Here is a 143868-nt window from a genome sequence, read left to right on the forward strand (position 1 = left end):
TATACGTTGTATGACTTATAAGAAATAACTTTTTAAGTAACCGACGGTTACTTCTTCCTTAAAATGAAATAACTCACATTCGATTCTCTAAAGGCTTTCGAATCAAATGTTTTTTGAATTCGTACATATACTGAATATCAGAGTAATCAAAAATATGCGGAAAGTTTCACAACTCTGATACTTTATGGTTGTCGTACTCAATTCATACTACTAGGCCACTTTAAATATATGTGTATAATATTTGTATGTAAACATTTAACTAGTATAGTAAAAAGATAATGGAAATTTGATAACAAATTTGCACACATGTAAATATTTTTGAAAATAAACTTTGATTTAATTCAATTCAATTCATGGCAGCTTAATATGGCAACCTGTTAGAATAAAGGCATTTTGAGAATAATTAGTCGTTAAGTGTTAAGGATCAACTAATCAAGAAAAATCTACGACCTTCAAACTACGCAGGCGATTACTTACCTGTAGCAAAATTGTGTTAACTATAAATATGATGGCTCTTTATAGTTAGGCTAACGTATTAATGTTGTAAGCAATGATTGCACGTGGTTTGAACCGGGAAACTTATATGTTAGTTATGTTGCTGCAACTTTTAAATAATAATAATTTGTCGTGGTCCGATATAATCTTAAACCGATATAATGTAACACTGTAGAATAAAACTTTGTAATGAAAAAAATGTTAGGAAAATTAGTAGAGATGGAAAATTTCATAAATTTAAATTTTAAACAAAAGTATAAATGTTTCACCAGGAAAAAAATCATGAGATATCATATAATTGATAATATAGTCAAACGTGAAAAATTCAAGCTGGTGAAAACCCTACATCATCTGCAAATCCTAATTATAATTTACATAGGAGGTAAAAATGTATAATATATTACTTAGTATAAGAAACACATTTAAATACTATTATACTACATACTAGATATACTGTATTGTAGCGAGCAATAAGCAAGATGGTAATGCAATAATATCATTAAACGGAGCTCATACGCATTTATTCACTTTGACTCTTCAGGTCAATATCACGTGACTCACCAGTTAAAACCATAGTTTAATACTATTCGTAAAGAAAATGTGTAAGGGCCAAAAGGAAGATTTTGACTATATACGAATACGAATTAAAAATATTCGAGTTATCCGAATGCCGAATTTAAGTGTAATCGTCTTTTGCAATTAAGCGCATCACGTTAAAAAAATTCGGCTATCCTGGATTTTATAAATGTTAAAGATGTGCATTTTTGATTTTGAATATTTGTATTAATCGACGTAGATTATTTAACTTGCGTACTGTTTTTAAGTCTAAGTATAAAAAAATAATTGAATAATATTTAAATATTTATTGATTTACTGTTAGTACTATTCTAATGTATAATAATGTATATTTTAGAAATGAACACATAAAGAAACTAAGTGAACTTTGTTCTTTAAAATATACCTCTTTTGAATATCTTACATGAGATTTAAAAGAAATTTAATAGAAGACAAAATATGATGTGGTATATGTAGTGAGTTATTCATGATAAATTGTTCGTATTCCAGTAGTTTTATGAATAATGTGGCAAGAGAAACTTAGAAAAGATATAAATTCATTGTATCAAAACCAACAAAGGCTTTCACAAATGATGATTTTACCCTCCACCTATCTTCCCTTCCATAGACTATTATATAACATTGTGCTGTCACCGTAGTTAAGAAACTAATATCCTCAATCCATTTTGTTTTATAATAGCCCACACAATTTCACAGAGTTAAAAAGTCATTAAAAAATAAGTAATTACTTCTTTTTCTACCGCCCACTTCTAGATGTCATTGATTTTGGAATTGCACAAATATGTTCAAATACTGTCCTTTTCCTAATTCATTTCAATTTTTATAGTAAAAACTTTCAACCTTTCTCAAAAGTAATTAACTTGTATTTCATAACACCGTACAATATGCAGAAACATACATAAATTATATTATTCTTAAACTTAGTAATGTCATACTAAACATTATAGGCACAACACATATCCAAAGATGACAAAATATAGTATATTTTCAAAGAATAGATTTGTTCCGTTAACTACTACAAAAGTCGCAAATGCTATTTCATGGTGGCCATCTCACCCAATTTGCCACGATATACGTTCTCCAGACCAGAGACACATTCCTAAAGCAACAGAAGAAAGTTGTATGTAGACAGGTGACCCACTTTCTAAGAGGATATAAGAATATTCGGTGTTTTGTCTCCTCACTAACTTTTCTTTCGTGCTTAATAATATCGATTGTCAGATGAGACACTTTATATACCTTCCAGGAAGTGTCTTTTTCAACATTACCATATCCAGTGGTTTGTATTCTCAATAAACACTTATTGTTGTTCACATATCCCCTTGTGTGAGTGTAAATGTGACATATATTCCGATATTAGTGTATTCAGTGTTTTGAATTCTCACTATACTGTCCTTTAGTATCCATACCTTTGTCTACATGGCCTTATCCCCTGTCTTAAAGTTTTTATTTCGATATCCAGTGTTGCAATAGGTCAAAGTTAATAACAAAAAAACGTTGTATGTACAAAACATAAGAAATCTGAATCCAACACTAAGTAAGCAGAAATACAGACGGTTCGAGACAGTATAGACATGCAAACATGATTCACTCACTAAAGAAGACAAGCATGAATGACTAGGAAATTCGTCAACAATACGACCTGTCTCTAATTGTAGTACTAAACAATGACATATGTACGTACTAATCTTATCTCATTAAGTGATTCATATTAATAATGAAATTAAGGTTACATTTATTCTTTACGAGATTATATGTAATATTCATTTCTAAAACAGATGTTAATATAATCAATTCAGACTCATTCAGTTTGGTTTAGTGGTTTAATGCTTTGTGTATAGTTAAAATTAATTATTACCGTTACTTAATGCCTCTTCAACAGCACCGATGCCTCTAGATGAATTTTTCCTATTTTATAAATTTATTTTTTATTTCATAACATTTCGGCAAGAAATATGCTATTAATAGGTTAGGTTGTTTGCGTGCTGACTTTTCGATCCTTAAAATACACCATTCCTTAATTGTTTTTCATCTCTTTCAAATCTTTCCTTTAAACTATTGGTAGTATGTACGCTAATAAATGTCAATACCGTATTATTTAAATATGGGTTTTTGGTATGTGTGTTTGTATGTGCGCGCGCGCGCGCGCGCGCGCGTGCGTGTGTGTGTGTGTGTGTGTGTGTGTGTGTGTGTGTGTGTGTGGTGGTTGATGTTGTATGATAATTAATCACCAGATTCAATTCGTCCACGATATCCAGAGAAACAACTCGAGCCTACGCACAGGCTTTCTGCCCATGAAGGCTCATTTCCTAGGCCAATTTAATTTGACGAGTGTAATATTTTCATTTATAATATTTTTATGTACACATTTAACTAGTATAGTAACAAGAAATATAAATTTGATAGTAAATGTGTAAGCATGTAAATATTTTTGGGAAATAAATTATGATTCAATTCAATACTTAGAGAGCTGGCTAATATAGCCAAAGGCTGGGTTTCAAATAGTTATTTGTTTTTTTAGGGAATGTTGTAAATAGTAGCAGAATTCTTTTGCCAAGTAGCTGTACGAATACTTTCTCTGACACTACTTTCCAGTTATATTCACTTGTGTGTACGTAGTTTCCAAAAAGTTTCTCTTTCCATATAAATGCATCCAGTGCTTTAATAAGTCAAAGTTGATTCCATGCACGATGAAATAATACTAAGACGATAGAGATAGTTCAACTGGTCCAACCTGTGTTTCACCTACGTATGCTATTTATGTACAGTATTTATAAAATCCTATACAAATCACTATTGAAATATATCTTTCAAAACTCCATGTCACCATTCTTTACTGCTAGATGTTGAAATTTATTTTTATATACTTTTTGCATTATTACACTAAATTTAATTGTTATAAATTATATTTATTTATAATATAATAGTTATTTAGTTTTAGTTATTCCTTCCTATTGCGTCAGATACTTAACTGCGCAAAAACATGTAGCCTGAGTGACACATAGAATTTTATAATTTTATTTATTGTATTTTTTTGAATAGATTACTATTACATTTTATAAATTGTGTTCGATAAAAAATGTTTATAGTAATAATTTGTTTCCTTTTAAAATGGTTTAATAGTTTAGAGTTGTAACTTATGAAATACTCACACGTTTTATTGAATGAAAGTGTGTAAATAAAACAACGATTTGAGATAAATGTATCCAAATCGATAATGTTTTTCTGCACAACAGTATATACAAGTTAATAAATTGGATATGTAAAGGAAATATGAGTAGGTATGGGTTTAACAGGATGTAAACAACACTCAGAGCAGTTACGCATGCAATATTACTTTATGTTGGTGTGGTACAAAAATACATAAAACTAAAGATTGTAAACTAGATATTCTATACACGATTTTTGGGTGTATTGTGCCAGAAAATGATTGCATAGAAATTTAAAAAAACTAGGAGGGTTTTATTCTCATTTTGTGAAACAAATATATATTTATTAATTATATGAGTTACTCATAGATATTGATAAAAGACTGTGGAACGCTTCTTAAGGTAAATTTAATGCCTAGTGAATCAAACAATCATGCGTATTTTTTTATCGATGTTGTTGCATTCAAATACGTCTTGCAGAACGAATTCAGTGCATGCTGGATCTATCTGGTAATTTTGTAATGGATATACTGTTGCTGCTGTGAAATGAGACGAATATATTCCTTTGTAAACTAGACTGACAGGCGGAATGACACAATAGCCCAGAGAACAGAAGACTGATGGAAGGCAATATTATTGTTTGGGAACCTTTGTTGGCTTTGGCACAATGAGATATTTCAGTCTAGACTTTCGCTCATTACTCACCTAGTCCCTAATAAAAAGATATTGTGGCTGTTTTTAACTTTAATAAATACGATGATAAATGTTTTTATTGATAAATTTGTAATGACTTCATTAACGAGTATTTTTGTTGCATATTTATTTTTCCACTGCATACGTTCATCCTAAAACCATTATATACACATAACAAAATGAACATTTGTAATATTTTTCTTCATGTTTATGGTTCATCAATCGTCTTAGAGACTAGGGTACCGTAATTGGGATCCTAACCGAATGTTAAATAAATAATAATGGATCCTTCTAAAAGTATAACAACCTACCCTTCCATCCTTTGATCAAGACTCAAGAGTGAAATGTTTACAGACTCGAATGAATGAATGTTTATTTTTAGCATTTATGTATAAAACTTAGTAGGGAGCTTTGTGAGATGTCATTTCTGAAATCATGTGATGGGGTATAAATACAACGATAAGAAAGTAAAGTACTTTAAACTTCTGACGAAAACATAATGGTAGAGTTCTTGAGCGCATGTTACAGATACATATAAGACAGACACATTTTATATGTGATCATTACATTATATTATCAATAATTATTTTTTTATACGATCATATCCAACCAATGGGTTTATAATTATCAGAAACAGTTTAAAAAATCAATATAACAAATATATTAAATGAATAAAACTACGTCTACGTCTTACGTCTAATAAAGAATTTTTAGATGGTTTTATTATGCAAGTATTAGTATACCACAAGAAAACCCATTCGCAAAGAATTAAACAGAAATAAGTATATCACATAAAATAGACGCGATAGTGGCGTTTGTAATTGTATAACTCCAGTCAACAGGAGAGATACTTGAGTAAAAACAAAAGGCAATGAAGAGGTATTAACTGTATAATGGCTTTCCATTACAGCCATTAGGATGGTAACCTAAACCCAACTCCTTCAATGACTGTTTCATTTCGGTTCTCAAATATATAAATGTATTGATAACTGTTTATTTTCAATGCTATAAATGTAAAAAAAATATAAACATGTTGTTTGTATCAACAACAGTCATACACATTTATATGAACAGTTCTGTTTGCTGCAAACGTTAAAGAACAATAATAGAGTTTTGATGTTCTCAAATAAAATATTTATTTTATAAACACGTTATAAGGTAACTCTTAAATATTGTGAAATATAACGATCAGGACTAAAATCATTACATTTATATTTGTAAGAAATATTACCAGCAAACAGGAAATTGTACTCTAAAACTGGTGAAGAACCAATAAACAAACAGTGTTAAGTTAAAGCTAATACTCACGGCTCAGCAGCATTGTCTTATTGAAGGGAATTTTCAAAAACATTATAAGATCCAGTAGGAATTTTTGTGGATAAATCTCGTGTTTTATAAGCATAATGAAATTAATTTTTTTATACCTATAATAACTATTTTATTGGCGTGTAATATAATTGTATTTTAATTGCAAGAGAATGGAATTATATTTGCTCAAGAATCATTAAAAGGTTAGGGAAACTTTTTATGGTACACAGTTTCCATATTTTTATGGTAAGGTCACAAGGAAATATGTCGTGCATAAAGAAAAAATCCTAAATTACTGTGTGTGTTTTTATTATTTTTATTTTCAACACACCTCATTCCTTTAGACGAACTAAAACGATTAATGAAATTATTAAAGATAGGAAGAATGGTTTGCACAATATTAGAGGAAAATATTGAAAAAATTTGTTTTGTAATGTACTTACAAGTGCATACATAAACTTGTATCGTCAGCAAACAGCTGATGCCCCTCAACTGTGACATATTTGTTGCTCTCGGCTTGTGTAAGCTATCTTTAAAGTGGCCGTGCTCGCTTATGCGTTGACGGTTTCGTTGAAAAAAGTACCATATATAACTGTGCATGTAACGTACTTACAATATATTAAGTTACATAGATATATGCTTAATATATAATCAAACACTCCAATAAATGAAAGATTTTTATTTTGTGAGGCCTTTCGTGCTCAAAGAACACATCGTCAGACCCACATAACTGAAATAAAAGTAAATTAATAATAAAAACAATTTAGATTTAAATAAAAACATATGTCTTGAAAAATACAAAGAGATAAGATTTTAAAGGCCAGGAAGCATGTCTACTGTATATATAAAAATTAATATTTAATTAGATTAAAGGCAGTAACGGTGAATTTTGTAGAGGTCCAGGTTCATTATTTACTAAATAATTTTGGTTCTTCTGCATAAAAATAGTTTCGTAAGCATCGAGGAATTTGTTGTCATTGATTTCTTTTAATAATTTGACTTGTGAAAAGCAGTGTCCAGTATGGAGTGCATGTTTCGCCATGGCCGATCTTTCCTCTTGTTGATACTTCAGACATGCTTTATGTTTGAGGATACAGTATTAATGTATCCTCAAATTCCAAAATAAAACTAAAAAACATATTAGGAAATCCAAAGAATAAAATAGACGATGAAGAAAAATCTGGAATCTATCAAATTAATTGTGACAACTGTGATTTAAAATATATTGGCCAAACAAAAAGGAAAATAAAAAAGAGAGTAAAGGAACATAAAGCATGTCTGAAGTATCAGCAAGAGGAAAGATCGGCCATGGCGAAACATGCACTCCATACTGGACACTGCTTTTCACAAGTCAAATTATTAAAAGAAATCAATGACAACAAATTCCTCGATGCTTACGAAACTATTTTTATGCAGAAGAACCAAAATTATTTAGTAAATAATGAACCTGGACCTCTACAAAATTCACCGTTACTGCCTTTAATCTAATTAAATATTAATTTTTATATATACAGTAGACATGCTTCCTGGCCTTTAAAATCTTATCTCTTTGTATTTTTCAAGACATATGTTTTTATTTAAATCTAAATTGTTTTTATTATTAATTTACTTTTATTTCAGTTATGTGGGTCTGACGATGTGTTCTTTGAGCACGAAAGGCCTCACAAAATAAAAATCTTTCATTTATTCGAGTGTTTGATTATATATTAAGCATTTAGTTTCCAATAAGAAGAAGCTGGTAAAATGTGTACATAGATATATATTTAAATATCTCGTTTTTTTCTATACAGTAAATCTTTTTTTACAGAATACTTTTAACGAGCTGTATACATCTCGTCAGATAAATATGAAAACAGTGTAAATATTTCTGATAACGTTGATGATCCATCTATATATTCACTCTTCATGTTTATAAATATTTAGAAAATAAAAATGCGTCCTACTTACTGTGACCTTAGCAACCTTCATAAGATTAGTTTCTTTATATATTTGGAATAACAGCCACAATTCACTGGAAGAGATCGTGGAAGCATGGTTTAAGACGTCTTACTCGTAACAGAGTAAGATCCAAAGCATAGGGCTAGAAATTATCATGCTTTGTCCTTTTACTGTAAACTGTGCAACATCAAAATTTTACTTCGATACATCAGTCCGTGTCTCATATAACAAAACAAAAACTTGATGAACGTGATTTATGAAGTGCGTTTGAGGTGCGTGACGTGTGACCTAGACATATTTTATCCACGAGTCGCCTTTAAGCGTTCTTCTCCTTGAATTATAAAAGTAAATATCTACAGTAACTTAATAAAATATGAATTAATTGAAGTAATACTTTAAGAGTAATATAGTTTAAGAACGTTTGTATACTATCTTGAGTGGAGAACTTTGAGGTGTCATCGATGTTGAGGTAACTAATACGATGCAAACGATTATCAAAGGAGGCTACAGAACGTAATGATGTATTACAAACGAATTAAACAAAGTAAACATCACCACCTAATATGTTCCGTACATATGATAAATATTATATGATTGCATTCAGTTTGATTACCAAATTGTTTATATTTTCACGTTGCCATCAGAGTACCCATAAGATCAATGCAAATACTCTTTCTATCAAGAATTATATCACAGAGGGGCAGACGCCACGATGACCAATAATGACTACTCGGTTCCTCAATAATTGTAACAATTAATAATAAAATAACTGTAATTAAAAGAAAACAGTATCGAATATTTAATAGAATTATAAACAAAATGGGCTTAAATCTTTCATAACTCTGTCTGATATGTTTAATTTATTAAACACAATTCTACTAACAAACTAATAATATAATAACAAAATTAATACAAAATAATTTTGTTAGCTAGTTCTCAGTAAAGTTCACAAATTATTTATGTATTTTAGAATTTAAATCTAAGGTTAAATATATTTTATTAATCTTATACCAACATAACTAAGCGCTTTTATCTTGTAACGGTGACAGGTGGAGGGGCGACAGTAGTAGGGAGTCAGGGTTATTACTAACCTGTTGGGTAAGGAGAACTGACTGTACACGTTCTCCATTGCTGGACGCCGGACTCTTTATTATACAAACATCTTGAATATCTTTTTAGATTATGTAATCTTGTATGTAGTTTTTGAGGTACAACGTTTAGTTAGTGTTCCGTGTCAGATTTGTAAAGTACTACTGAGAAATAATAAAGTAATCAGTAGTAGTTGATAAAGTGTAGTTTGACTATAGTGAATGATTTTTTTAAGTTAGTTATTATTGAAAATTCATAATATAATATATCGTATAAATTTAGTATTGAAACTAAATAAAATAAAATGTAATGTTAAAAAAATGGTAATAGTTAAGTGGTGTTAGATTACTGGTATATAGATTTATTGGTTAAAATGAGAACGTTACTATTACTATATATTTTATTATTAATTACTTTGTTGGTAATTACAGGGAGGGGTTTTTAATGTTCACAGAGACCAATTTGTTCAAAGTGAGAATAGATGGAGTCTTAAGTAGTAAACTGAGCCCAGTAGTTCCCGATTCAATCTCGTAGATTTCAGATAAATTAATATTTTTTTAAAGTATTTTTTTTAATGGTACAGTACAACGTAGCATTTTTTACATAATGGGAGTTAGCAGTGGCTAGTTTTGAAATTTCTACACATACCAGTAAAGCTAAATAATAAGAAAAGTTTAACATAATGTGTGATTTTCATTATATCCACTATTGTTACAAAATACATCATTAGTTTGGGCAAAAATTGAAGTTTTTGTGACATTTAAAAATACTTTGCCTTAGAGGACTATCTTTATTATCTAATAATTAAATAACTAAAAGGAAAACAGCATGATTTCACATACTATTATGATTTTATAGTTTTATAAAGATATTTATTTTCCTGTAAACAGAAGTGGTGTACTTAAAAGAGGCTTACAGTAGTAGGTGATAAAACTATCAAGCAACAATTTATAAACTTACATTTAATTTCCTTCTAACATTTTATGAAAAGTAATAAGATTATTGAAATATTTAATCCAAATTACACTAATGCAGGTTTCAAATAATCACTTTTGATAATTATCAAGTAGGTTAATGTAATTTAAATCAACTTAAAAGCCTACATATTGCAAAAATATAAACATTGTAATATCACTACCACTTTTAGTAAATGAACCTCACCTGCAAATATCTCTGAAATGTTCAAGTGCTGTTTAAATATCGGATTTCTGTTGCTGTTTATTATGTTCTCGATCTCTGCAGGCTGGTGACCTGGTTTTACTCTTAATTATTCAAGGTTGTACTCGCAAATACACTGATATATGTTAAATGTACAATTAGGAGAAGTTGAAAAAATAAAATTCCTTTTTAAAACAATCAAGCATTTAACTATCAAGTGTATTGAAAACTCTTGGAGCAATTAATCAAGAATATATTTGTTATAGTATGAGACATATCACTGCAAAGCTTGGTGGTTTTATTTTATTTTATATTACTAATGTAAAGAGTTCTATTAATAATTTAAATACTAATGTTATCATAAGATACTAATCTTCTATACTCATTCGATGTTTAAGCAATATATATCTTAGGCCTAAGTGCATTTAACAACAGATCTATTGCCACAACCAGGCTTGCAATCGTTTGCCTCGTAGTATATATATATATATACTAGCTGTTACCCGCGGCTTCGCACGCAATCTTAGAACCAAAGTCCTTATATTACTTAGTAAAAGCAATTATGATGTAATATGATGGGAGTCCTATAAAAATTTTAAAACGTAAGTAGACATACATCAGGTAGATATTATTTAAGTTCGTAGTAAATAGTATCAAAGGTTAACTTAATTATTAAATCAGGTTTGGCACGTGTAGGAGCATTTCTGGTTCTAATTAATTATATACATAACGTCACAGCTGAATCTGCCTTGTCATCCCGATCAAGAAAACATAAATCTTAGATCACACAGGTCTCGGAAACTTACTTCGGTCAAAAAGCGTATATTTTCCAGTCTTTGTCATATATTTCAGGTCTAAGATATTTCCAGTACCATAGTAGAGTTTGCCTTGTTGTTCTGACGAAGAAGATATATATATATATATATATATATATATATATATATATATATATATATATATATATATATATAGAATTCCCCACATTTTGAATTGTTGCTGGACACTAAAGCCTATGGATATAGTTACTGAAATGTTCTGGCCTCTTTAAATTTCCAGCTTTTAGAATTTCCCATTCTCATAGAACACCTACACTTCGGAGGTTCCTAACATATAGGATACATCACATTATAGAAATTCCTGAACGCTAGAAAGTTCCAGATTCTTAAACTCAATTTGATTGATACATCAAAAACCCCAGCTAATATTTCTAGTTCTAAAGAAAAGGCATCCATAACAAATATTTCCAAAATCAATTAATGCAATTAGGTCAAATATTTTATATAATGATATAGATTTATTTTACGTGTTCCCGCGGCTTCGCACGCTTTTCGTAAGTTTTGCCCGCGTATGAGCATTTCTGGTTGAAGTAAATTATATTTCCAACCCCGATGTAGATTTTACCTTGATGTCACGATCAAGAAAATATGTCAAAAATGTATTGTACATGCATAATGTATTTTATTACAAAGTGGTCTACTACTCAACCTTTAAGTTCAACCAAAAATTTAGTTTAGACAATTATACATCATAACTTAGCGCCTTCAAATAGTGTTTCACTGTTTAATATACGTACCTATCTCGTAATTGCAGGTTATAATGTGCAGGCGCTTTGAAAACTTTTCTTCATTTTATTCGTTTATATTCACGACATAAGCGAATAATTCAGATAATAACTATCCTATCTTCTAAGTTAGACTAAATTACGGATACATGTGAAATTTGATTGAAATTGGTTCAGTCGTTTTGGAGTTTATTGGCAACATACATCGTGACTCAAGATTTATATATATATATATAAGATATATATACTATTTGGTTTAATTGCTGATTTTATATCATTGAAATCTGGCTTCAACATTGAAATCCGAAATATTATATTATACAGCCAAATAGTTGGGTTTGATATTTCATTGTTAATATTCCTTTTTTTGAAGTTAGTTGAACTGCAATAGTTGCAGAAATATTCTGATATTTCTGTTAACAAAACTTATAAGCTAAATGTTATATTGTATACTGACACGGTATTTAGGAGCTAGTTCATTTTGAAGAGGTCGGTGATATAATTTCTTTTAGTTTTTATTTTAACCAAGCCTTGATTATTCCTCTACAACACTTCTTGAGGATAAATTATAGGTATTAAAAAATAAGGAATTGTTATGTTTTATGTGGTATCATTAACTCTTTATATACTGCACTTTGAAGAAGTGCTGTTTCATATTTACAACAGTAACAATATGGTTTGGGTTTCTTAATAGGCAAGTTACGATATTTCTTTTTAGGAGAATGGGTATTGCTATTGGATCGATTATAAAATTAGTATAAATATTGTAACACACATATAGACACTTAATCTAAGTAACCCAACTTATAACAATCAGATTTAAATAACTGCAACTGAAAACGTTAACATTTTTCATTCAAACTAATTTGGTGAAATAAAAAAAAGGAACGAATAAAACACCTAGCTGTCCTGTAGAAGGTTTTGGAGGCACTATTTTTTAAATGTATGCTGTTTTTAAAGCCTTATTGCTTTTTTAATTTATTGAAATACACAAAACTGACGATCTGTATACTGCTATAATTTTGGACTGCCTAAAATACTGTACGGTTTTCTTTCAGATATGTTGGAGACAAATTCCACGACATTTACATTTCAAATGCCATTATACTCCTTCGTCTGATGAGTCTTAATTCTAATTATCAAACTTTTTATTAAAATACATAATCATAGATTTCTTTCTCACAATATGTTTACAGTTAAGATCCTACAATACTAATACAGAGTATCTAAACGAGTAAACGATTACGCACAATACATTATAAACAGTGTACAGCCCTCTATTGCTTACTCTTCTACCTTTGAAATATGTAACTAAGATATTATTATGTGTATGTAAATAGAAATTTATGGAAATGTATTTGAATTAGTCTTCACAAGAGTCCAGCTGTGTCTTTTTTGTCTATAAAACATTTATAGCGATATAATTATCTATTGACATAAGTGATTAAATTAGAGTAGTAACGATGAAGGCTAAAAACACATTTCTAGGCATCCCCGAGGTAAGTGGTTGTAATTGATAAAAAAACTACATCTGAAAATTTTTGTAATTTCCGTAAAGCCTTTTCATTTTTTAAAAGGTTCCTACGGGAATCCTGATAAAAATAAGACATTGTTCATAGTATCTCGTGATATAAATATGAAAACAATATTAATTTGTGCACTATATTCCATTTCGATACTGTAAGATGGATTCTACATTATCTCCAATAAGGACGTCATTCGTAAACTTGGCACGGAAATAGTGGTGTTTACTAGCTTAGGTGACGTAAGTGGAAGGAAAATTCATCACTGAAGCTTATAAAGTTTGATAGCTCTATGACATGATTCAAAGGGCTGGAGAAGCATTATTTTGAACTGTGACATACATAGCAAAATTTACGATAGTATATCTGAGGTAAGCTATATCAGTGAGTATATTGGAAAATGTCATTCCCTTACTCTTTCTTCTTTCGTTCCCCAAGGATAGATTCCGCATTGACTCCAACAGATATGTCACTAGGAGCATTGACACGAAAAGGAAAATTCCTCCAAGTATCCATAAAGTAAGTGATGGTAATTTAAATAAAATTAGATATATAAAATCTTGCTCAATATAAAAATACATTCCGTTACATCCAGTTGCTTTTTATTTTCATATTTTCATAGGACTTGCTATAAAAGAGGAGCATAATTTATAACTCTTAAAATGAGAAACTTTTCACAGTTAATTTGAGGTTACTTATGCTTATAAGGAAATATTCTATTTTAGTATTAAATCCTGTCTGATTGATTCAAGTTGTTTCCCACATTGCCTCTAAATAATCATTATTTGGAACAGTTATATGAACTACGAACCATTCCCCTATCCGTAAAGTAAAGTAATAGGCACTGGAAGGAAACTAGATCTTAACAACTTATTGCTTTTCTTCGTTATTTATTATGTGTACCAAAAGGACTCTAGCGCAGCCACTTCATCTGGTGGAAACTATGAAAACTAGCTCATTTGAGGTATGTTATGGATATAAAAAAAAACATTTTTGCTCGCAGTTCCCATTGCTCCAGGATGGAATAAATTGTTTATATTGTCTCCAATAGAGATGTTATCTCAATACCTAGCATAAAGAATAATGTTTCCTAGCATTATTCAGGTAAGTTGGAGTAATACTCGTATTTTTAAAACTGCAAATTGCATTTGGATTTGTATACATTTTCGATAACGTTTTGTATGTGCTACTTACAAAATGATTTATTAGTTATAGAAATGAGCTTTGTTTTAGACTTGAATAAAACTTCCCTACCCTCCATATTGGTTTCGTCAACGTAAAATCTCAAAATATTCCCTTTAACATTTGTTTCCATGGTATTAAACTGTTAGTTGCCATGTGCATACATAATTTTAAAAACTGAATTAAAGCCATACCATTCACTAGACTGCTACTGTTGGACAGTACTACTGTCTGCTGAGCACTTACAGGAATTAAAAATTAAAAATATAGTACAATAGAATCTGCTCATACACGCTTACACGCTCGGTAAAGACTAAACGTTTCGAAAACCACCCAACGCGCTTTCCTGTTGAACCCCATCCTAGGTGATAACATCAAAGAATGTAAGAGTGTTGACTTGAGGTACTAAAGTGAATACTTTATCAACTAAGAAAAATAACTCTTAGTTTTTTAAGACCAACATTTCTATTTTTACTCGTTACTTAAAATATATACCGTAATTTTCTCTAAATAATATGATTTCAATGACAATATCTTAGTCCAAAAAATTAAAATGCAGCAGGAAATGTAAGAGATAAAGGCCAATCAAAACGGATTACGGTTAACAATATTATATTTCTTATTGGTATGGTATTTTCTATAGTCTTTGCTGCTGTAAATTTCCTATTACCTATTTTCTAATTAATAAGAAAGAAGGAATACGACAGATCACGTTCCCCATTACAGGCTCCGCTGAAATTGCAATAATAAACTGTATTTAACTCAATTCATTTTCCAGATATAACCTTAATCGATAGGCTCTGCTAACGCTCAGCTGGTTGTATAACATAAAAATGCAATCTTCATCCATCTTTTACCAAACAAATTTAATATGTTTCCAAAAACTCCTAGCAATTGTTAGTGCAGTAAAGATAGTGCACTTTATAAATAGTCTACTTTCTACTTTTAGGAATATCCGTATAACAAAAAACAAAATTTTCAGCCCAATCAATAAGCCACCAAGCTTCAAGTATGTATTAAATAGCGTCCTTTGTGAATAGCAGGAATATCAAATAGTCTACAACTAGTGCAGTAATGGCGTAGGGTTTAAATTTATCTCAGAGTTTTTAAGGTTTCTAGGACGTTCAGATTGTTCTTCTACAAAAGAATGTTAAAAGAATGTTCCGGACCCGATGCAGTAAAATTGAAGATATAGTGTGGAAATGAACACTTTTTTCAATGATTTTTGAACACTTTAGAAGACTCTTCTATCCAAGTAAAGGAATTTATGACAGTCTTGTTAGGCGATTTATAACTCTCCAAGCATGGCATAGGAAAGGTAAAAGAAACGGAAGTATTGTTTTATCAGGCGAAATTATGGCTAAGAAACACTCTCGAACAACAAACCTTGGAATCGCCGTGACGGCAAAAGTTTATTTCGAACCACAACAGCTGATGGTCGATTGGGTGGTCTGCTTGCAAGCTCTCAAGGTCTCAGTGGTGACTCATCCAAGGAGCAGATCCACGTCGACATTGCGTGACTCGGTTGACATGCAATAACCGCCTTACCAGCTATACTGCGCTTGGCAGTCACGTTGTATTAAACTTGAAAACTAGATCACTGCCCTAAGGTAAACTCAAACACACCTCGTTGTCTGTGACCACACAATAACTTATATTATGGAATAATAAGCTTTCGAGTACAGTTAAGCTAGACAGAATGACATGTAACAACGAATGTTCATGAATGTGAATGGAGAAATTTTTAATTATATAGAGGTAGTCATCCTTTATAAGGATGAACTGCAACGGGATAGTTTATAATTTATAAATCAGTTAATAATTAGAATTTGGATGAGTTTCAAAACTAAATTTTTAAAAATAACAAAATGTGACTTAATTAAAATCAAAGTTAATATACCTAAAGTTAATATATAAATCATACAGTCAAGAAAAATTTTGCGAAGGAGTCTATAATTCAAACATAAATGTAATAAAAAATATAAACATGAACTACTGCCCGAATATACGTGTATTAAAAAACGAATAGTAAGTTTCCGATTGAATCTAAGCATAGTTTTCATGGTTAAGTAAATCTAAAAGTAGCCTTAAAAATCATTAAAAGAAACCTAAGTTTGATGATTAATTTTGGACAATTTACTGTTTCAATTATATTTGTGCGGAACATAGCATTTAGGTACTTTTGTTAACTAAACTTAATCAACTATACGCGTTTAACCAACATCACCAAAGTCAACAATTGACTACAGTGATTCTCGTTAGAATTTATCTCTTAATCATATGTCTTTGGGACGATCCAGTCCATTTAAACGTATTAAGAACAGCACTGAAAATAATATTCAAATTTATAATCATATCCTACAGGTAAATCAAATTTAACCAAAGTCATTAGCGTAAAAGTCCCCAAATTTGGCTGAAAATTAAAAAAATGCGAATATTTTATCATGGATACAGAAACTAATAACGAATTTGATTTCCATAAAAACTTCTGCTTTGTGTTCCTCCTGCTACATAGTCCAAGGATCAATTCAGAAGCGCGCGCAACAGTTTTAGCAGATAATCCCTTAGCATCCTTGTTGGGCCTCTTCAAAAGTCACCATTTATGTATTAGTTGACTATGGTAAATAGAGACAGTAACTTGTCTTATGTTGGTGTATACAAATTATTGTGTTAGTACCCATGAAATTATGTCAGATAGAAAACTTTCAAAGTTAATGCAAAATGAAAGGCAGATAATAGTTACAAAAAACCGGATCAACTGGTTCAAAACGTTGAAATCACAAATAAATAATTAGCGAGATATTTACTGTCTGCCCTAGCTATAAATATCCTGGTTCGCACAGTTCTTAGACACGGAATTATCTTTACAAAGCCATTAATCTACCCAAACATCCCTGGAGGTCGCCCCTGACAAAAAGGAATAACCATTAATCACCCAATGAATAGAGGCTCTACCGGTTTCGAATGATTTAATTTAATTCATCGTAGCCAAAAGACTTTACGCATTTTATCAGCGAGACGCTTTTAAAATTGCCGACTTACGAACAAGCGAAGTAACACTGATCATGTACGGTAGTGTGAATGACGGTTACTAGGTACTAATGGGATACTTGCTCGAATATTTTCGAAGTACTAGTCATAACATCATTACCATGCATATTTTATTTATATTTTAAATTTTTATTTTTATTGTATATATATATATATATATATATATATATATATATATATATATATATATATATATATATATTGAATAGTTGCCGCAGGAGTGTGGTGTATATCCATCTTTAGCCGGAATTTATTTATGAAAGTGAATTGGATTGGTAGTTGGAATAAGTTTCTCATCAAGCGGTTTGTAAACAATTATAACGTTACATTTTCTACTCTATTTTTATATTTCTTTTGTTGATTTATATTAATAAAACAGTAAAAGCGGTAGTATACCTAAATGTTTCATATTTGTAATAAAATTTACTAGCTAACTCTGAAGTGGCATGATCATCGATGGCAAAATGACTTTGTGTATAACAGAGGTACAATTTAACTAGCATAATAATTAGGCTATAACATAAATTGGTGTTTAAAATACTACACGCAGAACCTTATTGGCAGGCTTAAAAATATTGATCCAACTGAGTTGAATTGACAGTCAATTGAAAGGTCAAAAGAAGCAAGAAAAAGACCAACGGAGTGTTAATAACAAAACGAGTAAACTCGGGCGTCAAACATCACGGTACGTTGCTTTTTGTCATTTATTTTCTTTTTGATAAAAGGTAAAACTAAATATAAACATCTGGATCACTCTTTGAAGTTTCTTTTTTGGGGTTAGGTACAAAATTAATTACTATTTCTTTAGGTCTCTTCAGTTTACATTATCACTGTTAGTTCTATTCTGTGTCAAAAATTTCAAAAGAAAGTCTCTTTTTACTACACGTTGTTGCGTTATATAATGTTCATCAGTTGACATAACTGTCCATCACTAATTTAACTATAGTTACTTATATTAATTTGGAATAAAATATCCCAGTATTCGTTTATTGGTAAGTAACTTAAGGTTTTTTAATTACAAATATATACGATAATTATTTATCCTGAGGAAACTGGTTTGCTTAGGTTGCTGTGAGTGGCAAGTTTAATGTCGAATAAAGTTTAAAAATATATTAGTATCTAATATGTTTGTTATGTACGAGTCGCTATTTTGAGGAGATTAGTGACAGTATATTCGAAAATTAATGTATTTATTTATGAAGGTTGTATTTCTTCGTTGGTGACGTTTTAAAACAAAACTTGTAAAAAATCACTCTTTCTATATTTCCTAAAGAATATAGTCATGAATTTAAAGAAAGAAATGAAGTAGGATTGGGAAAGTTCAGCAATAAGAGGATCGAGAGTCCTTGTAAGAAGTGTGATTATTGATCTCCGTCCCTGAATTTGATCTTTCCTCCCTTTCACTACCCTCTCCGTCTAGTTCAGGAAGGGCGAAAGAAAGTTTTTCTCTCCTGTAGCAGCAAGTGATCCTTCTTAAGAAGTAATCCATAAATCAAATATCTGAAGTAACACTGTTCAAGATTTTGTTACTAGGAAATAATTCCTTGCGTTAAAACACGAGTACACATTTAATTTCCATGGAATTGTTCAGGAAGTATATGCAATAGCGGCTATAGTATTACGTGAAGCCTCTATATAGTCATTCATCAATAAATATAAGCTACTTTCGCTTCACGCATAATAAAACTTCAACTATAATCAAGAATTCTGCAAATTGAAAACTTTTTTCATATTTTGAATATTTTTATAAACATAACAAAAAAGGTAAAAAACAAAAATAACATTTGAAACATGAGAGTGTGTGTGTGTGTGTGTGTGTGTGTGTGTGTGTGTGTGTGTGTGTGTGTGTGTGTGTTTTTATAATTATCAGGTTTTAGGGTATTGCCGTAATTTTGGCATTATACCACCCTCTTGAGAGTTCCAGAACAATAAGTGCATATTTTTGCCACATGACCTTTACACTAACTTCAAAAATATTCCATTTTGGAATTCAGTAATCTAATGCTGATTACTAAATACATATTATCCCTACCGTTTAAACAATCAAACGTGACATATAGAATAACTAATGGAAGAGATATTATTATACAATGTTATACTCAATGAAAATTATTTAAAAAGCGCAAAATATGGACTCATCATTAGGATTGTATTCGCAATACCTTAAAGGCCGCGCCAAGAGAGAGAGATAATCTAATTATTCCGTTTAAAACTACTAATTTGTCAGATTATAAGGCGAGAGTAAGCCGACCAAGTGTGGTTTAATATTATCTTATGAAGTTTTATTCTAAATGGTTGTGTTTATAGAACAACTATTCTCGATTTATCATGCAGACAGACAGTAGAGAAACTGTAACAGCCTCCTAAATGATAGAGTTCACTATGTGTTAATCCACTTTAATAATTTTATTCTATTTTTACTTTAGTTTAGGGGTTAACTTGACTAAAAAGAACAAACCCTACGAACACGTGTAGTGTAAGACATTATCAAAGGGTGATGTACTATCTTGTACTACTCAACGGGAACTGGGTGAATGAAACTACTTTTAGTATATAATAACGGCCGTGGGAATAACACACTGGACCGGAGTATCGAGGTTACGGTTGATGACTGAGGTATTTAGAGGTGGTGGTAGGACAAGGAGGGGGGAGCGTCATCCCTTGGCCATAGGATTTATTTCATACGATATCCATTGCCAACATATTACATACACTGTAAGAATAGATAGTCCTGCACTATATAATATACCACAGACATCACATCCCTCCCTTCTTAATTAGACACACAATTTTGTTACATTAAAAAACAATTACATAAAATTGAACATAAATTCTTAAGCACATAACCTGTAATACCATTTTTTTAATACAAAATGAGAAGAATATTGTTATATCAACTATTGGAGAATAATTATATTAATAAAATATTGGAATAAAACACATTATAAATTCATTATCCGTAATACACTTCTAAACTACTATTACAAAATCTAGCCTTATAATTGGCTTTCGCTCCGTTGAGGATACCTGCGAACAGGAGTGGAACGAGCAAGTGGTGAACGTTGAGTAATAGGACTGTGTAGGTAGTGTGAGTATGAGAAGCGTTGGGTGACATAGCTGTACTGGGGCGGACAGAAATAGAATGCCGCGGCGCATCAGCTGTGCGGTTACTGCCTACTGGATTGTCGTCTGCACAGTCAGAGCGCGCTGTCTGCTGGCTCTCAGCTGTTATTACCTCAGCTGTTTGATCTGTCACTAGAGCAGTGTCGACTGCTATCAGCTGGTCAACATGACGCTTGTAAACAATACCAGACGCTAACCTCACTAAATACATTGTTGCACCTAGTTGTTTTACTACACATCCTTCTACCCATCGCTCTTGAGATCTACTGTAATCTCTTACTAACACAGTTTGGTTAGTTGGTAAAATACGTGTTTTCACTACCTCTAGCATAGAACTTTTGGTTAACTTTGTTTTTCTTCAACAACCTTAAATAAATTAGGTCTTAAAATGTCTAATCGGGGTTCTAAGTGGTCTAACAAACATTAACATTGCTGGTGATTCATTTGTAGTCATATGGAATTGAATTTCTATAGTCAAATAATATCCCTATTAAAGCTACTTGAATATTTACATTTTCTCTGAAAGCACATTTCAGTTTAGACTTGGCATAAGCCACTGAGTTTTTCTGCTTGGCCGTTACTTCTAGGGTAAAACGGGGCACTAGTTGTATGTTTGATACCATTGTGTTTGAGGAAATTGTTAAACTCAATTGAACTGTACGGTGGACCGTTGTCACTATGCAAAGTGACTGGTATTCCGAAGCTTGAAAATAACTCACGAAAATGACTAATAGTCTGACTAGCGGAAGTTGAACTTGTCTCAAAAACTTCCAACCACTTTGTGTACGCATCTATGACAATTAAATACAATTTATTCTTATAATAGAAATGATCTGCCTGTATACTCTCGAATGGTTTACTAGGATAGTGCCAATGGTGTAACTCACTTTTACTTGGATTCGGTCTTTCAAGAAGACAGGATGAACAACTGTTAGCAAGACTTTCAATATCTTTATCCAGATTTGGATACCACAGATAAGCTCTAGCTACTGCTTTCATTTTTGTTCTACCGAGATGAGAAGCATGGAGCTCGTTTAAAACATAACTACGTAAACTATTTGGAATTATTACTTTGTAACCCCACATCAAGATACTCTGCTCAACAGCTATTTCCCCTCTCCTTACAAAGAACGGGTACAATTCTATATTGTCTTTAGGAATATGGCTTGGCCATCCATACATAGCATAGCCTAACAACTTTTCTTAGTATTGGGTCTTTCTGGGTTTCAAGTTTTACTTGTTCACATGATACTGGCAAAGAACTCTCTTTTACAAAATGTAAATAGGTCCCTAACCCTAGCAATTCAGAACTGTCTTCTGATTTTGACACTGTCAATGGTAATCTACTCAGTGCATCTGCGCTGTTGTCATCTGATTTAACATGTTTTATGTCAAAGTCATAACCACTGAGGTACAAAGAGTAACGTTGAAGTCTACTTGCTGCGAAACACTGGCAAACCCTTTTTAGGTCCAAAAATACTGAACTAATGGTTTATGATCACTTCTTAACGTAAAGTGTCGTCCATACAAATACTGGTGAAAACGTTTGACACCAAAGACGCATGACAATGCCTCTTTGTCAATCTGAGAGTAGATACGTTCTGCTTGATTTAACGTACGTGAAGCATAGCTTACCGGTCTTTCCTATCCATTGCTATCTACAATACTTAATACAGCACCTATACCGTATGCACTAGCATCGGTCGTCAGTATTTACTGGAGCTTGCGGATCATAGTGTGCTAACACTGGAGCTGTACACAATAGCTCTTTGATTTGCTTAAAGGATTTTACACATTCTTTATCAAAGGAAAATTCTACATCTTTTCTTAGCAGATTGTACAATGGTCGTAGAACTGTTGATATATTTGGTACAAACTTGCCATAGTAGTTGACTAATCCTACAAAGGATTTTACTTCTGTTACATTCTTAGGTTCTGAGCCTCTACAATAGCTTTTTTTATTTTGGCTTCCGAGGTGTGTAGTCCGGTTTTTTGTCAATTGTAAATCCGAGGAACTCTATTTCAGAAGCAAAGAATTTACACTTGTCTTGTTTTACTGTAAAACCGACCCTTCGAAGTCGTTCACAAACTTCTCTTAGTCTACTAAAATGAGTCTCATCATTTGGACCGGAAATGATGATATCGTCCAAAAAAACACTTCACACCTTGTAAGCCTTGTAAAGTTTGCTCTATTACTTTTTCAAAAATTCCTACTGCACTAGCTATTCCATAAGGAAGTCTTTTATAGGCAAACAACCCCTTGTGAGTTGAAATTATACATAATTTCTGTGAAAACTCATCTAGTCTCAATTGCATATATGCTTGACTCAAATCGATTTTGCTGAACAATTCACCCTTTTGCATTTCTGCGAAAAGATCCTCTATTCTAGGGTATTGGAATAACGATCTATCTGAGAATTTAAATAACGAAAGTCGCCACAAATTCTAATGCTGCCATCTTTCTTTGGTACTGGAACTATAGGAGATCCATACTCTGAACTACTTACAGGCATCAAAACATCAGCGTTTACTAGACGCTCTAACTCTTGCTCTACCTAGCTTTTAATGTGAAAGGCAATGGTCTAGGACTAGTATATTGGGTTTACTATTTTCCTAGTAAGATAGTAGTTTACTAGTAAGATGTAGAATTTTCCTTCAGCACCAGTCTGATAGGATCACGATTACACTGACCTAACTCTTTAGAGAACACTACTGGATACTCTGAAACTAACTTCTTTACTAAGTTATTATATTTTACATCATCGACATTTTTAGCTACAAATAACTCTTCTTTATTCTTGAAAGAAATTACAACCCCTAACTCCTTGATCCAATCTCTTCCCATGAGTGGATGTGCACCATTTTTAATTACAAATAAACTCGGGACTTTATTTTGACTTTCATACTTAACATTTACTTCTAACCTACCTATTGGAAGTATTGGTACATTAGTGTAAGAACTAAGCTTTACATCAGTAGGTAACAAGTTAAGGAACTTTAGATTCTCGTGATAAAAGGATTCACTGATTACGCTTACAGAAGCACACCTGTGTCAATTTCAAAAGATACTACTTTATTTTCAACAGTTACTTTAGTTTTTAAGGGATCAACCCTACTAGAGACTTTTGGCTAATTCAAACAAAATTACCAATACACTCTACTACAATCTGTTTCATCGTCATTATTGTCTAGTACACTTTCGACAAAATTATGTTTACCCTTATTGCTGTAATGAGAATAATTGTTGCCTGACTTACCCCTAGCCTGAGATCGGCATACCTTCTTTAAATGATTTGTTTTGCCGCATTTTATGGCAAACACAACCGTAATATTTACACTGCTTACTGAAGTGACCTACGGCGCCACAAACAGTTACACTTCACTACACTAGTGCTGCTGGACTGATGTGCGTGTGTGGTACTCGGCGTGGCGTGGTGACGCGAAGCGTTGTTGTGGTGGCGCGAAGCGTTGTCTCTCCCGCTCGGCGCTGACTCACGTCCGTTGTATTGACGCCTAGCCGATGACGTTGCTAGCCGATGGACGCTGCGAACGGAGACGGCCTGGCGTGTCATGGCTGCCTGACGCCAACGTTGCCGCGCTTTTCTCTGCCATCTCAATCTGCGATGTCAGTTGAACAGCCTTGTCGAAGGTCAAAGTAGCTTCTGACAAAAGTCTTTGTTTAGTAGATTCTGAACGGATTCCACAAATAAGACGATCTCTCAAGTAGTCATTTAGACTAGCACCGAACTCACAGTATTTAGATAAGTTTTTTAATTGAGCAATGTACTGAGCTATACTTTCACCGTCAATGTTGGTTACGTAAACTGAACTTATATCTTTCACATATGGAGTCGGATATAAATGGTCCTTAATTAGCTTCACTAAATCATCGTACGATTTTGTAGAAGGCTTATCGGGTGTACACAAATCCCGTAATAGCTTGAACGTTTTTACTCCTACCACTGTCAGCAAGGTACTCACTTTCTTAGAATGATCGATATCATTACAACTTTAAAATAGTTCAAACCTCTCTATGTACGAGTCCCACGTTTCTTCATTGGAGTCGAACTCACCCACGCTACCAATACTTCCCGTCATTTTTCTTGGTGCAATGTCACTGAATAACGAACTAATATCGAATTCGTACATTTCACTTCCCTTCCTCCTAGGCTGAAAACACTCACTTTGTTTACTAACGCCTTCGAGATGCATGCGGTCGCTGACCCGACCGACGCTTACACGGTGCAGATCGCAATTGTAACAATAACTGCCGAACTGACCACTAAAACACTCCGATTGTCTCGTCGCCACTTTGTACTATCTTGTACTACCCAACGGGAACTGGGTGAATGAAACTACTTTTAGTATATAATAACGGCCGTGGGAATAACACACTGGACGGAGTATCGAGGTTACGGTTGATGACTGAGGTATTTAGAGGTGGTGGTTAGGACAAGGAGGGGGGAGCGTCATCCCTTGGCCAATAGGATTTATTCATACGATATCCATTGCCAACATATTACATACACTGTAAGAATAGATAGAATAGATAGTCCTGCACTATATAATATACCACAGACATCACAGGTGATTGGGTACATGTTTCTTAAGCTCGATTAATACAGCTATCCTACATAGTCTATTACTATTTTGAAACAATAAAGTATATGTTTTATATTGGTTCAGAACTATATGTTTGTGAGAATAGTGAGTAGATACATATTTACTAACTAGTTTCATTGAATAGATCATACTAAACTAGTCGAATCGTCCAAAATTCGCGTGTATATGCTTTTAAATGTTTTAAGGTGATTAACATTTTTACATATTTAATTGTGATATTTCACTATAACAGAAGCGGAATCAATTCTTAATTTTGACCTTGTTATAAAGGGATATTCAGTATATCATAATAACTATAATACATTAAATTACCATTAACAACTGTTTTATACAGGGTACAACATCAAATATGTGTACGACAATGACATCATAAGCCAACATTGCCAGTGCTGCCAACCGTTCAGTTGAAGAGCTCTCGTTTTATAACGGCAGTTGGCTGCAGAAACGTTAATCCAGTGTTTTCTCTGTCGTTTTATATCGAATGACTATAGTGAATATTCCTACCACAGGATTACGCATGTTTGAAGTCATATTTACAATGAAAGAAAATCTTATATTACTACATTAGGGTTATCATGTTATATCTCCAACTAACTTAAATTTATTCCAATAAAATGACAGCATAAACGTACTGTGTAAAAACTTCATTTTAAAACAATATGTTTTCATGTACAATATTAAGCTTAAATACTTTTTGAACTCTTAATGCCTATTGCATTTTAAATCAATTTAACTAATTCCTACCACAGGATTACGCATGTTTGAAGTCATATTTACAATGAAAGAAAATCTTATATTACTACATTAGGGTTATCATGTTATATCTCCAAAACTCCATGGTCAGCAGTGAACGTTAGCCAAATTATTACATCCAATTCTGTGATCATGTTCTTGATTCTCAGTGGTAGGTTTTATTTCCAAAGTAAAGATACTTACTGTATAAACAAGATAAACTTAAAAAAACAGAATATAATGTTGATAATATGTTTCGCAAAGGTGGATAAACATATGCCCTACTCAGCAAAGAATATAACAACGACATTATCCAATTCACCTAGCATTGTATGATGTAATTACAAATGGCTTCCTGCATGGCTATTTACACAGTGCTATCGGCTGTTCTTACGTTGTTCGGATGTCCGACTATTTGAGATGAAGGATAAGCCGGGCACAGTGAAATTGCGTGTTTTCATATTCGAGACCAGAATAGAAATAGAAAGGGAATGATTCCCGGAGAGGGACGTCAGGTGAATACCGTCGTGGCCCACCAAAACATGGCCGCTGACTACGGCTGACTCATCATAGTCCCTTTGCACGCTGACTGCAGCCTGGTGTCTGTGTGCTTTTAGTAGCAAAATCTTGAGATTAAGGTTTCATTATTAAATTAAGGGATTAATAACCAATGTACACACATCGTGTAGGACACAATTTGTCTGAATTAATCACATGTTGAATAAGTAGTTTTTAAGACAAAGTCTTTAACATTTATTCAGTTCTAGTCTCTACAGTTTTATTGTAAACCTTTAAAATACTACATTACTAATATAATGTATGTTATATTTTTTCTCTCTTTTCTTATTCTGTTCTCGGTGGTACTTATTGTCTACCGCACAACCCGGCCGTAGTGCAAATGCCAGTTTTTGCTGTCTATCTACCAGAGAACTGTGTGGTCATACCATCTCTCTACTGAAGGCCTCAACCCGGCCACAGTGCAACAAGCTGGGCACATTGTAGCTGATTCCTTTTTAACTACCAAATTGGACTTAAAATTCTAGAAATGGTCTAAAATTTAATAGAAACATACGTGACCTGAGGAAATTGATGTATAAAATGGTGCATTTGTAAATTGCTAAATTTGAACAAAAATATACATTTGGCTGAATGATAAATACACAGATAGCTTTGCTATTTCTGTCTCGCATGAAAGAAAGCTCTACAGTGGTTATAATAAGAACGAACTGATGAAAAGTACACACACATTCAGCGGATGTTAATACAAAGGCGATTGAAAGTAAAGATAAACCGCTCATAAGCTCCCGAGTGTTAAATCCACCACTTTTTTCATCAACATGCACCATCATGTTAAATTGCTTCTGAAAATATAACTGAAATAATTTAAGAATGATTATTCTGACATTGACATGTTTATAAAACCACTTTCTGTAAAAGATAGTTTTATTGAATTCCATCAATAATGATACACTTTGCTTCCTTTTCAACTCCTGATTAGTGACAAATAAATAGTTTTAAAAAAAACCTCAACAATAACGCTCGAGAATAATAAATTAAGTTTCTTTCTTCTTTTCAATTTTCATGAGATGTTCCTTTACAATTTTTAAAGGCTGCGATTTTGGAACTATTTTAACAATTATTCTTAAGGGCAAAGTAGCTTTCTAATGAAACATACAAACAATACAGTTTACAGTTTACAAAGCTGCATCTCAATAAGTTTCTGAGTTATGATTTAAAAATTAAAAACAGATATACAGTCATTAAATAAATAAAACTTCTACAGTGTTTTACGTGGAATATATTTGTTTATTCTATATTTAGAGATTTTAAAAATGACCCGGTATAATACAATATTGAGTATATTGTGGTAGTGAACAAAATGATAGCTATACGGAAAATGAGCAAAACGCGTTGAAAGAAATGAACTAACGAGAGCGAATGGCGGTTTAAAGAGGGCGGGGCGCTGATTATCAGGCGCTAATTAAATTTTCGTTCTCCATGAGAATAACAGAACCTAACAGAACATAAACGGCGGTTTTTTTGCTTATTTATATTAGAGCTCGTATTTATGAACTAATTAACGATTAACAAAGTTCCACTCTAATCATTGAGTCAGATCTGGAGTTTTAGTAGTAATATTATAATGATTAAAAAGGTTACAACTTCACTTTCTTGTTCGGAAAGCAAAAATTAGTTGCAAAATGCGATTTACAATCTCTCCGAAAATAATACTTAAATTAAAAAAACCCCTTTTCAAGACAGATAAACCGAAAGACAAACAGACAGGTAAACAGACAGAAATAAATGAAAATTTCCCGGGCTTCTCGAGTGATAGACTACACTAACGCTCAGCCAATAATATTCTTTATTTCTTAATAATTTTAGCCATATATATGTATATATAATTAATATTATATATATATTATTATTATTATATATATATATATATAAATTACCCCGCATCCATCGATAAATTCCATCAGCAGTTCTACAGTGTTATGTGTTGTAATGTGATAAAATTAAATAATGCACCGCCTCATCCATGAACCCGTCCATAAATAAAGAAACAAAAAAACCAGTGTTTATGCGTATTCAGACAATAAACATATATACGGTTCAACTGTGTTTCAATATTTTGTTTGTTATTGCTGCATTCTACATTTCTGCTAACTTTGATCTAAAAATATCAAGTAACTGTTAAACTGAATTATGGTTATTACGCTTAGTTATACTATTTAAATTACAAATACTACTATGATTTACATTTAAATACGCCAATCGATTACATACAAAAATAACAAATAGCTATAAAACAAAACATGTATGTTACGCTAAAATACACTAAAATATTTATGATAGCGCACTAATAATTAATCATTGTATGAATGCATTAATATTTTACATATACATTTTCATATTATAATAACAAGGATAATTATTATACTGCGATATGATTATTTATAAGGTTCGTTCTATTATTAATTAACATTAAAGTAATATCATTTAATATTTCAGAATGCTGTTAATTTTAATTAATTAAAATAAAAGTAAGCATAAACAAAATATCCAATAATTTAGCCTATATTATCACAACATTTGTAATATGGTGCAAACGAAACGATGTTACACTAATAAATAACTAGTATCAAATCTTGCACTAATATATTCACAGTATTTACTCTAATATTTTGAGTTTAAGTATGTACAGATAAATATGAGGACTGTATTAATAAATCATTCTTTTACGTTTCCACATTCAAAGACTCTTTAACCTGTTTAGAAAACAGAATACAAACTAAACATATTTTAAGTTAGTAGATTCTTTGGAAATAACTATATAGTTACGTTCCCCATATAACTGAAGAATTTTTTGGCAACTTATAGTTTTATTCCAAAAGTGCGCAGTTTTACGTAAACAAATACACGTTATTTGTGACTGTAATCATACTTTGTAGTATTTGCCCTTGTGAGCAATTAATTGTGAAATGAATTGTAGAAAATAGGCTCATATTACCATTTTGTACGAGGCTCAAAATATCGATTTGAACTTACACCGGTTTTGAACTGGTGTAATACATGTACTGAATAACATATTCTGTATTTAAAATCTGTCCTTGGGTTTCTCGTTTTAATAGGTTATTGCATATTTTACAAACAATAAAAGTTGCAAACACTCAATTTCATAAATTATTACAATTTGCTTACTTCTGTCTATTATGAAGGGAAACGAAAAATAAACCTTTTAAAATGTATTGTCAAAAACTATTAAACCCCGGATAAAACCTTGAAAGGTTTTTAGGGTAAGTGATACTATCGTTGTCTGTCCTCGACATTTTAGTACAGTGTTTTGTAAGCGTAGTGTCTGCCCTTCTCGAAAGGTTATCTATTGTTTAAGGTTTGCAGAGAATGAAATGTCAGAGTGAACATTTCACCAGATGGTTCTTGGTTTATATTGTTATTGAGATAGTAGTATTTCTACGTTTATGACCAAATTGATTACAACAAAATTTTTTGTATTTTGAATTTTCAAATATAAATGGTTGTTTTTAATTCGAATTTTTTAACTTTACCAATATCTGGAACATACTCACTTTCAGTTGATGTATAAAGGATAAGTGATGCTCTCGATAAAATTCCACTGGAGGAAACACGAATGAGATGGAAATATTAATCAAAGTAAAAGCGGGTTACCGCTTCTTAAGGGGCCTTTCCATCTAAGCTCGGAAATATTTTATGAACTGTAGGGAATTCTGCTGTAATATCTTTATATTATAAATACCAATCCAATGACTTATATGATTATCTAAGTACTTAAGTATGGAGACTTGTGTAGTTAAAATAATTACATAATAAATGTCCGATAGATTAAGAACTGTATAGTAGTACAGTTATAATGGTAATTGCAACATTTTTTAGTCATTTATAGTCTTCAAACACTCTGTGGCATTAATAGAACATTGTTAAAATAAAACACTAAATTGAACAACAATATATTATTCCTCGTAGTCAAACGTAAGTCTATACTTTATTTGGCTGTCATATTAAAATGATAAAATAATTATGGAATTTTTAAGACTATACTTACAGTTATGAAAATAAATCTTTGACGACCTTGTAAGAGAGTGTCACGTTATTACATTATTGGCTGAGAGTAAGCCAATTAGTAAGCTAGTAATGCCTTAAACCTTTCACTCGTTAGGGCCTTTCACTGGAGTGACTATAAAAACATTCATTTCTGTCTTCCTGTCAGTCCAATATCTCGGAATGAATAATTGATTTATTGATATGACATTTTGGATGACCTTCATTTTTATACATGCAAAATTGAGTTTGATGTTGGTGAATGTCACTCCATGGGATTTGTCTGAGTGGTACCGATAATTTCAACATTGCACTCTCCAGGTAACCATATTAGCAAAGAGAACTTATAGAAATAGATAATAAGAGTGGAATCACTCCGTTTTAGCATGTGGCATGATAATTTAATGTGATGAGGTTGCTTTATTAAACAAGTCGGTAATACTTTCGTTACGTTCTGCCCATCAGTATTACACTGTGTTGGTTTAAATGTAAATATAAAAGGTACATGACTGATCGTGTGATCCACGGGATTTGACTGGGAATAATCAAACTCTATAACGCCACGTGATATCTCGAGAATCAATTGGGTAATACACTTGAAATTGTATATATATATATATATATATATATATATATATATATATATATATATATATATGTATATATATATATATATACGAGGTGTGATCAAAAAGTTCCAGGACTTTTTATATACTATGGGAATGCAATGTCTCACAGCAATGCGGTTGGCAGCACTGTATTCCCTGACTCAACAATAACACAGCTGTGTTTACAGATCAATCATAACATCACTGAAAGTAACATTAGCACAGTTTGTTTGAGATTAGTTTTATAGAGTTTGGCTATTTTTTTGTTTAATGAAAATGAATGTGAAAGAAGAGCAACGTGTTTGTGTGAAGTTTTGTGTGAAACTGAACAAAACGTTTTCTGAAACCTTTTTGATGTTACAAGAGGCTTTTGGTGAAGAATGCCTAAGCCGATCATGCTGCCATCAGTGGTTCAAGAGGTTTAAAGATGGCCGAACATCCACAGACGACGATGCTCGTTCCGGACGCCCTTCAACGTCAATCAATGATGACAATGTTGCTAAAGTGAACGCTCTCGTACGATCAGACCGTCGACTAACAATCCGTGAAATGGCAGAAGAGTGTAACATTTCATTTGGGTCATGTCAGGAAATTTTAACTGAAAAACTTCAAATGCGTCGTGTTGCAGCAAAGTTTGTGCCAAAACTGTTGACTGAAGACCAAAAACAACACCGAATTCATGTTTCTGAGGAACTTCTTCAAAAGGCAAATGACGACGAAAGCTTCTTGCATCATGTCATTACGGGAGACGAGACATGGGTTTTTGGTTACGATGTGGAAACAAAAGCCCAATCATCACAATGGACATCAAAAGGCTCTCCAAGACCCAAGAAAGCACGTCAAGTCAAATCAAATGTGAAGGTCATGCTTACGGTTTTCTTTGACTGTAAAGGTGTCGTCTACTATGAATTCCTTCCACAAGGTCAAACAATCAATCGTTTTGTTTATCTTGAAACCCTCAGAAAATTGCGTAATGCTGTGAGAAGAAAGAGACCTGAGCTGTGGCAAAGTGGTGATTGGGTCCTTCACCATGACAATGCTCCTGTTCACTCTGCATTAGTTATCCGTGACTTTTGTGTAAGAAACGCAATGACTGTCATTCCCCAGCCCCCCTACTCACCTGACCTGGCTCCTGCAGACTTTTTTCTCTTCCCGAAGCTCAAGAGACCCCTGAAAGGACGAAGATTTCAAACAGTTGATGAAATTAAAGAAAAAACGACGGAGCTGCTAAACACCTTTACAAAAGAAGAGTTTTCTGGGGCCTTTGATCAGTGGAAACACCGGTGGGAAAAGTGTGTAGCTTCCCAAGGGGAGTACTTTGAAGGAGACAAATTCGGATAACTTGTATGTTGTATGAATAAATGTATAAAAATTCAGTCCTGGAACTTTTTGATCACACCTCGTATATGCTTATCTGCTATTAAGGGTTGTGGAAAAAATCATCTTCTTAAGTGTTTCCTACTGCATATCTCAAGAATGAATGGAAGCTATGGACTTTAAATTTGGAATATAACTTCATTTTAATAAAGGCAATGTTGTCTTTTATCGTGTATATTCCCTCTGTGGCCACTGACTCGTTTGTGTTTGCGTAACTATGTGCAAAATATTCTCGAGAAATATTTAATTTGTAGATTTTTAATTTTGCATGAAACTTCTTTTCTACATAGTATCATTAAAGCTTGTTCCTCAGCAGGCTGCAAAAATTTCTCTTCTGTGTGAGTCTCAAACAATTTCTTTCCTGTCTGATTGCCTGTCTGTCTATCTACCCGCAGATCATCTCGGCGATTCTACGATTTCAGCGAAAGGCAATTATTGCGAAACATAAAAATTTGTAGGTTAAGCGCCAACAAAGCCTATCATCCAAGGGGCAGGAAAATGTATGTCTGTCTGTGTGTGAATACTATATTTTTAGAATGGTTACATTTATATACACACGTCGAGATTTTTAATAAAAAAGTCTTATTTATGTGATTTTGTATATCGTTTTAAAACATTACACAAACTGCCTTTTAACGACAATTATATTCGATGTTTTCTTAATCTTTATTAAAACTCGGGATGAAAATCAGTTCTATCACCATATAGAAAATAAAATAGGATGTTGGGAACATGTTTTATAAGACGAGGAGAACGGAGGGGCACTTGACCTTGCCCGACCTTCCACCCTCTTGTTCACCCCTTCGCAACACAAAGGGTCGACGTGGGAGATCCTCGACCCTCCATTTCTGCAAAATGTCCCAAGCTGAAAATAAAATGTGACTTTAACCAGCTCTCATGAATAACAGATAAATTAGTTCTTTTTATATAAGTTTTTATATTTTAAAAGTAACGTTGGAGACCAGAGTTGTTTCAGTTAAGTGCATTAAATGAAAGTAACTTTTTTCAAGTTTATTTCAAAATTAAGATACTTTAGAAATATTTCTATCAACTTTTTAATGATTGAATTAGAGACTGCTAAATATATATATATATATATATATATATATATATATATATATATATATAGTTTTTTGTTTGATTATTTAATACAGAACCAGGTATCATAAAATGTAATTGTTAGTTTTTATTTTATTTTAAGCTTGGATTTATATTTGCACTAAATTGTGGTACAATACAATTTATTGAATTGCCATGTTGTTGAACTAATAGTTTTCTAGTTTCAGCGTTAGCCATCGTCTGTATTAGACCCAGGCTAGTATCATAATCATGACGATAGTCAGTACACTACATGTGGTTACAGTTATTCGTTGCGTACGTAAATGTAAATGGTTACCTTCTTATTCAGTTTAATTTTGTTTTTGGTTGGTAAACTTATCGAACTTAACAAAGTCTTAATAACTTACAATCTATAACAATGCATGAGAACCAATGAGGAAGTTCTGGGAGTAAATTTGAAGTAACAAGTATAGTAATAATACAAATATAATATTGTCCAATCTGACATGGAAGCTGAATTTCATGTGGGAACATTCACGTCCCACTGCCACTTGCCTACTGTAATAGGTATAGAGGTCATTACGAGATAACCGTGAAAATCAACTTCATGCGTGACTGTTCCTTGGATCCATGGATGACCGTAAAGAGATATTGTACTTGCGAGAAGTTTGCCGGCTAATACACGTGGTAATTCAGAATTCAAGTAGTTCATTGGAAATCTTTTATCTCTGAGAAGGCTATAAAAAAACACAACAAAACAACAAAAAGGAATTTTTTTCCAATTTAAACAGTTCCACATAACGCCTAAAACAATCGATCTGGTCTTCGTGGAGTAATCGTCTATCTTGCCCAGAATGACAAATATAGCCAAACCTTACCTTAATAACGGACGATGGTAAAATAGGAAAGAATTCAGTAGTTTCCCCAGCTCATTAGTTGATCCCTGCAGATGCTGATGATTTGAAGATGTTTCCTCAGATTCCCCACTATCAGACTACAGTCTGCTCAAGGAGAGACCATGAAAAGCTATCTTGCGGGAAACTGACTTTAGGACTTGCTTATTTATCCACAGAATTGGCTGCCATCTCGAACTTCTTGCGTGTTCAGTATAAATCCTCCTAGAAACAATCCAGAGAATTCACATCTAGGAGTTTCACAAAACTTGTGAGGCACTGTCATGTCTTCCACAGCAGTAGGTCTTAAGTGACCCAATTACTACGTAAATATCGAATAGTAAGTATTTCCTATATGGTTTCCACATTCTTGTACATGGTATTTAAGATATATTTTAGCCTCTTAAGCATTATGAGAGAATTTTTGGATAGGTTCGGTTTGTGAACGTTTGTTTGTTAAGTATTCTTTAAATGATTAAATCATACGTGTAAAGATACAAGACATGCTTTAATAAAATGAGAATTTTAGTAACGGCTGCAGAACAGTTTTTGACATACTTATTCCTTCCATTACTTTAAAATTAAAGTGCAAAAATTTTAATTCACCTACAAAAAACAAATCATCCCAATATAAAACTTTTAGGGAGGAATTAAAGTGTGGTTAACCATATTTTATGCTCAGGTGACGCTACAAGCACCTGAAGACGAATTAGAGCGTGATTAACGACTGGAGTTTGGTGCTGGCGCGCACCATCTCTTCATAACTCCGCTTCCCATCCTTATGCGTATCGCGTTACAGCTTCCGAGTGTAACAAAATTGAGTTTACACTACACTCCTTCACACACATCAGCTCGAATGTATAGAATGTTAATCAGCTTCTTTACGTTAATTTACATACTCAACGTGTTTAATCGCCCACAAACAAATGTTCAAGGATGGCTTCTCTTGTAAACAATAATTTCTTATCAAGCATTCATAACTATAAGGAAAAGAATTATTAAATATATAAATTAATTAAAACAAAATTTTATTAAGATCGCCTTTAGGAAAGTGTTAATTTAAATTTTTGTCAAAAAATGAAGTAAATGAGGTAGAAAAATACTAACAATAATATAGCAAACGTTGACTCAATAATGCTCATTGAGCATTGAGTGATATGACCCGCGTTTCTTGTTTAAAGTTACACAAATATTCTATAAAACTAACTCACCATTATGGGAAGATACTGGTAGCTTCGCGTACACTTGATTCGTTTGTTCCTTAATACCTGTATAGTGCAGTATAATATATAAATGGAATTCACGTTCCAAGTTAAAACCATTCTAATCACAAACCTCTGTAGTTTGATTAGCTTAAATTTATTTGCCTACAAGCAAATGATTAGAAGTTGTACAGAACTATTGTTAGAATATGAAAAATATACATGTATTTAATTATAATTTTGTAAATAATGCCAAAGTTTCTTTAACATGTTTCTATTGACTGGGCTATTAGAGGACGAATAATAAAATTTCGTATTTTTATAATACTTTTCCTAAATAACTCATGGTAATAAATGTATGAACAAAATGCAATTGACGTACATTAATTTTTTCAGAAATTAAACTAACGGTTTTTATCGACTTCAAAATCCAAGGTAGAGATTATTTTTAATAAGCAGTAATGATTTTAAATAAGAAAGAGCTATTTACGTATGTCTTGGGATTGTACTCAAATAGCCTATATTGTATGATTTTATCCAAAGGTTATAGAGAATTATCCAAACTATACATACACATAGTTTTAAAGATACGAATCTATTAAAACTTAAATTGTAAAGATATTATTAACTGTCAAATTTCAGCAGAATATAATAACATTACTATTGCAATTTAAATTAACTGTTTACCATGTAGTTTTGTCCTATGATTTCAGTGATTTCTTATTTCTGTAATTGTTCATGTTTTTATTTTTACAAATTTATATTTAGAATATTTTATTATTAGGGCTAAAAGTGCCAGTTTACATTCTTTGTACACTTATAAGATGGGTTAGTAATTAACTATAAAAAATACTTCTTATTATTATAATATATTATTTAATTTGACTGATAACTATTGTAGTTTCAATTTCTTTTCTCTATGAAATAATTATTTCTTGCAAGAGCCACACATAGCGAGTTTCTTCTAAGTTGACTGGACTCTTGTTTTTTAATTAAACTTTGTTTTAGTTGTTTTTTAGGTCAGAGTTGACCACACATACTTGTAATTGTGGTGAACTAATATTCCTGTTTGTATATGTTTTTATCATTATACTGTATATTTTATAATGAATGTAATGATTTTAAAGGAATAAATTTCATTATTTCATATATATAAGCATTTTGAAGTGGTATTGTTCATATAGACTGTCAGATACATATATATGTATAATATTATATTAAGTTAATATGAACAATACCACTTCAAAATGTAGCAAGTTATAAAATTGTTCTTGTTAACTTATTTTACTTCCAAATACTAAGGACATTCAAAACAATAGATCAATGACATACAACACAGGAGTTTCGTATAGGATTAAAATAAACTAACAACACAGGAGTTTCGTATAGGATTAAAATAAACTAGTTAAAATTTTCTTAGGAATATCCTGTGGTTAGTTAGCATTCGTAATCGTAAAACTCTGTGGTTTCTAGGTAGAAAAGAATTATCATGCTCAATCTATTTTAAAAGAATATACTCAGTGTCTTGATATCCTTTAGACAAATGCGGTTCATTATCTATCAGCCAAATCCCTTTGAGGGACACGAACCTTTATTAAGTAATAGTAGTTTCGCTGTGTATAAATAAAGATGAACGCAATATATCAAGGTGATAACTGAATTTATTGTCGAGATATAAATTTTATCAGCCGCTCGAGCGATATACTTTTCTAATCATTAGCCAATAAATTGGCTCAACATCCCTGAATGAGACTATATAAAAGGGGTAAGCGATTATATGAATAAACACAATATATAAAGGGATGGGGATCAGATTCACAAGACCTATTTGGGTAGAATTACGCCCAATGGCGATAAAAAGGAAACAAAGTGAATAGAATAGCAATGGAACTATAGGAATCGAAGCAAATATTCAAGGAGACCAAGGTCTGTGGCAGATAAAGGTGTGGGGAACGGATACTGAAATGTGGGATAGAGAGCGTGCCTAACTCTGGCCGTTAATCAAATCCCCAATACACGTCCAGTTACTCGCATCACCACTTCTCGAACAAAACGGCTTACGAATAATCCGTTTAATCCGGCCCGTTGACTTTAACCATATCAACTGTAAATAATTTAATATTTGTAACATTACGTAATAATATTGCTGTAACAAACATCTATGTGCGAGTATATTTCCTAATTTTATATTAAAATGTAATTAAACCAGCTAAAAATATTATAAAAATTAATAAATAATATTACTGTATACTGTTACAGTATACATGTAACATGTATCCATGCAATGTTTTTTTTAATAATATCAGTATATATTTTACTTATTATACAAAAACCTGACCTTTCTATTATTTGTAAATTAATAAAAGATAAAAATCTATGAACACGTGATTTTATACCAAACCAATTTTGAATTTATCCCTGAAAGTCAATAAATGTTTTTAAATTTATTCTCACCAACCAATGTATTTAATGGTTTGATTTATAATACATTTATTAAGTGACCACATTTTTAAGGTAACACACTATGGTCACTTAAAAATAGCCTTTTTATTAATTGAATGATTCAGATTACATGTGGTAGTATTTAGATTAGTTTTGTAGTGAACACCCCTATCTGAATTCAACTGTACGATGGTTTTTAATAAATCAAAAACTTCGATTTCGTAATAAGTTGAATAAACGTATTAAATTTGTAGATGTATATCAAATCAATAAATATATTCATGGACTTAATTATTTCTCTATAGACGATGGTAAATATTTTATAATAAACCAATAAGGCTAACGTGAACTCCTCATAATGAAACTTGATATGAACTAAATTGCCTGAACATAGGGAATGTTTTTGTAAAGAAGCGGGTCATAATGTGATTGGCCTATATACTTATAGTAATGAAGAGAAAATCATATTAATAATAATTATATACTCATAAAAAGTATTTAAAAATTTGTTATCTTGGAAAATATATTCTTTTGGGTATTATTTACGGCAATAATAAGTACTTTTTCAGCTTTAATTAAAGTTTAACGGTAGGTTACAAAAGATAAAAATTAAAATTTTAATTACAATAATAATACTTTGTTGTCGTCAAAAAACAAACTAGGTTACAACAAAGAAAAACGACATATCTATCAAATCCTATTATTATTATTACTGAAATTTACCCTAAAACTGCAATGCAAAGTGCAAAAAATTCTAAAGCTGTTACAGGAGGAAAACGTTTTCTTTACATTTAGTTTAAAATGGAATGATATATATATTTGATGGTATATGGTGAATTGCGTTTATTTGACTGCTGTAAAACATAAATTCCGGCGGACTAAAAACATAAAAAAATAAAATTAGGATAACACAAAACGAATATTTGTATATTTATAAAATATATCTGCATAAAAAACTTTTTCGTATTTACGAATTCAAACACACAAACACTGAGTTTGTACTTTTAATTACCAACTATAATTATTGTTATTTAATTACTTTCTGAAACCTTTTAATTAGCTTTTTACTAGGAAGATCTCGAAATAAACATTTATTATAATATTGTACATTGAATTCGTTGGAATATCCAATGATTTCTACTCAAATTCTGTATTTAAATTATATTAGAGTTTTAAATGAAGGTATCACACGCACACACACACACACACACACACACACACACACACACACACACACACACACACACACACACAATATATCAATCCAATAATAACTACCATAAATACCAACGGTTACTTTAAAGGTAAATGTTAATTATTTATAATTATTAATTATAGTTTGTTATCTATGTACATTTTAAATACACCAATGATTTATTTAACCACTTAGAACTTTTGTGCCACAAACGGTTTAATTAAGCGGCTCCATTGGGAACTGGATATTGTATTCAACACTATCTAATTAGTTTAGCTCTAGAGAAGCAGAGATCGTAATTGATTTAGTTGCTATCTCATGTTTTTAGTTGTGAATTATATTTTTTATTTTCTTTTATTATCAAGATTTATTATACATATTTATTGCGGACATAGATAAAACCTAAATTAATATTGTACCTTGAAAGACACATGTACAATTAGCTATAAACTTAAAAACTAAGAATTGTATTTATTTACTCATGTGTATAATTATATTATTTTAACTATAAATAGGACAATAGTTTAAAAATATCAATAACTTATAACTTAACTCGTACGAGGCTGAGTCATAACTAAGTATTCTAGTTCAAGCTGTGGCAAAATATTGATTATTGACATTTTTGAAATATTTTGGCTTCGTGAAAAGCCATATTTAATGAAAAGGTATCTGTCGAACATTAAAGGCGCTTAACATTGTTAAACGTAATGACAGCGATAAACACAGAGGGGAAAGTAAAACATACGTTGTGGGAAATGAACACTCACAGTAGATGTCTGGATCCAACCTTGTCATTATCCAGTCCTGAGATTCGGGTTGCATAGTAAATTTACTATCGTGTTACCTAAATATAATGAAGAGGAATATCGAGAATAAGTCATTAAATAATAAAAGAGTGTGTACAACGCAGTGCAGATTAATATAGACAAAAAATCAAATTACAAAGTTAAATGCTACAGTAAGCCACACTTAAATAAAACGCAAAATTCTTAACAACTAAGACTAGCCTATCTTTTTAAAGAAGAGGGGAATATTAAAAAGCAACAATATTAAACTGTATTCAACCAATAGGTCAACCTCTGAATGTACAACATACATGTTTGTGGCTTCAGCGTAAAATCGAAGATTATATATCCACAGACTAATAATAAGTTTTTGTTTCATTCTTTCTCTGTCACACAACCCACAACTCCATGAAAATTACTCGGACCGACCGAGAAGTCACCAAACGGAAGCAATCCACCTGTCACACGGGGAGTGAGAGGGGTAAGGAGGTACTTGTTGCGCCCGCCACCCTCGACTCGCGCATGCGCACATAATTGTGCGACAGTCGAGCAGTCAGCTGGCAGTAGCCGGTCAGTGCGAGTGCGGGTGGGATCATGTGAGCAGGATGACGTCATCAGCAGCCTCCATGGCCGCCCTGACTGTATTCACACTCTGGATGTTCTACTCAACTGTCTCGGCTGTTTACCAAGGTCTGTATGGAGAGCTTTTGTGAATATTTTGAAAGACGTGTCACACAATTTTAATACTTTTTTATCCCATCTTCATATTTAAAAAAATCCTTTTTACACACGTGGCATTATTTTTTTCTTTCCATGGTTCTTCAAGAATTCCTAAAAAATAATATTGTTACGTTTGCATTTTTAAGTAAATCGCTAATGAAATAGTTCGCGAACTCACTCTCAGTGCATTTTGGGTAGCGGATTAAAAATGTTACCCCATTCGCTTTGTTACGGTTTCTGCTATCATTTCCTAAAACTCATTTACTAACGCCTCTTGTTTCATACAGACTGTTTTGTTGAAATAAACTTCAACTATTTACCTACGTGAATTTTTGTATTCTATACTTATTGTAAATAGCCGTATATCAAGATTATCTTTAACTAAATTGGGCCACAATATTCTACTGGAACTCTACTAAACAGACGGTTTACTGAGTTATCATTGTAGCGATCAATTACACGAAGATGTAAGTAAATCACAGCATTTAAATGGAGGGTTATACTCAAAAGTAACTAAATAATGGAATAAAGTAATACATTTAAATCTGAACCCAAATGTTACCCACCATTGTTATTTCAGAATTTACGTTGGGCAATAAGATATATTGCCTGTATATAAAGGTTTTTTTAATATATCTTAATTTAACATGGAAGAAAATAATATCATAATTGAAAATATGTGTTCTTAATTATAAATTTTAAATATATAAAACAATAAACAAACGTTTAAGGTAGCTAATAATGATGAATGGATTAAAGTTTATTGTTCACCAATATATAATTATATATAACGTAATGACAACGATAAACACAGACGGGATAGTAAAACATATGCGATATATATATATATATATATCCCGGCGGAGCAAGTACTTTTTGCGATTCAATGTTTATTTAAATTATATATATATATATATATATATATATATATATATATGCGTATGTGACTATGATTATTCGTGTAGTTACAAGTACCTATGTAACGTCTATCTCTATGTCACTTTTTACTCATTTGTGATATTCATAAAATTTTATGGCAAAAGCCTGATATAACGGTGTATGGCACTCTGAACGTTTGACTATCAAATCTGGTTGACGATTTTATCAACTTAAAAAATAGGATAAAATGTATTCCAATTAAACAAATTACAGTAGTACATTACGTTATAAGACTAAGGATTTAGTGTTGTCGGATAGTAATTCTAGTTCTCCTAAGGAAAGTACTAACATGTGAATAGAAACATGTTTAAAACTCTAATACACGAACATATTGTTTACAAGCCACAAGATGAGACTGGATTCATCAAGCTTGGATGTATTGCCTGTGGTGTCTTGCATATTGCAGGCTCTAGCCATTCCTTGTTCGTGATCAACTTGAGATTCTCAATATTATTTTAGCAAACATGTTATTAATCCGTAACCTTATTTTGGAAGTATGTTATGGTTATTAATATTATGATCGATTTTCTATAGGACCACACAGTAAAACAGCCCGTCATGCAATTCTTGTGTGATATTTAAAAGTATAATAGTTTCTATCTTTATATTTTGGTCTTATTATCTCATGTCTCTTCAGACTTACAATATACACAATAAACATTAAGCTGAGAACTTGACTTGGATTACCGCTTTTGAATGTGAGCTGTAAATTAGTAACACCCTTTTTTTATAATCTGTTAAACATATACATGGTTAAGAAATGAAATATCATAGTTAAAATAACTATTTTCTTTAATTAATGTAGTCCTTTAAGAATTGGTGTCAGGGTACGACTATTCGTAACTTGTGTGTACAATTATTGAATGATAAAAAACAGAGTAATGATAACGGCTTGGGTTATTTTCGTCCACATGTCTTACGTACAACTATAATTATTCGTGATCAACTTGAGATTCTCAATATTATTTTAGCAAACATGTTATTAATCCGTAACCTTATTTTGGAAGTATGTTATAATTATTAATATTATGATCGATTTTCTATAGGACCACACAGTAAAACAGCCCGTCATGCAATTCTTGTGTGATATTTAAAATCGTTTCTATCTTTATATTTTGGTCTTATTATCTCATGTCTTTTCAGACGTACAATATACACAATAGACATTAAGCTGAGAACTTGACTTGGATTACAGCTTTTTAATGTGAGCTTTAAATTAGTTACATCCTTTTTTTATAATCTGTTAAACATATACATGGTTAAGAAATGAAATATCATAGTTAAAATACCTTTTTTCTTTAATTAATGTAGTCCTTTAAGAATTGGTGACAGGGTACGACTATTCGTAACATGTGTGTACAATTATTGGGAATGCTCTGTAAAAGTCTATCATTAGTAACGATAATTATCTATGGGGACTAACTAAGATGTTATTAAGATTGTTACGGAAAAGACTAAAACTATCCCCTCCTCACATTCTGACTGATATTTGAATAACTCCAGAGCTGCTTTGTTTGTGTTCCAATAGATCAAGAACGTCTGAATATTCCCAATAACTCAACCTCCGACCAGTTTGCATTATGGATTTAGAAAACTGTAGACCCTATATAAATAAATAAATACATAAATATATATATATATATATATATATATATATAACGAAAGTACAACCTATTATTTTTGATCCCAGGTGTTGTATGATTAAGGTAATCTAAGGCAGCATTATCGGTATCTCTAATTTGAGAGTGATAAAAAACAGAGTAATGATAACGACTTGGGTTATGTTCGTCCAGAGGTCTTACGTATAACTATAATTATTTTAATTTAGAAAAACGTGTAATTATTTAAATATAGTTTAACAACTACAACAGTAACAAACAGTTTTAAACTTTCCTAGTTCAACCTGAATGATGGGAAGTAAATTTCTTGACTAAGTAGATTCAGTAGATTGTAAACTTCCCTGCATTATAAAAAGTATTTAAAATAATTCTAAATTGATACTATACTGTATTTTTTTGGAAATTTAATAAATCAGTTTGGTAAACATTTACCGAATTATCGATTAAAGGTCCAAATTAAAAACGGCACTGTCAAAGAGAAACGTGATTTGACATTTTGAATGAGAATGGAAACCTACGCGAATAATAAAATGCGGAGATATTGCTAAGATTATGTCCTTCTAAAGGATGCTTATACCATATCACATGAATGTTTCATATGTAACTACATATGAACACTACTTTCATAAGTCACATCTTTTGTACAAACTTTAATTGATGATGGGTTGTTTATTATTGTGTTAATAACTGAATTTTGTAATTTTCCTTGACAAGCTGAATCGGTTTAAGAGGATTAAATTCACTTTAATCAGTTAAAAATTTAAAGTTTGAACAGGTGACGTTAGGGCTAAGAAGCAATCTGTGACGCTTAATCCGGGTGCCAATAGCTCAAAGAGAACATCCGGTCCACCACGAATGGCTGGGATAAGCGGGCTGCTTGCAAGAACAGGTCGTTATAGTCACCCATCCAAGGAGCAGCAAAGCTACGTGTTTTTGGCCGTAGTCTTGCGATAAGCGGCGTGAGCACTAAACTGCACTACTGGCACGTAAATGTCTAGCATTGAGAATGGTTTGAGGCAAGAGCGTATAGTAATATAGTTTACTGCGTCACCAATACAATAACTTTGCCAACATAAACCTTTATGAGTGAGAGAAATATTTGATAATCATTGTAATTTTCACCAAAAACGAAACCAAAGCTGGAATTTCCAAGGATCAAACGTCATTAGAAACTACAGTATTTCTGTTGTCATCTATTAGAAAATTAACGATTACTTTTTTAAAACTAATTATGGTTTTAAGAACTACTCGATTTTAAATAGTAAAAAAAACCATCTCTTATTTACCTAATTTTCATTTTTTTTTTAAATTTATCTTTAACAATTTGGAAGTGATTGTATAAATATAGTAACTTAACTAAATCGTATCTTAATGTACATTACCATAACTATGAAAATAGTCTCGATTTCTAAAAATACAGAACGACTCAAATACATCACAAATCAATAGTGGCACGTCATTCGCTATGCTTAAGTGGGTAAAATAAATGGTAAAAACCAATTGATATAAGGAAAACTCAGTTTTCATCCAATTTACCACCACCCCGTACCTCTCGCACGACTGACTTCCTTTGTGGGATATTTAGCAGTTAATAGCTGACAGAGTCAAAGCGAGCCAGACTCAGGGTAATAGAGTTCCACCAAAGAAGCAGTGACGCGGTTAGTACCCTGTAATTTACATGAATGTGGCTGCACATTCAATTATACTCCGTCTCCCCTATGCCATGCCACTGTCGTATTGAGTTGTTTGCACTGCCTTCAAAATAATCCACCCCTTCAATAATAATCATGTAAGTTTATATTACCGACTTAATTAATGGTTTAGTGTAAAGTTTGACACGTGTGTAATGTGAACGGTAAAATATACGGTATGGGGTGGGTCAGTTTATTTGGTCTAAACCTATATCAAAACGGTTAGAGGTGTAACAAGAAATTTAAACTCCTTAAATAACATACAAGGAGTCAATTTAAAACAACATACTCAAATTTAAGGAACAATCTCTGCTAAAACTGTAAGTTCCCGGTTCAAATCTCAGATCCTTATGACATGTGGTACATTGTTTTTCAGCTCTTTAAGAAAAATTTTAGGGAAGTAGCAGATCAAAATATAACAATGGAGTTTTACACAAACCTCAATATGTCTTTTAAATTTACAAGTAAAACAGTAATATTAATAATTTGCACAGAAATGTAAATAATGCTTCAAAATCATTAACAATGCCTTATTTAATTAAATCTTTCCACCCTTCGCAAAAGAAGAAATATTTTATGCAGTTAATATAGGCATAACTCCAAAATCTCAACATAAGGTTAGATCATGTTAGAAAAGAAATGTTCTTCACATTTAACCATGTGTGTAACAGTTTTTGAGATATAACTAAAAGAGCGTTTTTAAAGTTAAACATTGAAAAATTCAGTATTATTGCTGTTTATTACATTTTATAATGTAAATCTATGCCACATGGTATAGGAGCTATATGATGATAATCAGGTAAAAAAAAAACACTGGTTTAATTTTATTTTTTATATTGAACTGTTTCAATATGGTGGCCCATGATAAAACGTTTTTGGGTTCAAGATAATATTCTCTGTTTATTTGTTTTTCAATATAAATATACAAGTACACCTTGCATACAGTATTTTTGTGGCTATGAAAAACAACATATTTTTCAAAAGTGTTTATACTATCACTACTATATACTATACTATCTATGTTAGGGATTCCTTAAATATGATCATTAATCATTCAATTCGATAAAACATTTTTGAAATTTTAAATTAATTTGCAAGATATCATATTATAATTTTTAGGGTGTTACGGCAGTAAAAGACGGCAGTGTAGACCATTAATTGTATTCCGTTCTGACGTGTTTTATAAAATTATATTATGTTCAAAATAAATGAAAACAGCGAAGATTCGCCTTTCCAAGTATAATAAGTTTTATTTTTTCAGATTTCAGGGTGGCAAGGCACTCGTAGATCTCAAACATAAGTTCTGCTGGTAGTAGTTGGATGTCATTTCTATTAACCCTTTTAACAAACCGAATAAATAGCTTAGTGTTGTCACCGTATTTTACAGAAATTATTACCCCGTACTACAAGCCTTTTTACGCGGCTATTAAAAGGTAAGTATATTCACTTTATTTATTAGCTATTCCTGTGGTTAATGTAATATGATGTATCAGTGGCACTTTCTTGATCTTAGATGCAAGGAAGAGCAAGATATCATTGAAAAGTTTGCCAGTTACAAATACATATAACCTAATAAAAGAGACTTCGTTGGTTAAGCTTTCTTAACCATGGCTAGTTCATTTTTCAATCTGTCAATTTCTATCAATTTTAGCTGACCGTCAATTTGAAAGTCATTAAGATAAAAGACTAGGGACAAGACACGATTCAAGTTTTGTACTCCATACATCATATTTTGATATGATATAGCGATCGTTAATGTCATTTTTACTAAAAATACCTATGTTTGACATAATAAAATAGTGTAATACATTTAAAGAATTGAAACTTAGTGTTATTATAACATCTGATATTACTTAATGGATACATTAGATAAGAATATGATTGGGTCTCACACTATTTAATCGTAGGCTACTTGTTGCAATAGGGGCACTATTTCGGTCAGATAAACCACAATCCATCAGGGCACTTCCGGTGCATCCGGTTATGGTCAGTCAACTTCCCACAATATCCGGTTCCGCTAACCTTTGATAATGGATTGTTCTAGGTACCAAACCATCAAAAACAACAACGGGGATAATCATCATCTTTGTGTTACGGGGATAATTTCACATTAAGAATCAATAAACCTAAAGAAAAACGAACATGTATGATCTTCACCAGCAACATCGCTAGCAACTTAAAAAGCTTTGTATTAAATTATATTTGTAAAAAACTATTCCAAACTAATAGAAAACGAAGACAAGATTTTAAACAAATTTTTTACTTTTTTACGCATGAGTTTACATCAAACTAAAATAATAATAGTGATGTTATAAAACTGAAATAAATTTATAATAATTTATAAATATTACAAATTATAATAAAACCATTTATTAAATTAAATAACATATGAATTGAAATTAAAAATAAATAAAAATGGAATTGAATTGACATGTAGATCCAGAAAACTTATTTCTAATATTGTATAAAATCAACTACGTATCGTGAAGATGTTTGATAAACCAGTTGTGTATAAAATTAAATGTTCAGAAGAAATAATACATCGTACTTAATTCAAGTTGCGTATTATTTAGAGAGTAAACTAATATACTCAGTGAGTAACTCCAGTTAAGTAGCCCTATATCTTTAAGGCTATCCTTAAAGTGAATGAAGTAACGCACAAAATACATCACCGCCCAGCTAATAACGCCGTCAATAAAGCGACGATGGCAACGGAAGTTGATCCTGCTGTCTTTTACAAGCACCTGGTCTCTGCGGATGAGCAGGCCTACCGGTTTTGTTTGTATGTGTCGTGTGTGTTATGTTATATATTGAACTCAATATTAATGGTTACGAAGTTAACGGCCATGTACATATTGTATTTTTATCCCCTCATAATGAAATACAAAAAGTTTGAGCGTTTTTAATCAAGGATTATACGACAAACTATTTTTATTCTGAAATTGTTATACGTCATTAAATCGGCCAAAGTAAAACATAGTTACAAAACCAAATATGGCTTACTACTTGAAAAAACAAAATATATACGTACATAAATTCCCTACTATTACCCAAAGATATTTAAATAATAATAAGAAGAAAAAACCACAGGTTTCGTTGAATAAATATTATGGGTTACTGTTGATCATATTTAGTGCAGATATTAAAACGTAGCAACTAATTAGTGGCCACTACGGTGTAGTTATAGCGTTATCTCCAATCTAAAAACAAACGCCAACACTTCGTAGATGTAACTATGCCTGTCCGGAAAACTGTAGACCTAACTAAGGGGATAGTTATAACTATTTTTTAATCACTCAAAGGGAAGTTAAGAAAACCGAAGTGGTAGCTATACTTACTTTTTAATCACTACTCTGATTATTCAATGGCAATAGAAGCTTCAACCGACTACGATAAGACTCCATCTCCTGAACTCACCTTTACAGAAAATGTATTATTGACAGCTATTTAAACGTGTTGATATAAAAATGACTCAGTCCAAAGTATTAAAAAAATTAAATTTCGTTCGAAGGCTTTGTTTTATATTAATGAATGATACATTTTTTGTCAATATTAAATATCATTAATACGAAACAGTAACAATGTGCCAAGGACATTCTTCTTTTACTTATATTCATCGAGTAGAACACATTAATATAATACAATTATTTAATTATTAGATATAGTGTGGATTACCCCGTGGCACTGTCTTGACAATCAAGAATATAAATCTGATATTGAAACTCCAAATTCACACAAAATTTTGAATCGCACTTTATATAATAATGTATTCAAGGTAATTGACATTTTCCTATACACGAATGATTCAGGGTGTGATGAAAACAGAAGTATCTTTATTTTTCATTGGATAAAGAGAAGCGATAATAGTCTGTAGGTATTTAATAGTAACGTTTAATGTAATAAATAACCTACGCACCTGTGCAATAATTCAATTAATTTTCCACTATGACAATTTTTTTATGTTGGAATTGAAAGTCCAATAAATTCTTAAATATGCAAAATTTTGATTAATGTTATAGATGTTTGTAAATTCTGCCAAGCACTAATGGTATCTCCAATTTACTGGTAGCATCACAACAGTAAAGATTACATTATGAAAACCGTAATTAATGTCACTCGTAACTAATTTGTATTAAACATATTAAAATAGACAAACTACGTTTTATGCTTTAGGCTTGTGACTAATGTAATTTCATAACCAGGATTTATTAAACTGGTGTTTTTAAGGAACGAAGTATCGCGAAGCGTAAGAAATTTTATTCGCAATTGAAAACAATATGAGGTAAATTTCTAAATGTGTGTACTTGACGACAATTATTACAATAATGACAATTAAATTTGCTATCGTTGTTTTCCAATAACAGATATATATATATATATATATATATATATATATATATATATATATATATATATATATATGGTTGCAAACAGTAATGTATTCAAATATTTCTGAAAATGTGTAGAGTAATTGCTGCATTGATAGTAGTGTTTAGTGTTGATACACTTATAAGAAACTAGTGTAAGACAACGTACCACCGGTACAGATGAGACGCTGTCCCCGCAAGTTACTTGAGTGCTACTGTAGTCTCAGGTCGAGAGCTCTTGGCGTTAGTTTCTGCCTCTCCTTCTAGAATCATTTAGCTTATTACGTCACATGCACTTTTATGTCTGTTTCATTGTAAATACGAAGAAGCTACAAGTTGGGGAGTCATTTGTTTTATAAATGGTGTGTAGAAAAAAACAAGAGCCTTCATAATAATATTTATACGATAAAATACGCAAAAATGTCATGTAATATATATCTGTGGAAGTATATGTTTTTTTCTTCTTTTTATCAGTCTGAGCCTCAATGAGTTTTGTCATACTGTTACTTTTGTGTCATTAAGCATTGTGTACAAAAACGTAAAGTAGTATTTTTTTAATTATTAAAGTGTAAATATTTTATGCCAGTTTTTATGCACAGTTTAATACGTTTTTTTCTGCAGGTAAACTTAAAACAGAATAACAACCTGCATACAAAATATAAAGTGAGATTAAATATAACAATTTTTAACAGCTCTTTTATGTAGTACTAGCAGTTTACTCGCGCCTCCTCATGTAATTCTTAATCGAAGGGCGTAGCTTTCCTAATGATATTGTAAGTAATGTTATGAATTCCTACGATATTTTTCAAACATAAACGTACATATCAGGTACATATTATTTCTATATCCATGTATGTATCCAAATAAACAAAATTGGAGTTGTTATATATTAAGTTTTGTTGGTATTGTAGTCAAAAAGTGTCAAACTCCGCCTATTTAAATACTCTTTCTGTGCAAGGTAAGGCCAGTGCTGCAAAAATGTATGGCTTCAAAAAGTTCCGATCAAAAAGTATATATATACCAACATAACCACCTTCGACCAGAGAGCTTCTACTTTCGGCTCCTTTATTTACTTTCTATATAAGATATTTCATTTGTTATAGTTATAGTATGCCTTTTCATCCTGATGAAGAAAACTCAGAACTGTATACGTACGAGCGAAAAGTTACTGCGTTCCAGAAGACGCAGATTCTCTAATTTAAACTCACCTCCAGTTCAATGTCTTTATGGTACTACAGTTGGATTGGCCTGCTGCCCTGATAAAGAATATACATACGTTAAAAGCATCTACTAACAGCCCTTTTAATCTATGTCCAGTGTAATACATTTAAATTGCTACAGTTTGAGTTATTTTGTTCCGACACACATGCGCGCGCGCGCACACACACACACACACACACACACACACGTATATATATATGTATATTCACTTCGGTTGTATAATGTAGAATTGCTCTATTATAACAAATTAGACTTCTTAGTTTAAATTTCCTTTAATATTTCGGCTTTGCCGTTTTCAAAAAGGTATAATAAAAGGTATAATAAAAAGTATAAAACAAAAATAACACAGCAACAAAATTTACACAAGTAAATAAATAAACATTTGCATAAATAAATGAACAGGAATTTTTGAACATGTGATTAACACCAAAGAGAAATATCATGAACAGAGAAAGAATTTAGAAAAATCATTTAGAAAAAATAATAATAACAAAAACAATTGATCATTTCATCTTTTATTCAGACCAAAGGGTACTTCTGAATTTAATATTAACTGATGTGCCTGTTCTAAATTTTCTAAGTATATTTTGTTTCCATCTTCTGGTACTTTGCAAATACCTTTCAATGAATAACATTGTTCAAAATTTTGTTGGTGGCCTAATGCGTGTTGTGAAACCAATTTTTCATCCTGTTTTTTAGACGAACAACGATGATTATTCATTCTTATGTGCAATGGATTGGTTGTCAATCCAACATAATCCATTGCACAATTTTTACATGTTAATTGATAAATTACATTTTTGCTTTTGCAATTAATTTCTCCTCTAATAGGGTAAGTTTTCTTTGTTTTACTACTGGTAAAAAAATTGGACGATTTTATAATTTTGCAAGTATTACATCGTTTGTCTTTACAGGGTTGACACTTAAAACTTTTCTTCTTTTCTGAATTTTGAATGTCAGTAGGTGGCAATTTGGGCCGTACCAGAAGATTTTTCAGGTTAGTATTTCTACGAAACACTAGCCTGGGTGGTTTTGAAAATAAGTTTTTAGTAATTGGTGAAGATTCAAGAATTTTGTGTGCCGTTCTTAGAATATTGTTTGTTTTATATAAACCAGGAAAATATTTTGTTATAAATTTTACATCATCATTATTTTGGATTTTATGAACATTAGAGTGTTTAATTTGATTATTTATAAATTTTGAAGGATATTTTCTTTTGACAAATGCATTTCCAAGTTTTTCTAGATAATTTTGATAATCGGCACTATCAGTACATAATTTTTTGGCCCTAACTTATAAACCCTTTGGTACTGATTTTTTGACATGTACAGGATGGCAGCTGTTGAAATGTAGATAATCCATTGTGTTACTGTCTTTAATATGAATTTTTGTTTTGAGAAATCCAGATTTAATAAAAACATCTACATCCAAGAATGTTATGATTTCTTTAGAAAATTTCCAGGTAAATTTCAAAATAGAGAATTTGTTCAGATTTTCCAAAAATTCTTTTAAATGTTCAAAGCTATTATTCCAAATCATAAAAATATCGTCAATGAATCTCAACCATACAAGAGGTTTGTAGGATTGAGAATTCAAAAAATCTTCTTCTAATTTTGCCATAAATAGATTAGCATACGCAGGTGCCATCCTGGTGCCCATAGCTGTTCCATTAATTTGAAGGTAATTTTAATCTTGAAATTTAAAGTTGTTCATAGTTAAAATAAAATTAAGTAATGTCATTATAAATTTTGTGCTGGGACTGGCTTGCTTAGGTCTAGTTCTTAAAAAACTATGAATTGCTTCTTCGCCCAAATTGTAAAGAATGTTTGTGTATAGAGACTGGACATCAATGGTAACCATAATTACATCGCTGGGAATGGGTTGCTTCATTTCATTCAGTCTTGCGATGAAGTGATCGGTGTTCTTGATGTGTGACTTCAAATTTTTCACCATTGGCTGCAAAATGTCGTCGATAAAGCTGGAGATTCTTTCTGTTGGAGAACCATAACCCGAAACTATCGGTCTCCCTGGTGGTGGCCTTGTTTCCTTATGTATTTTAGGTAAAATATAGAAAACAGGGGTTCTTGGTACATCAGGAGTTAGGAGAGCTAATTTTTCTTGACTGATATCTTCTTTTGGTCCCTCAACTGCGAGAAATTGCTTAATATCATTGTTAAAACATTCAGTTGGGTCATAATCGATTTGTTTGTAAAATTTTGTATCGTTTAATTGTTTCTTAATTTCAAAAATATAATCATCGAGATCTAGAAGTACTATTGTGTTGCCCTTATCTGCTGGTAAAATTATTATTTCTTTATTGTTCCTAAGAGATGTGATAGCTTTTCTTTCTCCTGCTGTTAAATTGTCATTACTTTTTAAGGAATCCGTGAATTCATGATGTGACAAATTCGATAAGATGACATTTATGAATTGTTCAATCGGATGATCTGGAGGTAGATTAGGAGGGGTCAATTTGACTTCGGTTTGAACTTAGCAACTGAATTTGGGATTTTATTATCATTCATTGTGTTTTGTAGAAAATGAAACTTTAGCCTTATATTACGCGCAAAAGCGAGGGCATCAGCAAGAAAATCCATATGATTGAACTTTGGTGTTGGTGAAAAAGTTAATCCCTTGGATAAAACAGAAACCTCTTCGGAATTCAGATCATATTTGGAAAGGTTAAGTATGTTAGAAGCTACCATGCAATTTTTTTCGTTGTTTATATCCACAGTTTTATCCACACTAGAACTCATAGTGGAATGTTCTGCCAATTGTTTTGTAGTATCGTTTTTGGAGATTATGTTGATAGTCCTTGGTGGATCAATTTTTATGTATATATATATATATATATATATATATATATATATATATATATATATGTGTGTGTGTGTGTGTGTGTGTGTGTGTGTGTGTGTGTGTGTGTGTGTGTGTGTGTGTGTGTGTGTGTGTGTGTGTGTGTGTGTGTGTGTGTGTGTGTGTGTGTACCTAAAAACAGTAACTGTGGTAAAAATGTGTCAGTTCCTGCCGTTAAAAATCCTTCATGGTGTAATTTATTTACAGTTCCAAACCTGAGTTTATGTTGATGATGATGCATCGACCAAGAAAATAAATACATGGTCTACAATATCAGTTTCTATAATACATGTTTTCATTTTACCACGATAAAGAAAATGTGTACACGTGTAAGTGTAAGAAGACGTAAGAATAGGAATAGTATACCAACCATGTATTTTTCCTTAAGCTCCAAAACATTGCCTTGCACACAATGTTGAGGGGACCTATTACAAGATTTGTTTATTAAGCTGGATTTTATAACAACATTAAATAGTATTTCCAGTGCATTGTAAAATTTGTAATGGCCATAAATGAGATTAAGTACTTTTAATTTTGAAAGGAAAATATTTTAGTATATTTATATGTTACGATCTGTATTTCTTTCTACTACAATTATTCTCTGGTAGCACAGCTTCATCACAGAAGATGTCAGCTCGCGGGGTCCAGCTTGACCAAGTAACAAACACCAATGAGTTTTGGAATAAGTCCACTGGAGATCGCTTCAAAGGCGGAACCCCTTTCAGCGGATGGCTATAGTACTAAGGTACGTAAGTACGCTGTGCCTGAGTGACTCGGGAAGTCACCGTCACGTGATACAACGCGCTAATGTGCACGTAAGTCATAGCTGTATTTCGTACTCATTTTGCTTACCTATACACGCTTTTGAGTGTACTTGCTGAGTCACTAACGATGAAAAAAGTAAATGGAATTCCGCACTTAAACAGCTAATAACAACATTATTTTACTTGATATCAAGGGAAAAATTAAAGAATTAAGAAAACGATTCGTCGCATATTTACGGTCGGATAAACAAACGACTTCAGAGAGTGAGGTCGAGAACGAAAATAATAGGGTGGACGAAGCGGGCGCACTAGTAGGCAATCCCGTATCTCACACCCACAGGGTACCCCTATAGTATAGGAGCAACAAGGACTTATGGGACAGTTATGTGGATTTTCGAAGGGACTTAGAAACTCAGTTTCTCCCTCCTGGAACAAAACAAATCTTGACGACGAGATCCGGAAGCGTACACAAGGTCAAGAGGAGCAATTTTAAAACTATGTCATGGTTTTAATTACATCAATGCGCAGACGAGGGTCGTTAACATTAGACAATAAACTCGACATTTTATATTGAAACATGCGACCCGAGTAAAAACTTACGATGAAACGACAAGAATGCAGGACTATAGCTGATATGAGCCACCAGGCTTAACAATATGAACAATATTAGAGGTCCCGAAATACTTACCGGCCTCCTCCAATGCAACTACTCGCCCTAGTGCCAGAGACGGAATACCATGCCAGAAGAAGTGATGAATCTCACGAAGCGTCTACAGTTAGCTAGAACGGCGTTACAAAGACGAAAACCACTCAATGAAATGGGTTGCACCATTCATGGCGAGGCGAACCATAGGCAAAGACGAACGACAGAAACCGAAATGATCTAACCTAACGTTCAACGATAGAATGTGAGATAAAGGTAAGGTTCCAAACCCCAGTTAACACTGTGAAGCGTGTGCATGACGATAGCGTATGTTGGAAATGCGAAGAAAAGAGGCTTTTTTGAAAATACCGGAGGCCCAAGACCTTAAGGTGTTTTTATTGTAAGCGACAAGGTATAGCAACTACCGCTTGCAATTACTAGACAGGAAATGGACGGTGGACGCAGCCGAGAAGGGGTCACCTGAGTCCCAACCGAAGAATTTAAAAACGACCCCAGAAAACTGGAAGAGTTGGCTTCGCAGAATAGTAAATTTTTCTGGATCAGTCCAGATGATAGCACCTTTTCTGCTCTAGTACACACTGGGCTAACGATGTTGATGGTGGTAAAGAGATTAGCTGAGTATTTGATCAAAAACAGAAATGTACCATTTAAACACCCGATGAAAATCCGGAAAGCTCACAGGCATGTTTTCGGACTTGATAGTTGGTGTCAATTGTATTGTACCGTTGGAATTGCTGACATATGATTTTCCAGACGCGACCTGAAGGTAATCCCTTCTTAAAGAAGAGTGATGTAGTGGATGTTAGCAGATTGAATCAGCTATCAAAAGACGAACGAGGGATCGTAAAAAAACTTTCTAAGAGAGGTATTGCCTAAATTCGAAACAGTTAGGGGTAAAAGAACACTAGTTGAACACAAGATTCGTCTGGACGACAATAAACCTATTAAGCAAAGATACTATAGAAAAATCCGGCAATGCAGGCTTTACTAGGAAAAGAGTGACAGCGTATGATCGAAGCTGAAGTGGTCGAACCGTCTTCGAATCTGTGGAGCTCACCGATCGTACGTACGTAAACCATCTGGTGTGTACAGAGTTTTTATTGATTTTCCGTGCTTAAATGTAGTAACGGCGAAGGATACTTACCCTTTGCCACAAATCAACACCATTTTGTAAAAGCTCAAAGTCATCGACCTCAAAGATGGATATTAGCATGTCTCTTTGTCGGAGGAAAGTCGGCCGCTGACAGCATTCACTGTACCTGGAAAAGGACCGCTCCAATTTCGCGTCATGCAGTTTGGTCTGCATTCGGCTGGGGCTACCTTTCAGCGCCTCTTGAACACCGTTATAGGGCCGGAATTGGAACCTAAAGTGTTTGCTTATCCGGATGACCTGGTTATCGTGAGCCCTAGTTTTAAGTATCATTTGGAACATCTTCAAGAGGTTTGTAAACTGCTGAGAATGGCAGGTCTGAAACTTAACTTCTCCAAATGCTACTTAAGAAAAACCGAACAGAAGTATTTGAGTTCTGTTGTAAACGATAGGGGCATTAATACAGACCCCGAGAAAGTTAGAGCCATTGTAGAATTTCCCAGACCATCCAATTTGAAAACTCGAAAGGCTTCCTTGGTTTACCCTCGTGGTATTGGAGTTTCATCCCCAACTTCACATCTGTAACCACCCCTCTTACAAAACTGTTGAAGAAAGATACTAGATGGCAATGGAGGGACGAACAGAAGAGTTCATTCAAAGCTCTGAAGGAAAAATTAGCGACTACGCTTATCCTAGTATGTCCTATTTTTTGACAAACAATTGTTTTAAGAGTAGACGCCTCTGGCGATTAACTAGAAGCATCATTAACACAAACACAAAACGGAAAAGAAGTTGTGATTGCGTACGGTTGCAGATTCTTAGCGGGAAATGAACACAAATTCTCAGTCACAGAATAGGAATGTTTAACTTTAGTATGGGCCATTACAAAGTTTACCCATATCTAGAAGGACATCACTTTATCGGAGAATCAGACCATCAGGCTTTGAGATTGTTACAAACATTAGATACTCCTTCTGGCCGGATAGCCCGCTCGGTGTTGGAACTTCAGCAACACGATAGGGAGATACGATACCAGAAAAAAGCTTCTACAAAGTGGCTGACGCTCTGTCTCGGAACCCGGTCTAAGAACAACGGATTGAATATGTAGGATAGTTTAAGGTTGAAAATTGTTCAGCTCACAAAAGGAGACAGATAGACAGAAGACCTCGTCAGGAACAAATTACGGATAAATCTAGTGATGCATGGTTGATAGGAAGCTTTGGTATAAAAGGATATACGAGATATCAGCACACGATGACTCGAAGTTGGTTGTACAGGATGGGAACGTCTATCGTCGAGTAGTGGTATAAGGAAATAACTGATGCAGGCAAGCATACTTTGAAATGTGTTTTCGCCAATGAGATCGCCCGAAAGTACTGAAAAAATCACGATATAGAAACTACAGATAATTTGAGTATTAGAAAAACCGCCTTAAAGCTCTATAAATGTTACTACTGACCATGCTGGTTTGTAGATGTAAAGGCATTCGTTAGACACTATCTTATATGTCAACGATATACAGTTGAACAAATCAAGCCCTCTGGGAAGATGTATTTTCGTAAGCCACAAGGCCAGTGGTACACTGTTACCTCAGATATGGTGGGCTCCTTACCAAGAGCAAAGGGTCGACATCGCTTTATATTAATATGCCAAGATTACTACAGCAAGTGGTTAGCACTTAGTCCACTTAAATCAGCTACGACAGATAATGTGGTAAAGAACTTCAAAGAAATGATCTTGATCGGATACGATGCACCCAGCGTTAATAAACGATAATGGGTCAAAATTTGTTTAAAAAACTATTCGGTATCTTTGAAGGTACTGGAACGTTGACTGTCAACTGACCCGTTATAGTCCTCAGAGAAATGCTGTAGAGCGTTATTAACGCGTCATCAAAACCTTAATATCGCAATTTTTTAGTGAAGACCATCGATCGTGAGATGGTAAACTAGGTGAGGTTAGATATGGGTTGAACACAGTGAACCACGAATCAACAAGCTTCACGCCAGGCGTGCTTAATTTTGGACGCGAACTGAGACTGCCTACGGCAATATGTGGACCTGCATTTGAGTACTCCGGCGACCAGGAAACGACTACACGAAAAGTAGGGCACGAATAACATATGCAATGATTTCAAATGATTTATCAAAGCTGTCACCGCAACTTAGCCCGTACTTTCCAGAGACAGTTTCGATATTATGACCTCAGACGACGAGATCATAATTTTCACGTTAGACACTTGGTCTGGAAAAGATATCATACACTGTCTTCTGCTCCTAACACGTATGCATCGAAGCTGGCACCTCGCTTCGTAGGCCCGTTTAAAATAATTAAGTTTAAAGATCCAAATATCGTCGAGTTGAAAAACCGTTTGATTAACAGGACTAAAACGGCTTATGAAAAGACGTGGAAACTTATACGGGGTTCAACTGAAGGAAGATTAATAAATAATATATATATATATATATATATATATATATATATATATATCGTTAATGGCTCAGTAAATATTTGGTTTTAGTTTGTTTCTAGGATGATTTAATGTAAACCTGACGAAATGTTTTATTTGCAGGCTATAACAGAAATTTGGACGAAAATTGTACAACGCTTCCACGCTTGTGAACACCTTTCCCACTTTTCTGTAGCCAAGTAACTTAAATCAGTGCACACTAGCATGGAGTATCTTCGGCCAAAACTACAGCTGAGTTCGAAGGAGTTGCCTATTCCCTGGACAACGAGTTAAAGGAAACGTAATTAACGCGTACTTGTGGTTGTTGGATAGGAGGTATATTTTCTACACCACAGTCCATGTGACCTATTTCGTAGATTCATTTTTGAAGCCTGGAGAAGAGGAGGGGGTACGATTGAGTGAAGGAATCGACCTCTTTTCTAAAGAACTGATTCTGTTCTCCTTACACCTACGGGATTACGAGAAACGTCACTGGGCGCTTATCGCCGTAAAACCGAAAATCCACCTCGTCAGGGCACTCGACTCGTTGGGGCATCCCCGGACCAAGGAGATGTGAGTGATTCTCGATTTTCTAGAAAAGAGCGCAACGGAAAAGAAAATACTACTTGATAAGGAAATCTGGATGCTATGTGACACCCCAGACGAGTGCCCCAAACAATGGAACGCGACGGACTGTGGAGCATTCGTTTCCGCTTACGCTGAAATTTGTCAGCGTGGAACATGCCGTCAGAAACCAACCAACCCCCTGAAAATACGAAAAGATGTAGCTCGGGCCCTGAGGAGAGGAAAAATATCCCACGAGTATTTCCGTAGTTACGGTGAAGCAGGAGACAGGATGGCAACCAAAAGGATCGTCGCTGTAGCCGAGGAAGACGTCATTTTAATTAGAGAGCTGAGCGAGGCGATTGGTGATTGGTTTCTGCGTCCTCGGGACCCCCGCTACCTAGAGAAGAGCAGGATGACGCCGGAAGAGATGTAGTTATACCCGATATGATGATAATGGAGACTGCTGAGATGAAGCCGAGAGTCAATACTCCTACTGACGATTAGGCGTCCTCGTGGTTGCCAATAACAGCGAGTGAGACGTGGGATATGGTTGAAGACGAGGATTGAGGCACGACAGAGACACGAATGTCAGCGCCCACCGCTGAACTCAGGACACTAAAAGGATCACGGTAGCAACGACTTGTGAGGATGCTCGACTTAGGCTTTCTCGTACAAATGATGATCATCCGTCGGTTCAGCGGACTCAATATGGGGTTTGATCTGTAGTTTTAAGTTAACATTGTTCGGAAGAGTCCTTTTGTGTAACAACTGTTCTCTCATTTTGTTTCCCCAAAATGGGTGCGGGATGTCATGTTTTCAGACGTGTAAATAAGGATATTTTTTTATTTTGACAGGAAAATATTTTTAGTTTAATGACATGTTACGATCTTTATTTCATTCACCTACAATTACTCTCTGGTAGCACAACTTCAACGCAGAAGACGTCAGCTCGCGGGGTCCAGCTCAACCAAGTAACAATCTCCACGAAGTTCGGAATAAGTCCACTGGAGATCGCTTCAAAGGCGGAGCGCCTTTCAACGGAGGGCTAAGGTACTACTACGGTACGTAAATCCCCTGTGCTTGTCTGACTCGAGCAGTCACCGCCGCAACATGATACGATGCGCTAAGGTGCACGTAAGTCATTTTTGAACTGATTTGACTGTGAAGGAAAAATTAACGACTACGACTATCGTAGCCTGTCATGATTTTGCACACACGTTTGTTTTCATAGTAGACAAACGCCTCTGGCGTTTTCCTAGGAGTAGTTAACACAAATACAAAACGGGAAAGAAGTGGTGAGGTAGCAGATTGTTGGCGGGCAATGAACGCAAATTCTCAGTCACAAATATTACACTACTTATCAAGAACTGTATTTTTAATATTTTCTAAAAAATAATGTTATCTTTTTGGAGAACTTTAGCTGATAATGTCAATAGCTGATAATGTCAGAAACCAACCAACCCCCTGAAAATACGAAAAGATGTAGCTCGGGCCCTGAGGAGAGGAAAAATATCCCACGAGTATTTCCGTAGTTACGGTGAAGCAGGAGACAGGATGGCAACCAAAAGGATCGTCGCTGTAGCCGAGGAAGACGTCATTTTAATTAGAGAGCTGAGCGAGGCGATTGGTGATTGGTTTCTGCGTCCTCGGGACCCCCGCTACCTAGAGAAGAGCAGGATGACGCCGGAAGAGATGTAGTTATACCCGATATGATGATAATGGAGACTGCTGAGATGAAGCCGAGAGTCAATACTCCTACTGACGATTAGGCGTCCTCGTGGTTGCCAATAACAGCGAGTGAGACGTGGGATATGGTTGAAGACGAGGATTGAGGCACGACAGAGACACGAATGTCAGCGCCCACCGCTGAACTCAGGACACTAAAAGGATCACGGTAGCAACGACTTGTGAGGATGCTCGACTTTGGCTTTCTCGTACAAATGATGATCATCCGTCGGTTCAGCGGACTCAATATGGGGTTTGATCTGTAGTTTTAAGTTAACATTGTTCGGAAGAGTCCTTTTGTGTAACAACTGTTCTCTCATTTTGTTTCCCCAAAATGGGTGCGGGATGTCATGTTTTCAGACGTGTAAATAAGGATATTTTTTTATTTTGACAGGAAAATATTTTTAGTTTAATGACATGTTACGATCTTTATTTCATTCACCTACAATTACTCTCTGGTAGCACAACTTCAACGCAGAAGACGTCAGCTCGCGGGGTCCAGCTCAACCAAGTAACAATCTCCACGAAGTTCGGAATAAGTCCACTGGAGATCGCTTCAAAGGCGGAGCGCCTTTCAACGGAGGGCTAAGGTACTACTACGGTACGTAAATCCCCTGTGCTTGTCTGACTCGAGCAGTCACCGCCGCAACATGATACGATGCGCTAAGGTGCACGTAAGTCATTTTTGAACTGATTTGACTGTGAAGGAAAAATTAACGACTACGACTATCGTAGCCTGTCATGATTTTGCACACACGTTTGTTTTGTTAACACAAATACAAAACGGGAAAGAAGTGGTGAGGTAGCAGATTGTTGGCGGGCAATGAACGCAAATTCTCAGTCACAAATATTACACTACTTATCAAGAACTGTATTTTTAATATTTTCTAAAAAATAATGTTATCTTTTTGGAGAACTTTAGCTGATAATGTCAATAGCTTTTTAGTATCTGTTAAATTTGAATTATAATTATTTTATAGAATTCTTAAATATTCTGTGAAACTTCCCATATGTCTCTTCATTGAAACCTTTGTCAGAATTCAACGGATATATCAAAACAAATTAAGCCAAATTGGTCCATAACTTTTTTAAATAAAATATTATTGGTTTTCTTTTTCCTACATGGTATTTTAGGTATGTATTTCAAAGACTTTACACATTTTAAAGTCTACCATCCATGACGCGTTTGTCTTAACACTTGAGTGATTGTGAATTCATATTTTAATAAGTATATCAATTTATTTACAATATGTATAACATTTTACAAAATCACATGATAGATAATCAAATACTGTATTACTTAAACTGTAAATCATATGTGTCAAATACGGCTAAATACAAAATAATGGATTCTTATAAAGTAAGGGATCTGTATTGTAGTGGTAGCGTACTAATATCATATAATAATAATACTTTTAACACTAATATACATATATATATATATATATATATATTAGGCTACCTATATATTTTGATCTAAAAATTAATTTGATAAAGCCAAATATTGAAATTTAGGGGCGTTAGTACGTGAAAATGAGTATGATTAATTATATACCACTTACTCGTGGTATGTTTAGGCTCTTAAAGCTGTAATAATATTTTAGAGGAGAAAAATTGCCAAAGGTATTATTTATTAGTTGTAATAAACTAAAAATGAAGGAGAAACTTCCTTTGACATATATGGCAACAAAGAGGAGAGGTAAAGATTCCCGTGGCCACTTTCATCATATTAGTACACCAAAGGATAGCTTTGGTTACGTAACGTTTACTGAACCACTTTCCAGGTCTCTGTTGGCAGGTGTAACACTAGACTATTTTAGTTACTGCTCACCGTAGTAAAACAATAAGTTTATATTTTGAGGATAGTGCTCGGTTATTTATCCATTCACTTAAAACTGTAGACATTCTATTTACCGAAACTAAATTATAATGAAATTGAAACACACGTAGAGTGGTAAAAACTTAAAATAATTAAACATTTGATTCTTTTTAATCAAATACAAAACCCTAAGGGACATATTGTTTGTTGTAATATCAACCTCACTTTGTCCTTACCTTGTTTATTGGAATTTAATAGGTCTATAGTTTATAGAATATATGCCTGCAATCGTATTGGTAGAGGATACTTCATAATTAATTAGTTATTTATACTGAAACATGTGATGGTTTAGGCCAAACTATTAAACAAAACAATTCTCAAATAATTAAGTACAATATTAAAATTGGGGGAAATGTAGTATATGTCATCTAATAATGTGATATTTTTTAATTAATGAGAGCAAACTTTCTGTTGATAGCCCACTCAGTCGTTGCTAATCTATATTGTTATTAGGTTTGGTCTAGTAATCTCAGTTTAACATTGTAGAAAACTGCATTCTTACTGTTAATAACTCACTGAAGATTATGCATATTTTAACTTTTAAATTTGACTTATCATACAACTTTTCGTGTCTTAAAAGCGTTATATTAGATTACGTGTCACCTGTCATCCAATATCATTACATGTTATGACCCGATGAAGGTTTTAATTAAGAGATGAAAAATTATATTTATGTTAGGACTGTTAGCTTTCTCAATGAGAGCATTTATGATATAACATGAAAGAGTGATATTAGAAATGAGAAGCGAAAGTAGTCATATTTGAGGCACATAATTTATGCGAGATTTAAACCAATTTGTACATAGTGGCTTTTATATGAGAGCAGCACAAAAATAAAAACAACTACATTTAAAATATCTAAAATGAAGTTATATCTCTAAAACAACAATTGCCTGTTTTTCTGGAATACAAGGCCTTTATGAGAAATTCGATTTATTTCAAGTTACACATAAACACGTTTTAAATCTGCGACTTCCGTTTCTCAAAACATTGAACATTAATCTTTAATCTAAAATGGGTTTTAATATCACTTATCCCACGAATGTTAAGAATGTAATTTAAAAGGATATGACCATGGTGTTCCTTTTATCAGAAATCGTGTGCGAAGCCGTCTTTTCCTTTTTCCATTTAAAAACACATGCGGGTAAAACATTGAGTATTTATATACTGCTTACTGGTACTGCAAATTTTATAATTTTGTATTAAAAACACATGTTTTCAAAAATTTTATCGTGGTGACAAAAAAGAGATTTTTCAAATCGAATGAACCAGGAGCTTTTAATTCCAAATAGTAATAAGGAAATAAAGCATGACCAATTGAAAGCAAGCATACCAAAATTATCGATGATGCAGGGTTTAATTAAAATAATAAAGAAAAGGAAATACAATTTTTATATAGTTATTATTAGATAAATATTCTGAATAGATGTGCCCTTGTTATTGCAGGAACTTAATGTTACAGTCTAATGAAAACGTTAGCTTAAAAATGTAAATAGGTTAAAAAGTTACTTAAAGTTAGTGGTTAGTGTAGCACTGGTAAGAGAATTGTAGATTTTAAAATATTAGGAATATAGCAAATAGGCAACAAAGTTCCAAGTAAAAGACGATACCAGGAAAATAAAACTTTATTGGACGTTTATGAATGAAAATGGAAACCTTCATGAATAATGAAATGCGCCGTCATCGATAAAATTATGAAAATCCAAATCCGATATATTATTCATGAGTAATCGTTCTGCATTCTTAAGTCTCCCCTTTTATCAGCATTAACTGAATGTGGGTTGTTTCTACTAACTGACTAGACACGCTAAAACTCTTTATCGGCTTAAGAATAATAAATCAGTTCAATCAAATGATTTGAGAACGAGAGTATTCAGTGACGTGTTAACACATATTACCTTGTAAACACGTCTTGTAAACGTAAGATTTGTAATGCGGAGTTGACTTTCAACCACCTGTCAAGACCATAAACTCGTGGTGTCTCATCAGTTATGAAAAGGACCTGATAAGTGTTGTTGAAATAGTGTCACTGTTCCACCATCCATCTGTGTGGTAACTCTCGATATGAAGGTTCTAGATACTTGAAACTTGGAATTTAATTTCCTCTTGGTCCAAGGACGAACTCTGCTCATTTTGGGGCCAAAAATGAAATGGAATTTTCCTGTCTCTCTGTGAGATAACCTATTAGTTAAGTTCTGGCGGGTCCACTGATATTTCACGATATTAGTTATTGGGTTGTTCATAAGAATATAATTAGTTTTATTTCCATGAAACGCTGAATATTAAGGTAATGAAATAAGCACGCCATTCTCCGATAGCATTCATAAATAATAAACGTAAAATATGCACGTAGGTTTGATTTGGTAATTAGGATTCGGTAATTTATCTGGTCAAACAATAGTAGTACCAGACAGTCTTGGTGTGCAATAACAACATGCTCAAAGTACAATTTTGAGATTTCTAAAAGTACAAACACGTTATAACCCTCAAAATTCAAAACTGATAAGGTCATCACTATGTATGATAGGCTAAACCGTCGGTTCATGTTTTTCACACTCATTCACCAATATCTCGTAGTTCTCGCACGAATGACTTCCTTTGTGGGGTATTTAGCAGTTAGTAATTGACAGAGTCAAAGCGAGCTATACTCAGGGTTAATCGAGTTCCTCCAACGAAGCAGTGACGTGGTCAGTACCCTGTAATCTACATGAATGTGGCTGCACTTTCAATTACTTCCACATTCGATACGCAAAGCCCGTGCCGCTGTGGAATCGCGTTGTTTACAATCGATTCTAAATAATCTACAACTTTATATTAAGATACTGCGTACAATGTGTACTTATATTATGTTTTAATGCGTACAATAACTCAGTTGCATATCCATCATCCTCTCTTGGGTTCACAACAAAAAGTTATGAGAAACTCCTACTTGTAGTAACTGAAACCATTATTTAGCGTAAACCACTCCTGGCAAATCATATTCAGTGTTAGTGAGTTGATTTGCTGTGTATTCTAACAAAAAAATGTTGTATGTCATTTGGTGCTACCTTCGCCCCTATTTCAAAAATTATTCTAAAGTCTGTTTCACGCAATTTTTTAAAAGAATTATTTAAATTGATCACCATTAAAGTAGACCATAACTGATCCTTAAGCTAAGTAGCCGGCTCTTATTATAATAAAATAGTTTGATTTAAAGATGAAGATATTTGTATAGCTGTTTAGGGGTATGATAACAGATGAGATGATTTTTCAACAGACCCTTTATATATAGTGATTGTATTTGAATCGCGTTTAAATAGGTTAGAAAATGAAAAAATATGACAATGCTTAAATAGTGAAAAGAAAAATTAGTTAACAATCAAAATTGATTAAAACTGTTAATGAAATAAAAAAGAATACATTTTTATGTGACCAGAACCTGTTGCATGGGGACACTATTTGGGCCTGACAAACCTCAATCCATCAGGGCACTTCCGGCGCTTCCGGTTATGGTCAGTCCACTTCCGACAATATCCGGTTCCGCCAACCTTTGATAATGGATTGTTCCAGGTTGTTCTATGGGGTACTAATTTTGCTTCAAAGTTGCCGAAAGTGTAAATTCAATTTACATCGTTGAAAAATACACGATGTAGCATTATATAGGTTTTACAAAGACATTTTATGTTTTAATGGTAACCCATATGTTGACAAATTTAACCATATGATTAGTGAAAAAAAACATTACTTTTTATCATTGTCAGTATTTTCACGGTTGTTTCAAAGGAAATCTTGTATATTCATTTCCTAATTTTACTATTTCCTGCTTGAAATTAAAATTACTTTAACATAAGAAATTAGGGTATATCATTGGATTTGCAAGGAAACTGAAAGAATGTTCCATTTGAAAAATCACGACTACGTAATTACTATGTTAGAGGAAATAGCGTGTGTACACGAAAACTTCGGCTAGGAGCTTCCATAGTACCTCTCAAAGCAAGGGTATTGGAAGATGGCGGTAGATTATGCGGCAAATTTACGCCAGCACACGCATAAACACTTAACGTCTTACAAACTGCTGAGGGTATACCTTCCAATTAAATTGCTAACTTACATTTGTGTTTCTAAATTGTTTGTTGTTGCAAATCAATAAAGTTTCATTAATACTGAAATATATCATTGTATCAGAGTTACGAATTGCATTGCACTCGAAGAACAATATTGGACCAATGCCAGGAAGAGGATCGTACAACATTTACGCTGACTCTGCTAATGGAAGCAGCGGAGAAAAACGCAAATGAACTCAAGACTTACATTTTTCTGGCCTGAAGGTGATAGAACAAGAAAACAATAGTATTGAATGTCCTTCTCCGATTCTACCCACTACCTAGTTATAACCTTCTACGTTAAATTAAGGACCTATTTGAACTGAACCGTGTACCGCTTTATTATAGCATTCGAATGATAAATCGAAGAGGCTGATTACAAAAATATAATGGAATAGCGGGAAATTAAGTATATTAAAATGAGCTAAGTGATATTTAGAGGGAAAAATTGTGATGACTAAGGACAGATTTTATGATTTAAAATGCATTACGAGTGCATTACGAGAAGAAAGTAAGAATTGAATTGAATAAGTCAATAGCTAAGTATAAATAGTACAGAAAACAAAAAAGGTTTTGAGAAAATTATAATATGCTGTTGGTTATCAACTAGTTAGAGTCTCCTTTTTCACTGATAAAAATATAACTAAAACTTTTATTGCATTTTTAATACTATTTACATGGCGTAATCCTTTTGTAGTTAAGTGTCTCTAGTAACTTTGAAGATTCCACTGACCAATCTTTTCTATGCATAAAAATACGACTTAAATACATATAACTCTACATTTCACTCGAAATATAGAGTTAACTTTTTACAACTGTAGAGAACAATTTTTAAAATATTTAATTAAAGCTAGTAATATAGTTTGGATGATATGTATTTTATTCATGATATTCAATCTTTGTTGTTAGGAGAGAAAATAAATCTGATTATTCTAAATCCAGTCCCTCTTCATCATTTACAATTTTACTTGCAATGTCGGAAGGAAATTTTTAAATTTTTTATTGCCCCTTTACAAACATACAATTTCCTCGTAACGAAAGATTTCTTTATGTGTCATTGGTTCATATTTTCATTAATTGAGACATCAACACTCAATTGGTTCGTCTAGCAAGTTTTATATAACATATAAGTTTTACAGTTCACACTGTGTTGGAACTTTGCACACACAATTGTGTCCTTTAAATGTTAAAAATGTTACTTGTGCGACAACTTTTTGAGGTGGTTAGAATCCCAAAAGGTATATGTTAGTAATGATATCAACCACTTAAGGCTATTATAAATAAGACTGTATATTTATCGTATTACATTAACTTAACTCGAAACATTCTCAATGATGGAACACTTTGATTGATGTTACACTTTTATGGATATTCCGCCAGGTACCATTAAACATAATAAGGATGGCATCATAACTGTAACAATTCCTTACTTTCCGCTCAACTTATTTCATTATAGTCTATTTGGAATTTGACTAGATGCACACAAATAGATCAAACATGTTTTCTATTTTTAGCTTCTCACTAATGTAACGTTTATTAACTAGATACAATAATAACGAAACGATTGATGTTATACCTTCTGGAAAATACTTATTTCCAGATTGGAACTTCAGATTGGATACAAATTAATTTGTTATCTTTATTATTTTGTAATACATTTGAGTGATGGAAAGAGCGTAACATTTTCTGAAACACTTTTTGTATAGTTTTTGGTATTACCAATATTTAGTGTATCTAAAACTGTTCAACTACATGTGGCCACCACTCTCGTGATTTTAGTGTTGGTAAACTTATGAGAATCTAGTGTAAGACAATGTACCGCCGACACAGATGAGACGCGGAGCTTGTGTGTTACTTGAGAGTTGCCGGAGACACAGGTCGAGAGCTCTTGTCCTTAGCTTCTATCTTTCTTCCTAGAACCATGTTAGCCTAATAACACATGCACTTGTGTAACTGTTGTGCTGTGAATACGGAAGCTACATGGTAGTGTGTAATTAGTTTGGTTCACTGTCCACAAAACTCCGGACCAATCTTAATTAACGATCTAAGGTCTGAAAACGTTTGTACGTTATTTTGTGAATGAATTATGATAATTACCATTACATTTCTTAAATTTATGCCACTATAGGTGTATAAAACCTACAAACTAAGATGTTTATAATTCTTAGATGTAAAAGACGTGGCAAATTGTAGAAGTATATAATATACATTTCATAGTGAAATACAGGCTATGTACGAAGTTAAAAACAAAATCGCAACAACTATTGTGTAAAACATAAAAAATATTAAGTTAAAATTAACTTATAAGTTTTAACCGAACCACTAAATAAGACTATTTTGGCAGGCGAGACTTCTTTGTTAGTTAGTTACAACAATGAGTAAAGGTTGAAATTCCTGCAGCCCCTCTTATCATATCATGACACCAAAGGGTTCTTTGGTTACATATCGTTGACCGAAACACTAACCAGGTTAATGTTGGCATATAGAACGGTGGACTCTACAGTTACGGTTTACTGCGGTCTACTACCCGAGTTGGTGTTATGTGAGGTTATCGGTTCTGGAACTCGTCTTTGACTTAACTTCGTGCTATAGTCATTGAAACTAAATTTTAGTATAATCCAAATGAATGTAGATTATATTATAAAATTAAAACATCTAAATTTCGTTTGTGTTAAATTGAAGAATCCAATATGAATATTGTGAATAGTACTTTAATCGTACCACGTTTAATTAATACAAACTATGTAGCTCAAGAAGTTGATGAATACGTATAATATTATGATTTATGGCGCGTTAACAAAGCCTGGTACTCAAGAGCTGGACAAATTTCACTTCTCTATGTCTGTCTGTTTGTCAACACGATATATCGAGAATGAACTGACCTATAGACATGAACTTTTTAGCAAAATCTTTTTATGATATTTAAATAAGCGTTAGTGAACACTTTTACATTGGTGTTATGCATGCCTATGCTGGCTACGAGAATATGGGTGAGTAAATAAATTTGTAAATAAAGTTAGTGCAATCACATGACATTTTAACACTTGCCATAGGATCACGTGGTGTAGTCTAACTATCTGTAAGATATGTCGGAAAAGAGACTTTAAAGTTGAGATTGAGACTTTAAAGTTTGCAAGAAATTTAATTTTTACATATATAAGAATTTGCTCAATGAATGCACATACCTATCCAAGGGTTTTGCATATGTATAATTATATATAAAGATAGAATATGTGATGTGCAATACTATCTTTTTTTAGTAAGTTTTAAATATTACTTTAGTATTAACCTCTAACTCATTATTAAAAATCAAAATAATACGATAGATTCAAAACGGCTCACACGAAAGACCTGTTTTATTTAAATTTAATCCAAAACAAAATACTAATGAAAAGTGTAAAACTAATGAACACATAAAACAAATAACATGTATGTAAAAATTGCGAAAAACTGAATAAAAATGCATCAATAATAAGAAATAGCTAGCGATTAAAATATTATTATTAGGTTTAAGAATAAAACTTTAATCAGTATGATTTAATCAATATTGTTCTAATACGTTGGTAATACACGTAGCTTACGTCAAGGTTATGACTGTATTTGAAGTTGTCGGTTGAAACTTCGAAGTGTTGTGAACACAATAATATTTCTGACATATTTCAGCCTAGCTTTGGAGAGTCATATTTAGTCAAAAACTAGTAAATTGACACTGCCATACATATTACATCTAATTATACAAAAAAGCTTAATAGTGCGGAAATGTGTAACATATATGTAGTACAGGCTTTATAAGTCGATATTCAATACTAAAACCTGCAAGTTTCATATACTCAAGCTCTCTTCATACATGACCAAACATATCTCGAACTATGAAAATACGCTATTTCTTAAGAGAGTACAGCTCAAAATATTGATGTAAACTGTAAATTTCAAAATAGTAAAATGTTACACTAAATTTACATTAATACTGAATGACAGAAGGCAGTTTCGAAGTTCCGGGAACGAAATGAATTGGTATTATCTAAGGTTTTGAAACTAGAATGTTTTTATTAACACTTCCTAGTTCTTACATGAACAATCAAATACAAACTATATCAATAGAACTTATCATCACAGATGGTTTTTCATCTAAGATCTTTTATCTTTAGTGTAATTTTAGGGCTTAGGAATTGTTATTGACGCGGCCTTTTATGAGTTGTACTATCCGGCTCCCAATAGCCAATGAATGAATTAGAGTCAACATGTTATTTTTCCGGGGAAGGTTCTTTAAAACCATGCTGTCTTTGTTTACGTTTAAGCTGAATCAAGTTGAAGGATTTGTGAGTTAAAAGGGAGTTCACATTAAAATTTTCTTTATGTTTAAAAATATACTGTTTGTTTCAAAAAGTGATAGTTGGGAAAATAAAAAAGCATTTTTAATAGAAAATTATGAAACCATTGTAACGAATCGTTCATTTAAGTGATACTAGGTATAATATAGTAACCAACTTTAAATATTCGCCTGCTCAACGTTGAAAGTGATAAGCAGCAGTGGATTTACACAATACTGTTCAAGCCGAACATAGTAATTAAGTTTAGAAGGCTAGCGTTAAATTATCGTATGTTGCACACTGTAATTTTTATTTTATCTTCATTACTAAAAGAATGTTGATTATATTTGTAAAAGAATATTAATTATAAAAACTGTTTTTATAAAATATTTACAACCCATAAGGCTGACCATAGGCGTTTCCGGAAGGAAGATTGATATAATAAATTAGATAAGACAATTTATAACTATTAAGAACTAAAAGATATATAATAAATTATCAAGGCTACTTTGAAATAATTTAATAGCAAAAAGATAACGTGAAAAGTTAAATACTAACTCTATTGAAAATTTCGTATTTCGTAAGCCACAAATTCCTTCCAAAAGTATGCGACTGCTAGAGAGAGATGGTGGATGAGTAAGAGAGTGGGGGTTACGTGTACAAATGTAGGGGATGTGAGAGAATGGTAGGGGGGTTGGCTCTCTATTGAATAAACCATTTCTCTGCCTTCCTCAGCTTGTACAGTATAACAATACACAGTCTGGACTGCATCGTAATGTATACCTCCTATTGTGTTGTGTTGTAGACTCTTCAAAATTCAACAGTCACAATATGTCTTCCAAAATGTTATTTATTAAGAGTCAAATTATCTCTTTTATAAAATATATTAAAAATATTATGCTATTAAACTTTTAGATTTCAATTAACAGTTAAATGAAACAATCAAAATTATGTACATATACATTGAAAATTAATTTAAAAATAATTAAATCACACAATCCGTTCTGTTTCAAATAAACAAAAATAAAAAGTTATAAAGAGTTTATTAAAATGACAAAAATAAAAATCTATATTAATGTATCCTCGGAATCGGTAATATACTATTTCATTGCTATTTTTAAATAAATTTAAAATATTTGCATTTTTTAAGATTTAAGGTCAGAATATTAACATAGGAACAAGCGTACAATTAGATAAGTTGTATATAAGAGAAGGGAGATTGATATAAGAATCTTGAAGTCAATGGTAGTTCGAGGATATTGTGGTGTAGTATAATTTCTTTTGTTTGACGGTTTGTATTAATCTCTACAAATTTGTGGGTCAAATTTAATAAATAATTAAGGATTTGAATGATATATGTTGCTTCAATAATTTCAAAACTCAGAATAAATGTTTAGGCGTGTAATTTTCATTCAGTCAATTATAGTAGTGTTAAATTAAATTATGAGATTGCGTGGATTACACGCTGATGGAACAAGTAATTACGAAAGATTGCTAGAACACATAACTTGTTTATTATTAAGGCTATACTACTTGGGTATTACATTTTGGAAATAAAAATAAATAAGTGATCATAAAAAATAAAATTGTTGGAATATAATTTGAAACACATTATTTGTATTGATAACCATTATATGTGTTTGATGTAGACGTGCCGGTATAGTTGAATGTAATATTGTGTTTTAATTTATAAGGAGTAGAATTTAATTAAATTGTGGCGAAAAGTGTTAACAGAATTTGAAAAGTTATTTAGAATTCCTTATTTATAGTATTCATTATTTAGTAAAAGAATATTAATTATAAAAACTGTTATTATAACAATTTTACAATCCATAACAATAGATTTTACATTTGATTAAACTCGGTTTTGCAACTTTTAAACGACAAGAGAAGCGACGGGCTTTTTGGAAGGAGAATTGATATACAAAAATTAGTCAGGCAATTTAGAATTATTAAGAAGTAAAAGTTATTTAATAGTTGTTTAAACTACTTTGAAACAATTTACTGCGATTAAGATATAGTAAAATATTTAACTGATACTAAAAACTTACTGTTCCAATCAAAACAATAAATCGTATATATTGCTTTCGTTAACAAGGAATAATAGTGTCTACTTCTTTGTGATTTAATGAAATGTTGAATACTATATACGTATGATTTCTGCTCACACAAGATTCTGTGAAATATGTTTCTGTAAATGAAACTAATTTGTTAATACTTTATCATTATCTGGAGGGAGGAATATTTAACGCAACTGACAAAAGTTATGTATCGTAGAATGAGAGTAGTAAGTGTAACATGTCGAAACAGATTTCAGACCCATGCGTTAGTAGTAGTGTGAGTGAGAGGTGAGATGTACATCTGTGGATAAAGTAGGGGGAAGGGTGTCCCGGGGATACCAGAAGTTGGCGGAAACTCATTAAAAGAGGCGCGGGAAGAGATAATACCCTCATGCTTGGCGACCAGCCATTTGGCAGCATTTTTCTGTTTTTTTCGCTTTCTTGTTCACGTAAATAATGACGTTGCTCAATATTTTTAGTTATACACTTTTAGTACTGTTTAAATTGTTTTAATATAAATACAAATGAGAATTAAAATTGACGCGATTTTAGTAAAAGTGAACGCAACATTCATGCAGCAAATTCTACGAATTTTAAACGCCGAAAGTGCACTTAAGAAAACAGGGTAATGCATTGTTAAAATACTTCGGTCTGGAATATTCAGATAGATTAGCGTACTTATACAATTTCATCGTTTTAAAACACAGTTAAATGTCACAGTTAAATTTATAGTAACGTTGCCCAAAAATAATCTCTTTAACTTTTTTACGATAATTTTAAATATGTCATTAAATACAATACTAATCATAATAATAATACCCTCGCGGGGCTCTCAAATTCGCTTTAGTTTCTTTAGTACTTTTAATAGTAAACATATAGTTCATGTTTACGGTAGTTAGGTAAAGGCTGGTTTTTGAGAAAGAAGCACGTAGTCCACAAAAATTTCGTTTTAATAACGCCCAAAATATTAAAACTTAGCAAACTCGGTACAAGGTCTGTCGTACTCCTACCCTGGTACTAGTTTTATGAAACAATACCAACGATAGACGTTCGTTGAATTCACATACTTGTATAGACAAGATATGTCTATAAAAGAGTAGTAGTTACTTCGCTGAGGTTGCATGCCAATTTCAAGTCTGTAGCTACATTCGTTACTACGTCATATCCATATGCTGAAATGTCTAATGACTTTATTCAGTATTTGTTTTTTAATTTTACTTCTCATCGTAAGAGAAATGTAAAACGTTAACTCATTTAAATCCCATGTAGTGACATCCACTATCTTAACTCGATGGTACCTAAGTAGATATGAATCTTCATGGAATATATCCAGTCTGTAAGTCAGTTCACTGTGGATATACGAGTATAATGTAGACAAGCAGACCACAGAAGAGAAAGAAATTGAATTTTCCAGCCCCTCGAATTGCAAGCTTTGCTAAGTTCAGCCAAAAAAACTTTATATAAACTATCTCCTATATAAATGTACTAATAACATGAACATTATGTTGTTGCGTTATTTTTTACGTGTAGCTGCTAATTCCACATCATTCTGTTACCAGTTTACTAACTAATTTTAATTTTATTAAAGAGTATAGTTTTGTTCAAAGAAATTTTAAGTTTTTGAAAGAAGATTCATTTAATACAAAAATATGTAAAATTTCGGACTATGCCAGGTGTTTTTAAATACATTACTTTTTATGAGTACCATTCATTGATCTATAATGTATATTGATGAAATTTGTGTAATTTAATATGTGCAAGAAAGCTTTGCTTTGTAAATAAAGAAACCACAAATGAATTTTATTGAACTTTAAGATTATTAAAAGACAAGATCTTTTGGTACGAGTTCCATCATTGACTACAAATCGATTCGGGATTAGAATCTTCTTGACAACGCTGTTTGAATTTAACGTCACAGACAGAAGTACCTCACAGAGGGAGTAAAGGTCAAACATCTACTTCAATCTGACAAATTGCACTTGGAGATAGAGGTCGAACTTTAGATCAGACAGTATTCAGATAGTGAACACTATGTAATGTCTGCGCTTTCAAACTATTTTGTAGGTTGGATATGTCTCTATAGCAAAATGATATTAGGAAATTACAGTTAATAAATAGAAAGAAACAAAATGAAAATAATGTGGTTGGTATGTCTTTAAAACGCAATTCATACTATCAGCGTATTTTTAAGAATTTCGTTTTGAAAATTTAGTTTATGTTACATCAATGTGTTGCGTTTTATAAGGTATATTAATAAGACTATGATTATCAGTTTAATTCTGATCCACGCGTTTATAATGACATACGTAATGATAAATAACGTGACTGAATCCATCGCTTTAATAGTTTGCTTTGCTTTGCGTTGCCTTTAAACTATGACCCAATAAAATTATCTTGGATTTCTAAGTATAAAAGGACTCCGTTAATGCTATAAAAATCGATGATCGTGACATCGAAAGTTTTTTAAACTCTCGTAAAAGGGTATTAGATAAATGTTGAATAATAATGTATTAAAATATTACCTTTATTTGTAACAAATTGAAAGATAAAATAAACAATGGGAAATGTTTAACTAACCATTAAGATTTCATAACATTGTATTGTATAACATATTATGCAATTATTAATGTTCCTCTCATTCAAACGTCTGGCGTCATTAATTTTTTTAAGACGTCTTGGACTTTCATGTAACCTGCAAAACAACGTAGTATCTTCAACTGATCAATCACTAATTTATAAAATTATTTCTGTGAATTTCTTAATTACAGGAGGAACATTATTAATGACATATTTCTCTTCAATTAAATTATTGTAAATTTAATTAGGTATTGAACTTTAGGACTCCCGGAGTTTACTGTTGTTATTTTAGGGGTTATTTAGGAATAAAATTATAATTTTTTAAGCATGGTATGAATACGGCGCACCATATGTCACACAACAGGATTCGCTAAGCTGGAATATCTACATAGCTTATTTGATTACTTTCAGATAAACAGACATACATACAATCATACAGAAAATAAATGTTTACAGACCCCGGCAGACAGAAGATAAATTTACTTTACCCTAATTATGCTATCATTAACGTTCAGCCGAATTTCATGAGTGCGCCGTCATAGAACTCATTCTTGTCTATGTAGAGATTCAGTTTTATAAAAAATTCCAAGTATACAGATCACACCTTTCTCGAGATATCTGGCCAAAGGTTATTAACATTTTTGTTCAGTAAATTAGGTTTTACAGCCGTGTTAAAATAAAAGTTCCGGCAAGCTAGTGATGGTACTACAACGTAAGAGTGCACTGAAGGTAAATATTTTACAGTCTTTTAACATTAACTCCAGTATATTATATTTTGGTTTCAATCTATGAATAAAAATCTTCTTTGTTAAAATACCATTGTGCACAGTTTCATTAGAAATTTAGTTATTTTCGTTTAGTTCGTTTCCTTTATGGTTACGAATGTTTAAATGTCTGCTAACACTCAGCCAGTTACACGGATCATCATCTAATCACAGTGTATAAATGAAGCTTCATGCAAAATTTCAAGTCTTACGTTCATACAATATCTTAGGTCAATTCGATTTACAGATATCATGTGAGTAGACAGACATAAATGAAATCTTCCCAGTCCCATGTTCCAGCTTACTGAACATATCGTGAGTTATCAGGCCGAGACTTCCACGAAATGAAATTCGAGTTCCAAATCACTTGTGTTGAGTGTAATAACTTCCCGCCTATGTTAGATCAAAACTCTTTTGTAAAGTTAAGTGTTCAAAGAAATGAAAGGCTTCTATTTCCTTTGACAATAAACCAAAAAGGTATCTTTTGTTCCTTTACGACTTGCAGGCTGTTTATACAAGCGGTTGTAATTCCGATAGCATGGAGCTAAGTAATTTACTTGCCAGGCACGAAGCTTTGTTTACAGCAAAGTATTCAGTCCTGGCAGTTTCTGTCGGTAAAAGCACTTACGTTTCCAGGCACTATCTCAATATTGGAAACGATATCCTTGGATTGCTTTGAGTGTTTACCCTTAGATAATAAGTAGTCTGAAATGCTTTTTACAGCTGCCATATTATATAAAGTATTTCTTAATTTTCAATGTTTCTCAGTTTAAGATTGGTAATTACTGCTCTTTGATAGCATTGGAATTTAAAAAGAGATGTTAATAACATTTGTAATAAATATTGGTATAACTATTATTTTTTTCCTGAAACGAAAAGAGTAATTATTTGTATTTGAATGGATTTTGGACAACTTAATTAATGGTACGGATTCCAAATGAGACATCAAATATGCAATCTGAAAGTTGCATGGGGTTTATTTTGCTTTTTAAATTTATAAAGCATGAAGACAAATATTTGGCAAAATAATTTAATGGTACAATATCTAGATGTAGTATTTGACATATTAGTTTACTACTTTCGTTCATAGGATCTATATAAAAACATCTTACGGAAATTGAAAATGTTATTATTGGTTAAGAAAAACAAATAAAAAGAGAAACTTGGTTAAAGATTCACCTATTTTGAAATTTCTCAGTGTATAATTTTACTAAATAAAATACCCAAATAAAAAATACGAAATTTCGTTAATGTATTTATACCAAATAAACAAAAATATATCAAGAGCCTCTTCTTGTTGATATACATGTGCTAACGCATACATATGCACATAAATATTAAATATTTGTATTATATTATGACATTTAATTGCTTAGAGCTACCCTTACCTACGTAAATAATACATGTAAATATTTCCTGCTATTATCTAATAATATCCACAGTACCTAACTATACTTTCTACTTCATTCGCTATAAAAGTATTAGATTCCCACTATTAAAAACCAAATTGAATAAAAAATTAAGTTTATTTTGTCATACATTTATATACGTTATTTTTACATGTCAGAATAGTAACTGCGGTAAAGGACGTAGAACAATATTTGTAGGCATAGTTTTAAAATTAAATCAATTTTGACAGCGAACTACCAGTTCCACTGTGATTATTGTATTTGAGCCAATTATGAAATTAAATCAACCAAGTTCCAGGATTAATGGAACCGAATCTCGTTGGTGGTTAAACTTGAGCTTCGGTCCATTTTGTGGTTTCAGTACCAGGGACCGGGTTTTAAACTGTAAAAAGTACTTCTGATAGGAACTTTGTGGTCCAATTGGTCTCAACTGTTGCAATTGTGATAGAGTTTTGCTAGTTTAGCTTTTAACGAGACTATTATACTCATTATTGCTTTCGGCACGACTATTGTTCTTTAAGATAATTACTGCAAAGCTTAGATATTACTACAAATAGTATGCGTTAGTGTATGAGTTGGTGTAGTGTTTAGAAGATCTATTTTAGCATTGTATCATTCCATCCTAGATGAAACCCTGTAAGAAGGTTATGCAATTGTCAGAAAATTTCAAGTTTATACTTTACTCATCAATCTATATAACGGATTATTCAACTTAATATACAGACTTCAGCAAAACAAAGATATATACTAAGCAGCCATTGACAACATAACTGTTATATCAAGTAATTTTAACTTAAAATTGAATAGAAAAAAAAAAATAATATAGAGAATACTAAAGAGTTTGGCGCAACTCTGACCCTTTGGTGTTTATTTAATGACGGATTGGGATATACTCAAAACTCAAGGTAAAACGCTCCCAGGTTTTTGTGTAAAACCGTATTTTATAACAGGGCATTTACGAGCATATAAAAAACTCCCAAAAGATAAATTTATTGGATATTTTAAAGAAAATATTTTTTGTGTGTCTTATATATCGCACGCCTTTTTTTCCACTCTGCTACAAAAATATTTGGTATATATATATATATATATATATATACCAAATATTTTTGTATATATATTTGGTATATATATATATATATATATATATATATATATATATAATATATATATATACCATTCACAAAGCAATGGAATACATAAAAATTTATTAAAAAATGTTTCTATTTTAAAATTTATGTCCAAAGCTTACTCTTTTGCCGATTCGCGGGTTGTCATGTGGAATAGATTAACGGAATAGCAGACTTCACACGGCTTCTGCATCCATGGTAGTTCTAATTACAAACTAGGGGAAATAGGCAGCATTCGGGGATACCCATCCAAACGCCTTCTTTCTTTATAAAGAGCACATTCTTTTTGTAAAGTAATAACAAACCTTATAGAAGGCTACACGTGTAATTAAAAAACGGATTACAATAATAATAGTCTATTTGTGAAGTTTAGGTACTGAAAGTTTTAATTGATTTCTTATTATCTTTTATATGACGAAGCGGTTTTTTCCAACCTTTCTCAGCTCATACTTTGTGGTCCTACTAGCTTTTATTTCAGGCGTAGAACATTTTTATCATCAAATATATGGATGTCTATTTAGAAAATATTATACGGAACTCAGAAAGATTCTATTGTGGTAGTTAAACCGGCAACAATTCTATTCTGGTCTCCTCTTTCCTTTAGCACCTACACTGTGTATTGTAGTGAAGTATGGGGACGAGAATACCGCGAGTGTCGTTGTCATTATGTTGAATAAACCATCTGCCTTACTTACATTACATCTTGCACAACAATACAGTGGAATCGGTTTGATCAAAATATGTTAAATTAAATCAATATATTTTTTTATTATGTTTAGGACCTAGATGTTTGTACTTTAATATATAGACTTCTTCAACGGTTTAAATGAAGCACATTATGTAATATGTCATTTACATAATAGATTGTCTCAAGTAATACATTTTTCAATGTAACTCTCATTATCGAATGCTGAAAAATCTAGTCCAACATATTTAACTTAATTTCTTTATTTGCGTAACATAAATTAAGAAAAATATTTAACGATTTTATTACAGCGCTTTTAATAAAACAACACATTTGTAGGTCTACTATTTATTGATAAAAAACTAGCACATTTAATTTCAAAAACTCTATAACTGAAATTTCTTCCAATATATTTGTATCTTGATTTAAAACTAAAATAAAAACAACAGTTCAATTTTATAATGATTATTGAGATAAAAATGCTATGAGAGCAATTAATTTTGGATCCAATTAATATTTTACAAAATCCAAAGTTTAGATTATAATAAAGTAAATTATAAACAAAATACAGTGCCCCACGAGTGTTATACATGTTTTAACTTTTATCAGTACTCAAAAATGAATTCCAAAACTCCACTCACTCAAATGTATCCAACGCAATAAAAGTATCATAATCGTTCTATGACAAATACAACGGTAATCTGCAAAAAAAAAATGGCAGCTGAAATAAAACTAAATAAAAAAATTAGCTGTTTTTTTATTTATCTTATGACAATAAGCTGTATAACCACTTGTTAAACTCATTTAATCTAATATCCATGTACAGCGAATCACTCAAACATCATTTGTAATTTTAATTGCTACTATAAAATACGGAATATGTTTGAAGGATATTAGAATGAAACCAAATATAAACACTATTTTATATTTATATTGTTATAGGAACTCTTTTCCGGAAAGATGTATGGACGTATGTTGATTGTATGATAACGGTTCACCTTTGTTTTTTGTATAATAAATGTTTAATTTAGAAGATCAGGAATCCTATCTAGTCTTCAAAAGTTATGAATTATCTGTGATAAAGATGAGTATTATGTTACAGTATTATTTATTAATCTTTGAATTCTCGTCAACACACTATCTTAAAATTGGAAAATATTTAAATATAAAATTCTGTAATGAATAACCTACATACATTTAATATTGTTCTAAACCGAAAGCGAAATTTCATGGTCTTGCTTCCTACTTATAACAAATCAGTTAATACTTCTATTAACTTTAAACGAACAACCGCTTGAAAACTTTAACTTTTAAAATTCTGTAGAAAATTTATTAAGAATATATGTTTAACAACTATAATAATTATGGTATCAATATTGATTTATGTTGCGAAGTACCCTTTTGTCTAAATGCGAATGACTATTTCATTGGGTAAGTCTGGCTAACGAACTCTTCCAAAATATACATAAATACTGCCTCAGTAGCAAGTATTGTCAGGATGTATTAAGTACTAAGAACTATTTTTATACAATTATACATCAATTGTAAACATCACATCGAACCTGGTGTATAATGATGTTGAAGTGGATGAATCTAGCGGCCAATGCGAGCTATTTGCTGATTACTTTTCGTCAGTCTATACCAACATGTCACTCCCATCATCTGACTTTGACTTTAGAACTTCTGTCAACCTACATAGCCTCGTTTTAACTGCTCAACAAGTGGAATCAAAACTTAAAGCCCTTGATCCCTATAAGGGAATGGGTCCGGACTCTCTACCTCCTGCGGTGATCAAGTACTGCAGTCCAGTTTTGGCCCCACATCTCTCAATTTTTTTCAACACACTGCTCGCCAGTGGCACCTTCCCTGCAAATCTGAAGATTATTTTTATCACCCCTATTTTCAAATCTGGTGAGCGATCCAATGTAACCAATTATAGGCCGATAGCCATTCAGTCGGTGCTTGCAAAGGTTTTTGAGAGCCTTGTGGTGGATAAACTTGTATTTGATCTCAAGCATGTAATCGCTGAGGAACAACATGGCTTTAGGAGTGGTCGATCGACCTCTACCAATCTTCTGGTGCTACATAACTATGTCACATCTGCATTTTCCAGGCGGAGGCAGGTCGATTGTATACTGCTCGACTTCTCAAAGGCGTTTGATAGAGTCAACCACAATCTTCTCATTTCTAAACTGAGAGGCTATGGTATAACGGGATCTCTACTGGAGTGGCTGTCAAGTTAACTAACTAATCGGGGAATGATTGTGAAGTTTGCCGGCTCTTACTCTGAAATGTTTCCAGCTCCGTTTGGTGTTCGCAAGGCTCGCATTGGGCTCCTCTCCTTTTCAGTCTTTTCATTAATGATATTTGCTAAGTTATCTCTACGGGTTGTCTCATGTTCGCTGATGACATCAAGATATTTGTCGAAGTGAACTCTTCTGAGGACTGTCAGCGACTACAGGATACTTTAGATCATATCGTAGCCTGGTGTCAACGTAATGGGATGGACCTGAATGCTGATAAAAGTGCTGTACTCACGTAATCCCGGCTGGACTCACCCACTGTATTCAACTACACTCTCTTCGGCTCCTCACTAAATAGATTCTGCAGTTTTAAGGACCTTGGGGTCGTCATGTCTCATGATCTCAGTCCGTGGAATCATATCTCACGCATATGCAGCAAGGCCAATTCACTAATGGGATTCCTATGCAGAACATCGAAAGACTTTCAATCCGCAACTACATTGACAAGACTGTTCAAAACCTTAGTGCGTTCGAGCCTAGAATTTTCATCTGTTGTTTGGTGTCCCTACCTGACAGGGCACATTGATACTCTTGAGCGGGTGCAGATCAGATTCTTGAGGCTCATCGGACTGCGTCTTGGCTATCAGTTCCTGGAGACGCCTGTTGACTGTTTGAGGATCTCCCTTGGCCTTCCACATTTGGCGACTAGAAGAAGGATGGCGGACATCTTGATTCTTCATAAGATGGTTAACGGTGCTCTAGACTGCCCTCGTCTTCTCTCTCTTCTCGAGTTTCGAATTCCGACATCCACTCGTTCCGGGGACATCTTTTTCAAGAGGGCACTTCCTTCTCTTTACAGCTACCACAGCTGTATTCCCAGACTTATGAGAGAAGGTAATGATGTTTCAGGTGGTGTGGAATTTTTTGGATCCTCTTATCAGTCATTTCGATCGTGCTTGGGGAAGCTACTATGACGGGCAACTGTGTTAGTTCTTAATTTGTTGTTGTTTAGCTGTTTACTGTTATTATTATTGTGTTCATATTATATACGTGTTATTATTGTTGTCCAGATTCCTATATATATATCATAACACTATTGACCCTAAAGTAACCCACCATTATTATTTTTATTATATAATTTTTGTTGTTGAGCTGTTTCTGTTGTTATTATTATTGTGTTCAGATTTATACGTGTTATTACTGTTGTTCAGATTATATAAATATCATCTCACTATAGACCATCAACTCGCCATTATTATTATATAACTTTTGTTGTTAGCTGTTTGCGTTGTTATTATTATTGTGTTCAGATTCTATACGTGTATTATTGTTATATAATTTTTGTTATTTAGCTGCTACTTTTATTATTATCTCGCCCAGACTCTTTACGTATTATTATGGTTGTTAACTTGCAATAATTATTGTTGTTCAGATTCCATGGATAAACCTTATTATCCATGTTACACTACTGTTAGCAGATTCCATGTTACACTCATTATAAACCTTATTTTAACTCACCATAATCCTTTATGTTATTATTGTTATTTTTCTCTGATTGTGTTTTGATTAATATTAAGTAAAATGCTTGGTTATGGATAGCTGCCACCTTTGTTATAAGTTATGTTGTACAAAATGGTTTACCGTTGAAATAAATAAATAAATAAATAAATTGTTTACCCCTGCTATATGGGAATCGTATAAGATATGAAAAAGCACATAAGAATAAACATTATCGGTAATTAAAACTATTATGATAATTCACTCAATAATACATGTTTTCAAAAACTTTGCAGTGAAGAAAGTATTCCTGAAGTCAATTTTTCTCACTAACTCTAGAAATCAACCATAAGGAATTTACACCTGCTCAGAATGCTAACGAAGTAAACAAGGAGTATTGTATTGATAACATTCAAAAGCTCGTTTACTCTTTTCACGATCGTTTTGTGTTTTGCATTTATGTTAAAAGTCAAATATTATTTCTTGCGTGATGGATTTCTTCACACATTATTCATTACTATCCCAAATATATTACAGATATAAAATGAACTAAGCATACTTGTAAAGATTTGTTCTGGTTTATTAGCTAGTATGGGGAAGAAATTATTTAGTTTTATTCGTAGTGAATGATGTTTTAATAATTCGATGTGCCCCACTCCTGGAAATTATGACTGGGTTACCAGATAAGACAAGAACTTTGCACTGATACAATAGCGTCTCAACTTATGATAATACGTTACGACAATGCTAAGGCAGACCTCCTCCTCCCCAAATCACAACGATCATCGTTTGCAGTAAACTAGTCCTATCAAACTCGACATCCCTTTGCACAGCCGGGGGATATTCACGGCTAGTGATTGGCTACTCTTGGACATCATACACTAGGTTACCAGATGAGACAAGATCGTTGGACTGATACAAGAGCGTTACAACTTATAAAAACAACACTAAGGGAACCCTCCTCTTAACATTACAACGATAATCCCTCGCAATAAACTAGCCCTATCGATCAAGTTATTCCTTTGCCCCGCCTTGATATTTGCGGCTTCATGGACATCATACACTGGGTTACCAGATGAGACAAGCTCGTTGGACTGATACAAGAGCGTTACAACTTATAAAAACAACACGAAGGGAACCCTTCTCTTAACATTACAACGATAATCCCTCGCAATAAACTAGCCCTATCGATCAAGTTATTCCTTTGCCCCGCCTTGATATTTGCGGCTTCATGGAAATCATCCACTGGGTTACCAGATGAGATCTGTGTTTACCATACCCAGTGTGTTCACTTGCAAATATGCACCAGCCAGAAGTATAAGTTTTTTGCTCAATGTTATATAATTACATGTACCTCGTTAATCGAACCTCAAAGGCGAGAACTTTACTATTATTCCGACTAGTTTTAAAAGCAGACGATTTCTTCAATACCACACTAGGAACACATGGAAGTTATAAAGAGAACATAGTTTTTTATACTGTAACGAAGGTTTGTATTGTATTGACAACCAACTGTTTATAATTTTTAGAATTCAAAAAGTACAAATGACCATCTTATACTTCATTCAAGTAGGGACGAATTTATTGATTCCTTCTTTTGCCTATAGCAAATTTGATGTAACTAAAACATATATGACTGACTCAGCGTGTTAATATTTCAAAATTTATGTATTGTTTTAATGGCTAAATATTAAAGTCCTAATGATAAACTTAATAAACTCTACTATGTCATAATCATAAAACACGAAAGTATGGGAATAAAACAATTCAATGTATAACAAGAAACAATTTTTAAATATTTAAAAGGATTTACAGTAATCGTTAAATTATCGATCAATATATATTTATTTAATAAGCTGATAAAACATTCTAGTCCAAACATCAGTGTTTGTTTGATTATATTTCGGTAACACTGTGTATTTTGTCCAGTGTTTAAATAAACAAAAGTAACAATAATAACACAATATAACAATAACAACCGAAAACAAAGAAGAGCAAAATACTTTACAACTTGTATTACGTGTATAAGGTTGCTAACCACAACGAAACGCACTGTGTGTATTTCACCTGAGGTGTTATAGCATAAGTGTCAGTAGGAGTAATGATGGTGAGAGGGGAGAGGTTTGGGAAGGATATACCAGCAGTGGAGTTGGCTGGAAACTCATTAAAACTGGCGCGAGATGAGATTATACCCTCAAACATGGCGGGAAACCAGTCGAGAGGGATTTCTCCTTTTTATATATGTATGACTGTGTTAACTCAATAACTTTAATCTGGAACGTCATAATGATGTTCACCTGACATTAACACTAGTACCAATTAAAATACTCAAAGGTGGTTTGGAACACTCACTACTTAGAATAAAGCACCAGGTAGATGATACTATTAATTACTTTTGTAATACTTAATAAACGGTTTTAATTATATATGTAGAAGGATCACAACTGGAATTGCAGACAATTAACAATTAATTTTACGTTATTAATTAGCATCATATTATCTCTGAAGATTTCAAACTCTACAGTAATAACAAAAATTTAGTACGGTATAGTATTTTATGTTTTAGTACATTTAGTAATATGCATAACTTTAGTGTGTTCTTAAAATTATGTCCTACACCATATTACTTTAATTTGTTAGATAAAATGTATCCAAACTAAAACCTAAATATCTAACAAGGTGTACCCCACATGACGAGTTGCACACAATTAAAATTCTATAGTTACTTTTGTTACTATGTCGCATGTAACAACATCACATTGTTATAATCAGATTCATTATCATTTATTACACATCCCTTATTATTATTCGTGCCATTATGTTAAAATTGTAAACTAATGTGTAACTTTCCTCTTGCGCTCTGCCAAATCCAATGGTGACGTGCACCAAGTTTGCAAGTTTCGTACAAAATTCAAGCCTATGGGTCAGTTTTATTCTATTTATCATGCACACAGATAGAGATGAAAAGTTTCCAATCTCTCGAATGGTAGGCTTTATTAACACTCACTCTATAAAATATGAATGTCACGTTTATAATATGTGTATTCTTTTTTAATTAAAAAAAACTCTGAAAAACTTAGATTAACGTTTCATTAAACTTTTTTTTTCAATTTAAATAATGCTTCAACGTCAATTTAATGTTTTTGTCGTACAGAAACGTGAATAAATTATAACCAATCATAACTGTATTTTGAACAAGGTAAAAGTAGGCCACACCACTTGTAGCATAACATACCTTACTGAAATGTGCATGCAAAATGTTAAATACATGATTTATTTTATTCTGACACTAGATAAACTATGGTAGCCTACGGAATGATAGGAATTAATTACGCTCAGCAAATTCCACGGTTGGATATGCACTATCATAGAACTAATTTCTTTGAAAGTAGAAATTAAATTTCGTACAATTATTCCAGTTTCACTAAAGCTGAGCATTTTATTTATTAATAATTACGATAACTTATTAACACGATAGATGACGGAAGCGCATCATCAGTCACATCACAGTATCGTATTGCTACATCGTACAGATTACATTACATAATTGATCGCTTAAAATCCTAGTCAGTAAAACCTAATAAATCAGTCATGTCACATATATTATGCTAGTCTACGTGCTTATATATGCGTTTATTATGATATATGTATGTATTATGTATATTATAATTTTATACTGGACCCTTATAAATATTATCCTGTTTAGGTTTAATGGGCCTTCCGTTTGCGTGTGAATTTCGCACACTTTAAAATTATTGATCAATTTGTACTGAAAATAATCAGACAGCACTACTATGACCGAATATGGAGTCTGTGATAAAACATCTCACATTCATAGCTTGATATATACACTAAATTAAGTCCTTCAATGTTCTACTTATGGAAGTCATATTTCTCTAGGGCACCAAAATACTTCTGTCCAGGAGTGGCTGTCAATACCTTTAAGTTTTGAGTTATTGGATCCTCCGTAACCAATCACAAGATATTAAGTTTACTCATGAATCAAATAAAAACTTACCCTATTTTCGAAAATAAAGAAAAGTGATAAATTATCTAATATAATATGACTTAAATTTTAGAATGAAAATTACTGTTCTCAATAAATTTCTATTAGATTTAAAACCAATATTTTAAAATTGTTTTATACATTTTATAACTTATTAACTATCAAAATAGTTGATATCAATATATAATTTAAACCATAAGTTTCATTGAGAATATGAAAATGTTTCATGTTTTTTAATTTTTATATTTAAAAAATCACAAAATAATAAAACATGAATATTTTAATAACGTAACGTAACACATTTACATTACTTTATCAGACATCGTAAGGATATACATACATTTTACACTTTTTGTATAAGTAATGGACATTTATTTGAGAAAAATAACCAATATAATGCTTTGACTGTTGTTCTACTACAACATTTCAGTGAGGAAATTTGCTCATATACTGTCAGCGTTTGAAACAAAGAACTGGACTGTGAAGTTATTAGCCACAAAGAATATCGATTGTTAAATATAGCTCTCGCTTGTTTGATCTGCCAAGCTAGATGAGAGTTTGGAAAATGAGACCTTGCAGTCATTACTTAGGCACACCTACCGGGCCTATGTTTATCTTGTGAAGTCTGCCAGTACAGGCATTGTAGCCGCAATCCTGTCGACCTGACTGGATGCTCCGAATAGTAATATTAACCTATTGTAACTTTCGCAGATCCCTCAATCCTCAGCAATTACCAACTGGAGATTTGTTACACTACTGATTTAAGCCTACTATTGATCATGGTGGGAGGATTTTATTTTCTCAGGAGACCAATAGATCAATTCTTTTAAACAATTTTACAATATTACTAGTAAGAATGTTTTTGCTATATCAAATATATTTTATTGAAGTTTTTAACACCAAACTAGTAAAATCACAATTAATTACTATACATCTGGTCATTCGCTTATGATTGTTTCTGCATAAATAAATACAGTTGGTAAAATTGTATTTTTTATTTGCCTTTTTCAGGTATCCTGTTCTTGGGTTTCCACCAATATCTGAACTTGCCTTGCAATTGAAAAGAAATATATGTTTTCTATAACCAAATTATTAAATTAAGCGTGGTGAGAGGTATTACCAACAGTAAAAGTTGATTTTAAAAGTCATACTCAAGTTAATTTAACTTAATCTGTTGGCACCCGCTTAGGTTTTAACGTATTACAGTCGAGGAAGCAAAATCTTACCTAGATGGCAGACTAGGATTTTGAGAAAAGGGAATTTTTTATGGCCAGGATGTCTTTAAAATATAGATTCTTCTTTCACATAAATATTTATAAAAAATATTTCCGCATTCTAAACTTATATCCAATGCGAGCTTTGTCCCTACTTAAGTTTTATTTACGAAGTTAGACAGACGAATATGACAACAAAGGTCAGACTCCTTTATAGACGTGGAAGCCGCTGCAGAATTAGAAGGATTTTCTGTGCTGTAAACCCCGTCTTTATAATATAAATTTGAATTTAACACCACTCTTACCTCTTGAGGTTTGGTTTAGAACGTCTGGAGTAAATTATTGTTTTTAAAATATTCACACTGATATTGGAAAAAAGGAGAGACATATTCGATAAAGTAAATATACAGCAGGAAGGAGAAAAATCAGAGCAGGAAAGAAACTTAAATTTATATTTTAGAACCTTTTTATATACATGAGTTACGTTTGCAGTTTTATCAACAGCTTGTACCACATAACGTTTGCCTGAAGAATTGGGGAAGGAGGTCTTGCAGTCGATAACTCAGGTACCCCTGCTGGCCCTTTCTTTTGTCTTGTATAGTTTAAAAAGCTCGGCGGTGTATCATTATTCTTGTCCATGAGAATATTAAGAGAATTTTAATATAAAGAAGGTTAGTTAAATGTTTTACTGTATAAATAATCTTTCATACTTGGGATATTTTTGTTCATAGGGGTCAAATTACGTAACACTAGCAAAGTATCATAGTATCGACTGTAATGGGTACATTTTTCCTTGAATCCCAGCCAAAATGGTTATAATCTGACTATTAAGGGTAGAATAAAGGAAAGGTGGTAGAGAATCATCCTTGTCTCCTTTATCGAGTTATCGTGTAAAACTTTATCATTTGAATTTTTCGTAACATTTATTTTTATTTATTTAGTGTAAATAAATCTATATTGTTTTACTTAGACTGTTGGTCAACATGGGGTTTGTCAAAATTGGAAACAATGCTCTTAAAAATTATTTTTTATATAGTAATAGTATAGTTTATTACTCTTATATAGTATTATAAACTAAAAAATAGTGTTCTCGAAATTCGCCTAGCACGTAACCCAGTAAGAATATTATAATTTAAAAAAACTTACACAATTAGCTATTTTTCGTAGAATATAATTCTTAAAATGCGCTTTTGATGTTTAAAAATAATTTTTTACACAATATAGTTCCCCAAAACACCAAAAATATCTCAGGTGCGTGAAAACATAGGCATAATAAACAGTTATTGCAACTCTGATAACCGAATTAAGAGTTGTCTTAACAAAACAAGCGGAATTCAATTTACCAGTTAATTGTGCCACATGGTCCTTATATTTTAAACATTTAGTTGCCCAAGACTATTTAATAATTTTAATATAATGTTAATAATATTTATGCCACTTTTATGTCTTCAACATTTATTTTGGATTTGACATGCAGTACAAAGCATAATTTGTGTTTTATTTTATTTAAAATAAGGCCATTTTAAGTGGGCCACAAATTTGCCTCATTTAGTCTTATATTTAGTGCATTATTTTGTTGTTGAAGATTTTGACTTTTGATATTTAAGGTTGTATCGTCTGCAAATAACATTGCAGATGACTTTTTAGATTACATGGGATTGTATTTACATACATTAAAAATAGTGGTCCCAAAACTGAACCTTGAGATATACCTCGTGAGTTTAATAATGAATTGTGTTGAATACATGATCTATCCAATAATGTTACTTTTTTATTTGATATAAATTCGACTTTATAAAATAATGTACATGAATACGTAGGCCTTAAATGTTAATTTTTTAGGAGTAAATTATGGTCAACACAATCGAGAACATTTTTAAAGATCACAAAATAAAGCTTCTGTTCTATCTTTCTCATCCAAGGACGTTATTATATCTTCCACTCTGTTGAACTTGGAATTCAACATGCGCTACTGAAATAGTGGTTATTCCTTTCCTTTAACTGAACTGATTTGATTTTTATATAAATCACTGTATGTATCTAAACAATTTATGATTGTTGTGGCTTTAATTCTTTTAAATACTTTAGATAAAACAGGTAAAAGTTATAAAGGCTTCTAGTTTGACATTTGGATGCAGATGATTTCTAAAAACTGGTTATAAAATGGAGTGTTTGAGTTGTTGTGGGGAAATTCTTGTCCGAAATGATTGGTTGATTATGTAGGCTAATAGTTGTTGACAGATCCTGAGGCCATAATTACTAAAATAGGAATACCATCACAACTAACTGAATTTTGTTTTTAGACTCAATATTGTGCGGTGTAACTTAAGAAAACGCATTGGAAATATGTTGGATATGACATTGGTTTTATTTTAAAGCTGGATCGAATAAGTGAGATCTGCTTTTAGATCAGTAGCTACATTGATGAAAACGTGATTCAACCTATTTACAACATTCATAGGTTCAGAGATTGTTTTCCTGAGTAACTTTTAAGGGTGATATGTGGTCCAGTTAATAGATACTTGCCCATTTCTCAGCGTACAACTTCCCATGTAACCTTCGACTTGTTTCTCGCACCCGAGACATACATGTCTCTTACCTTACGTTTAGCAACTTGCATTCCCTTTTTCGGTAGTTTGAAGTACCTTTTAAGTCAGTGAACTCAGGAAAGTTAAAGGCTCGGTCGACGTAACACAAATATATTTTCCGCTCAAAAGATATTTTTATCCTCACAGTCATCCAGGACATTGATTTCTTTAGCTTAACTGGTTTGATTGGAAAATAATCTTCGAGCATTTATGTAAATGTTTTAAAAAAAATGTAAAAGTTTGTTTTATAAATTATGTAATCTCAATTTTAGTTGTATTGCAAAATTTATTGCGTTTTCTAAATTGAATGTTCGTCTAAATCTGATCGATTTACTCTTGTTTATTGTTTAATAAATTGACAGGATAATACAGGAAAAGGAACTTTTATTTAAGAAAGACTAGGGTTATTCAGATCTGTTTTAGTAAGATAAAAAGTCAATGATTGTATCTTAGGAATGTTTTATATTTAAAAATCATAATTTGATTACTAGCAGGAGTTTTTTTTGTTATCTGATTATTCTATTGGTGGAATAAAGAGATCAATAAATGATAGTAAGAATCTGATATCATTATTTTCCTCTGCGTTCTTCGTAAAGCAGATATGTTTCCTTCTAAACATGGAGTAAAGAAAGCAACAAAGTTATTTTTAAGTTAATTGAATGAGCGTCTGTGAAGCCTATCACTAGAGGAGCTGGAAACATGGAATTTATATCTGTCTGTTTGTCTATTCTCGCGGTATCTTGAAAACGAACTTAACTTCGAAGGGACATTTTACATGAAGCTTTATTTCTGAGGTTGAGGGTGAGGTTGAGTGGTAGAGAGGGCTAAATAGCCCTAACTCCGCCTCTTGAATAAAGGCATATTTCATTTCATTTCATTTCATTTTTTATTTCTATAATAGACAACACTAAATTCGATGATGGTTTCTATCACACCATGGTATGGGGTAGATATTTAGTGAATATTTTTACATCCGTCTTAAGGATAGCGAAAAACATAACAGAATAAATTTGTAAAAAAAACTCAGAATACTGATAATAGATTTTAACAAGTGATATTTTTATTCGTAGACTAATGAAATTAGAATTCATTACGCTATCGATTTTTGCGGATTTTTTTGAGTACGGTATCTAGTTGGCACTTTAAAGTAAATTTAAAACGTAAAAGAAATCAAAAGACCGCTTCTTTCGCGGTAGACAGGACATCAATATTAAAGTCTGTAGTTATAAAGAGTGATTTATTATTTATTTTGACTAAAAATTCTTATAAACTGTAAAATATCTCACGGGAATTACTGTCAGGGTATACATTGGCAGTATTATAAAAAGTATTATTCTTAAGTATTTTAACTGCAGAGAACTCAAACTGTCTTCGAAACTCTTAACATTGCCAAAAAAATGGAATGTAGTTGCAAAAATTCAATTTTTACCATCATTTTAGTTCCTCCTTGAGTAACACGAAACTAGTTTATAACCTGGTAGTGTATTTAACAGGTTCTCGGTGTTGATATCAATCCACGTCTCCTGGAGATTGTGGGAGCGATTGTGCCCATTCGGGTATTTTATTGGGTTACAAGTAAACTTCACTTTACGCACTGATTTAGAGTGCTGTCGAGTAAAACCCGTTACCTGATGAATCGACTGTATTATCTTCGGATAAAGCCCTAAAAATCTTACACATCGCTAGTTTAAGTTATTAATTGTCTTTTAATACCTTACTCTTTCGCCCTTTTTGGTATGTCAATAAAGTTTTTAGCTATTCCTTATTACATAAAAACAAGGTTGAGATATCAATATAGCACAATTTGAGCTAACAGGATTTGTGGATTACGAAGCAAGGATGCAACTATGACGAATTAAGGGCGAGTTTCGAATATATTTTTGCTTCGCTGTTCTTCGTAGGGTGTAATTTTCAGTATTAACTCATAGTTTTGTGTTTCATTTGACAATCAGGTTATTAACTGCTTCTTGTCAAACTCATATTCATTTAATTAGGCTTAATAATAAAATGTAAGTTTTATTGGGACCTCACTCAACCCTTGAAAAATTAGTAGTTAACGGTCAGCAACAGCTTCATGGTCAAAGTGTGTTATAGACTTCTTGAAAGTATACAAGAAATATTGGGTTTAACACTTTCTTGACTATTATTTACTTTAAGTAGTAAATATTCTATGTCATTACTAACTTTTGATTGCAAATTAGACCTAGTTAATAACATGGCAAGCGACAGATTCCGGGTAGATTTCCAAAACAGACATATTTTATTTTAATATAATAATAATTATAATAACCATGAAAAAGAATAAACATAAAATATATACAACCTTAAACTAAGAGTACAGTGAAAGAAAGCCAATATGGACGAAACATACAATAAAATAAAAAAAACAATTAGAAGATAAAACTACACAAATGAACACAAAATATTTTAAATATGTCATTTCGTCAAAATTTAACAGTATCAAGGATTTTAAAATTGGTGTAGTCAGTAAAACGTGCAGTCAACTGGGTAGGATGAATAGCCCAGAAAATAGCAGGCGTGTTGCATGGTTGTAGCTGGAGGGACTGCCCGTGCCTGCTGAGAATTGTTAGTGCGCATGGTTGCTGCACCTGCTAAACTCGCTGTCTGCTTGTAGGCTGCTGCTGTGACGACTCGGCAGAACCTCGTGTGACTTGCAAGTTTAGGTTAGTCACAGTATCTCATAAGTCTCGGTGGTACACAAGTACTGTACTTAAATTCGGTGTGTAAATGAGTTTTGCTATAAAAAGGGCATTCAAAAAGTACGATTTTAGTCAATACACCACTTTAATTGTAAATATGAAATAAAATTAAAACTTAACGATTTATACGTGTGTGTTCAGCTCGACTGGGAACCGGATTTAGTTTTTTTAACATTATCTGAAAAGGTTTATTTCAGGGGAATATACGAGTAAGTAGAAGATGAACGTGAAATCTTAAGCGTAAAAAATAGTATTTATTTACTTAAAATAATATGAGTTATACATCTGGTACTAGATTATAGTACATACAATTTTATGTTTTGTGAAATGGAGCAAAACAATTACTCGGCATTAATTATTGGAGTTTTACGTTTAAATTAGTATTTCATTGATTGGTACTAAGCATTATGGGTAGAATTATTTACACAAAGTTGTTTTGCTCTAGGTGACGTAAACTGTAACTATTGATGTAAATCACAACGAGCAGGAACTGCGACAGAGATAACTTGATGGCAGTTTTTGTTCCCTGTCAACAAACTTATGTCTACAAGGAAGACCCCGGGGTTGTTCTTTGTTGTTGTTATATAGGAAACTCGTTACCGACTCTTTTACTTCTCAATAGCTCGTCTAAACCACATTATAGCACAGTTTTATATATCATTTTAATTATTTAAAATATCCAAAGGTGATATTGGAACCATTAAATACATTATTGTATGTTGTACGCAATACCAACTACCTTCTGATGTTAGGTTTCAATGTATTTCCTCTCTTTTTTGCATCTAATATCGATCTTTACGTGAAATAATGAATATAATATTTTATAAACTAAACAAAAATAACATAGAAAATAAACTAAAATATTCAGGATTTTAATTATACCATCTGAATAACTCTGAACTGTAAAATCTATATCAATTCACCTGTTGTTTTATGAAGTAGTAACAATCTTTGTGATATCCAAAATTATAAGCATACCTTATAAAACTCTTTATATTAAATTTATAATTAATGTTACCTTTGATGGAAAATAGACAAGTGGTCGTCTACGATAAATATCTTATGAAAAATGCAACATGTAAATAAAGAAGTACCTTTAGGTATATTTTAATCTATATTTTTCTTAAAAAACTGTGTTTTTGGAAAAAGTAAGCAATATAGCTGTAATCGTGTGGTTAAATTATACCGTACAATGTATGATTGGGGCTTCACCAAGTAAGGTTTGTCTGTAAATAAAATATATTGTAAGCTAGGGTTATTCCTAAAGGATTTAATTAGCGTGTTCGATCGGCAATAAAACGTACCCAAGTGAAACAACACATATTTTATTTAAATGTAAAATCCAGTTATTTTGAGTTAATTTTTAATTACAACAGAGATTGGAAATAGACATTTAGCACAGAACAATATTAATATTGAGCAAAAATAAAGATATATATGGATTCTATAATAGAAGGTCAATTTCAATGAGTTTTTATATTTAAACATCACACTCAAATTTATTTTGCTAATCTTTATTGTTATGTACGAAATAAGCGAGGGATTAATCTTCATTTTAAACATCTAAACATTGACATAAATTGTATGTAATTAAAATGAAAGAAACACCTAATACTGTATGGGATACTGTAGTTCAGTAATATGAGAACATTTTAATTGCAGAATAGTATATATAAACATCAATAACATAACAACAATGTATAATGTTGTTTTTTGCTGTAAATTTATTATTATTATCATTTTTATTTCATTGGAAATTTTACTGTTATTTCTAATTGATTCAAGACCAGTAATGTCAGCTGTACTCTATGTTTTATAGCCTATTGGTTGATAAATAGATTTGTTTTATTTAACAGACAGTTAAACAAACCAAACACGCTTGAAGACCGTAGATATTCCAATCGGCGTCGTAAAAACGTCATATTTAATAGAATAGTGCATCGGATATATACTGAGAAGTTTTTAGAGTTAAGTTAGAACACGGGTTTTCTGTCGTTTTATTATTGATGTACAAATGTAGTTTGTTAGAGTTTAATTTAAACTAAACAAACAATTAAATTTACAAAATCGAGATAGAAACAGTACAAAACAATTAAAGCCTGACATCAAGAGTCGTTACAGCACGGTTAGTGGTGAGGGCGTGATTGATTTTGCTCTCTAACGAGTTTGTTCCATTTAGCAGTCTGGATTTCACTATATCAACTAGAAAAGATGGTTCACTCCTGCATGATTTAACATTAGTATATTCTACTACTAAAATCTGCTGCAGCATAAGAATATATTCAAAACGTCCATTATTTAAAAGAAGTAATTCCTTGCAGTAGCAACCCTAAGGTATAATCCAGCCAGAAGTGGACCTTCCATTTTACACGAACATGGTGCATTACGAATGTGGCCTGTGTTACTTTAGTATTGTGTTCTATAGAATTGTCTTAAGCCCAATTAAAGTTTTTTATTCCGTTAGTCTAAAAAAATTTTTTATTCTTTCACTACAAGTTACGGTTAGGAATCGTATAACGTATGAACTTATAAATACTATGGAAGACTGGAAAATTTAAATTCCTGATGATGTCTCAATGGAAGGAAAAAATGTGATATTTCACAGGTGTGCAGGCAGACATTTATCCATTAAAATAACGATTATTACTAATTATGGCTAAAATTTTGATGGTTAAAGCAAATAAATCAAGGATAATATTGATATTTCACAACTTAAAAAATCCTGTGCATACTTGAGACACTAAAATAAAAATTACGTACTTAAAATGTAAAATGTATAATAACTTACTAATACTTACCCACGGTTCTACCAGTAATTTATCTGCAACTTTCAATGTATATAACTAAACAGTTCTAATGATTTCAGTAACTCTTGAATAGTTTTAGACCAACATAGAGGAGCCCCAAGTATGTCTGTAGCTTTCTTAGTGAAAGCATTTGATATTAATGTGATGGAGTTCTGTGATATTTTTGAAACAAGAAGTAAACAAATTTCACGTCATATCACAGACATATTTTTCAGTGGTGTTGGTTAGGAGGAATCAATAATAATATACAAATGGTTTCAATAAACAAGAAATTTGCCATCAGCTGTCATGTATATGTAAGTTTCGATAAAAAAATTAAATTTAAAAAGCAGTCATTCATCTTATATTTAGACTCTCTAGTTGCATAGAGCTAAAAATATTGAGTGCAATTGCAACATTCCTTAACTTTTTTACCTTTAAATTAGGTTCTAAATGAATGTATAGGTTGAAGCAATTTTCTAATGATTTTGGTTATGTTGAGTTGCATGTACAAATATCGGTGACTTAAAATTTGAGTAAATGATATCAAACCAATTATTCGTTACTCTTACTCTTCAAAGAGTTATTGTATATTGCAATTTAACCTTTGGAAAAAGTTTACAGGTTATTTATACAGACATATTGTTGACTGAGAAGTGTACTACAGTTAAAAAGCATATAATACTGGTGCTTTTACACCATTTCAGGTATAAGGGATATAGTGCAAAATATTAACTTCCTGAAGTGCCTTATTCTTAGCTAGACACATATTGGGGCTAAATCTCTTCATTGTACATAAATAAACTTTCAAAATTTTATGTAATTTTTTGGCAATCCTACGCAAACGTACATGTTTTATTGTACGATATGAAAGTGGAAGCGATGTCCCTTTGACAATTCTCTGTTTAAAATATTTTATGTAGTGTCTGGTGCATTGGCTTGTGATTCCTGCTGCTATATTCACAGACTCATTGTGGTCGCTTGTTTACACTAGTAGTAGTCACAAAAAAAGATCTTTGATTCATGTTAATGCCCATTCTCTCCGGGCTTGATAATTCAACTAATGTAAGTATACCGTATCACGCTGTGTAAGAAATCTAATTGCGTGTATTCTACATGCACGGACTCTTAACTTTGTTCATTATAAGACAGATAAATGTCGAAAATCGTCCAGAATAAACTAATTAGTCGGAATTTGCCATTGCTGATATATATGACAAAAATTAAATAATACTACCTGTTATACTGTTTATATTACATTTCAATAGCTGATATTAATTCATAGAAACACAAAATACTAGAAAATGCGAGTCACGATTTGTTTTGTGACTCAATAATTTGTCATACATCTATATTTACAGTAAATGGCTTGTCTTTAAATTACTTTAAGAGTATTTTTGGGTGGTATTTTGGAATAAAAACACATAAAATCTTCCCAACGGGGTTTTGTGTGACTGAGTGAACAACCAAACATATTCACAAACTTGCGGACTTAATATATACGCATACATAAATTATGTGTATAAACGAATTATTTTTGTGTTCCCAGCTGCAGATGAGAAACGTATGCTTAGAAAGGTTATTTATGATGTGTCAGTTGTGGAGAAACTGTAATGGAAGATTTTATTAGACTACCATAATTAGTTTTTTCCTAATATATTAGGTAAATATAAAATTCCGTTTTTTTTTCAATAAACTCCGTGTAATAATTGATAAGTATACAGTATCCTTACCCAACAACTCTATGATGCCACATTTTTAGAGTTAAATATGTCGTGGCATATGAACTGATTGCATATGAACTGTTATTTATTTCTGCATCAAATGTTAAATTATTAATACTTGAGTAAAACTAAAATTTGAGAGTGTGAAGTATTACTATATTACAAAATATCAATATCTGTTTCAGATGCGAGGTTCCCAGCCCAGCTGAGGACAGCGTTAAACACGGAACCATGTCGGCTAGGCGGAGATAGGACAGTAGCTCACGGCCAACAGGTAAATCTCTAAGCTTGTTACAGTAAACTTACAACCAGCTCTCCCGCTGTAACTCTCTGGACTGCCTGCCTAGCTGAAGACAATACTGAACCATGTCGGCCTGGTGGAGATAGGACGTTAGCTCCTGGCCAACAGGTAAATCTCTAAGCTTGTTATAGTAAACATACAACCAGCTCTCCCGCTAGAACTCTCTGAACTACCTGCCTAGCTGAGGACAATACTGAACCATGGTGGCTTGGTGGAGATAGGACGTTAGCTTACGGCCAACAGGTAAATCTCTAAGCTTGTTACAGTAAACTTACAACCAGCTCTCTCGCTGGAACTCTCTGAACTGCTTGCCTAGCTGAGGACAATACTGAACCATGTCGGCCTGGTGGTGATAGGATGTTAGCTCCCGGCCAACAGGTAAATCTCTAAGCTTGTTACAATAAAGTTACAACCAGCTCTCCCGCTGGAACTCTCTGAACTGCCTGCCTAGCTGAGGACAATACTGAACCATGTCGGCTTGGTGGAGATAGGACGTTAGCTCCTGGCCAACAGGTAAATCTCTAAGCTTGTTACAGTAAAGTTACAACCAGCACTCCCGCTAGAACTCTCTGAACTACCTGCCTAGCTGAGGACAATACTGAACCATGTCGGCTTGGTGGAGATAGGACGTTAGCTCACGGCCAACAGGTAAATCTCTAAGTTTGTTACAGTAAACTTACAACCAGCTCTGCCACTGTAACTCTTTGAACTGCCTGCCTAGCGGAGGACAATACTGAACCATGTCGGCTCGATGGAGATAGGACGGTAGCTCACGCTCAACAGGTAGATCTCTAAGCTTGTTACAGTAAAGTTACAACCAGCTCTCCCGCTAGAACTCTCTGAACTACCTGTCTAGCTGAGGAGAATACTGAACCATGTCGGCTTGGTGGAGATAGAACGTTAGCTCCTGGCCAACAGGTAAATCTCTAAGCTTGTTACAGTAAAGTTACAACCAGCTCTCCCGCTGTAACACTCTGAACTGCCTGCCTAGCTGAGGACAATTCTGAACGATGTCGGCCTGGTGGAGATAGGACGTTAGCTCACGGCCAACAGGTAAATCTCTAAGTTTGTTACAGTAAACGTACAACCAGCTCTCCCACTGTAACTCTCTGAACTGCCTGCCTAGCTGAAGACAATACTGAACCATGTCGGCTCGATGGAGATAGGACGGTAGCTCACGCTCAACAGGTAGATCTCTAAGCTTGTTATTGTAAAATTACAACCAGCTCTCCCGCTGGAAAACTATATACTTACTTTTGTTGGTGTGCAACGGAGCTCGCTTAGGATTAGTATAAATATATTTAAATAAAACTGTAACACTTTTCGTTAAGCAGTGTAATAATAAAGTATAGTCATTATACTTGAAATTATAAATACGTTTTTGTTGTTAAATCAATCCCTTGTTTAATGAGTACTTAATCAAATCGAATCGAATTGAATAGTATTAACTCAACTGAAAATAAAAACTCAAACTGTTTGTTTGTCCTACGTCCTATAGTATGAACCATATCAGTGCAAGGCTGGACGTATGGCTTTTTATGAATAATGTAAAGAAATATCAATTAATACATTTATAACTAGTATGATGGCAAGTAACTAAATGCAATACTCATGTATAATATAAACATTATATTGTTTGGGTTAAGTGCATTTTCGGAAGAGTGTGCTTGCTACAACCCAGTTTGAAATATTCTCGTACTATATTTACAGAAATAGTTATTGACTAATTAATCATAGTGCGTAGTAACTATATAACAGCCATTTTTCTAAAATATCTAAACCTTGTTGACTCGTCAAAATATACAGTAGAGGTCTATTGAATTTTCATGACAAAAGGCCAGTAAGTTTGCAATACATTTTGGATGAGACAAATAACTATTTATATACACCATAAGTTTTATGCACACTTAAGGGATCTTGGAAACTTTAAGACGTAAAGACAGTAAAGAATAAATGGACCAAGTTGTGCGTAATAACAAGATCAGCAAATAAATGTGGTTAAGTAAATTATTGGTTACGTCACTCACTCTGTGGGCTCACATAACTGTTTTTGGTAAAAATCTTAACACTGTACAGTTCTCTTATTTTTACCTAGATTGTAACATTTTTACAAGAAATCTGTATGAAATTTCTTCCAGTTTTTAAATATTACAATGAAAAAACTTTAAGATTAGTAATCGCGTGGCGTAGGGTTTGAGTCAATGTTTTAATCTAGAGATCCATCTTTGACTTAATTTTAAAAAAGTTGATTTTTACTGATTATTCAAAAATACCTTATATGTTATAACTTCCTTATATGTTTTTATCAAATTAATAATTAATACCGGCTTTTTGAACGGTCGTTTGTTGAAAAATTTTTATTCTATTAATCGGATTGTTGGTATATCTGACAGACCACCTGATGCTGCAACTGTACTTATTGTTGGGACCAAGTGTTACAAAATAATCCATTCATTTTTTAATAAAAGAGATTTTCTTATTTCAATAATTGTTTGAACGTATGAAATGAGTATACAAGTTATATTAGAATAAGAATTAATAGAGAAACGAAGTCATTCTACACAAGTTCTACATTATAAATAAGTTTATTTACTTTGGAAACATATAGTGTAGTCCTTTTAAGACTTGATAAAATAAAAACACCGTTGTTAAATCAAGCCACTGCCCTGTGATGACGTCGATATTGACAGAGTAAACAGTGGGCCGGCATGATAACATGATCGTTGGTTGTAATATTATTGCTCCAAAATCCCCAAATATCTACTACTGAGAGGTTTAAAATTAAATAACATAACTTTTACTACTATAGTCATATGACAGTTTTATTTTTATACAGTAGAACACGTTATACAGTGTTTCATATAACAACGTAAATAGTACAAGGACAACACGCTACGGCAATTGTAAGCACAATTACTAACAAGTTTAGTCACGAATATCAGGACAACCCCTAAGTGGAAACGGAAACCTAAGGAACGATATAATTCGAAAGTGAACAAAACTAGTCACGTGATTTAACATCGCGTGCGTCAGGGTGGCGAGAACTGCGTCGTTCCTACATGTCATTCCTGTTACAAAGCGGCGTAAACATTTTCTGCCGCAATATGACCATAGTTTTTACTTTACATGACAGTACACTTTTTCGTTCCTTTAAGAATAGAAGCTTGTAGAGTGCAGTATACTCATGATGGCAGGTTAGCGGTAGTTTTCACTTGTTGTCGAGATCCACGAAGAGAGGTAGCGGGCAAAAATGGTATTTGAGTAAAATGGAAGAAGCTCTGTAGCCTCTCTAGTCAGAACGGACAAGGGTAGCATGCCCTTGTATCTACACTATTAACACTTGCGCAACTCCACCAACTCCAACAATAATACTTGGCAGTGGGCTAGACCTACCCTTGCGCCCCAAATCTCAACATTTGTGATTATGATGTGTCTCTTCTGGTCAATATATCTGACACATTCATTTAGCTGTGCCCAGTGTATTATTCTCAACCAACCAGAAGCGAAACGTTCTTGGTTGATAGTTCTCTTACGAATCTATTTTAAACGTGGATATATACCGGGTGTCCCAAAAGTCCCACCCCTACCTTCTAACTTTTGAACAGAATTAAACAAACCAATATCCTTTGGGGGGTAGTAGTTATATAATGACAAATGATGATTTTGCGCTACATGAGAACTTAGCCCCTCAACCCAAAATGGGGGTTGGGGGGTCAAGTCAAAATTTTTAAATGCAAACCCCCATCAAATGACACTTCATTTTAAAGGTCTTCATAAAAGAAGAACAATGGCACAGACTGGAGGTCTCGATCTCAATCTAGTACAAAACAACGGCTTGTCAAAGTTTTATTGAAAAGTTACGCTACAAAACACTATTTTTCTTAACTCATCTGTTCAGACCTAACCCCCCATTTTGGGTTGAGGGGCTAAGTTCTCATGTAGCGCAAAATCATCATTTGTCATAATATAACTACCCACCAAAGAATATTGGCTTGTTTAATTCCGTTCAAAAGTTTAAAGGAGGGGATGGGACTTTTGGGACACCCGGTATATTTATGCATATATATATATATATATATATATATATATATATATATAATATGTATATCTTAATTTTAATAACTGAAGTATGTATTGTTCTTTCTCTCCAACTTTCTAAAATAAGATGAATCCAGTAGGTTAAAAACTTTATTCATACGCAGTAGTCTTATCACAGGCGAGCAAATGTAGCTTTAGTTTCTAAGCTAATGCTTAAGAAAATGAGAGCATATAAAACGAATTTAATACACTAAAAAAAGTATAAATCCGTGATTTAATCCCAGTAATTTCGCAATGTAACGTGTGCAACTTGATCCCGATAACACATGTCAGTCAGGAATGTCAAAACAAACCCCTACTCACAACTGGACATGTCAGAATGGTGGATAGGGACCATTTGCTGGGTCTTGTCACTTGATTGGACAGCTGAACATCCCGTCATCTTTGGCGGCAAATGCTACTGATACATCCATCTATTTATTTGGCCCCAAGTGAATTCAGTTATGTAATTATTTAACTAACTAAATCTCGACAACCGCTAGTTGTTTCAGGATATTTTATTGTTGTTTTATTAGGCTGATACAACTATTATTTACATTTATTGTTGTATTTGAGTGTTTAAACCTTCAATATTAAATTTAAACACAACATTAATAATATATTTAACTGTAGCAAAAAACAATAACAATAATAAAAAAATACATATAATATTTTATTAAAATTCTTTTAGATTTAGTCTAAACATTCACTCTAAAAATAACTATCAGACTTGTGAAAATACATTTAGACATAGTTTACACAGTTGGAGATTTAACTTTCAATGTTTGTCTTGAGCCAAACAAGTTTTCTAGTTTGATATTTATTATTTGATCTCATTTACATTTTTATCATTTAGTATTTTAAATCTTATTATTTCTACCGTTACAAAAATTATCATGAATTTGTTGTAAAAATTCCTCTAATGATTCACGAAAACTAGGTTTTAAACACAGATCGACTCTTCTTTTCTGGTCTGTAAGTTACGCCTTACGTTATTGAAAGTATCTGTAAAATTTAATTTTTTTTATTTTATTTGGTGAGAACCTGCTAATTGTCTTCTAAAACTGTATATTTAAATCAAACGAATTTTACTGCGTGTAATTAGAAAAATTGATATTTAATATGATTGTAAGGTATTAAGTACAAAAAAAAGAAATAAAATAGCTAAACATACAACAACTAAATTAATCCCTGTTATTAAACTTACACAAGCAACATATTAGACAATAAATGTTAGATTTGTTTCATTGCGTAGTTGATTGATTGAAACTAGACTTTTATGTCAAGAGCTACTAAACGTGGACACATGAGTATTTAAGTTAATAATTTATATATATATATATATATATATATATATATATATATATATATATATATATATAATATTTAAATAATCCGTCGGGTTCGAGTCCCGGCGGAGCAAGTACTTTTTGCGATTCAATATTTATTGAAATTATATATATATATATATATATATATATATATATATATATATATGTAAGTTCTAGTCTAGGATTTTAAGTTATAATTTCAATATTTGTGTAGCCTTAGTTGGATATTGTTAATTAATTGTACAGTGTAAGGTATACAATGGATTTAAATCCATGCCGATAATTAGGATTTTTTTAGGAATTTGCGTAATATCATTTTTAATAATATCAGATGTTCCTAGTATAATATATAATAATAATAGTATTAAAACGTTGTTATTACTTTACGATTTTAAAGGTACATATAGACTTTAACACACGAACTTAATAAATGTCCGCTAACCTCTGAACTTTACTGCTATAGATCCTTCATGTCGAGTTCACTTCAGCGTATATACTGATTAAAAACCCTGAAAGAAATGTTTCAGACCTAATAGTTCTCAGAAGTAATTAATTAATTATTCAAACTAATTATCAATGTTTTCAGTAGTCTGAAATTCTAAAAAGAAAATGAAAAGCAGCTAGGTGGAACTTTTTAACGAGACTATTGTGCTGATGAGGATGAGCCGGCTCAACTTGGATCAGCAGAATCAGCGATATCTGAGCCAAGGTAGATTACTCACACGTCATCCCTCCAGCCCACCACCACCCCATCTTTCCATCTCCATTTCATCCGTATCTGCCCTCGGATTCTCCATCTTGATGTCCACTCATATACCCATTTATTTTACTTCTCAAAATATATGAAGGTCTTGATATGTTGTAATACAAGACTAAGCATATATAAGCTCGAAATGTTCAATCAACCATTGTCATCTAAGTACTATAGCTCAAGTTTATTATTAGCCGGTAGAATCTGGTGTTATCTAAAAATGATTTTATAGAATAAACCGAAATTATTGTTCTATCATAGATGAGAATATTAATTGCTAGAATCACGGTAGCAAGTTTTGAAACTATCTGCTAATTATTCAAAACTTAAAAATTATAATAGTAACTCCTCCATTGAGTTTCCTCTCTTCAGCCGAGAAAAATGTAAGCCCATAAGAACTCGTAGAAAGTAAAAAGTGAACGTAGACGAAATAAAATTATGAACAGTAATTTTCTGTTTATCTACATCCTGTCGTAATGTGTTGAAGATAAAAGAAGCAAATTTAAGATAAAACAGGGAATAACGCAAATATATGAAGGGTTCAAAGATTAAGTTGACAAAAACGCGATGGAGTAACAGGTGTGAGTAAATTTTCTATATAAAGGTGATTAAATTCATACTATTTTAAAGGCCTCGTTAAAATAAAATAACCCCCTATATAAAACTTCAGATATAAAACTCATTTGTTACAGTATAGATGTCTTAATAATTTTATTTAATGATAGTTATTAAATGAAACATACCTTATTTTATATAAGATTTAGTTTACTGTATATTTGCCAATAAAATCAGAAGGCTTGTATTCAATACAACGTAACTTTTAATATTGGTAACGTTACGTGATGAATGATTTGTAAATCATTATAGCAGTGTTCTTTGATAAGGTAGGAGAACGCTACACCATGTGCAGCGTAACAGCTCTGCTTAGCTTGCATGTAGAATTTAAAGGCTATAGCTCATTGCATTCTTGAGTTGATGGGAAAAGCAAGAAAAGAAAGTATTTACAGCCCCTCTACAGATAAAAGAGAATTTGTGCCTGCCTATTGATTGATAGGCTTCAACCCCATGGTTGGACATGCAAATCATAGACTCATTTTTGTCTTGGTATAAATGAGGTTTCATGTGAAATTAAAAGTCTGTACATGAAATATTTCCCAATATATCTTGCTATTCACATTTTTATTCATTAAGGTAGGTGCCTTACCAATGTTTAAATAATAAAAATTCAGGGGGCTAGACAGGGTACCACAACTTAAGATTACGTTGAGATCAAACGTAATTGTTAATGCTCAGCCAAATATTACGGAGTAACATTGACAATTATCGACCTCAGGCTCTCCTATGTTTAAATAATGTTGCATGTAAAAATGTCTATATGACAATTAATTTTATATACGTCGTGTAGACAGACAGACAAAATTAAACTTGTTCAGCCCCTCGAGTGATAGGCTTTACTAACGGTTAGCCAATAATGTCAACTGATCTTCATCATGATAATCAATTAGAACAATAACTATTTACAGCATCATCATTATTTTTTTGGTTCAAATTGGCCCAATCATCTTTTTCAAAGCTGTTGTGTGATGAAAATTTTACGTTGTTGTATTCAGAAGTAATTTGTATATTCATTCTTTTAATACAAGTTTAAAGAAATAGTATTTAATACGTATAGTATAACATGTAAAAATCCAATGGTTACTATTTAGTTAAGAATAATCAAAGAGGAGCAGTTTGTATAATTTTGCTCATTAAGATCTTTAAAGTATAAAAACTATGTTAATATGCAAGGTTTACCACAAACTCCTTAAGGACCGTTCCATTAAACATTTTACAAGTCTATAATATCATAAGAAGTTTACAAAGTTAATATTAGGTTAAATTTGAATGAATCTATCCCGCGAATAAGCTATCAATACTTCGTATTTTGTTAACAATTCACAATCAATCCTTCAGCAACGTTAATTTTAGGGTGTAATTTTAGCTGTATTGAGGGACAAATTATAAATCAATCACAGTCCTTTGCCGCTTAATCCCACGCTTAAAAATATACGCTACATAGACTTTCATTGGCTCACCAGTTTATAATAAAGCAAGAATTTATAGATGAATTAATTTTGCTTAGCATTTACACGCAGCTTTCAGTACTAGAGAAAAAAATCATCATCATTTTCATCTGAAGCTCTGGCTTTGTCTATTGACTAGTATTTAATTTATTTTACAAACATTAATTCCTAACCCAACTTCAAGTTTCGTTAAAGAAAAAAAGAATATCTGGAAAGTTAAGACGTTTTATACTACTGCAAATCCTAAATGCTTGCCTTCAGTGTATTTAAATACTTCTTTAAGGAATAATTTTTGTAATTTTAATGAAACATAGATATATATCTAAAACATATTCAAAGAAAAATGTTTTACTATTTAATGTTGTTTGATAAAGCTTTCGTAAATTGTAAGGAAACTTAGATATGTCTTTCTTTAAAATAATTTGCCTTGAACTTAATAATTAAAAATACATTTACCACCCTACTAAAATTTATAAACATTGTCTCATGTGGCATCAATTCTCGATAAAGGTGTCATTTAAGGCATTAAACTTTATGGATGAAAGTTTATTTATAAATAGAGAAGAATGAGTTCTATGACGGTGCATGTCCAATTATGGAATTTGACTAAGCGTCGTTGAAGCTTATCTCTTAGTAGGCTGATGAAATTTATCATTTGCCTGCCAGCAGAATGTACACACTTGACTTTCTCTGTTCAGGGAATCTCGAGAATGTAAAATTGTGCATGCAACTCAGCGAAGCCTGTCACGTGACACGTGGTTTCGCGTACTTCTAACTTGTATTAAAAGAAAAATAAGTTTGTTAATAGTATAAAGGTTTAACTAAAAATTATGCGTGAAAATTTGTATATGACACGGATTGCATACATTAATTTTGCTCCATCTTATTGAATACTACTTAAAGACATCTTAGACATTTTCTCCTTTTTATGCTCTGTGTTTGTTTTCCAAAGACTGTCCTAAGAATGCTTTCACATAGAGATACGTAAAAAGACTGCTAACCTATTATTTCATTTCACACGAAGAACCCTTTTTTATTTAATTGGTTAATTTTTCTTCAACCAATTTTGGAGTAGTAGTCCCTATAATCAGTGTTAGTGATAGTCTGTGAAAGCGTCTGGCTTATCTATTTAATAGTTATAAAATATACTATTTAGAGGAATATAAAATGTAATTCTTTATTCCGCATTCGGTTTATTAAATTATTTAAAGTCATATAATTTTCATTTAATGTTTGTTTGATATATTGTTGGGTTTTGATTGTTTTCCATAGCATGTTTGATAGCAATATAATAAACTCTGATTGGCTTATGTACAAAATAAACAAGGACTATTTGTAATATTGGGTTCTTCAATGACATGAGGTCGCAACTTATGTTTCAGATTGAGAGAGACGACCCCTGTGAGTTTTGTATTTGCATAGACAGTAAAGTTTTCTGCTGGTGGGGTCAACAACATTGCACCAGCAACACCACTTCAGACAACTCTACAGGTAAACTAGGATCTTTGTTCTATTTAAAAATGTAATTCATTCTAGTAATATTTTACACAGTTCAGTCACATAAATAAAGTTTTTAATTTCTGAGATACAAGTATTTTAAGTGTAAAACTTGTAAGTAGTGGTTTAATTACATGCCTTACACATAGGATAATCTGTAGCGTAAAGATAATGCTGTGGAATCAATTTGTTATGAGGAAGTAAAGAGACATTTTTCAAAATTGGTTTCATGGTATTTTTGGTACTTTTTGAACCTAATTGAAGACCTTTACTGATGAATGATAGTTTCCAGAATTAAATGCTAATAAAATGATTCACGTATACATTAAAAACAAGAACCAGGGTAATTTACAAGTATATATATACACACTGTTTGGTTTTGATGGATAAAGATAGATAAAATTCTACTCGACGATAAAAATCGTCCTTACTTAGCTCATGATGAAATTGAATTTTGTATGCTTTATAACCACTGACATGTAACACTTTAACAACTTATATTTTATATATACCTAATATTTGAGAAACATTTCTTGTTGAGGCATAATCTTCTACACGAGACTGTAAAGCGTTAAGTGCCATGCCAATCTTCGTTTGTTGCCGGTTTTTGGCCATCCAGGTTTGGGGTGGTCTTGAACGCTGGCTGTTTCCTAGAAAAGTTGATAGTTTTTGTGCTTCTGATTTAGATTTGGATAAATGTCATTAAATTAATTCCTTATTTAATCTTAAGATCTCAACCGTTCTCCGTCAGCCGCTCCATCCCAAATCACATTTTTTTAGAAAATGAGCAAAGTTGTAACAGGGACTAAATATTTCCTAGAAAGGTGTCCCGAGTACTATCCTTCCATCTTAATCCATTGTCTATTGTATTTGTACTTAATTGTGTCGATAGTTTCAGGAAAAACTTCAAATATGTTTATGCTAAACTAGTATAGTATTTACAGAACTATTTCATGGATGTAAAAAGGCTTTGTGTTCTGGTTAAAGAGTTATATGTCAAAAACAAAAATACACGTAATTTTTACAAAGGTTTATTTCTTTCTAAGTAAATTAAAAGCTCTGAAACATCAAAATTATTAATAGTGTGAAAATTGTTTTAATTTCTGGATTTTAACTTTTAATACCTATTAGATATACTGTTCATAACTTTTAAAGTTCTGGATTTGCATGTCTCTAAAATATACAAACCTTACCCAATGTGATCTTGCATGTTCAAGTTTTCACTTATTGTTATAATTTATTATTTGGATTATGAAGACTCCAGCCTGACCAGTTGGAGCGAGACATCTGAGAGTCCAGACGTTACCAACACGACTGACACTGTTTCCTCCACCACGACGGCTACCTCCTGTATCGTAATGGGTATGACTCTTTGTTATTTCGAGTGAAATCCATATAGCTTATAAAGTTCTCTACCTCATCTAAGAAACTAAACGTAACACAAGTTAAATATTTTTATACTTTGTTTACAAGTTGTAATGAGGGTTATATTCTGTTGAAAAGGATCATATTCAGGATAAGAACATGAGTTTACCTTTATACCTAGATAAGACACAGATTTCAATTTATAGCATATTTAATTAGGCTAATAAGATACAATGTTAAAATCTCATATGATTGTACTCAGTTTGTTTTAAAATGTATGTATCTTGGGATTTTCTCATTACATTCCTGATTACCCGGTATACCAATGTAAAAATAATCGCTAAGTCTTAGCCAAATTCCATGTAGTTACATGAATCTTCCACGAAATCATATACATAGATGAATCTTCATGTAAAATTTCAATTCTAAAAGTCCATTCGTTGTTGAAATATCGTGCAGACAGAAAGAGAGAACAAAAATGTTTCCAGCCTCCAGAGTGATAGGGTTCGCTCAGCTAATTATAGATTTTTAAAAATTTAATTTAGCATGACTATTTTTTCATAATGCTTCATCTATGATGAGAACTTTGTTCTTTAACACTGAAAACTTTGGATATTAAAAACAGAAAAATTTATATGGCCACTTTTTTCCGTTATTTTTATAATTTTTTCAGAGCTTTTGTTCATAGTTAGGGCACAATCCTGCACATAGCTAATCTATCTATGTAGTTCAAGATGGGCAGCTCTTGTATTCATCAAGATTTCGTTTCTGAGACTATTTTCCTTTTTCTTAATAAAATACGCACGTTTTTACTATTAGTTTCTTTTTTTATTTTGATCCCTTCGTCTTGAGGGTTAACTTGAAATGGGGGAGGTTATTTTGAGACCAGAGAAAGAAAAATGAAATAACACCGCAAGTAACCAGAAAACATGGTTCAAGCTGAAGATAACAAAGAGGAGAGAATATGTGCTACCCCTTTGAAGCCTTCTCTTATTTGTTTTATTTCTCTTAAAACAATAGTACTTTTCGAATGTTATTTAGAACACATCCTTGTATACGGATTACATTGAATTTAGTGCTTAACTATTGTAAAATGCAAATTCAGTGCTGAATAATGAATGAATGAACTGAATGTCTGTTTCCATTGCACAGGACGGCAGTACTCTCTGGGTGCGGTGCTCCCTAGGGACACAGGGACTTGCCTGGAGTGTGTCTGCGGCAAAGGAGGCCGGGTCACGTGCAGCCCCAAGGACTGTATCCGGCCCAATGACGAATTCCACAACTCAGACCCCGGCAACTCCCTTGATATGTTTGACGTCGATGTCTTCTAATCCTTGCTGCCTCCGCCGTAGACAATCCTTAATAGCTCAAGATTTTCCACCACTTAAGTTTACACTTTGATTAATTGAACCCCACGCGAACATTTATCTCTTTTTATATGTTGTTTACACTTAAGTTTTTTTTACTCGCTGATGGTGGCCCTATTCGGAAAGCTTGATGTAGCAAACAGAATTGTTAATTACTATAGCATTTCTAAAACAATTTCCTTTGTTAAACTACAATTAATTCTCTAAACATATTAAGTCAGTTTTAGAAATATACCAATGACTATTTTAGGTTAAGAGTGTTACGCAACATTAAATAATACGAATTGAAACAACAGGTCTTCCAAACAATCTTAAATATAAAATTTGGGCTTCACGCTGATTGCTATTATAACATTATGTAATGCTACAATCAGACGAAATGATAAATTTTATATCAGGTACAAAATAATGGGTAAAAATGTATACCCTATTGTAAAAATCTGAAGGGCGTTTCTTCACTGTATTCTATTTATTTTCATCACCAAGATCCAAAATCGATTGCACGTTATCAACTGTGGTGCATAGTTTTACGTCAATATCTCAAAACTTAGACATAGCTAAAAGTTGAAATAAAAATGACGTAACTTGAAAAATGTTCCAATTTGTATTGAAATTGTGTTATTGTCAAATTATCATCGTTAGTGAATATTAAAGAGTAAAAGATTATATTTCACAAAATATAGGCAATAAAGCAAATACATTTAGTAATACCTGAATATGGCACAATTCTAGGCTGTACACGTGTACCAGTGGTGCAGTCCTGACAACAGATGCGGGAGTGTATAGTACTCTCACATGCACACTCACGGTGCAAGCGGAGGTCTAGAAAGCTATCATTATATCGAGCCTGGGAAACGTGAAAGTACACTATTGATAAATTGTTAATAATTTCCCATAGTTATTATGAGATTTTCGAGTATTTATTGCTCTTAATATTGTCTTAAAGGTATGCATTCTGTGTCAAGTCAAATATTAAAATTTAAAGTAAAAATAATTAATTGGACTGTGGCATAAATTTGGAAGCAAAACAGAAACTCTCCTTTCAAATTTAATAAATGTTCGAATGTTTAAATTATACATACATTAGTGAACACATCCTTAATACTGTTCCTAAATATAGCCTTTGAGCGTAAAGTTAATAGGTGAATTTTTTCATAATTTCGACGCGTAGGATCCCTAAAAAGTATGCTACTTATAATCGTAAAAACATTTATTACCAAATAATAAAAATTAAGCAAACAATAAATTTGTCAAGAGACTATAAAAGGACATCGTAGTATATATAAGCATAAATAGCAAACAGCAAGAAGCCACAATAACTGTAAATATAAATGGTATATAATTGACGCACAGTCAAAAACAATAGTTTGTAATAATTTTTTCTGAACTAATACTAATTTGTCATATGGTTACTATTAAGTTGTCTGTAGCATATTATACCTCCAGACTAAGATTATAAACAAGATAAATGACGCCACCTTTTCCTTGTCATCCCAAGTACTATGTATTTACATATACCCTAAGTGGAACATAGCGGCCTATATAACAATACACGACCGGTCCCATTACTCTATGATGAAGTATATAGAGGAAATTCTCCGTAAGTCTTTGTCTTTTGTCTTGTACATAACCAATTTACTATTGTCTATCTTCTTGGTGTCCTGTATCGTTTTAAGTATATCCAAGTGAGTGTAAATATTAACCTATTCAGTGTGGAATCCTTTAATAATCCACAATTAAGTGAGATCCAAGAAATCAAAAACAAATTTGAATATGTTATATGAAAATAGTGAATATTATTGGACTGTGTGTGTTTGCCTTTGTATTTTTCAAATATTCCCTTAGTAAACTGAAAGTAGATACAGGTATATTAATAAACGAATTTTAATTTAGTTGAATTAAAAATTTGTTCCGAGTAAAATACTAATTATAAATAATAAATAATATTTTATACTATGTATGTTATATTTTCAAAATTGATTATTTAAAAATTAAAGTCGAAGATCTCTTTTATAAATAATTATTTCGATTTTTTTGTAATAATTATTAACGTATACTTTATCAATTTCAAAAAAGAATCATGTAACACGTTATACCGAATTTAAATTATAAGAGATGTAGTTGCATTAAATAAAAATTTAACATATGATTACTTAAATAATAATCGGTAATTTGTTTTCTCAATTAAATCCAGAGTATAAAATTGTACCAAAGTACATCCACAGAAGGGACCCTTTTGTGTCTATACGTGCCCCAACATATCTAGTGTATCAGATATACATTGTGATATACATTAGATGTAGTTTAGCTGTGAACCAATCATGTTGTGTGTGCTGGTCGACATTGTATTGGTCTCGTACCAATTTCTAAAAACTAAAACTCTGCAAATGATGAATTGGCTGTAAAATAATGTATCGTATTAAATGGTGACGATGATGTATTCTACTGAAAAAAGGTAAATACTAGTGTAATAGATTAATGCAAATTAATGAATTTTGTATATGTTGGCTTCGGCATGTGCAGCATTGTTGGCGGTAGACGTTTTTATATTAGCAATTACAAAATAAAATGTAATTTATATATTTAATATTTTGAACTATTAGCAATACCTAGATTTAAAGCATTTACTTTTTACTGAACGATAAAAACGGTAGAGAAATACATAAGGATTTGAGTAAATTTTAATTGTAGTTAAGTTTTGATGTAGTTTTTTTGTTAAAAATTATTTTTGTAACTTTTTAAAATTAATACCTTTATAATTATGTTTATTTAGTTTTCAATAAAAAGAAATTTTATTTTAATAAATATAAACTTAATTGTGCCTATCATCAGTTTATTAAATGAAACAATTAATGTCCTAAAATTACACCAATAAAAAAGCAGATACAACATTAGTTGTGTTATTCTAGTATATATGTATTGTGCAACGTTAAAACTTGACAGAAAACCTCATTGAAACACAATACATTAAAAATATAACTGTATACATAAACCACCTATTGCATTTCGAGTATATTCTTTTTTAGTATAAACAAGAATAAAAAATGTAAGTTATGGCTTTTTATTATATATTATTCGAGAAAACATGTAACTAATTTTCGCCTATATATTCAAAGTGTATTACTGAAATGAGAAATAATAGTGGTCCCAAATGTCTTTCTTAATACAACACGATAATAAATCTAGTGGTATTAGACATAGAATAATTGGAATAGATGGTATAAAGTCGATTTTCATAAATGTAAAGATTACAATATTACACTTGTATTACAGTTTCACAGCATGATAATACACTGGACTTTCATATTCATACTTATTAGTTTAAGAGGTATTTAATTGGCCATAGGAAGCAGTATTCTTTTAAAGGAGGTTTTTAAGTCAGTTGGAATGTTTCGGTATTTTGTAACAAGTTTAGTATAGATTGTACAGTTCAGTAAACCATGTACGATTAATGTAAGAGGTTATGTTGTTTATTACCTATAATACAGTTATAATTTACAATTGTGTTTTATTCAAACCTACATGAAATTCATGTAATATTACAGTTTAATACATTTCTAGGTACACAATATTATTTTAATTTAAAATGTTAACTACTCAGTAAAGTTATATAACCTTACTAATGTTACCAGTATTATAGGTTTCAAAATTACATAACATTCACGACATTAATAGATTTTTCTTTTTTTCAGAACATAATTTTATTATGTTTGGAGACTGCCCATATAACGACCTACGACTAGCAAGGCAGAATCAAAGACAGCTGATGGCATAATTTTTACCACGACCCATGCCATAAACTTGAAACCTAATATTCTCTTATTTAGCGGATTATGCTTCCCAATAATGCATTACTATTCATTCTATCATGTGTCATCGATATAAGCAGTGTAAAGACAACGCATGTTTAAGCCCTCTTCTGAACAGATAAGGCAAGCCTTGGGAATGTGACTCTCTAAGCAAAACCCTTGTCCGAGCATCGCTGGCACAAATCGATTGAGTTCCGTTCTATGTGGCACTCAGCCAAGATTGTGTAGGAGTACGACTAACTAAATAAGGCGTTTCAGATGGATTTAATGCCAACTGCTGGAACTGATTGGAAATTGTATAAATTAACCTATTCATAATAACAAAAAAATTATCATTGTTAAAATAAAAAAAATCTGAAATGGAATCAACTGGTTTAGAGTATTCTATAAAGCCTAGGCATATGAAAGAGTGGCATTTCAGAGGTGAGTTTGTGATACTTACCCATAAGTGGACCAAGTGTCCAAGATAACTCTAACTACCGGAATTGCCCCAGCTACTTGGCAAAGAAACATCGTTCGTCTTCCCACATCGACAACTATCTAGTAAAGTCCGTACCTACACTTCAAATCCACAAAATGTATTAATAGGTTGCCCTTTACCACGATTGGCTTAATGTTATCTTGGGAAACCACATGGAAACACGAAGGAAAGTGAACATAGACTGTAGGGAGGCAAGAAAGTCATATCATTTCCACACCGCCATTGGCTAAGTGTCAGAAATTACGGAGTGCGTTCCCTTAGGCAAGCACGGATACAGCAGATCTTTGGAGACTCGAACATGGACGGAAGTTGCACTAGATCAACCTTCTGATTGCCGAAAGCTCAGCAGAGACGTTTTAAGGAACGCCTCGCTCTCAATAAACTACAACGTGACCTACCCCTCCAAAACTGCAAGATTGCAGAAAACTGCCTAATTGAAGGCCACTATACTGACCAAGAACCAGAAAGTGATAATTAGTTACACAAGCGCCCACGCCTAGTCTAATGCAATTACAACGAACTACTTGTAATTCACCGTGACTATGATATCGACGTAGCCGTACTTCAGGGACCCATTCGACCTTTCGCTAAACCATAAATTTTCACAACATTGTGATATACCGAATATATCGTCAGGCCCAACGTGGTAGAGCTGATAACGGAGTTGACATGTTCGTATGCAGACATGTACCGCACTGATGCATGCCTTGCTCCTGCTGGTCTACAGAATTTACGTACATTCTGTCTGTTTTGGGGTTTCACAGATCAAGACACCTTCTGTCTACAATAAGGTGCCTTGTCCTGCAGGTGCGATTGAGCACTCTCCTGTTACCGCTGGAGACCTCGATTGTAAAAATATAACTAAAGACGATCGAGCCAGCAACACGGAAGGTTGGGTCCTTATTTACTTCGTTGAGGACCACCCCTTCGTGACCATCTCTGCCTCCAAGCTTCCAACCCACTACCCAGACCGGCTAAACTACCAAATCGACATATTTGGCATTGCAATTTACTGCGACATTCCTGGGGCCATAGCTTACAGTTATTATCGCATTTATCAGTTAACGACTTTTAATTACTTTACCATTCACCTGTACCGATAACGTCCACATGTTGGTTATCCCTTTATCTTTAATTGACTTTAAATTGCAAGTTCAGGATGTGCAACCGTGCCTTAAATAAACTATACATCACTCCAATAGTCTTGGCCAGGCCTTTCCAGAGCATCGTCATTACCTCTCTCAAAGTGTTCATAATTATGTGTAACATAAACGACTTCTGAGAAAAAGCATTGTGATATTCTAGAATCAATGCGGCCTTTAATTGCCATTCCGAAAATGACTTTGTTTAGAACTCTTGAACTTCTGTGACTAATATGCTCCTCATTCTGAAGCCGGCATAAAATCGATTTATCTCCAGTGACACCTCTATAAGATTGTGGAGCAACATTTCCTGATCAGATTCCCTGTGGATTTCCATATTTAACTTCATGACACCAAGGCGTATTTCTGAAAGGTTTTTCGTCCACCCTTTAGCTGATTAGGTTAGTCTCATCCCTAACATACTACTCGAGCATGGACCTGGTTACCTCGGCGGTAATAATTGAGGTGAGTAAGGCCTTCGATTGTGCATAGTATTATAGACTCCCCTTTAAGCTCATTAGACATAAAACATTTTAAAGTATTAAATGTATTGGTATAAAATAAATTACAATTAACTGAAAAAGGACCCCAATACTCCTAACAATAAGATATGGTTGATGGAAAGGATGTTAATAAGTGGTTTCAGACAAATAAGGGATAGTGAAATTGTGTTATTTTTATCTATTTCAGAATAATTGGAAGTCAAACAGCTATATTTTGGGAGTCACAGGTTAGAGAGTAAAACGGTAATTATAATTACCCAGAATGAAATACCCAAATTTCTCTACAAACTGCTATAACATTTTACAGAATAATTTCAAGAATTACAGTAACACTTATTACAAAGTCCGTGACAGTCTTAGTGAAAGCACGTGCGATGTAATATGGTGGAGCCATGTGATAATGTTTATCGGAATAAAACATCTTTAGGGCACATATTATTTCAGTGTTTATGTTAATAAGTTCAAAAGATACATAAATTTGCCACTAGCTATTATTTAAGCTTTAATATGTTGAAGCTTTTCTCATTCAAAACTATCATATTTCAAATCTGATAGTAAATTTTGGCTGGTTATTTTAATAACAAAATATATAAATACTAAGTTTAAAAAGCACAGTAAAGTAATAAAAGTTTTTATAACGCCCATTGTGATCTACTTCCAGTATAAGGTATTTCCGGTGCATTTTCATAGTCCGAGGACCGAGGTCGAGTAAATTTTTCTGTGCTGAAGTCTGTTTAACAAAAGACATAAGTGTGTCAAATTTAACTTTTCTAGGATTGCGAGAAGATAAAAATATACAATACAGTTCCTCTGGCGGTTGCAACAGCTACGGATGGTTGATATTCAACATATCTAATTTCTCTCTTGACAACCTAAGGTACGTGTATCTTTTATTGTATTGTTCTCGAACGGCGAGAACCTAGAAAAAAATTTAGTTCTTCTATGGCAACAACCCAATGTAAAACCATAACAATGTTTAATCTTTATGCGATTGCTTTTGTTTCTCTACGTAAGTCGGCATAAGTAGGCATACTTGTGCCGAATTTTAACTTACTATGGATGACGAAAGCTTGGAGAAATAATATGATAAGAATGAAAAACATACACACACACACATACAGACAGGCGGTAAACTAAGCATTTTTGCCCTCCTGTTTATATAACATTATATTATTTGAATTCTCAACTTATATATATATATATATATATATATATATATATATATATATATATATATATATGTATATATATATATAAAGTTCAATAAATATAGAATCACAAAAAGTACTTGCTCCGCCGGGACTAAAATCGGGATCTGGATCTTGTCGAGCGAGAATGGTACCATTACACCAAAGGGCTTTTACTTTTTACGATTCAATTATTTTTTAGTTCACCGTTTGTGTCAGATATATGATTAAATAATCAAACTAATGTATGAGTGACATGCGAAATACTTTTTACAAGTATTAAATTTGTATAAAAATTTTAATGATTTTGGGGTATATGGCCATTAAAACTATTTTCTTAATATTTCCTTATTGAGGTTTGGAAAATGTTTTAAAATATGTATACCTATAATTGAATTTTTAAACAAATTAATTGATAAATTAATATTTGAAGGACTTAATACTCTAGTTATACTGTTACATGGAAATAATTGAGGTTTCTTAGATTTTAAAAATTGTTTGTTTTGATTAAATATTTTGGAGATATTTTTGTATACAAGAGTGTGAAGCCCATGTGAGTGTGTGTGTGCCATGTGGCACGTAGTTACTTTTTAAAATATAGGAATTAAAATCTACAGCTATAGTACTTGATAAGTTTTCATTGTTCAAAGTAAAATAGAATGACAGAAAACCGTTAGAGATAAACACATACTAGTTTATATCAATAACACTGATTTTCAAAGATGTTTTAAATAAGATACCTTCCTTTTTTAGTTATTCCTATTTAACATTTAAAAATTTTTATTTTTATGGTGGGGATGAATTAAGCAAATATGTTTATGTAACATATAATTAGGAGGGGTATTTTCTGTAAATTAGGAAATTGTTTTTAAATATTTATTTTAAAATTTGTGCAAAATATGGCATTTTATGGCAAGTTCCAAAGTTTGTTATAATTTGGTCCTTAATGATTAAGCATTTTAATTATTTTTGAATATGTTTCTGTTAAATTGAGCTTTCAAAAACAACGTGCGTTTTGTCACAATACCATAAGGTAAGAAAATTAAGAGCCGACCCTTTGATTTTAAATTTGATAAATTTATTAATACATAAAAAACTGAAATCATTTTCAATGAAATGAGTCAGTTTTTTAGTCATCATTACCACATAGGTTTGATAAATATTTAATTTCCTCTTAGTCTCAAAACAGTTTTACATAGTTTTATGATGAAATAATTACAGTTTCCTATTGCTTTTCTCATAAAATACCTTAATCATGAGAGGAAAGTTCCATGGCACTAGCAAATTTATAGAAAGTGATGAACTGTAAACACAATGTAACACATATCTAACTTGATTATTGAGGGATTAGTTGATATTGGAATTGTCCAACGAAAGAAACTAATCTTGAGGACCAAATTTCTTTATGTTAAAAACCGTTGTAAATTTAAGTTTCATTAGATTTTCTACAGATTCTACTTGTATACGGCAATCTCTTTATATTAATAATTATTAGTGAACTACTTTATTACATATTCTTATAATGTATATTTTCCAAAAGTTACCAAACCCAATTAATTACATATGCATTTGTGTCTCAGCTGAGAAAAATTCTTATAGTAAGAGCAATATCTCATATGTGAAGGTTTGGTACCTCAGATGATTTTAGTTGCCGCTTTGGAAAAAACACTCTAAGTAGCATAGTTCCATAGTTTAAGGGGAAACAATTTCTAATCATGATTTTTCACTACATGATTCGGAATCAAATTTGTATTTTATATTTATAAGACAAGAAATGTATTCATTTTCTATCCTTTAACTTTTATTATAATATCACCTAACCTATTCATTGTTTTTAAACAGATTCTTTCTAAGGTTGTTAAACACTTTATTTTATATAGGTTTCATTATTAATAACCGATACCGTAAGAAATAACAGTAATCTTTTAACCTAAAGCTGCAGTGTGTGTGCAAGTCCCACTAAAAACTAAGGAATACTTAAGACATATGTTATTTCTGTTTGCAGCCCAAACAAGAAGTCTTGAATTATTTATAAACAGCCTTGGCAAATGTAGGCTAAATAAACGTACTATAAATACGACGACGTTCAAACATTCAAGCATCGTTGTAGAGCCACTTATTGTCAAAACGTCTTCTCCGGGATTCCAGCACAAAGGAAGGAATTCTGGGGTTGTTTGTGAACTACAAAGACTGCGTCTTATTCAAATGGCATCCTTTTGAGGCAATCCTTAACAGAATAATGTGAGATGTTATCAGCTTACTGTGATTTAAGATATTCTTCTAAATACATAGAATAATATAAAGGAAAATGTAAAACAATTTAACAGTTTTTTACCACATTTCTTAGTGTTAAGTACAAATATGTTACACATTGTAACGTTTCGAAGCTATATATTAAAATCTGAACATATTTATGAACTGAATAACAGTTCCATAATACGCAATTTACCGCTTTAAAAAGTTACACTAAGGTATATTTATATGAATCTTTGGCAAATTTCTAGGATTCCTAGGACTTTTGCAAAGACGCAAGTATTCTGTATAACCTGGTTTGTCTAAAACCTTCAGAAGTGTAAACACCTAAAAGCACCGTTTTCATAAAACTATACTGTCTCACCTCATGAACGTTTTTGATAGCTTACGAGCCTTTCTATAAATTTGTGGGAAGAGAATGGGGCAGAAGAAAGAAGGAGGCTCAAGATAGTCATTGATCTTAGCCATTTATTTCATTAATATACCACAGATATCCATGTGATGTCCTGGAGATGGTCTATGACCACTGGACTTCAATCAGAATAGTTGTATGTTCACATTGAGCATATTAAAATAAAGAATGCAGGATACGGATAGTAAGCATTTTATAAATTGCATTAAGAGTTCTTTAGGAAAGTAATATACACTGTATCAAATACGAAAGCTTTCCTTAAGGAAGGAGGATATAGAAAGTGGTAATGATCAATTAGACAGTGTTGCTCATGATGGACTCTGCACTTAATGAGTGTTACTTACTTTAATAATAATAGTAAGATTATAGGTTGGTCCTTTCTAAGAGACCATAACTGATGCGAAGCACTGAGAGAGGATAAGATGTAGATATTAATTTTACCTCCAATGAACAGGACTTACCTCATAAATACTAAGCGAATATTTTCTATTCATGTCATAGTTTCATGTCATACTTATGTCAAGAGCCATGTGAAACCCATCCTGGAGTAAAATTCGAGATTGTAGATATAAGAATTTCTTTAAAATTCCTTTGGTAAGAATACTTTTTTTTATAAAGTTTAATTAATTAATGTAATAAACACCTGTTTCGGTTCGCTTTGGACAAAAAACAAACTTTATTGTTGGTTCTAATAAAAACGTGTAACGGAAAACAATTTAAATTTCCAACCGGTTAAATTTGTATGGAATTAGATGAACATTGTTAATTATGTTATAGAATATACCGTATTCTTTAGGTTATCTAAACAATTTACTGTATTTTACAAACTTATTTTAGACTAAAAAGATTGAAATACGGTTTACTTTACCGATTCATCCTTACAGAATTTGCTTTTAATATGAACATTCAGTTTTCTTTTGCTAAAATAAAAAGTGAAAGGCTGTACTTCTTAATTAAAAATAAATTATTAATAAACAATATTAAGGGATCTCAGTGTAGTTCCCAAAATCTTTGGTAGTTACGAAATTAAAAAGAACTAATCTGATTATAAGACAAGATGTAATTTAACCCAAATAACTGGCGAATTTATATTTCAACGCTAAGAAATTAATTGAATATGAGATCCATGAAAATGAGTAAAGTGAATCACGACAGTGTTCTCTTCATAAGCTATTCAAGAAGTGACGATTTCTTGTCGCTCTTGACTTTACAATCTAGCTTCCACTTGTTTCATACTAATTACTAAGATTACGCTTATTATTTTGATGACAGTTGTATAACAAGCTTACGAAAACAAGTTATTATTAAATAATTAAAACTCTATTGCAAGATATGTTATCGAGAAGATGTTGATACGCGTGAACTACTCACAATTATTATGTTTACGTTATATACTTGCTGCAAAGATATTATAAATTCATAGCAATCTTAAAAATAAATTTTCGCAATCTTTAAATAAAATAGGGATGTTTTAGTTCAAGAAAAAAATTATAATTAGATAAGTACTTACGCAATTTACGCGTAATCATTGTGCGTAATTCATATAAGCTTTTCCAATCAAGTATTATTTTTAATAAATTCCCAATTGGTGTTGAAGTAATTAGTAAAGTATATATATATATATATATATATTTATTACTGAGCAATTATTATAAAGTATTATATATTATTTTCAAAAAAAATTATAATTAATTTTCATGTGTGATTATAATCTCAACATAAAAGTAGTAAAATAGAATCCAAGTCTATTAATCGCCTTTTTGATTTTTTTAAATTCATAAACAATGTCTAAACAATAATATTTGTGTGCAGGAAACAGGATTTTTTCGAGCATTTTCCATCATTCAGTGAAACAAAAAATATCAATAACACTACGTTTCGAGAGCTGTAATCTGATCTCTTCTTCAGGTAAACAACTAAACCTAATACATAATTACAAACTAGGTTAGAATAAACACATCATAACCAAAGCGTTGTGGCAGGCTTAAGTCAGGAATCACAACCACCAAGTTGTGTATCAACTTCAGGTTAGTTATTTACCTGAAGAAAAGGTCAGATTGCAGATCTCAAGTCGGAGTGTTACTGATTTTTTGTTTCACTGAACGATGGTAAATGTCCGAAAAAATCCTGTTTCCTTCATAATCCTTCCATCGACAGAAATAAACTTCAAACAAAGACTATTTGTGTAACCTACAAAATTCATAGACATGGAGGCAATTGGATAGTTCCAAAAGTTATTATTGGTCTTTTTATTGGATTTTTTTTTTTGTATATTAGAATAAGGCGGAGTACACTACATCACGTGTCAGGATGCTCTGGGCTTGCATGTAAAAATTACAGTCCCTAGCTCATTTTATTCTTAAGACATCCTATAGACAGACATGCGGACAAAAAGTTGTACGTTCACCCGGCAGACAAAAGAAAAACTTTATAAGCCTACTAATTGATAAACTTTAGTAATGCTCAGCCTCACTTCATGGTTGGTCATGCTACATCATAAAACTCATCAATTTTAAATCTTCCATATGTATTAATGATGTTTTAAGCAAAACGTAGTTTACAGATAATAACGTTTTCTAGAAATACTTTGCTACATGATATATACACATTTTTTGTTCACAAACCTGGGTTTCATAGTAGTGTATAATATAAGTCTACATATCAAGTTACCATAAGATGATAGGGTAGTTAAGTTTCATGTGCTAATATGTAACACGTTAAAATTTCCATGATAATTTGCAGTTTTTTACAAATTTATTTGTTTTGTCTTGTTTTTGCCATCATAGTTATCTACAATACCAAATGAAACAACTATTACTCGTACTTTAATAAAATGATTGATTAATCTTTCTAAATTTTTTTAGAAATAAAATATCACGGGAATTTGAGTTTACTTGCAAAATTCACTTTAAATTCATGTAAAAAAGTGGTTCTATTTAAGCAATGTATACACGCACAAATTTTCATGACCATACACACGCAGAGACATTTTTCAAGCTAATAGTAGAAGTAGAATAATGAGCAATTATGAGTAATGGATTCAATCATGAGATGGTTCAAAATAAATAGGTTTCCGCCCGTGTATTCTTCTTAAGAAAGGTAAATTAACTGTTTAGTATTTATTAATATTGAGCTCAACGAAAATGATATTCTACTTACGTCTGGCAATCCAACGATCATCCGTTCAAAAGTGGAACTTCATTAATTGTAAGTCCAGATTATAGAGTTTGTACTGATAAGTAGATATAATTTACTACAGAGATTTTTTGTTGGAATAAATAGGGCTTTTCTAGTGTTAAACGAGGTGTCAAGTATAATCGTGAGAGCTCTGTATCTTTTCGCTTTGACTGCTAGAGGTTGAACCACATAAAACCTTCCCTTATTACAAAGTGTTACGAATAAAATTACACTAGGGTTAGGTTGGGAACTACATTGTGGATGTACCACGGGATCTCTGAAGGAGACGACACGTACCCATTCAATTATCCATCGAGAATAGACTGCCATTCCTGAAGATGCATAGGCGTATTTAGTGCTAGAGGAATATCCTCACTCTCTTGTCGTAAGCGAATAAGATAATTAAACTACTGGTAGTCTTAAAAGAAGATTTACACCTTAAAATATACAGTTTAACATTTTACAATAAATAGATTTTCTTCTATTTTATGTGTATGATTTGTGACTACAGCACGGAACAATATGTGATAGGATATCGGACATATGACATTGGATAAACTCTGGAGTTCTATACCTCTTATTCGGATCCGTAGCGGTAATTTTTTTGTTCCTTAACATTTGTCTTATACTGGGCGTAGTGTTTAAATAAGTGAATGACTTCCAGTTCCTTTCACAAACACGCCCTGGAGGTATCTTTAGTTGCATGTTAATGTTCCTCGTCTACTATTTACAAGCAGTTGTAATTCCGGTAGCGTGTAGCGGGGTAATTTACTTGCCAGACACGAAGATTCATTCACGCATTCGGGCCTGTCATGTTCTATCAGTAAACAAAAATGCGTTTATACTTATAGTTTAAAGTTTAGGAACTATGTTATGGCATTAGTTTGTTAATGTTTTCCTAGATCTAATAATTGTAGCATGTTTTGGGAACATTAAAAGAATTTCATTAAATATCGATTTGCCTATTAACTTTCTAATGGAATAAATTTATTAAAAGCGAGTTTATAAACAATTTGTTTATAAGTAGTACTGAAGGTGATTACTGTGATAATGAACAGCATTGTATAATAATAATCGACTGAAAATACTCTTGTGTGTCCTCTATAAAACAAAGACAGGAGAGAACAATTTTATGTTCACCAAGTAAACCTAAAATATCGAATGTATGGCTTAGATATTATGGGTTTCGTGTAGCATTCTTTATAAATAAAATTTCGACATATAATAATAAAGTAAAGCTATAATACATCGAATATAAAAGCGAGGGGGGCATTAATAATCATTAATGGTATTGGTTCAAATGGTAAAATAAACACAAATAATACTAGACATAAATAGTACTTTGTCTTTGTTACTAAGTTATTCCATACTGTTTTAGAAAACCGTCCCAATACAGCTAGATTGTATATCTTAAATGGTATAATAATAAACGTCTTAATTTGATAGTTTTAGTACATATTTTTCTTATATTTGTAAATTAATGCTGTGGGATGAGTGTTTATGCACTTGAATTACCCTAGAAGATACTTAAGATACCATACTTGTAATGCTGTGATGAAAATAATGACAAAATGTAATGATTAAAAATGATAAAATAAATACCATTATACTAATTCAGACATGCTCGTATATCCATTTGAACATACTGTAACTTTTACAGGAGCCATAGACTTACAGCAAATTTCCTCCATAAGCTCCGGACTTAGGACCTCCTAACCCTTTAAAGCTCAAAGCCTATTAAAGTTCATCGGTTCTCTGAGAGTTCTTGGATTCTCAAAACTGTCGACCTATGAAGGTTTTTTCCCTGGCATCCTCTTTTTAACTTTGGGACCAAAGTAAGAGACTAATCACTACACTTCGACGAATAACCGGCAAACAATAAGCGTACATTAATTGTTTCAGTAATCTAAGGGTCTCTGAAGAACCCAATTTAGCAAGCCACAGAAAAGAAGGAAAAAGGTATGTACAAATTGTACTTCTGAATCTTAATAAGTAAACCTAAGTGGAAGGCAACAATGACAAAGTAACTCATAGTTAAAAGTTTTAGAGTTATGAACTAGTACTGAGTGACGCTATTTCCATCACACTTCTGAAATTATCAAACTTCACCAAATTCATCAATAAAACGACTCTGGCTAACCGAAAAATATCTGCTACGCAAGGCATTAGGTCATGATCTTACAAAGGGGCTGACAACGCCTGGTTGCTTGCAAGTGTATAATTGTCTAAGCCTTGTCAGGTTGGCAATTAGGTTAAATAATAATTGGATTCATAACTAAAGATTTTAGTTGTACTACCATTTGCTTAGAATAAAAGTAAGATATGTGTTTATAGGATGCGTCTCCTAATTTATACAGGCTACTGTTGCTGATATGGATGGTTAAAATAAAAATGTAATTCAACACCATTTTGCTTTTAAGTATGAAATGCAGTATTGTTAATAACATTTGTTTTCAAGTACATTTAAGTTGGTTTTCTACTATTCGATTTACAATTAGTTATCCAGTAGGTGGTACGGTGGCTGTGTATTGGCACAGCAATGGAGGGGTTGGGATATGCAATAGTGTGTTGCTGTATTGAATAAACATCCCCTCCTTTCATTTCATCCAGTACAGTCCACCGATATGGTGGAATACGTCGTATGTGAATGTGTTGTATGAGGCAACATGTTCTTTGCTTTCTTCCTCTTTTCATCCCTTTGACATAATCCATGGCAGAGACTAAGAGACCTCTACACTTCAATTTCATTATGACATGACAAGCCTTCTGTCGGCACTACAGTAATTAAATATATCTCCTATAACGTATGTTTTGTGGGTACATTTAAACACGATTTCCGTTAGAAGAATAAACTATTAAACTATATCTAATTTGTTTAAGAATTAGACAAACAAAATATGTTCTTAGAAAATATATTACGATGGGATATAGGAATGATGCAAACATAAAATGTTTTTATTTAATGTTTTAGAGTATTATTTTTTACGACTAAAACTTGGATTAAAATACATTTTAAGATCATACGACGTATTATATTTCAGAGTTTAATGGTAAAGGCTTCGAAAGTAGTTAGCTTTATGCTTTAGCAGTATATTTTTCTCTTACACCAATACTCTTACCTTTTAGTTTATAGACCTTTGATGTTTATATCTATAGCCTCTCTTCAACAATTTATTTATGAATCATTTGCAACATTCAACAGACTGACATGCCAGTGCAAATATTTTTGCAGAAAATTATTGCAACAGCTTTTTATGGACAGATCCGACCAGACTCAATCAACACACTGCAGATAAGGATATCGATTAGGACAGAGAGGTCCTCATTCCGACTACTAAAGCAGGAACTGATCCTTATTTAACCTCATAAAAATGTATAGAACAAATTACTTAATTATGACTACTGTTACAATGAATGATTCAATATTTCATACACTGGTATTTTACAGGTAACTTTACTCTTGACAATCTGCAGATTATCAGCAATGAAGACAAAGTATCTCTAGAGACTGATGTTTATTTTAACTTTAGATGTCCTTGCATTGTTTACTCCTGCTCAATACCAGTGTATGAAGTGTTACCTAACTTTACTCTTGACGATCTGCAGATTATCAGCAATGAAGATAAAGTATCTCTAGACAGTGATGTTTCTTTTAACTTTAGATGTCCTTGCATTGTTTACTCCTGCTCAATACCAGTGTATGAAATGTTACCTAACTTTACTCTTGACAATCTGCAGATTATCAGCAATGAAGACAAAGTATCTCTAGAGACTGATGTTTCTTTTAACTTTAGATTTCCTTGCATTGTTTACTCCTGCTCAATATGCAAACGACGTATTGTGGTTTGTTTTGCCAACACTCAATACTTTATTTATTCCCTTCACACTTATTTTTATTTTTTCCATTATAATCTATTGTATATATAATTTTTTGATAAACTAAGATTATGCGTATTCTTTTTTTAAATTTTTAAAAGTTGGGTTTATCTAAGAGGCTTAATTAACATATAGCTTATAAATGTATATTTACTAGTTTCACTAATTCAATTATAAGTGTATTACTTATCCGGATCTTTAAATAGCTCTTACTCTAAAATATGTGCATTTGTCATATCCTTTCTGTTCCAAAACCGGCTTGGTTTTTCTGTTTACATTATTTTATGTGGTAATAAATTACATAAAATAATACATATTATTGTAATGTGTAATATATTGTAACACATCATTACAACTACACATTATTTATATATGTTACAACTTTTAGAAGTGTACCAAGAAAGTATAACTTTTTAATTATAGATCTAGCCATATAAAAATAAACATCTTCGTCATGATTCAGTCTTAGTACATAATTGTAGCAAGAAGAGATCAAATAAAAAGACTAATGAATTACTAAGGAAAGCACATATAAATAACACGCGGACATGTAAATGTAGTGAATTAGGATTCACATTTGTTATGAAAATAGGGGCACATGGTATTAGTTTTACTAGATATAAAAGAATTGAGATCAAAGAAATTATTAAAACAAAACAGTATTATTTGTATCAAGTAAATCCTCAAAATAGTGAGAAAGAGTCACTACTCTAATAGTACTTTAATAATTTTGCGTATTACAAAATGTTTTACCTACATTTTATTTTGAGTTTGCATTTACGTTTTCTAAATGTAAGTATTTTTCTTCCCAAATTTCTACAATGTTTTCCCTAATTTTGAGGATAATTATATCTTTTTTAGTATACGGCAACTAATGACCTGCATGGTCAAGCAAAAACCTGGCGGCGTGGCGCGTAGCTAACGAGGTATGGACAAGGTGCTGAACCCAAATTAATGTAACACTAGAGTAACATTACTAACCCTAGATTATTTCACATCCATTCAGTTCTTACTTTAATGGCGTAATAATTAAATACCCAGCAGATACGAATAACTATGTACCTTAAATACTTATGCATGTTACAACAAATCAACTAAACTGTTAAATAAATCCATGCTGTACGTTTACGTATAATGGAATCAAAACAAATCCCACCGAAGAGAAATGATGTATCCGTCCAGACTGCTTTAAAATAGTAATAAGCTTAAAAGAACTAAAAATTTGAAGATTGGTACAGAGCTTCAACAGGGGAAAATACTAAGTCTTGGTTGATACACATTTTAACTCCAGGGAATAGTTATCAATTTCTTTAATTAGCAAGACACGATTTAAACAAGACGTTTTAGCAGTAATAAATTTTTAGACGTATGAACGACCACTAGTTACAGTAAATACATATACTCCATAGCTTTTTGAGGTGCTATGATAAGCAACTTATTACAAATTGTCTTTTGTTACGAAAATACCGTTTATAATGTTTAGATTTCCATAATAAGCTTAAATAGAAGATATTAACTTAAAAATACCAGTATGTTTTATATTTTAGTAAAAATACTTTTAAAACATAACCTCAAAATGTACATATATAACAAAATACAGGATGGCGAAAAATCTTTACCTAGTAACAATAAGAATTAAAACTACACATGTGTACTGAGGGGTGAAATCCATTCCACTTAGTTTTGCCGTATATTATAGATCTTGGTCTGATTGACTCGTATCCAAGAAAGCTTTGTAACATTCATGATGATTGAAGTTCTCTAACAACTTGGTACACAAATTGTTACTTAGTGGTTAAAGTACTCAATTATTTCCCACTGGATATGGATAATTATTACAAAACTGTATGGGCAGAGTAATATGGTTCTGTTGAGAACTTTAGTAATATTCCAATAATAATAATAATAATAACAGATGAGCCAATAATAATAAATAATTAGGTCAAAACTCATAATCCAGAGAAAATAAAAAAATAGGTTACCCGTCTGATAAACTGGGTTTACTATGGAGTTGATTACTTCCCTAATATCCATCTCTGCTAGACAACTCTAACTGTATGTTGGTATGTTATTTAAGATTTTTTAATTACCATTATGGAGACCAGGGACTATTGAAGAATTTTGAACGTACAAATTATATTAATTTATCAGTCTCTCATCGTGGAGTAGTTTTAGTTTTTGTGGAGTGCAACTGGAATTTGGTGTGGAGAGTGAGTAGTTATCTTAGAGACCGTTATACATCACAGGAATGCTTTTAGCATCTTACTATATCCAGATAAGTGATCCACTCTTGAGGAGACTGTGTGCAACGAGAAAGATACGACTAAAGCTACGGTAATAATACGATAGTATTTTTATAGTTGTTGAAGTATTATCTCCACCATCATTAACAGAGTTTGGCGATAGCTTTTAGGAAATCAAGAAGTCTAAAATGAATCTGCTTGAATGAAGTGGAAAATGATTTATAGATACAGCTTCTTACGTTTATGAACTGGTAGATTTATCTCAGTTTACCCACCTACTAAAGCGCTGTGGTAATGATGGTAGTCCAAGTTCAAAGTTTGAATACTCTCTCCAAGAGATGTGGAATGTGATGAGGTCATCTTCCACATACATCTTGGACTTCTGAGTGTCTTAGGTTAAAGGCCAGCATTATTTTGCCTTACGTTCATGAAACTTCAAATCACTTATAATCAATATTCTATTCTAATTTTAACTTGAAGTGATAATAAATGTGCTGTATGAGAATATATATTTTGGCCATATTGAGTACCAAATTATACCAATTACATAGATCGAAACACTGAAGAACCTTGGATTTTATTAATTGACCTGCTATTTTTATACAAAATAATAACTAAACTGAAGAGAAAATGTATTTATTTCGCATTCGATGGCACGGAGTCACTCGTTTTAATTTAAATTGAAACACACGCAAAATAATACGATAGTAACTAAACAAACAGTATCACCAAATTAGTATTTGCTTATTATAACGTAAACTTGTTTCGAAACTAATTACGTGATCCATGTGCCTTGTATGTAATTTAGGAGAATTATAATGTCTGAGTTTACGACCTTAGGGGAAAGAGAGGGATGAAATGGGTTAGCGGTAAACTCATTAAAACGGGCACGAAAACATCATACGGTAGGAAAAAACAGTCTAGAGAAGTATATCGTTCTTAACTGTTACTTTATTACTCACAACTGAACTTTCATAAATTCTAATTAATTTCAAGGAAAGACGAATATTGTTTAAATTACATGTTATGAGAGAAAATACTGTCAAAAGTTTATGTATTACACGTGTAATTAATTTTACCATCCATAACAATCATTATTTGTGACAGGATGGTAACTTTAAGAGGAAGGTTTGATAAACAAATATGGTATCATGTAATATTTAGGATTATAATGTACAAAATTACATAAAATTAGGCATATAATGACATTAAATTAGATAAAACACGAAAGTGGTGTTAAATTTATACAAAATTAGCTGAATTAGCCAATGTTCTTAAATGCTGTAATTACTTTATGATAATTTATTTCAGTCGCAATCTAAAAGAAACTGAATTCAGTAAGTACTACGAAATAAAGAATTAACGTTTCTCTGTTTACTTTTTTTAGTTAATACAAACCTAATATACATTTATACAACTTGTATGTAGACACACACACAAACACACACACACACACACACACACACATATACATACATACATATATATATATATATATATATATATATATATATATATATATAGAGAGAGAGAGAGAGAGAGAGAGAGAGATACGTCTAGGAAGAATTATATATCATATGTATTGCCAATTTAGACAACCAATCGATGAATGTACCCTTTATTTTCATATAAGAAAGCATTAAACTTTATATCTTTAGTTATTAAAGCTACTGTTTGCTTGTAAGAAAGAAATTCTTCTGCGAACCTCTACAACAACAAAGCTGTTATGATATATGTATTTTTCTTTTATTTCCATCCCATTACAGCCGCAATATTTCTTCAAGATGTGGGCAAATACCAAGGTAAACCTTGCCAAATTTCCACTCGGTTGCATTTTCTAGATTTATAACAACGTTCACAACAGTCGGATACATATTACATTGTATAATATTAGTAGTTTTCTTTTCTTATTAGGAAAAAAGATAATTTCCTAATGTATCATAAACCAAAATTGAATACTCACTTTGAGGGTATAAACATTTGAATCGGAATTTCTATGAAACTCGACTAACGACAAGCTATATAATATGACTAATATGAAGCTGAATATCAGAATGTAAAGATAGCATTAAATTAGGTTTCACTACTTAATGATAAACAATATTCAGTTAACAGGAATCTTGGAGGTATTTGATACTTAAATAAAATTAATTGCCGACACTTGCACTGCTAAAGGACATCCCTTTTTACTAAACATGTTAGGACAAGTTTTAAAACAATCCTTATACATATACCACCATCACCATCACACTTGAAAGAGAATTCATTCTACCGCCAGGAATTGTAACCAGGTTATCAATATAATATAATTGTTATGTAGTTTGTTTTAGAGATTTCATGAAAGGTTTGTAGCATATATGACAGCAGAAATAGGAACTTTATTTTACACTATTTTGTCATTGTCAAATTTATTAGTATACACAAATAAATTGCTCAAATTCTTAAAATTAATTTTTATGATATAACGTTTTTTTCAGATGTGTATGTAATATGTTATCGTATTTTCATGAGGTGCAGACGATTTGTCTTCGGCATCAAGCATTTCTTGCTCTAAAGAGCGATATAAATGTGCTTCAACCCATCCTCACAAAATAGCGAGAACTTTAATGTAATAAACTAAATCAATCAAATCGAGCATCCATCGTTTCCTGAAAGGTGTCGAATGCTTGATACCGATTACAAATGGTCTGCACCTCATGAAAATACGATAACATATTACAATATATATATATATATATATATATATATATATATATATATACATTAAATTGTATAATGGCAATAGCCTTATTTAATTTCAATAAACATTGAATCGCAAAAAGTAATTGCTCCGCCGGGAGTCGAACCCGGATCTCTCACTTGCCGGGTGAATGTGCTACCATTACACCACAGAGCGCTTACTTTTTCCGATTCAATTATTTTGTATTTGGCCGTATCTGTCACATATGGGTTTAAATAAGCAAACTAACATATGATCGGAAGACCAAATACCTGTCAAATGACTTTTATTTACATTAAATTGTATAATGGCAATAGCCTTATTTAATTTCAATAAACATTGAATCGCAAAAAGTACTTGCTCCGCCGGGAGTCGAACCCGGATCTCTCACTTGCCGGGTGAATGTGCTACCATTACACCACAGAGCGCTTACTTTTTTCCGATTCAATTATTTTGTATTTGGCCGTATCTGTCACATATGGGTTTAAATAAGCAAACTAACATATGATCGGAAGACCAAATACCTGTCAAACGACTTTTATTTACATTAAATTGTATAATGGCAATAGCCTTATTTAATTTCAATAAACATTGAATCGCAAAAAGTACTTGCTCCGCCGGGAGTCGAACCCGGATCTCTCACTTGCCGGGTGAATGTGCTACCATTATTTATATATATACGAGAGAAAAATTTGTATCTTGAATGTATTGTTTTTCCGTGTCCAATTACTACCAAGCTGTATGAAAAGGCTTCTTGCTTTATCCTCCATGGTTATCATGTATTAGCATAACATTCGGTGGTCCAGCTCTGTATTTACCCCCAACATGGCTTAGAGCTTGGAATTTAACGCTAAAATTTAGGATAATTTGGATTATTTACCTGTGCTTTCAAGGCTGACTAATACTTCTAAATGTGCTTGTTTTTTCCCTCTACAATTATTGCAACACCAAATTGTCACAAAAGTTGATAACTCGGTAAGCATTGTGGCCCTGAATATAATACGATCTCGATTGCTTTCTTTTATAATCTCTATATTAATGGCACAATGCAGTTTTTTAACGCTAAAAAAACAATTTGAAAAAAAATCGGAACGGATGAACATTGTTTTATAATATTACCACCCACCTTTTCAAATATTAAGTTGTAGTCTTAAAGACAATATAGCTATCTAGCATCACATTTTTAGTACCAAGAATCTCTTTTATGTTATTAATTTTCATAGTTTATTTCAATAATTGAAAAAAACAATGAAAATTAATAGTAATTATTACTATGGAACTCATTAATTTAATTTATCATATAAACTTCTTCCAATTGCGTTAAGTTGAATTAGATTAAATCAATTGTATTAAAGGGTTGTGGATAGTTGAATTACTAATGTTCAAAATTAAAAATCAGATGTTGTTTTGGATATCATCTCACATTAGATGTCTACTTAATTTAAATTCCCCATATTATACAGTGCATTATCTCTCTCCCATTCAGTCATTTTACTTTTCCTTTGGTAAATGACCTACAAATAACACACTCCAGTTACTCTAAATAAATACACATATACCGTATATTAAATAATATAAATGTTTTAAATTTTAATTTTATGTGTTAAATAGTTCTAACTTTTAACTTAATACAATCAAAATTGGCTTTCTGCCACTTTTATGGACGAAATTAATTTTAATCGGACTAATATAGAATGTATATTTTTACTGTGGCATTAGAATTAACCCATCAAATAGTATAATGCCACTTTCAGGAATAAATTGATGAGAATTGTAATGGTTACTTTTATCATAGAGAAAGTAAAAAAAAAAAAAAATACTTTTAGTTGCTATAGAAAAATCTACAACGTTCTACAATATCTTTTAAATTTAATTCAAAGAGAAATAGTTGGATTTATTGCGTTGCTAGATTTAAAAATATTACACAAATTCTATATGTACCTAATGTTTATATTTACCTTTATAATTGAAGAAGTAAACAATGTATATAACGGGTTTCTTAATGTTTATATAATTTGTAACAAATTTATAATTTAAATTTTTGTTATATTGCTAATTTTCTACATTAATAAATATTCTTACTTCAATAACCAAACAAAATAATAATGTGTCTAATGCGGAGGAGCATTGAAAGTTGGTTAATGTTATTATTGTCAAGTGAGCTGCACATTGTTTGGTATACTGAAATATTCTAAACTAGTTTACACAATGTATTACACTGATGTAGAAACAGTACAAAACAGTCTAAAGCTCCACAACAAGAGTCGTTACAGCATGGTTAGTCAGGAATCGAGATTGATTTTCTCTTTAATGAGTTTGTTCCATTTAGCTCACTTATGGTTTAATATTATATTATATATTATATAGAATATCATGTAACGAACAATATTGAAATAAAATCAAAATTACGAGCTAATTTTGATTTTCTAATACGCATATTCATTATTCGATTAGTGTTTCTATTTCATATAAAAAAAAACAAATAATTTTAGTTCAATATTTATTTTGTAAAGTTATACAAGATTTTAACAATGAATGGGAAGATTTTAGTGATTGCTTACCAGTTTAGTTCCAGTTCACGTAAATTAAGGAACATAGTTGATAAAACTACGAACGGATATGAGATTTCTCAGAATATAGAGAAACACGCTCAATTACTGAAATTTAAACATAACAAATGAGTTCAAGAAAGATTTTGATTCGAAATTGAATTTGTAAAATAGCCATGCACGATATAAATTAAGATAAATTCAGAAAAGATGTAAATACTTTGACTTTAGCCTTCAAACAAAATTCAATATAATAGCATTAGGCGAGTAATGGTGAAATACATTTTCTAATAACAGTAACAAACATTATACACTAACAATGCTACAATTTAATAGGTATTGTGTAATGAAATAACATTGAAAATTTATTTACATAGGCTACAAATTATCGATCGGTCAACAAGGAGAGCTACCAACTCAGCTATGGATTCCATTGCTTTTTTGTATAATTGGCTTCAATAGTGAATTATACTTTAAAATTCACTAGAAACTCTTTAAAGCTTATGCTACCCTATGAACATATTTCACTGATTCGTATCAGGCTATGGAATGACTTTTCTTCGTAATAAAATAAATGTGTACTGGAAACATTATTCATGCATAAGGTGTTAGAGGTTACAGATTCCAGCATAAGAAACCGACATTGGCGCACAGAAACAATAATTGTACTTTTATATTGTTTAGTGGTCCTCAAAATTAGGTTTCTTTCTTTTGAGTCGAGCCACCTATTTTAACTAGCCCTTTGTCACACATAGAGATACTTGAGAATGTAAACGTTATAAATTTTCATTAAAAACTGTTAAATAGCCTAAAACACGGAGTGGGAGGCTGTAGACTACATATAGTCTTACTACAGACTTTGTAATTATCATTATTGATCATTAAGCTTTATCAAAATGGCAGAATTGTTATTTTGTATTAAACTGTTGTACTAGGTTGGTGATGTAGGAATACGTAGTTAATTAGATGCAATCAAAAATGTTGTTGATATACTTCGACTAAAAAAAGATCGTGATTAAAATTGTTTTAATTACATAAGATACGATATAGTTATTTAAATATTGTAATCTAGTATTATATTTGCTGACAATGCAAAATATTTGTTAAAATCAAAAAAATAATATTACTTATAGTAATAATGTCATTTTTACTTATAGAATATTGAAGGCCTCTTGACTTAGTATTTATTTGTACTGTAATTAGCTTTAAAATATCTTATTATTTTCTTCTCGATGAAAAATATTTTATCTTATGAGCCTATTTAAAGAGAGAAAGAGATGATTTGAAAGAATAAGTTAAACGTTTCTGATTATATAATTAAAAGCAACACTGCACAAAACAATATTAAGATATCATAACTTCAAAGCCGTATAAAGTATTTTAGCCCACCAGCAGTTAATATTTCTTAACTTCTACTACGACGTCCTTGTTCAATCGTAGTTTAACACCGAGTGATGAAACTCATAACCGTTGTTACTTTATACTACTATGTTAAAAGTTAAGAAAACCGTAATAATCCTAATTGTAATAAAGGTTCTATTTTTAACCTAATTGTTCTAGTTGGTTGTTTGAATTAAGAACAACACAGATAAATCCCTATTTATTATGCAAATATTATACTACAAAAGAAATAGTTAAGAGCTTAGAAAACATAACCAAAAAGAATTAATGGCAAATCGAAAGACTAAGTGACAATTAAAACATAACTTATACAGCTTGTGTGACAACACATACACGCCGTCGTTAAACAGTTAATCCTGTTTGCATCTATATTGGCTTTTAGGTAACGCACATGATTAGTCATAGGCGAGTAGATGACATCTTTTAGCGTTACGCGACCAGGCTCGTGCGTAGATGACATCTAAACATTACTGACCCAGCGCGGTACGGCGCTTTTCACCTGCTACAATTTAATGTTCCAAGAATCTAAATATTGCACTTTTAACGTGCTTCTAACATAATCCTTTAAGAAAAAGCACTCAGGTAGGCATAATCAATAAAAAGTTCTTCACCGAAATTATTTTGTTAAATGCTTAATAACAAGTTGTTTGATGCCTGGTAAAAACACTCAATCACTGATAACAGTAAATTGTTTACATCTAAACATGAAGTTATAACAAATAACATGAGATTATGGAGAATTGTAGGAGTGATATGTATGTAGGCTACTTATTACATACAATCCATAATGCTAATTTATATAACACCGGTAAAATATTACAACAATAAAACTAATTATAAACATTTATTTTCTCAATAAACAGAAGTGTATTTTTTATTTATTAAATACTATGTAAATACACTTGCATCACGTTCACTGGAAATATGGGTTTATTAATATTTTTAAGAATAAAAATTAGGCTAGTAGTTTCACGGGAGTTGATTTTAGACAAATAACAGCCAGTTGCAGAGTTAAAAACCCAGGTTTCCGATAGTAAACCCAAACGGAATTAATTAAACTAGTGATTTATTTCGCAATCACTGTGGAACAGCTCCAGAATTGTTGGCCATTATAAGATTTATTGATACGATATCTAACTTTTAATTCCAGTAATTTTGGTAAAGTCAATTAATTATGAAATACTACTGTTAATTGATTAGAAAATAATACTTAATAATCTAACTACTTATTTAACTCCACTCAGACGAAAACTATATTTTTACAACGTGAGTACAATATAAGAATTTAAAATAATGGATATGGTTTCTATATAATCGTAATTATTTTATCAAACCTTTACTGAACGAAAAATGTGAAAAGATTATAACTTCCATCAGATAACACTCTTGTTCTTTAAATTACTTATTTACTTACTCGTATTACTTTATATTTTCCATTTTTGTGTAGTATGAACCATAAACACCATAATTACACCATACTTCATATATTTATACTTAGAGAATAAACAAATATATTTTAGAGATTCTTATTAAACTTTTACGTTAATAAAGTACTGAAACGAAATTGTTTAGCTTATAAGCATGCACGACTACTTTAAGGGATGCTTGTACAAGTCGGCAGCAACAAATATATTGTTAGTTGAGAGGCATCAGCTGTTCTGAAATATCAGCTGTCTAGTGGATAACGAAAGACTCTTCGTCTATGATATAGGGCAATGTCTGTTTGATGTAATTACTACTACCAATCACAGAAGTTCTTGACAAATGTTCTAAATAACGTTAAATCCTTACTTTTAAACAATGTTTTTTGTTACCATTGAAATTTTATGAAATCATGTGTTATCAAAATGGAACGGGTGAGTTCAACAAGCTAATAAACAGGTAGGTCCTGAATCTATAGTTGTATTTGAAAAATACCTCAAACAGTAAATATTTATAAGTACCATGATACCCTCAATAACCTCATTAGATGACCAAAGGTCTACTATGTCAAAGTAAGGGAATTCAGTTGCATGACGCCTCTGAAATAACAAGTAAAAGTTGCAAAAGTCTTCCTCCCCTTGAATTACCAAACTCTCTGTTCATCAATCACAGCAAAGAAAATAATAGTAAACAAAAATAGTAAACGAAACCCTACGTGAATACCAAATCATATAAGATGAACAGAAGATATATTAATCATTATTATATACTTTGTTAACTCTGTAATAACACCAAACCTGGCTAGTATGATAGACGAAATCTGTTTACTCTAGCTGTATAGTGTGTATTGTAGCTTTGACAGGTAGAAATAGGCAGGATCCCACTGTACCAAACTTTGATGGTGATTTATTTTTTATTTTTACGCTTATTGTTTATATATATATATATATATATATATATATATATATTGTACGTATTTATATATATTGGCCGTTCTTACAAAATAATTGAATCGTAAAAAGTAAGGGCTCTGTGGTGTAATGGTAGCACATTCGCCCGGCAAGTGAGAGATCCGGGTTCGAGTCCCGGCGGAGCAAGTATTTTTTTTTTATTCAATGTTTATTGAAATTAAATTAGGCTATTGCCACTTATACAAATTTAATTAATGTAAACAAGTCATTTGGCAGGTATTTGGTTTTCTGATCATATGTTAGTTTGGTTATTTAAACATATGTGTGAAAGAAATGGTCAAATACAAAATATTTGAGTCGTAAAAAGTAAAGGCTCTGTGGTGTAGGCTATTGCCACTTATACAAATTTAATGAATGTATATATATATATATATATATATATATATATATATACATATATATATATATATATATATACATATATATATATACATATATATATATATATATATACATAACTTTTAATAAATAAATTTATATCAGGCTAATAGAAATGACATGACGATTCTACGATCTGTTGGATAGCAGACGAGCGAGCGCTATGAGTTCATTTTAGTTCCTTTTTTAATTTCAACACACAAAGCCCGTCACTTTTTCTCACAACCCGTATGGTAGTGAAAAGATAAGGTAATGGCGGGGGGAAACGACTGGCGACTTTATTGTCATGTAGATAAAACACAACCCTTGACGTACTCTGACTATCTCTCTTCTCGCCGAAACGGTGGCATATCAACTAAAGAGCTAATAACTTTACTCTATTTGAAGTTCGTGTAAATACATAGGTATTCCGGATTACAATGGTTCTAAACCAAATGGTAGTACAGTGGAAGGGTAGTATTTCTTTTGTAGAAAATCCAAATCAGAGAATGAAATGTCCTATAGCATTCATGCCAGACCTGACTCCCCAGAAGGTAGAAGCACACCATTATTCATGAAACGCTACAATGTTCTAGATCACGTGACCAAAGAACTATTATCAGAGTCACGCAATGGCGGGGACAGCAATTACTCATTGATCTGCCGATCAGACCTGGGTACAGTTAGTGGCTGATTGTAATTGATCATTTAACAACACAATTGTGACATTTTGTTGGACATCAAAAAGCTTTTTACCTCGAGGGTATTCGTTTTAGATGTTGAAGTTACTGAGTAAGGATTAAAGAAAATGTTTTATATTATATTACAATAAAATAAACTATTATTAATATACTACCTATTATTATCCACTTCTCAAGCAATGATGTAATATTATAGAGATCTATGATATTTTATAAACGTAAATAGGCACAAATCATGTAGACTACATATTATTTCGGTGTTCATGGCTAGAAGGATAAGAGTTTATGTCATATACTGACACTTTTATCAAGTTTTTCGCGCGTAATAGCATTTGTGACTCCATGAATTTTCACTGCCACAGATGAGTTGCCTTGTTATCCTGATCAAGAAAGCAGGTCTCAGAAACCTAATTCAATAAAGACGCTTTAATTTTATTCTACTTCTTAAGTATTTCTATTGTCATAGTTTAGTTCGCCTTGATGTTCCGACGGAGAAAATACGTATATATACCTACGTAAGAGGAGTGAGAATCCTACTTCAGTAAAATTATACTGGCAGTTTAATTCACTTCCGGTCTAATGTATTTCTAAGTTTTATGATTAATTCTTTTTATAAGACAAGAAAAACTCTATTATACTGTTGGAGAGGTTCAAACCCCGCCTTGTATTACGCCTTGGTCGTTCTAACAAATTCCGTTTTCTCAACGAAATGATAACCAATGAAATATAATGTACGACAGGTTGCCACAACTTCAGGATATGATAGTAGGCACAAAAACAAGCAAAACAGTTCATATGATCATATTTCCTATGTCGCTTCGTTTGGTATTTGTCCATATGTGTGTTTTGTTAAAATTCTTATCTCAGAACTCGTTACAGTAAATAACATGAAACATGGCATTTGTTACAGGCGAATTAAGAGATTTTAATTTATATTTTCACTTTCATTAAAAAATGGTAGAATTTTATAGTTTTCCAACTTAAAACCAAAAAAAACTTTCGATACTTGCAAAAATGCAAGAATGATATTCATTAAAAATTATTTAAATTGCTTGAGGATAAAGCAGTTACATAAATTTTACGTGGTTAATTTATATGTTTTTACGTGTGGAAAGTATATTCGGTACTTTGATATTATCTGGAGGCTAATATTTTGGGAAAAATATTTTCGTACCGGAAACCTAAACAACATTACTAGAAATAACACATAATATTTCATTTACTGAGAAAGTTACATCTCATTATGACGATCGGTTGTTGTTGTATGCCTCCCAAGAAAGAGGAAAGTGATGTTGATGAGAAGGAGGTCATTCTGTCCCTGTTTCCTACTCATTATTAGGCTATTTAAGGAGGTAAATACATACGTACATATTAGAAATATAAAATATTTTATTTTTATTTTTTCGCCAGAAGTGCCGGGTGGCGAATCCGATCAAGATTTGGGTGATCTGAGGTCGGGGATGTTTACTTACAAAGGATTCAAATGTTTTAAGATACTAAAGTTAAACAAACTTTAAAATATCCCATTTTGAAAGGGAAAGCGATAGTATATATTTAATTTTTTATTGTCTCTTAAACTAGCTACAAAAACCTACAACAGTATCTTTCTGTTTTACTTCTTCTCCCATGAATTGGGACCTTCCTCTCCGCAGTCTCGTCTTGCGACACCAATTGAGGACTATTCCTATATTATCTGCATTTCAACGTGGACATCTGTGCACGGATCCAATTTCATAGACCAAAAATGTGTTATAAGATAAAAGCGTGAGTCGTACCGCTTCAATTACAATAATAAATAATACAGCATAGTATGTTTTTCGCGTAGTACTGAAGAAGGAGAAGAAATAAAAGGTGTTTTATTAACAGTTTACTACGGCATGTAAGTCTCTAAATAGAGACTTCTTGATAAAATAAACAATAAACAAACACTTTACGAATATGGCCAAAATAAACCATCAGTGGCCAGCACCGTATCATACAAACGGAAAGAACCATTTTTACAAACATTTTAAGATTCCATACTAGAACTAAAACTTTTTCTAATAGTACTGTATATACATCAAAAGAACACGTTCTTATTCTTGAGCATTCCAGTATAAACGAGACTGAACTTCTCATTGTAAATTAAATCATATATTAAGAAAATTCACGAAATGTGTGTATTAAGTGTGTGTGCGTGTGTGCGTGCGTGCGTGCGTGTGCGTGTGTGTGTGTGTGTGTGTGTGTGTGTGTGTGTGTGTGTGTGTGTGTGTGTGTGTGTGTGTGTGTGTGTGTGTGTGTGTGTGTGTGTGTGTGTGTGTGTGTGTGTGTGTGTGTGTGTGTGTGTGTGTGTGTGTGTGGATTATATAGTGCAAACTACCCGAAGATGGAAACGAAATTTACTTAGAAAATTTATAACAGTCACATCAGTTAATATTAAAATCAAAAGTACCCTTTGGTCTGAATAAAAGATGAAATGATCAATTGTTTTTTTTATTATTTTTTATTAATTATTTTTCTACATTCTTTTAGCCGAAATATTAAAGGAAATTTATACCAAGAAGTCCAATAATTGTTATAATAGAGCAATTCTGCATTTATACACCCGAAGTGATATATATACAATATATACATATATATATATACATATATACACTTCCCTAAAATACACTTCCTTTGTCAGATTTTCTTTTAACATTAATAAATTTCATTCTAACTATGAATTGCTTTAGGTTTCAAAATAACTTTTATCTACAGCAAAAAGGGACAGCCATGGGAACAAGAATGGCTCCTTCTTATGCTAATCTTGTGATGGGCAAGCTTGAACATGATTTTCTAGAAACACAAACATACAAACCCATATTTTGGAAACGTTACATTGACGATATCTTCATGATATGGACATATAGTAACGAACAATTGCAACATTTTTTACAATCACTGAACACTTTCTGCAACTTAAAATTTACGTGGGAAATATCTGATTCAATTGTGAGTTTCCTGGATATAGATATTTTTATTGAAAATCAGAAGTTGAAAACTAAGATCAATATAAAAAACACCAACACATTTCAATATCTACATTATGACAGTTGTCATCCGTCCCATGTCAAAAAAGCCATTCCAAAGAGTTTAGCTATAAGAGCCCAAAATTTATGCAGTGACAAATATCACTTAGAACAATATATTGATAATTTATTATCAGCATTTTCCAAAAGGGGTTATCCACGAAAACTTTTAAACA

General features: G+C 32.1%; 1 protein-coding gene across 1 annotated transcript; it reads left to right on the plus strand.

Annotated features, from left to right (window-relative positions):
* Positions 1 to 25052: 25052 nt before the first annotated feature.
* LOC124355724 lies at positions 25053 to 114943 on the plus strand. Its single transcript, XM_046806882.1, has 6 exons — positions 25053 to 25103; positions 40889 to 41033; positions 98876 to 98964; positions 108596 to 108704; positions 109968 to 110072; positions 111228 to 114943. The coding sequence occupies exons 1-6, from the start codon at positions 25053 to 25055 to the stop codon at positions 111404 to 111406; spliced, it is 678 nt and encodes a 225-aa protein (XP_046662838.1). The 3' UTR covers positions 111407 to 114943.
* The last annotated feature ends 28925 nt before the right edge of the window (positions 114944 to 143868 follow it).

Source organism: Homalodisca vitripennis, chromosome 2 (assembly GCF_021130785.1).
Source record: "Homalodisca vitripennis isolate AUS2020 chromosome 2, UT_GWSS_2.1, whole genome shotgun sequence".
Lineage (NCBI taxonomy): Eukaryota > Metazoa > Arthropoda > Insecta > Hemiptera > Cicadellidae > Homalodisca > Homalodisca vitripennis.

Coding starts and splice junctions, on each gene's coding strand:
- LOC124355724 (XM_046806882.1), top strand. CDS start 25,053: ATGCATGCGGTCGCTGACCCGACCGACGCTTACACGGTGCAGATCGCA. Junction 41,034..98,875: donor TGTCTCGGCTGTTTACCAAG/GTCTGTATGGAG, acceptor TATCTGTTTCAG/ATGCGAGGTTCCCAGCCCAG. Junction 108,705..109,967: donor CACTTCAGACAACTCTACAG/GTAAACTAGGAT, acceptor TGGATTATGAAG/ACTCCAGCCTGACCAGTTGG.